Source organism: Nuphar pumila, chromosome 9 (assembly GCF_984573655.1).
Source record: "Nuphar pumila chromosome 9, dmNupPumi1.hap1.1, whole genome shotgun sequence".
Classification (NCBI taxonomy): Eukaryota; Viridiplantae; Streptophyta; class Magnoliopsida; order Nymphaeales; family Nymphaeaceae; genus Nuphar; species Nuphar pumila.
Genome location: NC_143257.1, coordinates 17,286,667 through 17,430,845, shown reverse-complemented (window position 1 = coordinate 17,430,845; position 144,179 = coordinate 17,286,667).

Here is a 144,179-nt window from a genome sequence, read left to right as displayed (position 1 = left end):
TTTAAAGAAAATCCTAAAAAGGGCAAATTTCACCTACGGACCCGAACCAAATGCAACACTTAATGCAGTAATACAATAATTACACCATAGAAACATCTGAGATTTTGCAGAATGCTAAATGACATGAAAATAAGCAATTTTGTCTTTTACAGTTCCGGGATTTAAACTACGATGAGTTCGGTAACGAGAATTTGGTTCTGACGAAGGCAAAATCAACCTGATCCGATGTAAAAATGCTAAACAAATAGCAAACGACCATGGAAATTTCTAATATTTAAATGACAAACCACTGACAGATGCAGGATCAACTTTAATATTATGATTTTGACATTTGATCAACAAAAATAGAGATACAAATGCGACATTACTTGCCTAAATTAACAGAACAGACAAATGTGACAAAACAGGAGACTGACAAGAAAAATCCGAAACAGATACTCATACGGTTCTAAAAATCATAAAATTTCAGATGAAAACAGAGGACATCCCGAACATGACATTCACTTTTTACAAATTCTAATTTTGAGCAATATCGAAAGAGAACCCATCGCCTTAAGTTGATCCAAAATCTCAGAGACCCAAATCCGGCTCTGACATGTGTCCCGAACTCTTGGATTTTTGTCAGATATGAAAAAAACTCGAAAAACTCTAAGAAAATCAGATTAAATACTATACATCATCCCGAGTTCAGGAAATTTTTCGAATCGAAAATCAAATCTCATATGAAAGAGATCTCGATTTTACAAATCGAAAATAACTTTTCAAAATGTATCCCGGGTAACAAAACCTGACCTACCATTTCGAACATTTACTGCAGTAAATAAATTCAAATCATTCCGAATTTTGGGCAGATTGTTAGGGACACCTAAGGACGCGTACTGTGATGTTCTTGGCATTTTTAAAGAAAAATAAATGCATGAAATGATGTGTGGACGGACTGACAAAAACAGAGAGTTACATAAATGAAGCTAAATACATGGAATATTAAATAAATTCATGGAACATGATATTTAAATACAATAAAACGTAAATATAACCTATTTTAATGCATGAATATGATGGAATGCATGAAATATAATCAATAAAGCATTATAAATATTTTTGATATATGTCATTTTATGAGAATAGCTCAATCCATCCCTCGGATGAGCTCTTTCTTCAAACGACAACACGAATCAAATCATGATAAAATCGATTGGAATAGGGGCTTACCTTGTGTTCTCCTGCGGTTTTGGAACTTTCGAAATGAGCAGCTACCTTGATAATGGGCTCCAGAGGGGCGTGAATCCAGAGGAAACCAAGAAAGAAAAAAAATGGAATTATGAAGTTCAGTTCTCAAACAGGGCTCTCCCTGAACTAGGGGTGGGCTAGGGTATTTGTAGAAATTTTGGAGATTTTCAAAATTCAAACACAATGAATCTGGACCTTCCATGTGGAGCCATCTCAGGGCATGCCATTTTGGTTTTTGAGAAAATAAAAATGAGAATTTTGTGGGTGAGACACCTCAGCAGGGGAATTTGGAATTTTTCAAAAAGCTTGCTTGATTTTCTCTGCAGAAGGCTCCCAAATGGCACCACCTCAGAGGGGGTTGCTTGGGGTTTTTGAAATTCAAACTCTTGCTTTTCTAGAAGAAGGAGAGATTGCCATGTGGTGCCACCTCAGAGTGGCTCCACATTGACAAGTGTCAGAAGCTGGAGGAGGCTCTCCAGATGGCGCCACCTCAGGGAAGAAATTTGAAATTCAAATGAGGTTGGCTCTGGAAGAAGGGAGGGTGGCCATGTGGAATCATCTCAGGGAGATCCTACAGTGACATGTGCCAAGAGGGAGGAAAAAGAAGGGAAAGGGACACATGGCACCATCTCAAAAAATGAATTTAGGGAGGAGACTTCAGGATTTGCGCCACCTTAGCCTGGAGTTTGAATATTTGAATTGTTGCTTTTTCTGAAGGAGGCAGAAAATGACGTGTCACTTGCTTTTTCTGAAAAAATCAGAGAATGACATGTGTCATTTGCTTTTTCTGAGAAGAGCAGAGAATGACATGTGTCATTTGCTTTTTCTAAGAAGAGCAGAGAATGACATGTGTCATTTTGCTTTTTCTAAGAAGAACAGAGAATGACATGTGTCCTCTGCAGGAGACACACTTCAAATGGCGCCACCTCAGAGGCGACAAGCCTTACTTTTTCTGAATAGGACAACACATGACACTTGGCGTCTCATGGTGACTTGGGAATGACACATGGCACAGGGTAAAGATGGTGGACACTGACACGTGGCATGGAATAAAGAGGATGTCTAATGACATGTGGCGGCATCTTAAGGTGGCCCCACACTCACACGTGTCAGAGTATGGAAGGAGAGAGAAAATGACATGTGGCACCACCTCTAGGTGAACCCCACGCTGACACTTGGCAGTTAAATGAAAGGAGAGAGAAAAAGACAAGTGGCGCCAATCCAGGGACAAGGCTCCTATATTTTGGGTTTTTCAAAATTCAGGTTTTTCAAAAGAAAAGCCCATGTGACACCACCTCAGTGTGGGTCCCACATTGCTTCTTTATTGAAATAAGGACAAGACAGTAAATCTTTTTTTTGGAATTTTCATAAAATCTAGACTAGATGGCAAAACAGAAATTTTGAAAAGAGTTGGCCTCTGTAGGGCGATTTTGTAAAAGGAAGATATTTGAAATTGTCAAAAGGGCAAAATCTGAGATAAGGTGGCTGAAATCCATATTAAAAACTATCCAGATTGTTTTCTTGATAAAATATTTTGAAATTCAGAGTCCTGGGGGTAAAATGGGAAGAAATGATAATTTTGAAGACCCAGGGTTTTGAAATTGATTAAAAAAAAAGTTGAAATTCAAATCTGGATTGAAAATTTTGAAATCGAGAGTTATGGACCTCGAAATCACATGCTGTGCAGTGCAGTGATATGAAATGTTCATGCAATGCTATGCAATGACATGTCTTAGGAAATGTAATTCTGAACCGGTGTTATCATCGCAAAATTTTTCCCCTCCCTTGTGAGAGAGAAATGAATTTCGCGAGTCAAACTCGACCAAAGTTTTGAAAATGGTTTTTGAAAATTAACTCGCCTCCATTTTGAAAATTTGCAGGAAAATTTCATGGAATGGGATCCGCCTGTCGGTACGAGGTTCAACCGTTCGTGGTGCCATTACCAGAGGTAATTGAACCAAGGACCAATTATGTGCTTTAACTCGACTCAAATAGCTAAATTATGCTCTATTTTTCCTAGAATACACAAAGAATCAGGCTTGTGCTATGAAATTTTGAAAATAATGCAAGTTTGAGAAAATATGATGTTTGCTTTGAAGAATTGAAATATGCTTGAAAATTAATTGGAAAAGTACTTGAAAATTGAATTCTTGAGAAAATCATTGAATTTCATTGGAAATCAGAAATTTGCATTGGAAAGTGATTTCTCAGGAAAATTTGAACTTTAGAAAATTGATGTTGAAATTTGGAATTGCTTTTCTAAGGAAATGGATTTGAAAATTCTGAGAAAATCAGGAAGTTCATTGGAAAAGGGATTTCTGAAAGGGAAAATGAATTCTCAGAAAACGGGAATTCTGAGAAAATGGATTTCTGAAAACTTGGGATTTTGAAATTTGAGAATGTTAAAACATAGGAAAATCTTGATTTGAACTTGGGAAATACTTTGAAATCTCATTTGAAAATTTAGAATTCTGGGAAAATCCAATCCTGAGAAAGACTTGGTAAATCCTTGAGAAAATTGATTTTTCTGAAATTGAAATTGGAAAATGAATTTGAAAATAATGCAATTTGAATGATATGAATGAATGAATATGAATTTGAAAAAGGAATTTCATTGAGGAATTGGGAAATCCTTTTAAAACTTTGAGAAATGCAGTGCATTTTGAAGTTAGCCTAAGAGTGTAGGTTGAATGTGGCAAATATAAAGATAATAAATCTTGGTTTTCTTTGTATTCTGACTATGGCCATAAATACGAATCCCACTGAGTTTATAAACTCCATAAAATCTTGTGCATATGCCATTCGTGTAAACCATAGTGGATTTGAAATAAATGCACATGGATCATACATCAGATATTGGAATTTTGCAGAAATTAAACTATATGCAATGCAACCCTATTCTAAGCAGAAAAGTAACTCTTATTCCAAATATTACATTGATTTTTACATTGAATTAAAATAAAATAAATAAAAGCTAAATCTTCTTCTTGAATGTTCCTGCAAAACTAGAAAACAAGGTTAGCACAAAAATGTAGGTTTTTCTGAATTTATCCGAAAATATGGAAAATTATCGGATATTATTCAGATATAAACCCAAAATCATACCCCCTTTGATATAAACATGATAAATAATGAATAAATTTTGAAAATAAACTTGAAAATTCAAAATTGGGGTCAAAATGACCAAAATACCCCTGATGATCTTGAAATCAGGGTTTTCTGAAAGAATTTTTGTAAATTTTGGAATTTTGAAAATCAAATGAAATAAATCAAACATAATATGATAAAATATGATGATATGCATGAAATTTTGGAGAATTAGAAATTGAAATTTCGAAATTTAGGTCAAAATGACCAAAATACCCCCGATGACAAGACTATGGCCTTGAAACCAGGGTTTTCTGAAATAAATTTTGCAAAAATGAAAAATGTGAAATGCAAATGACATTGAAATTAACCCTAATATAATTATATATGCTCATGTACATGATAAAAACCTTAAAATGACGAAAATATCATAAAATATCAAATTTAACCTGATTTTCGCCTGATTTTCGCTTCTAAATTTAAAGATAAACTAGCACATGGAGCAAATGAACTTGGAATTAAGCCAAATTTGGCATGGACACCTAAAATAACCCTAAAAACAGAATGGAGCTCGAAAATCGATTTTTTTTGTATTTGTAAATATGGAAATTCAAGTAAAATCCCTAAATTTTTGCCTAAAATGTTGATTCTAAAGATGATTTAGGATATCAAACTTCCATAAAATTTTCCCAAATTTTATGGGGTGACAGGGGACAGTAAGGCAAGGATTTTTTCCTTTTACACTTTCTGGTTTTGTCCTTTAGTCGGAGCTGTGCCACTCCGGCAAGTCGGATCGGAATCCGACGACTCAAGGATTTAGGGGAAACAGACAGGTTTTGGTAGAAAATGTGGTAAAAATTAAAAAAAGATGGGAAAAAGGCTGAAATTGTGGGAAAATGTTCCTGACAAACAGAGGGAAATGTTGTATTTTTACAAAACTGGTATTCAGGTTACGGTTTGGAAAAGGGCACACTGTTATCAGAGACCTAAATCTCTGGAATTTCGGGATATTGAAATCTGTCAGACAGAAAAGAAAATTTCAAGAAAAATACTGAAACAGTTCAAAAAATCTTAAAATTTTGGTAAATGACATAAAAACGTTTTAGAAACAACTTTTGTGTTGAAAGTTTTTGCATACGAGCTACGTATTGAATGGACTCGATGCATTAAAGTTTGTCTATACCCTGACGAAGGAAAATCAAGATTTTCCCAGGGGTCTGAGAAATCCGATTTTTTACAGAGGTCAAAACTGCTTGGAAAAACCTAAAAATTTTCAGATCATTAGTAGATTAAATCATGAATCCACTGTGATTTTTGGAGGATGATCCGAATCTCTCACAATGGTGGTGCCGGAGTTTAAAGTCTGCTAAAGCATAAACTGGAAAATCAGAGAGACAGAAAACCTGGTGTAGAGTTTGATCGGTTTAGATGGGTTTCAAAACCCAGATTGAATCAAATTTTCGGCAAGAAAACAAAGACATACAAATAAATATACCACAATTTTCTTTTGGATTTTTGAATAAAAATATATTCATAAAATGATGACTGGACTTTACCTAAGACTGAAATTTTGTAAATTCTAAACTAGCTATTAGTAAGACTATAGAAAATGAAAGAACATGTATAATAAAATGTAATATTTGAACATGAAATTATATCAAATATGAAGATAAAATAAAAAAAAAACTAACAGGGGTATGACCTACTTTGATATCGGCTATTGAGATGAAAGATCTCATCCATGGAATGGATGAATCATTTCATCCAATGGCTCTTGTTATGAAAGACCATCCTTTCATACCTTTTTAAAATTATAAAAGCTATTTTTCATCAACGTGAATCCAGTTTGGACTGGTTTCCGTGTTGATGTCTACAAAACATCACTCAAGGATCTCCCTTTGTACAAATTACGAAGGTAAATATTTACACAAACTGTACAACACAAATATAGAGGATGGAAAACAAGGGTCTATCTTACCTTAGAAACCCTGCTGCAATGGAGGTGTTTGGCTTAAAGGGGCGGCTGTGCTGGAGTTGGGGATGGAGCTGCGGTTGGTTAAAGGTATGTATACCAGCAGAAGGTCTGGACCTGTTGTTGATGGAGGTTGTTGTGGTGGAGAGGTTGGAAGTCTGATCACTGGTGGAGGATGGACTGCAGCGACAAGGGATGAAGCGGCTGCTGCTACACGTTTGAAGGAGATGGTGGTATTGCTGCCGAGAGTGGAGGTGCTGTGTGAGGAAGGACTGCTGCTGGAGTGGTCTCGTTGTGGAGGTTGTAACCGTAGTTGGAGAACTAGCACTTGGAGGTTGAAGGCTGCAACTTCCAAGTTGAAGGAGATGGTGGAGCAATGGTGGCTACACTCGATCTAGCTGCAACAAAGGAGGGGAGAGCTACCTTGGTGACCCTGGAGGGGGTTGCAAGGACTGGTACTAAGTTTGAAGGGAGCTGCAACAAGATTTGGCTGAAGGGAGAGAGAGAGAGAGAGAGAGAGAGAGAGAGAGAGAGAGAGAGAGAGAGAGAGAGAGACGTTTTTGGGGAGGATGGGCTGCCGTGTGAGAGCTTTTTTCCTTTTTTTTTTTCTAATAACTTAGGTAGAAATCATCAAGTCCTAAGTTTTCTAAGAGGGAATGAGTTTAATGAGGAAAGGGAAGTGCGTGAATCCCTCAGCAGACGTGGATGGGCTGGAAGGCTAGGGAAAGGAAGGGAGGAAGGAAAGAAGGAAGGGAAAGAAAAGGAAAGAAGAGGGGAAGAAGGAAAAGGAAAGAAAGGGGAAGAAAGGAGAGGGAAAGAAGAAGAAGAAGAAGAAGGGGGGCTGGAAAAAGATGTACGTGAGTGGAGGGAGAGGAAAGAAAGAAAGAAAGAAAAAGGAAGAAGAAAGAAAGAAAAGAAAGAAAGAAAGAGGGAAAGAAAAAAAATAAAATAAAAAAAAAGAAAATGGAGGAAAAAGAAGAAAGGAAGTGGGCTGGAGGTTTGGGCGACCCCCTCACGGGTCCCCCCTCACGGGTCCCACCTCACGAAAAAAAAAAAAAACACAAACAAATAAAAAGAAAATTGAAAAGAAACACAATTATTTTTTTTTTAATAAAAGAGAATTGTAATTGAATGGGCCATCTCAGAGCGGGTCCAAATTCCAGTTTTGAAATTCATTTTAACGATTAGAGGGGTAAAATAGTCTTTTCAAAAAATTTCCAGACAAAACGAGCTATTTTTGGCAGTTTTTGAAACAAGCTCGGATTTTGAAGTTCAATACCCCATTGCGAAGCAAATCCAATGTAGAATTTGAAATTTTGATTTTGAAAGAAATCTAGATTGTTTTTCTCGAGAAAATATTTCCAAACGAAACGAGCTATTTTTGACAGTTTTTGAAACGATCTCGGATTTTGAAGTTCAATACCCCGTTGCGAAGCAAATCCAGTGTAGAATTTGAAAATGTAATTTTGAAAGAAATCCAGATTATTTTTCTTGAGAAAATATTTCTAAATTTAGACTCCTGGTGGTAAAAATGTCAATTTTGGAAACCCAGGGTTTGAAATTGATTTTTGAAAGCTTTTAAAACTCGATATGGATTGAAATTTATAAAACTGGAGTTCTGGACTTCGAAAATGAAATGAAATGTGATAAAATGTTATGAAATGCTGAGAAATGATATGAAATTATGAGAAATGACATGAAATGCTATGCGAAATGCTAACCTTGAATAAAGAATTTTGGATGTCAGACCCCGATTGACACTTGTATCAGTTTAAAAAGCATTAAAATTGATAAAATTTGCAAAATAGCTCAAGAAATGGTTTTCGGGACTCTACTGGGTTAGAGTGACACTGAAAATTGGGGTTCAAGCTGGATTGAAATGAGATAAGCTAGATTGAGCTAGGTTTTAGAGTTTCAGGACTCCAATGAGCTGACAATGATACTAACTCAACTAACCTTTCCGACTGAATTTTCAAAAAAAGTTGCCATTTTGGAGAAATGGTATGGAATGATCACTGGAATGAAGTGAATTACGAACCTGAACTGAGTTTGAGCTGTAACAAAGGTCAGTAATACTGAGATGAACTAAAATCGAGGCTCAAACACTAGCTCAACTGACTGAACTCGGCTCAATTTCAGCTGAAAGAGCTGAAATGGACTAAAATTGGCTCCTGGACACTTAGAAATGGTTTTGAACTAAAACTGGAGCACTTGAACTCCTGGTGAGCTCAAGTTAGACTCTAGGAAATATGACTGACTATGAATGACTGACTCAGAGACAATTGGCTTGGATTTGAGTGAGAAATGAGCTTATTTATGAAGAAATGATCCCATTTTGGCAGGAATTGTCAGAAATGAAAATGGTCTGTTCATTGTGAGCTCGAATGAGCTTGAGATGACTGATATTCTAACTGTTTTAAACTGACCCATAAGCTTGGTTGACTCCGACTGACTGGGGTTCGGGATGACCTAGGGGTAAAAATGGTAATTTTCCTAATGAAAGTGGGTAAAATGGTAATTTTCTAAAACTGACTCGGGGTTTGACTCCTACACTGACCTAACAGGGTTGGCACTGCACGAGGAGGGTTATTTGAGAATGGATGAGGAAAATTTGGGGTGTTTACAGATGCCCCTCTTTGCTACTAAGCCGGCTTGAAGACGAGCTTAGTGGCAAAGAAAAACACACCAAATTTTGGCTATAAAAATGCCCCAGTTTGAAGGATCTTACTGGGTATGAAAAAATTAGCTCTAATGAAAATGGTAGATATGAAGTGAAGAATAAAGAAGAAAATTTTACTTCAAAATGAAGTGAGATTCAGGTTTTGCCCTTAACCTGGATGGAACGGAAAATACCTCGTGTAGAAACGAAGCTCAGGTTTGACCCTTAACCTGACCGGGGAATGAAATACCTCATCAAAGGAGGCTCAGGTTTGTACCCTTATCCTGATTGGGAGGAAAATGAAATACCTCATCAAAGGAGGCTCAGGTTTTTATCCTTATCCTGATTGGGCGGAAAATGAAATACCTCATCAAAGGAGGCTCAGGTTTGTACCCTTATCCTGATTGGGAGAAAAATGAAATGGATTCCTCGAAGGAAGAAACCATGATGGAACCTTCGGATTTCCGCACAATGAATCCGATAGGGGTTTTGCAAAAGGATGAAATTGGGGTCCCTAAAGCTTGAAAAGGGGTTTGATTTTGGGCGCCTCATTGCTGAGACTAAATAACTTTTGAAATTGATGACCTTTTTGCGAGAAAATGATTGGTGGCTTAACCTCAAGCCGAAATTGGACTGTCTATGGTGGGACAGTGAGGACACAAGGAAGTGTGCGAATCTGAGAGCCCATGCGCTCAGATTATACCAACAGAAGGGAAGGAACCTTGAAAACTCCCGTTATCAAGTCCTTAAAAGGGATAACAACTGATGTCAGGATGCGCCAAAGATGAACCTCAAGCTCTCGCTTCACGCCAGGATAGCTAGAAAATATTGTCAAAATGTTGAAATTTATTGTTGATTCAAAATAATTTAAAATGATGCACATTGTTTTGAAAATATTCCCTCTTTTCTACCTAAAGTATTACCTCCGACTGGGCTTAACTTCGTAGAATCAAGATTCGAATTCAAATTTCTTGCAATTGACTTTCTTTCAAGGAGGCTATCAATTTCCTTGATATGAATAGAAAGAGAGTATTCTTGATATTGTGAAAGCAATTGGTGAAGGAATATCGATAATAGAATTTAACAAATTTTAAAGAAGATTCTTGACAGATTCGGCAGTCTGATATCCTGGGATTCTTTTCTCATGATGATCTTTCTACCCACTTTTTTTTTCTTTTTTTTCTTTTTTGGTAGAATTAGAGCTCTCTTAGGCTTTTGGGGATTTTATTACATCATCCTTCATTTTGGAGATGTCCTAACTTTTCTCTCTTTTTTTTTTGGAAGGGTACGTCACAAACTCCTTCACCTTGGAGATGTTCCAATCCTTCTTTTTCTCTCAGGAATTATATCGACGGTTATTGGATCATTGGTTGGAAATCTCTTGATGATAGCGGAAATTAAATATCCTTTAGGGTTTATCGGGAGGCTCATCGTAGTCGCCTTCATCTTGACGGTGCTCTGAACTTTCCTTGGAAGGATCCGTCACAAACTCTGTCATCTTGGAGATGATTCAAATCTTCTTTGGCCCCGGGGGTCTACTCGCCTAATTCGCCTTCATCTTGACGACAATTGAGAGATCCCTTTTGTAGATATTTAATTGCAGCTTAGGTGATTGAGGAGATATAGGGATTTAATGGATTTTTCTGTATCACCCAGGATATTTCAACTGCTTTATTTTCCAAGAATGATATTTAAAAATGTGCCATTGACTGTGATCAATACCGATCACTTATGGCTTTGCAGCAACATTGAATTTCCTTTTGCTGGCCATATCGAGGATTTATTCTTCATCCTTTTGGTTGGCCAATAGAAAGAATTTTGAATCCTTTTTCATGAAAGCTTTGACCTTTCGGAAATAATACTGAAGGTATTCTGAGGTAATGTTTTTATGCAATAAAAAATTATGAAATCAACAAATATTTAATGACAAATTGGAAAGATTTTTTTGAACCTTTGCGGAAGCGAGTATTTGAAGCACAACGCAACGCATCCATGACAAAAATTTTCTTCTCCTTTCCCCAAAGGAGAAGATTCAGAAATTGGAAATAGAAATTACTCCTCTCTTCCCTGAAGAGGAGGTGTTTGCAAAACGAACTTTCGAAGAGAAATTAAGCTTTCGTCAAAACTTCCTAACATTAGGCTTCTCTTATGGAAAGGGGGCCGGTAATGGTGAGGTCGGTGAATTGGTCATGAAGGAGCGAGTCCATCACACTCTCCCTGAAAAGAGGGTCCTTCATGATGAAATGGCCTAGTACGAAATTGTGGTCACAAGGAAGGTGAACTTCCGTCGAAGCTCTCCCTGAACTAAGGGTTCCTTGTATGAAATTAGAATTTTATTTTGCAAACGGTTCACAAAGACACGAGTCCCTTCAAACTCTCCCTTAAAAGAGGCTAGGTGAACAAAGGATAGCATGCGAAAAGAATGAGCTCCCTCGAACTCTCCCTGTAAAAAGGGTCTCTCGCAAGAGAAAATGATTGAAATTGGTATTTAATGACCAAAAGGGTCAAAATTGGAAATTGAAATTTTGAAATTTTGAAATTTTGAAATTTGAAATTTGATGTTTGATATTTGAAATTGGAAATTGGAAATTGAAAATTGGAAATTGGAAATTGGAAATTGGAAATTGGAAATTGGAAATTGGAAATTGGAAATTGGAAATTGGAAATTGGAAATTGGAAATTGGAAATTGGAAATTGGAAATTAGAAATTGATTGACCCGAAGGTCGAAATTGGAATTGATTGACTCAAAGGTTGAAATTGGAAATTGAGTGACCCGAAGGTCGAAATTAGAGATTTGGAAATTGGGTGGCTCGAGAGCCAAATTGGTAATTGGATGGCCTGAGGGCCGACATTGGTAATTGGATGGCTTGAGGGCCGACATTGAAATTTGATTTACCCGAAGGTCAAAGTTGGGATTGGAAATTGAAAAATTGGAAATTGGATGACCTGAAAGTTGAAATTGAGAATTGGTTTACTGGGAACAATATGGGTTCAATTGGAATTCAGCCTAAGAACGACATTGGTTCTATTGAGAATGACATTGGTTCTATTGAGAACGACATGGGTTCACTGGGAACGACATGAGTTCAATATGGATTCAGCCTAAGAACGTGGATCAGGAGGACTTCAACCTACATATCAAATATATGAAAAATACCAATCCAAAAGGAGTTCGACCTAAGGACTGTAAAGAATATTGGATTAGGATGACTTTAACCTACAGATCAAATTTTTGGCATTGGGATTAGTTCCAAAGGAGTTTAACCTAAGAATCAGGGATCAATAGGAATTCAATCTACAGATCGAATTTTTGAGGATGAGACTGGTTTGAAAGAGGTTCAGCCTACAAATCACATTGGTTCTGCAAGGGTTCGACCTACGAACTATCAATTCCATAGGAATTTAACCTAGGGACCACAGTCTGAGAAGTAAGGACTCAACTTGTGAGCTTTGAATGGACCAGGTGCTAAACTGGGTTTTGAGGGAAGATTCGAATCGGAATTCAAATCTTCAAGGAAAAACTAAGTGAATTGGGTTTTGAAATAAAATTTAAGTCAAAACTCTAATTTTTTAGACCAATTCTAGACATTTGAATTGGATTTGAAAGAAAATTCGAGTCGGAACTCTAATTTTCTAGACCAATTCAGAAGGAAAAGAAAACTCGGGTCGGAACTCGAATCTTCGAAGGAAAACTAGATCCATTGTGGAAGGAAAAGAAATTCGAGTCGGAACTCGAATCCTGAAGGAAAAGTAGATCAATTAGAAGGAAAGAAAATTCGAGTCGGAACTCGAATCCCGAAGGAAAACTAGATTAATTAGAAGGAAAGAAAATTCGAGTCGAAACTCGAATCCTGAAGGAAAACTAGACTAATTAGAAGAAAAGAAAATTCGAGTCGGAACTCGAATCCCGAAGGAAAACTAGACCGGTTAGAAGGAAAGGAAATTCGAGTCAGAACTCGAATCCCGAAGGAAAACTAGACTGATTAGAAGGAAAGAAAATTCGAGTCGGAACTCGAATCCCGAAGGAAAACTAGATTAATTAAAAGGAAAGGAAATTCGAGTCGGAACTCGAATCCCGAAGAAAAACTAGACCGGTTAGAAGGAAAGGAAATTCGAGTCGGAACTCGAATCCCGAAGGAAAACTAGACTAGCATGGATTAGGTTTGAAAACGTTAACCAGTAAACTAGATTTAGAAAGTTTGACCAATAAAAATTGGATTTTGAAAGTCCAACCAATAACAATTGGATTTTGAAAGATGTACCAGTGTAAATACCGGATTTTGGAAATGAACCAGTCTAAGTACTGGATTTTGAAAATGGATCAGTACAGATACTGTTTTTGGAAGAATTACCAGCACGAATACTGAATTTTGAAGATTCACCAGCACAAACACTGGATTTAGAAAATTTTACCAGCACGAACACTAGATTTTGAAAATCTTACCAGCACGAACACTGAATTTTTGAAAGTCTTACCAGCACGAACATTGAATTTTTGAAAATTTACCAGCATGAACACTGGGTTTTGGAAATTTACCAGCACGAACACTGGGTTTTTGAAATTTTACCAGCTCGAAGACTGGGTCTTTTTGAAATTTTACCAGCACGAACACTGGGTTTTGGAAATTTACCAGCCTGAACACTGGTTTTTGGAAATTTACCAGCACGAACACTGGATTTTTTTAAAAAATTACCAGCACGAACACTGGTTTTTAAAAAAATTACCAGCACGAACACTGGATTTTGAAGAATTACTAATTGATTTTGATAGAAGATTTTCAATCTTCATCCTCACGATGACTTAGACAAATTTGGGGTCTCAGGATTTATCCCTTATCCTGAATGGGTAGTTCAGGTTTATCCCTTAACCTGAAGGGGAAATGAATTTGATGCAAATGTATGCATGTAAATGCAAATGTATGCAAAATGATGTAAATGAATGCACATGCATGCAAATGCAAATGAATGCAAATGATGCAAAATGATGTAAATGAATGCACATGCATGCAAAATGAGAGATTTGTCTGATCCTGCCTGCATACAGGACATTTTGAAAACAATTTTCAAAATAATGCCCCAGTGTAACTGGGAAAGAAGAATTTGACCATTATTGAGGAAAATATATTAGGAATTACAAAGGATGAAATAAAGGATTTAAGTATAGAAAATTTTCAAATATTGAGCATTGATGGGGTCTGATAATTTCACTCCATCGGCATTGATGAGCAGATATGAATTGCGAAGTAATGCTTCCTCGACAACATAGGGCCCTTCACAATTCGACGACCATTTGCCACCCAGGCGGTGCTTGAGATAGGCCGTTGATCTGAGCACTAGATCATTGACTCAGAATTTCCTTTTAATGACAAATTTTGCATATTGTAAGGCTATCCTCTGACGATATGATTGAGTGTGCTTTGCTGCTCTGAGTCTTCTTTCATCGAGCAAACCAAGTTGTACCAATCGCTGCTGCTGATACTGATCAAGCAATAACTCCAGCAGTGATGCAAACTTCAAAGCAGGTTTCTGAACATGTAGAGACAATACTACTTCAGTTCCGTAGACAAGTTCTGACAAAGTAGCATTAGTGGGAGTTCGAATGATGGTTCTGTATGCTCACAATGCATCATGGATCTTCTGATGCCAGTCACGGCCTGTTTTCAAAGTTCGTTACAAGATTCTAATAAGAATTTTATTGGTGACCTCTGCTTGACCATTCCCTTGAGGATAATAAGGAGCGGAGAAATGATGATGGATTCTGAATTTTGAGCAGAATGTCCTTATTCTCTCATTCTTGAAATGACTGCCATTGTCTGACACAATATCATGCGGTATGCCGAAACGACATAGGATATTCTTGTGGATGAATGAAACCACATGTCGACCTTCGATTGTGCGTAAAGTGACTGCTTCTACCCATTTAGTGAAATATTCTGTTGGGGCAAGAAAATATTTGTAGCCTTTTGAAGCAGGAGTGATGTCGCCTATAACATCAAAGGCCCACATAGAAAATGGTCATGGAGAGATAACAGATTGCAAATATGTTGTTGGCGCATGAACGGAAGGTGCATGCATCTAGCATAGAGCACACTTCTTCACAAAATGGTAGCAATCTTGCTGCATAGTCTTCCAATAATATCATGCCCGGATGATCTGCTTGATAAGAGTTTGGTAGCCGATGTGACCACCGCAAATGCCTTAGTGTACCTCCCGCACGACTTCTTTGGCTTCATCTTCGTCTTAGCATCTGGAATATTAAGAACTGAATCCACGATGATAGATGACATCGGCGAGAATAAAATATCGGGCAGACATGCGCTGAATTGCTCGCTGCTCTTTCTAGTGGTATTATGAGAGAAGGAGACAGGTGTCTTCTCCTTGATGGGAGCCCTTCTGAGACTGTCTTCAGCTTGCTCAGACATCATCATAATCATCATTTTCTTGAACATCTGATATGCAACAGGATTAATGTAATCTCTATCATTCAAACTTTGTTTTCTAACAGTTCTTGGAGAATTCATCTCTTTTTACTTGATGCTTTAAAAATCACTGGTACACTTGATATAGTGGTGTCTTCTTGCTTGATCTGATCTGAACCACTTGGGAATACTGATGCTCTCTACAAAATGAGATGGATGATTAAATTTTGATGATGAGGATTCAGGATAGAAATGAATATAGGAAAAATATTTGATGAGAATTTGGTAGATAATTGAAAGAACATCCCATTACTAGGGATTGGGTCGCCGCTGGAGTCACGACAATTGTGTTGCCATTCTTTGCGAGGAGAACAAACAACTGCAAATATGTCTTGTCACCTAGGTGAGGTCGTCAAACCATGATAAAATGAAAATTGAAGGATTTTTTTTTATTGAAGGAAAAATATGATTGCATCAATAGTGGACTTGAGAAAGAGGGGGCGGACAGACAATTTGCCACCACTCTTTATGATCAGCAGAGACACGAGGACTGGAGAAAAGAGTGAGAATGATGAAAGAATCTCAGTCATATCTCGCAGAATGGTATGTTCCGGACCACTATGCTGATGTAAGGTCGAACTCTGGCATGACTCCTGATAGCAGCCGCATCTCTATATGCTTCTGTCTCTGAGAAAACTGTCAAACACACCGCTTTGGATGATAATAAGCGCAGAAGAATGGACCAAGCAACTTGAATCTCTTGCCATATGCATAGGTGTATCTGGGAGGCAATAATTCTCGATCAAAATAGTCCCATACCACTTCTTCTTCCTGCAAATAATTGATCATGAATCAGTATCGCGCAATTGGAAGAAGTTCCTTGCCGTTGTATCTGAGCGAACTAGCTCTGGTCGGCACATGTTGAAGGAACCAAGACTGAAGACGACTAGGATGGACTCTCCAAGTGTGAAGCGGCTCAGTCCTCTGTATGGAAAAGCAAGCGCGACCATGGCTATCGAGAGACGGCTGGTCTGTCGACTTCCCCATCTTCTTAAAAGCTGAACTATTCTGACATTCACATAATTTTGTCCATCTGGAAAGAAAGCAAGTCCCACAGTACACAAAACCATCGCATGCTGAATTCTCTCTCGAGCTGTCCTGGACAACGAGCTGACTTCTACGAATTCTCCATACTGCCGGTAGATCTCGATCAGGCTCACGTACTCATTCCCATTTTCTTCAATCAGTGGCCAAGACTTACGCCCTGTCATGTGAGCCACGACATCTTCAGGGTTCAGACCCTTGACATTAATTAGAAACTGCTGCTCTAACGGATCTCCAGGCTGACCGGATGGCTCAGGCAGTCTCATGATCTCTGAAAATTCATCCATCAGTAGTATCATCTCGCCCCACAGAAACCAGAACGTGCAGGTACGCAGATTCCATCGCTCTGCCAGTGCATGGATCAGATTGTCGTTGACTCTTAATTTTCCCACTGCAGATGCCGGTTCCAACCCGCAATCGCTCAAGTGGTTCGGAAACATACGAGAGAAGTTTTTGAACCAGACATAGTACCACCGGGGGAAGAAGGGTTCGGTGCTGAGAGCTCGATGCTCAGGAAGACTTTGTCGCACCTCGTAGGAGATGTGACCCTCAGGAAAAATGGAGTCGAGCTGACTGGATGTCATTGGACTGAAAGATAGGAAAATTTGAATTTAGACATTGGAAAAATACAAGAATTTTGAAAATTGCAGGCAGGATAAAAAGCTAGAAATTCGAAGTCCAGAGGAACGAAAAATGGAAAATAACTTGAAGTTTTGAAGAAAAGGTGGATAATTTGAAAAAATCGTCTAGGGTTTTTGAGAAAAAGGAGATATTTCATAAAAGATGAAAATGAAGTATTTTGGAAAATTATTCGGTATTTTAAAAAAATTGGGAAAAATATGAGAAAATAAGGCGAAAATGAATATCATACATTCAATTACAAACAATTATGCACATACAGCAATCCCTAAGAAGCCAATTCTAAATGCATTGATTTTGAAAGAGCTTTAGGACCCAAATCCTGACTCTAGGCTCAGATCAACTGTGTCCAATCATGCTATGCCGATATACTCGAGCCGAGGCTCGATGTATGATGTCTTCTTTGAAATCGTTGTAATTTTGAAAAGATTTTTATATGTAAAATATATGAAAACCAATCAAATAATAAAAACCGGTTCTCACTAGTGGATGAGACCGGGTCGAACTCAGGGAACGGGAATATTTTGTATTCAAACACACAATTCTAAACTATTCTTTATTGCCGAATTATTGAAATGTAAAATGTTCAAGAAAAGTAAAAACAACTAACTATTACAACAAATGAATACCCTTCACAGAGGGCGTAAAGTGCAATATTTACAAACCCAATTAAATTCCTAATTCTAAACTGAAAAGTAGAAAGAAGCTCTACTCTTCGTATTTCGTGTCACATAATCACTTCTGCTCCACTCCTGTGCTATCCTGCACAAATAAAATAAACACGAGCAGTACCAGAGATAGACATAGACTATACTAAACTAGCTAGATGCTAAAAATATGAAATTATAACACGTTTAGATCCGAAATATGATTTCTAATTAGATCTAACTAATTAACTACAGTTTGAGTAACTAACCAACTAAGCTAACAATTACAAGATGAAACAAACAAGAAAACATAGGAAATCGCGCATGATGAACAAATTAAAAAAAAATCAAAAGATCAGAATGTAAGAAAACAAAAGATTGAATAGAAAAACTAAGCTAGATGAATATATTGAAAAACAGGAAGATGATAGAATTGAAAAACAAGAGAAAAACAAAAAAACAAGAAATGAATAACATGAAATGAATGTTACAAACAGAAAAATTAAGATCAACAAGCAGGCAATTAAAAATCATATGGACTTAAGAAAAACATAAAAGAAATGAGCAGGAAATTAAAAGAAACTGAAATGAAATAGTAATTCAGGAATTCATACTTTGAAATGAAAGAAAACAAACTATTACTAAAATCAAAACAGGAAAACGAAAAAAAAACAGGAAATCCACCGATCAAATGTATAAGCATGAACATGAAAATGAAAAAAAACAACGCAGTAAAAAAAACAAAACAGGAATTGATGAACTCAAAACAAAGTTGCAGGAAAAAAAACAAGAACAGGAACTTAAAACATTAATCAACAAAAAAAATTCAAAAAATGGCTGAATTGAAAACGTGAAATAATATGTAATGAAAACAACAGTGAATGAAAGCAACAAAGAATTAGGTAAGAATGCATCAAACAATTAATGAATCAATCAAAAAAATATCACTGTAAACTAAAAAAAATCGCAGATGAACAAAAAAAAATTGGGAATGCATTTTTTTTCATTTTCGTTTTTTTTTTCCAGTTTTTTTTTTCTTTTTATTTTCGATTTACAGATATAGTAACCAGCAACCAGAAGAAGATCTGAAGAAGAAGAAGAAGAAGAAGAAGAAGTGAAGAAGAAGAAGATCTGAAGAAGAAGAAGATGGATCAGAATAAGAAGAAGAAGAAGAAGATCAGAAAAAGAAGAAGAAGAAGAAGAAGAGGAATTGGAAGAAGAAGAAGAAGAAACCACTTACCGAACCAGAGGAAGGATTAGAGAAGATGGGCAACCTCCACCACCATGCCGTCGCCGGAAGGAAGAGTCCACCACCACCGGCTACTGGAGTTTCATTAGAGGAAGAAGGAGAAGGGGAAGGTAGGGAAGGGAAGCACCGACGATGGTGGAAGAGGTTGAGAAAAGAGGGAAGAGAGGGAAAGAGGGGAAAGAGGAAGGGCTTCAGCCGTGAATGGGGGAGGCGCCTTTGCTCTTTTCGTTTTTGGGTTTTTAAAAAATTTCAAACCGGTTCACCGGTTTGTAACAATTTTTGAAAGAAATGCAAACCGGTTAAACCGGTTTGTGATATTTTTTTTTCAGTTTTCAAAAATCACAAACCGTGTAATGGTTTGTTTTTATTTTCAAAAATCTAAAATAAACTATTTAAAAGTTTTTATTTGCTAAAAACCTCAAAACCTCATTTGATTATTATTATTTTTTTTTAAAAAAAATATAACTATTCTAATCTATATATTTAATATTTTTTTTCTTCTTTTCTATAAAGAAAACCAAAATGATTTAACTAAATTGCAAAATGAAACTATGTTTCTCTATTTTCTTTAATTTTTAAATTTTTTATTAACAACTAAAACTACTACGTAAATACAAACATTAAAATATGTACTAAAATGCAAAATAAAGCTACTTTTTCAAGCATTTTCTAATTTTCAATCATTTTAGCTCATTTACTGAAAACTAACATAAAATTTGGTTTTTGAAACATTTTTTCATAAAATCATGCATATTTTAATGTTAATTAACCTTGAAATATATGCATGATCAAATACCCCCATGCTTATGCTTTGCTAGTCCTCGAGCAAACTAGAAAAATGCATGAAATGAAAATTATCACCTAACTCACTTTCGTAGGAATCACGGTTGCATTTAGCTCATGCAACAAGCCCTTTCAACCCCTGGGTTACCCCAGTGGACGAGTAAGGTCTCGTGAGGGTTTGCAGTGATGCTACCCACAAACATCTCTGTCATGTATGCATAATATTACACATTCTCATAAGCAGTAGGTAATTAAAGACTTTATTTTCACCAATATTTCATGTTATTTCAAAATCACAATATAATTAGATTCTTTTATATACCACCACAGAAAAAGAATTTCTTTCACTTTTCTAAATATCACAGTTATTTATGTTTTATTCTTAGAAAATCCAATAAAAACAAATTATTTACTTATCCTCACTCATATGTTTTCTACACAGGTTTTCTCAATCACACTTCTAAGCACTGAACTTTTCTTTCTTTTTCAGCTCTTTTCTCGATTTTTTCATTTTTTCACGCTTTTTCTTTTTGCGTATTCATTCTACTCTTATAGCTTGCGTGTGGTCTGCTTTTATGCCTTGTGCAATGTCAATATCTTCTATACTTTTTCAATACATACCAAAAGATATCAACTAAGACATAAAAGTGATTTCCTTCATTCACCTTTATAACATGAGAGTCAAACATTTCAACTTGTATCTGTTATCAGCTACTTAGGATCACGAAGTTTTCCACTCTCCTTTTCGAAATGGAATTAAAAGTTTCAACTTACATCTAAGTTCCATCTACTAAGGATTGTGGAATTATCCAAACAACCTAACGCATGCTATTTTTTCTCTTTTGAGCTTTTTTGTACACTTTTGCTCATTTGCTTAGTTTTTCAAAAATAAAATTGTGCATATTCATATTTATGATTCAAAATAAATTCTAACATGTATCTATCATCAGTTCTTCGAAATCCGCATAAACAACCATAATTTTTAGATCCATGTCAGAAAAATTTTTCGTGGGGCTTAAAAATCCTCTAAAAATATTAGATTTGAAATAACATTCATATAAGTTCAAACTCTTTCTTTAAAAATCTAATTTTCATGAGAGATGTGTAAACATGTGCAAGAACGTAAACAGAAATATCCAGGTGTGCAAACTACACCCTCCCCCATGTTTGAATGACACTGTCCCAGTGGCACTCCCCCATGCTTATATGAAACTACGTGAATGCACATGAGAATAAATAAATGAGAGAAAAGAGTAGAATGACCTGACATGAATTTAAAAAAATGTACGTTCTATGAATGTAATGAATGCAATGTATACATGACAAAACATGAAACTCATAGAAAGAAACAAAAAGAACATGAAAAACTCATGAAAAAGTAAAAACAAAATAAAATCTATAAATTCTAAGCAAATCTAATAATATACAAGATATGAGTTGCCTCCCATAAAGCGCTAAGTTTCACGTCCCCAGCCAGACGAATCCCTGGAAAAATCCTTCATCGTCCATGAGATCAATGGACATGAAGTATCGCTCAATGAGGCTCTATAAAGAAAAGAGTGTCATCTGTGACACTACGCACTGTGTTTCCATCCCGTCTACCTCTAACTGTAGGATCATAACTCTCTCGACGTGAAGAACAGAGATTAGTCTCATCTGAGAGACTGGTCAAGAAATGAGAGTCTAGGACCGACCAACTATCAATGAATGCAACTTCAGACAAGTGGTGAATCTGATCAGGCTTGTCTTGGTCAAGCACCTTCTACATCTGTACCTCTTGCTTACTGAAAACAATCGGTGATCCCAAAGGCTGAGAAAATGGGGCTTTATATGATGATAATGCATGCTGTGGGTAAGGCCCCTTCTGTTGAGGTATCATGGAGATCAACTTGTCAGTAGAAATGATATGAGGGTCGATTCCTGAGTGGAGTGACACGCCTTCTCATACTAAAGGGATGTAACAGATTTGACTTGCTCATGATGTGAAGCAATGGGTTGCAAGTCAAATGACATGGAATCCTCTCCCTTGGATGTGACAACAGACTGACTATGAAGGTTCCCCTGACATTGTCTACTCAATGTCTGAGCTAACTGTCCCATTTGAGTCTCTAGCTTGGCTATTGACTGCGTATGGGAGCAAAGAGTGGCCTTGATATCAGAAAAGGCTTCTAACATCTTCTCCTGAAATGATAAACTTGGAATGGGCTCCTGAAGAGAAGGTAGACTAAACTGGGGATGAACTTGTGAAAAAATGGGATGTGAGTAACCTTGTGAAGGGTTACTGGGTCTATACTGTGTCTGGGAGGGCTGATGGGATAGGGAAATGGACTGGTGTCGCCAACCTGGGTTATATGAGGATGTAAATGAATCAGGCATGGGTCTAGCGAAACCTTGGGCAGCATTCACCTGCTCCTGAACGAATTCAGGATATAATGTCGCTACCGGACAATCTGAAACACAATGTGCAGGGCTAGCACATAGCTCGCACACTCTTTCTACTGGATTTCTCGAGGAATTGGCTAGGAATTGATCTAACTTCCTAGTCAACTGGTCAACCTTGGTACGCAATTCTAACTCGGACCCTACTTCAGAAATCCCTATTTTCCTAGGACCACTAGACAGAGATGTAGTCCTATCGAGCCGTGAAGACAAAGCATGATGTATCGTGTTTTCACTCAAGGTCTCGAATAAAGACCATGCCTCGTCCTCACTCTTGAACATAAAAGTGCCCCCACAAGACGAATCAACCATTTGACGATGCTTCTCAGTAAGCCCGTCATAAAAATACTGCACCAACTGCCAACGAGGCACCTGGTGATGGGGACACTTGCGGAGAAGATCTTTCAATCTCTCCCAAGACTCGTGAAACTGTTCTCTCTCAATTTGAGAAAAAAGTGGTTATAGTTTTACGAAACTGATTCGTTTTACCAATTGGGAAGTATTTTTTGAGAAATTCGCGCTGTATTCCTTCCCAAGTAGTAATATGAACCGTCTCAAGAGATTTTAGCCAGTGCTTGGCTTTATCTTTGAGAGAGAACGGAAACAAAGTTAACTTCATAGCGTCATCTCCAAAGTTATTGATTCGCACAGTCGAGCAAATCTCAAGGAATTCGTCGAGATGACGATATGGGTCTTCATTGCTAAGGCCATAAAACGAAGGTAACATTTGAATCATACTGGCCTTAATCTCAAAATGGCTCGCTCCTACATCAGGTCTCGTGATGCAGGAGACGGGAGTATACGTATTTGGCATGAAGTACGCCCTCAAAGGACGGATCAATTGATGATCATCAGCCATTGCGTACACCTTGGAGTAGACCGATGTAGCACACGTCCTAATTTGGGTTTTCTACCTAACTAACGCACTAAGCGGCCAAACCACGCAAACCACAAAGTGAGTAGACTAAAAACAACAAAAACTAAACAAACACCACGCAATTACACATAACAGAGATTATGCAAAAGAAATATGAAATCTATGTGTACGGTACCAATCGTACACAATCACCTCTAAGGGGATCCTAGTAGGTGGGCTGTGCAGAAAAGTAAGCTCGTCTCTAAGATATGCATATACGTGGTTCTAAACCTAAATGCAACACCAACACTAGGCAATAAAGTGAACACTAATATTACGCCGTTCCCCGGCAACGGTGCCAAAAATTTGATGTCTTCTTTTAAATTGTTGTAATTTTGAAAAAAAAATTATATGTAAAACATGTGGAAACCAGACATCAAATAATAAAAACCGGTTCTCACTAGTGGATGAGACCGGGTCGAACTCAGGGAACGAGAATATTCCGTATTCAAACACACAATTCTAAACTATTCTTTATTGCCGAATTATTGAAATGTAAAATGTTCAAGAAAAGTAAAAACAACTAACTATTACAACAAATGAATACCCTTCGCAGAGGGCGTAAAGTGCAATATTTACAAACCCAATTAAATTCCTAATTCTAAACTGAAAAGTAGAAAGAAGCTCTACTCTTCGTACTTCGTGTCACGTAATCACTTCCGCTCCACTCCTATGCTATCCTGCACAAATAAAATGAACACAAGCAGTACCAGAGATAGACATAGACTATACTAAACTAGCTAGATGCTAAAAATATGAAATTATAACACGTTTAGATCCGAAATATGATTTCTAATTAGATCTAACTAATTAACTACAGTTTAAGTAACTAACCAACTAAGCTAACAATTACAAGATGAAACAAACAAGAAAACATAGGAAATCGAGCATGATGAACAAATTAAAAAAAAATCAAAAGATCAGAATGTAAGAAAACAAGAGATTGAATAGAAAAACTAAGCTAGATGAATATATTGAAAAACAGGAAGATGATAGAATTGAAAAACAAGAGAAAAATAGAAAAACAAGAAATGAATAACATGAAATGAATGTTACAAATAGGAAAATTAAGATCAACAAGCAGGCAATTAAAAATCATATGGACTTAAGCAAAACATAAAAGAAATGAGCAGGAAATTAAAAGAAACTGAAATGAAATAGTAATTCAGGAATTCATACTTTGAAATGAAAGAAAACAAACTATTACTAAAATCAAAACAGGAAAATGAAAAAAAACAGGAAATCCACCGATCAAATGTATAAGCATGAACATGAAAATGAAAAAAAAACAAAGCAGTAAAAAAAACAAAACAGGAATTGATGAACTCAAAACAAAGTTGCAGGAAAACAAACAAGAACAGGAACTTAAAACATTAATCAACAAAAAAAATTCAAACAATGGCTGAATTGAAAACGTGAAATAATATGTAATGAAAACAACAGTGAATGAAAGCAACAAAGAATTAGGTAAGAATGCATCAAACAATTAATGAATCAATCAAAAAAATATCACTGTAAACTAAAAAAAATCGGCCAATGAACAGAAAAAAAAATAATCGGGAATGCATTTTTTTTCATTTTCGTTTTTTTTTTCAGTTTTTTTTTCTTTTTATTTTCCATTTACAGATATAGTAACCAGCAACCAAAAGAAGATTTGAAGAAGAAGAAGAAGAAGATGAATCAGAATAAGAAGAAGAAGAAGATCAGAAAAAGAAGAAGAAGAAGAAGAAGAGGAATTGGAAGAAGAAGAAGAGGAATTGGAAGAAGAAGAAGAAGAAGAAACCACTTACCGAACCAGAGGAAGGATTAGGGAAGAAGGGCGACCTCCACCACCATGTCGTCGTCGGAAGGAAGAGTCCACCACCACCGGCTGCTGGAGTTTCATTAGAGGAAGAGGGAGAAGGGGAAGGTAGGGAAGGGAAGCACCGACGATGGTGGAAGAGGTTGAGAAAAGAGGGAAGAGAGGGAAAGAGGGGAAAGAGGAAGGGCTTCAGCCGTGAATGGGGGAGGCGCCTTTGCTCTTTTCGTTTTTGGGTTTTTAAAAAATTTCAAACCGGTTCACCGGTTTGTAACAATTTTTGAAAGAAATGCAAACCGGTTAAACCGGTTTGTGATATTTTTTTTTCAGTTTTCAAAAATCACAAACCGTGTAATGGTTTGTTTTTATTTTCAAAAATCTAAAATAAACTATTTAAAAGTTTTTATTTGCTAAAAACCTCAAAACCTCATTTGATTATTATTATTATTTTTTTAAATATAACTATTCCAATCTATATATTTAATATTTTTTTTCTTCTTTTCTATAAAGAAAACCAAAATGATTTAACTAAATTGCAAAATGAAACTATGTTTCTCTATTTTCTTTAATTTTTTAATTTTTTAATTTTTTATTAACAACTAAAACTACTACGTAAATACAAACATTAAAATATGTACTAAAATGCAAAATAAAGCTACTTTTTCAAGCATTTTCTAATTTTTAATCAGTTTAGCTCATTTACTGAAAACTAACATAAAATTGGGTTTTTGAAACATTTTTTCATAAAATCATGCGTATTTTAATGTTAATTAACCCTGAAATATATGCATGATCAATGTACGTGGCATAAAACTCATCTCCGGGTCTAGGCTTGTGTTTTCCCAACATCCTTGAGCGCCTGCCGATATACGTTGAACTATGGCCCTTGGTACGTGGCAGGGAAGCGTTGGCCCAAATAAGTGGCCTAGTTTTGAGGCTCTGTCCCGAACTATGGTTCTGGAAGAGAGCTCAGCAACGTGAAGACCGGGTAGACATAGGTGGGGTGGTTTTTGAAAAATGATCACATGCAGACAAATAGAGAGCTCTAAATCCTAAAGAGATAAAATTTTGAAATATTTGAAGAAGCAAACATTGTTTTCATACAAGTCCTAGATTGAGGAGTGTTGTATTTCAGACCTAAGTCTAAGTGAGCATGCATAATTCTCCTCAATATGGTCCTACTAAACCATGCCTAGTTTACATGCAATCCATGTTAGCTGGGTTCAAGTCTAGGCTCCTAGGTTCACATGATATCAGGAATTAAAGCTGACATTCCATAGAACATAATTTTGATAATTGAGCTAAGTTAAAGCACATAATTGATGAGGCGAAGACAGGTCCCATCTCGGTCGCCAAACCTGTTATCATCACAAAATTTTTCTCCTCCCTTGCAAGAGAGAAATGAATTCCGCGAGTCAAACTCGACCAAAGTTTTGAAAATGGTTTTTGAAAATTAACTCCCCTCCGTTTTGAAAATTTGTGGGAAAAATTCGTGGAATGGGATCCGCATGTCGGTACGAGGTTCAACCGTTTCTGGTGCCTTTACCAGGGGTAATTGAACCAAGGACCAATTATGTGCTTTAACTCGACTCAAATAGCTAAATTATGCTCTATTTTTCCTAGAATACACAAAGAATTAGGCTTGTGCTATGAAATTTTGAAAATAATGCAAGTTTGAGAAAATATGATGTTTGCTTTGAAGAATTGAAATATGCTTGAAAATTAATTGGAAAAGTACTTGAAAATTGAATTCTTGAGAAAATCATTGAATTTCATTGGAAATCAGAAATTTGCATTGGAAAGTGATTTCTCAGGAAAATTTGAACTTAAGAAAATTGATGTTGAAATTTGGAATTGCTTTTCTAAGGAAATGGATTTGAAAATTCTGAGAAAATCAGGAAGTTCATTGGAAAAGGGATTTCTGAAAGGGAAAATGAATTCTCAAGAAAACGGGAATTCTGAGAAAATGGATTTCTGAAAACTTGGGATTTTGAAATTTGAGAATGTTAAAACATAGGAAAATCTTGATTTGAACTTGGGAAATACTTTGAAATCTCATTTGAAAATTTAGAATTCTGGGAAAATCCAATCCTGAGAAAGACTTGGTAAATCCTTGAGAAAATTGATTTTTCTGAAATTGAAATTGGAAAATGAATTTGAAAATAATGCAATTTGAATGATATGAATGAATGAATATGAATTTGAAAAGGGAATTTCATTGAGGAATTGGGAAATCCTTTTAAAACTTTGAGAAATGCAGTGCATTTTGAAGTTAGCCTAAGAGTGTAGGTTGAATGTGGCGGCTAATATAAAAATCATAAATCTTGGTTTTCTTCGTATTCTGACTATGGCCATAAATACGAATCCTACTGAGTTTATAAACTCCATAAAATCTTGTGCATGTGCCATTCGTGTAAACCATAGTGGATTTGAAATAAATGCACATGGATCATACATCAGATATTGAAATTTTGCAGAAATTAAACTATATGCAATGCAGCCCTATTCTAAGCAGAAAAGTAACTCTTATTCCAAATATTACATTGATTTTTACATTGAATTGAAATAAAAGAAATAAAAGCTAAATCTTCTTCTTGAATGTTCCTGCAAAACTAGAAAACAAGGTTAGCACAAAAATGTAGGTTTTTCTGAATTTATCCAAAAATATGAGAAATTATCGGATATTATTCAAATATAAACCCAAAATCATACCCCCTTTGATATAAACATGATAAATACTGAATAAATTTCGAAAATAAACTTGAAAATTCGAAATTAGGGTCAAAATGACCAAAATACCCCTGATGATCTTGAAATCAGGGTTTTCTAAAAGAATTTTTATAAATTTTGGAATTTTGAAAATCAAATGAAATAAATCAAACATAATATGATAAAATATGATGATATGCATGAAATTTTGGAGAATTAGAAATTGAAATTTCGAAATTTAGGTCAAAATGACCAAAATACCCCCGATAACAAGATTATGGCCTTGAAACCAGGTTTTTCTGAAATAAATTTTGCAAAAATAAAAAATGTGAAATTCAAATGACATTCAAATTAACCCTAATATAATTATATATGCTCATGTACATGATAAAAACCTTAAAATGACGAAAATATCATAAAATATCAAATTTAACCTGATTTTCGCTTCTAAATTTAAAGATAAACTAGCACATGGAGAAAATGAACTTGGAATTAATCCAAATTTGGCATGGACACCTAAAATAACCCTAAAAACAGAATAGAGCTCTAAAATTTATTTTTTTCGTATTTTTAAATATGGAAATTCAAGTAAAAACCCTAAATTTTGTGTTTTTTGCCTAAAATGTTGATTTTAAAGGAGATTTAGGATATCAAACTTCCATAAAATTTTCCCAAATTTTATGGGGTGACAGGGGACAGTAAGGCAAGGATTTTTTACTTTTACACTTTCTAGTTTTGACCTATGGTCGGAGTTGTGCCACTCCGGCAAGTCGGATCGGAATTCGGCGACTCTAGGATTTAGGGGAAACAGACAGGTTTTGGTAGAAAATATGGCGAAAATTGTAAAAAGATGGGAAAAGGCTGAAATTGTTGGAAAATGTCATTGACAAACAGAGGGAAATGTTGTTTTTTTACAGAACTGGGATTCAGGTTACGGTTTGGAAAAGGGCACACTGTTATCAGAGACCTAAATCTCTGGAATTTTGAGATATTGAAATCTGTCAGACAGAAAAGAAAATTTCAAGAAAAATACTGAAACAGTTCAAAAAATCTTCAAATTTTGGTAAATGACATAAAAACATTTTAGAAACAACTTTTGTGTTGAAAGTTTTTGCATACGAGCTACGTATTGAATGGACTCGATGCATTAAAGTCTGTCTATACCCTGACGAAGGAAAATCAAGATTTTCCCAGGGGTCTGAGAAATCCGATTTTTTACAAAGGTCAAAACTGCTTGGAAAAACCTAAAAATTTCCAGATCATTAGTATAGTCAATCATGAATCCACTGTGATTTTTGGAGGATGATCCGGATCTCCCACAATGGTGGTGCCGGAGTTTAAAGTCTGCTAAAGCATAAACTGGAGAAAGAGAGATTCAGAAAACCTAATGTAGGGTTTGATCGGTTTAGATGGGTTCCAAAACCCGAATTGAATCAAATTTTTAGCAAGAAAGCAAAGACATACAAATAAAGATACCACAATTTTCTTTTGGATTTTTGAATAAAAATATATTCATAAAATGATGGCTGAACTTTACCTAAGACTGAAATGTTGTAAATTCTAAACTAGCTATTAGTAAGACTATAGAAAATGAAAGAACATGTATAATAAAATGTAATATTTGAATATGAAATTATATCAAATATGAAGATAAAATAAAAAAAAACTAACAGGGGTATGACCTACTTTGATATCGGCTATTGAGATGAAAGATCTCATCCATGGAATGGATGAATCATTTCATCCAATGGCTCTTGTTATGAAAGACCATCCTTTCATACCTTTTTAAAATTGTAAAAGCTATTTTTCATCAACGTGAATCCAGTTTGGACTGGTTTTCGTGTTGATGTCTACAAAACATCACTCAAGGATCTCCCTTTGAACGAATTACGAAGGTAAATATTTACACAAACTGTACAACACAAATATAGAGGATGGAAAACAAGGGTCTATCTTACCTTAGAAACCCTGCTGCAATGGAGGTGTTTGGCTCAAAGGGGCGGTTGTGCTGGAGTTGGGGATGGATCTGCGGTTGGTTAAAGGTATGTATACCAGCTGAAGGTCTGGACCTGTTGTTGATGGAGGTTGTTGCGGTGGAGAGGTTGGAAGTCTGATCACTGGTGGAGGTGGACTGCAGCGGTTGCTGCTACATGTTTGAAGGAGATGGTGGCATTGCTGCCGAGAGTGGAGGTGCTGTGTGAGGAAGGACTGCTGCTGGAGTGGTGTCTCGTTGTGGAGGTTGTAACCGTAGTTGGAGAACTAGCACTTGGAGGTTGAAGGCTGCAACTTCCAAGTTGAAGGAGATGGTGGAGCAATGGTGGCTACACCCGATCTAGTTGCAACAAAGGAGGGGAGAGCTACCTTGGTGACCCTGGAGGGGGTTGCAAGGACTAGTACTAAGTTTGAAGGGAGCTGCAACAAGATTTGGCTGAAGGGAGAGAGAGAGAGAGAGAGAGAGAGAGAGAGAGAGAGAGAGAGAGAGAGAGAGAGAGAGAGAGACGTTTTTGGGGAGGATGGGCTGTCGTGTGAGAGCTTTTTTCCTTTTTTTTTTCTAATAACTTAGGTAGAAATCATCAAGACCTAAGTTTTCTAAGAGGGAATGAGTTTAATGAGGAAAGGGAAGTGCGTGGATCCCTCAGCAGACGTGGATGGGCTGGAAGGCTAGGGAAAGGAAGGGAGGAAGGAAGGGAGGAAGGAAAGAAGGAAGGGAAGGAAAAGGAAAGAAGAGGGGAAGAAGGAAAAGGAAAGAAAGGGGAAGAAAGGAGAGGGAAAGAAGAAGAAGAAGGGGGGCTGGAAAAAGATGTACGTAAGTGGAGGGAGAGGAAAGAAAGAAAGAAAGAAAGAAAGAAAGAAAAAGGAAGAAGAAAGAAAGAAAAGAAAGAAAGAAAGAGGGAAAGAAAAGAAAAAAAAAAAAAAAAAGAAAATGAAGGAAAAAGAAGAAAGGAAGTGGGCTGGAGGTTTGGGCGACCCCCTCACGGGTCCCACCTCACAAAAAAAAAAAAAAAACACAAACAAATAAAAAGAAAATTGAAAAGAAACACAATTTTTTTTTTTTAATAAAAGGGAATTGTAAATGAATGGGCCATCTCAAAGAGGGTCCAAATTCCAGTTTTGAAATTCATTTTGACGATTAGAAAGGTAAAATAGTCTTTTCAAAAAATTTCCAGACGAAACGAGCTATTTTTGGCAGTTTTTGAAACAAGCTCGGATTTTGAAGTTCAATACCCCGTTGCGAAGCAAATCCAATGTAGAATTTGAAAATTTGATTTTGAAAGAAATCCAGATTGTTTTTCTTGAGAAAATATTTCCAAACGAAACGAGCTATTTTTGGCAGTTTTTGAAACGATCTCGGATTTTGAAGTTCAATACCCCGTTGCGAAGCAAATCCAGTGTAGAATTTGAAAATGTAATTTTGAAAGAAATCCAGATTGTTTTTCTTGAGAAAATATTTCTAAATTTAGACTCCTGGGGGTAAAAATGTCAATTTTGGAAACCCAGGGTTTGAAATTGATTTCTGAAAGCTTTTAAAACTCGATCTGGATTGAAATTTATAAAACTGGAGTTCTGGATTTCGAAAATGAAATGAAATGTGATGAAATGTTATGAAATGATGAGAAATGACATGAAATGCTATGCGAAATGCTAACCTTGAATAAAGAATTTTGGACGTTAGACCCCGATTGACACTTGTATCCGTTTAAAAAGCATTAAAATTGATAAAATTTGCAAAATAGCTCAAGAAATGGTTTTCGGGACTCTACTGGGTTAGAGTGACACTGAAAATTGGAGTTCGAGCTGGATTGAACTGAGATGAGCTAGTTTGAGCTGGGTTTTAGAGTTTCAGGACTCCAATGAGCTGACAATGATACTGACTCAACTGACCTTTCCGACTGAATTTTCAAAAAAAGTTGCCATTTTGGAGAAATGGTATGGAATGATCATTGGAATGAAGTGAATTACGAACCTAAACTGGGTTTGAGCTGAAACAAAGGTCAATAATACAGAGATGAACTAAAATCGAGGCTCAAACACTAGCTCAACTGACTGAACTTGGCTCAATTCGACTTCATCTGACTTAGTCTGACCTCTCGAAGGAAGGCTCGAAGCAGAAGGAGCAACCCGGAGCCGTTTCTTCCACGATTTGGAGTAAGTTCACTTCGTTGATCCATCTCTTTCAAGTATTTGCTTGTTTGTATATAGTATATACTTTCTGAAGTAGTATCTGATCCTAGTTCTTGGTTGAGCCCTTTGGGATACTTCAGTGTTGAACCGCTCGTCTCGTAACTATCATCGAATATATATGTTGAATGCGCAGTATATGTGTACTTAAAAGTGGTACCTTACTCTAATTCTTGGTTGATCCCTTTGGGACACTTCGGTGTTCACCCGCTCGCCTCGTAACTCTCGTTGGATGCCAAACTTCGTGTATATCGTCTGGTGACTACCGTCTCTTCTTATATTGCCAAGTCCTTGTAATTTACCTTTGTCGTCGCGTAGTATGATGCCAAGGCACTCTGCTTTCTGCAATTTCTGATTAATGCACTTTCGATTATGCATTTACATTATGTCATCGCGTTGAAAGATGCTAAGGTTCCTGCTTTCTGCAAATATATATATATATATATATATAGAATATTTCATTTAGTTACACACCCAGAACAATATGTATAGAATATTTCGTTCAGTTTAAGATTTTGCTTGACAAATGAAGATCCTATTGAAAAGGCTTCGCTTTTTGGCAAAATTCTCTTTTCGTAAATACTAAGTCATTTACATATGGCCTGGCTATGGCCCAAGGTTCCAAACAACTTTGATGGGTGCAAGGTACGCACAATAGTGCGCATTCATTTCCCGAGTTAAGCGTAGCGATTTCCCATCAAAGAGAGGAGATGCCGCTGAAATGGATAAAAGAAACACACGCTTTCTCTGTAAAAGAGAGAAAATGCTGCTGAAAATTCTAAAGAAGCTAGAAATAGCTCAGAAGAACGTAGTAGGATACTCCGTCATATAGCGGAGTGTTACCCAATTCATGCAATGCTTTCTACAATGTAGAAATGATCATCGCACCATTGCCGATAGAGCAGGAGAGATGCTGACGAAATGGTTGGCAGAAGAGCTGCTGAAACCGGTTAAACTACATAATGATGTCCGTTGTTGGAACGATGTCAGAATGACTCGTCTCTCAAATACCTGTAAGGGCACCTTGCTCGCAAGGGCCGCTGAGCTAGAGTAGAGGTTGCGCCTTGACTAGGTTTGGACTCGTTGCGTAAAAATACGCCGAGCAGCCGATCTATTTAGATCGAGTCATATGCATGCTCATTGAGAACTGTTACACAACCTGACTAGTAAGGGCCGCAGATCTAGAGTGTGTTGTTTCCACCCGGAAGATGTGTGATGCTCGTGATGGCCGCACTGCCGAGAGCGGTGTTCAGCATGCATATGAATAAGACTTAAGGTCGCATATACCCCACAGTTGAAAATCTTGTTAGGGGTATCCCCTCAGTTAATGACTTAATGGGGTCGGGTACATTCTCCCATAGTGCTGAGGCACGGGCTGACTAAACGACATGCAGTATTTGACAAAGTAATCGTAAGACTGGCAGACCCCTTCAGGAATTATGCTCACTGTGGAATGACAGTGATGATACAACCTTGAGTGAAATGTATTTTACTTTGGATCTGATAGAGTCCACGATGGCCTCAATCACTCATGGGTTTTGGGGTCGTGGTTATCCTTAAGATCTAAGGATTGAACCCAACTACTGCAAGTAGAGGATGCAACCAAATATGGGCCTAGTAGGGTTCTCCCGGTTGAAACACACCGCCCTATTATAAATACGGTCAACAGACCTGTGGGGTATCTAAAATACATAGAATAATCAACCCCCAGAACGTCGAGTTGATGCCGGGACAATTGTTTTGCCTGCGTACCAAGGGTGAAAGAGGTTAAATATCGAAACAATGCATTAGCTCGAGGTTCAGCGATGCTTGAATGTATGAGTGTATGGACGTTGTTGAGTCAATCCTGCATAACCTTTGTGAAGGTGTCTTGATCGGTATACGACTGGACCGACTGGGAAAAGACCCGTATTGTATCTGCATGACTAAGCAAAGCTTGAGAAGCTGTCCTTAGATGCGTGGGATATGGATGTGCCAAGTATAAAGACTTGAGCACAGTATTCAACCCCGAAGAGACTTGCGCTAAGTCATGAAGACTTGAGCGGATGTTCAACTCATAGTCTGAGGAGGCTCTTGCGATATACGATAAGTCGTGGAGGCTTGAGCGTCGTTATTGCGAACTGCGACCCTGAGTGGTCAACATATGTGTTTGAGTTGAATCGTTATACGATTGCTTGCTTACCAGACCATTATTGGTTCTGACCCCATTTTATAGGAATTTCAAGTGTTGGACCTGCGTTTCGATATGCGGAGCAAGGCAATATCGAGTTCCAGGGTTTCTCTAGAAAGAGTTGTACTACTTCCTTTTATTGAACCTATATTGCTTTTCCAAGCAGTGATGTTGTTATAAACATATGTTTTTTTATAAAATGGAACACCTTGGGTAGTCAAGGAGTTGCTTGGCTACATACATGTAATGTGCCAGGAGTTTTCTAAAAATGACGACTCATTATCGTCTGATTCTGCTGTTAAAAGCTTTCTAAGTTCCGCAGCAAAAAAAAAACAAAAAGAAATTCATGAAAAATTTATCTTAGCTTTGTTTTAGAAATCCAGGGCATTACAGAATTGGTATCAGATCATGTGTCCGAGAAACCTGGTTCAAGATCCGTCATGTTTGTGGTATCTCATTGTAAGTATAAATTTTATACTTTTTCTGATTTTTGTGAATTTGCATGAATAGATAAGTGGCTCCTAGGACGTGGATAAGCATGTCGAGCGAGAAGTCCCATACACAGGGATTTCTGCTAGAGACACTCAACAGGCTTGTGTCTGCAACTTATGAATCAAGGCAAAAACCAACTCCGCCTCGCAACGAGAACCTCAGAGAAATAGCTTATGAAAAGTTCCTTAAACTCGAACAACCGGTTTTTGTTGGCAGTGCCAATCCAAAGCTTGCTGAAAGCTGGATTGACGAGAAAGAGCGCGCATTCATGGTACTGGGAGTACCAAAAGAGAAAAAGATAAACTTCGGCACATATAGGCTGAAAGACAATGCACGGAAGTGATGGGATACCACTAAGTTGATCCAGTTCTCACAACTCGAAGTCGTTCCTTGGGAGGACTTTCAGAGAACTTTCATGGATAACTACTTCCCAATGCATTCCAGAAACAAGAAAAAAATGGAGTTTCTGGAGTTGGAGCAGAGCGGTATGAGTCTGATGGACTCAACCACCAAATTTTAGAATCTAGAGCGCTACTGCTCCCGATTATTCAACACCGACCAAGAAAGGGCCGATAAATATATAAATGGATTGCAAGAAGGGTTGCGATCTTGTGTGATAACAAGCATGCCATCAACTTTTTAAGCTGTGGTGGCAGCAACTTCGAGAATCCAAGAGGATTGGGCACAATCTAAAGTGATTATAGCAAAGAAACCTATAGTTGATGGTGGAAATCGTAAGAGGACGTTCCCAGGTGGCCAGGACTCACTACCACCTTTTTATAAGGGGGGTTTTCAAGAGCAGAACATTACACCATAGACCGAGCGGCCATTATAAATGGTAGAAGTCGATCAACCCTACCAATGATCTAATTTTTGATGCCCGAGGTACAACTCAGATTACCCTGGAGGCGTTTGTCCTCGCGATACAGAAGGTTGCCTATATTGCCGCAAACTAGGGCATCGAATAAGTGAATATCGCAAAAAGGCCTCAGATCTTCAACGGAGAAATATGGGATCTGGAGGATCCTCTCAACAACAAAGACTGTCACTACACAGGGTACAACAAAAACCTATGCGAGGTCGTGTCTATGCAGTGACAGCCGGACAACTCACGGATAACGATCGTGTCAAGGAATCTGAATACCTTGATAGATAGAGTTGCAATGGGTAAAAAGCAATCAAAAGACAAGATCCAATGAATGCTCGAGACAAGTGACTTATGACCTTGTGTACGGTCATCTAGACCGATATGTATCCTTGCTCTCTAAAGTAATGTTGGATTTGTTAAATCGAATTTTAAGTCCTTATACCCAAAAAAATTAATGGCTATAGACCACATGATTGAGAAATTAAGTTTGCGTAATTAGAACACTAAAAGTCACTTAATAAAATAAACCATCGAAGAATTGTTCCCAAGAAGAGAGTTCTGTGAGGTTTATATATTCAAGATCAAATGGTCTTGCCAGGGCGAGCCTGTGAGGGTATACAACTCTGTGCGAGTGTATAGGTTCCAAAATTAGTAGCTTGGGTAGTATGATTATGTGATGGTCTACTGATCCAATATCAGGTAAGTCTAACAAGGACAAACCTGTGAGGATGTACATTTCCAATACCAGGTAGTCCGACAGGGGACTTGTTCCAAAATAGTTAATTCCTAGTAAGAATGATCTGTGTATATGAAATAGTTACACAAGATGGCTATGTTGATAGCCGGTTGGAAGAACATTGATTCAACAAAACTTCCATGGTTATAGCGTAATTTGAACTCAGATATGAGAAGCATACCTCATCAATCATGAATCACGATATTAGGTTATGATTGGAATAAATACGATATTGATCTAAGTGAATCACATTATTAATCTAACATGTGAGAGAAATATCTCTAGTTACACACTTAGTACTTTTAACTGAATTTCGTGGACGAAATTCCTTTAAGGGGGTAATGATGTAAGACCCACAATTTTTCAGTATCTTTCTGAATAAAATTCATGAGTCATTTACCGATAAAAGTAGCATTTTTTCTCAGAATGCAAAACGAATCAATTTTTATGAACCAGCTATACTTATAATATTCGCCGCTTCACGAATATATGCTCAAATACTCTGGAAGTCATAACTTCCTACCTGGATAAAATCAAGAGATTTTCTCGAGCCAACTTTCTTAGTTACGTCAATACAAAGGGAATAGCATACTTAGAATTTTTCGAAAAAATTGTCGAAAAAGTTGATATTTTTGTGGGACCCGCAAGCATCTTGGTGGGACCCACAAAAATATTCCTCAGAAAATATATGTAATATTCCTAGAATATTCCTAAAATATTCCCTCAATATTCCATAGGATATTCTAAAGAATATTCCACAACATATTCCATAGGATATTCCTTTTTAAAAAGCATATTCCATGGAATATGCCTTTTGAAAATCTATAAATAGGGGAGCTCTCTCTCTCTTCTAATAAAAATCAACCCTCTCTCTCTCCTCCTTTATGAACCTCCCCCAGTAGGTCTGAGCCTACTTGACCTGGTCTGAGCCTGCCTGATTGGTCCTAGCATGCCTGACCTGGTCCTAGCTCACCTGACCTGGTCCAAACCCAGTTGGCTTGACTTGAACCTGGTTTGGTTTAAAGTCAAAGTCAAAGTCCTTTCTGGTCTAGATCTTGGTTTGAATTTCTGAACCCAGACTTAGCCTGCTTGGGCAAAGACCGAACCTGCTGAACCCAGTTGACTTGGACTGAACCCAGTTTGGTTCAATCCACTTAGGTTGAGCAGCTTGACCTACTCTACCTCTTTCTCAACTAAGTCGACTTCATCTGACTTAGTCTGACCTCTCGAAGGAAGGCTCAAAGCAGAAGGAGCAACTCGAAGCCGTTTCTTCCACGATTTGAAGTAAGTTCGCTTTGTTGATCAATCTCTTTCAAGTATTTGCTTGTTTGTATATAGCATATACTTTCTAAAGTAGTATCTGATCCTAGTTCTTGGTTGAGCCCTTTAGGACACTTCGGTGTTCAACCGCTCGCCTCATAACTATCATCGAATATATATGTTGAATACACAATATATGCGTTCTTAAAAGTGGTATCTTACTCTAGTTCTTGGCTGAGCCCTTCGGGACACTTCGGTGTTCACCCGCTCGCCGCGTAACTCTCGTTGGATGCCAAACTTCGTATATATCGTCTGGTGACTGTCGTCGTGCCTTATATCGCCAAGGCCTTGTAATTTACCTTTGTCGTCGCGTCGTATGATGCCAAGGCTCCCTGCTTTCTACAACTTTTGATTAATGCACTTTCGATTATGCATTTACATTACGCCGTCGCGTCGAAAGATGCCAAGGCTCCTGCTTTTTGCAAATATATATGTAGAATATTTCATTTAGTTACACACCCTGAACAATATGTATATGCATTCCATTTACGCCGTCGTCATATAAAGCACAGGCTTCTGCTTATATTATATATATGGCACGTAAATGAGCGTTCAAATGGTGATCAACTCAAAATCGCCAATGTGATTCTCTTACCTCTCTTTGTTCAAGATTTTGCTTGACAAATGAAGCCCCTATTAAAAAGGCTTCGCTTTTTGGCAAAATGCTCTTTTTGTAAATATCAAGTCATTTATATATGACCTGACTATAGCCCAAGTTTTCAAACAACCATGATGGGTGAAAGGTACGCATAACGGTGCATATCCATTTCCCGAGTTAAGCATATCAATTTCCCACCAAAGAGGAGAGATGCCGCTGAAATGGATAAAAGAAATGCACACTTTCTTTGTAGAAGCGAGGAAGTGCTGCTGAAAATTCTAAAGATGCTAGAAATAGCTTAGAAGAACATATCTGGATACTTTGTCATATAGCGGAGTGCTACCCAGTTCATGGAATGCTATCTATAAAGTAGAAATGATCGTCTCACTACTGCCGATAGAGCATGGGAAGTGCTGACGAAATGGTTGGTAGAAGAGCTTCCGGAACCGATTAAACGACATAATGATGTCTGTTGTTGGAACGATGCCAGAATGGCTCGTCTCCCAAATATTTGTAAGGACACCTTGCTCGTAAGGGCCGCTGAGCCAGAATAGAGGTTGCACCTTGACTAGGTTTGGAATCGTTGCGTAAAAATACGACGAGCAACCGATCTATTTAGATCGAGTCATATGCATGCTCATTGAGAACGGTTACACAACCAGACTCGTAAGGGCCGCAGAGCCAGAGTGTGTTATTTCCACCTGGAAGAGGTGTGATGCTCGTGATGGCCACAGTGCTGAGAGCGGTGTTCAGCATGCATATGAATAAGACTTAAAGTCGCATATACCCCGCGGTTGAAAACCGTTTTAGGGGTATCCTCCTCAATTAATGTCTGTGTTGTGGCATACTGAATGGGGTCAGGTACATACTCCCGTAGTGTTGAGGCACAGGCTGCCTAAATGGTATACAATATCTCGCCAAGTAATCGTAAGACTGGCAGACCCCTTTAGGAATTATGCGCAGTGTGGAATGACAATGATGATACAGCCTTGAGGGACATGTATTTTACTTTGGACTTGATAGAGTCCACGATGGCCTCAATTACTCATGGGTTTTTGGGTCGTGGTTATCCTTAAGATCTAAGGATTGAACCCAACTAATGCAAGTAGAGGATGCATCCGAATCTGGGCCTAGTAGGGTTCTCTTAGTTGAAACACTCTGCCCTACTATGGATAGGGTCAACAGGCCTTTGGGGTATCTAATATACATAGAATAATGAACCCCCAGAACGTCAAGTTGATGCCCTGACAATTGCTTCGCCTGCGTACCAAGGGTGGAAGAAGTTAAATATCGAAACAATACATTAGCTCTAGGTTTAACGATGATAGAATGTATGAGTGTATGGACATTGTTGAGTCGGTCCTGCATAACTTTTATGAAGGTGTCATGATCGGCATACGACTGGACCGATTGGGCAAAGACCCGTATTGTATCTGCATGACTAAGTGAAGCTCGAGAACTTGTCCTTAGATGCGTGGGATATGAATGTGCCAAGTATAAAGACTTGAGCACAATATTCAACCCCGAAGAGACTTGCGCTAAGTCATGAAGACTTGAGTGGATGTTCAACTCATAGCCTGAGGAGGCTCTTGCGATATACGCTAAGTCGTGAAGGCTTGAGCGTCATTATTGCGAACTGCGACCCTGAGTGATCAACATATGTATTTGAGTTGAATGGTTATAGGATTGCTTGCTTACCAAACCATTAGTGGTTCTGACCCCGTTTTATGGGGATTTTAGGTGTTGGACCTGCGTTGCGATATGCGGAGTAATGCGACATCGAGTTCCAGGGTTTCTCTAGACAAAGTTGTGCTGCTTCTTTCTATTGAACTTATACTGCTTTTCCAAGCAGTGATGTTGTAATAAACATGTGGTTTTCGATAAAATAGAACACCTTTGATAGTCAAGGAGTTGCTTGGCTACATACCTCTAATGTTCCAGGAGTTTTCTAAAACTGATGACTCATTATCGTCTGATTGCGCTGCTAAAAGTTTTTTAAGTTCCGCTGCAAAGAAAAAAAAAAGAAATTCATGAAAATTTTAACTTAGCTTTGTTTTAGAAATCTGGGGTGTTATAGAATTGGTATCAGAGCATGTGTTTGAGAAACCTGGTTCAAGATCCGTCATGTTTGCGGTATCGCATTGTAAGTATAAATTTTATAATTTTCTGATTTGGGTGTATTTGCGTGAATAGATAAATGGCTCATAGGTCGAGGATAACCATGTCGAGCGAGAAGTCCCATACACAGGGCTTCCTGCTAGAGACACTCAACAGGCTTGTGTCTACCATTCATGAATCAAGGCAAGAACCAACTCCGCCTCGCAACCAGAATCTCGGAGGAATAACTTATGAAAAGTTTCTCAAACTCGACCCACCGGTTTTTGTTGGTAGTGCCAATCCAAAGCTTGTAGAAAGGTGAATTGAGGAGAAAGAGCGCGCATTCCTGGTACTGGGAGTACCGGAAGAGAAAAAGACAAACTTCGGCACATATAGGCTGAAAGACAATGCACGAAAGTGATGGGATACCACTAAGTTGATCCAGTTCTCACAACTCGAAGTCGTTCTTTGGGTGGACTTTCGGAGAACTTTCATGGATAACTACTTCCCATTGCATTCCAGAAACAAGAAAAAATGGAGTTTTTGGAGTTGGACCAAGGCGGTATGAGTCTGATGGACTATACCACCAAATTTCAGAATCTAGAGCGCTACTGCTCCCGATTATTCAACACCGACCAAGAAAGGGCCGATAAATATATAAATGTATTGCAAGGAGGGATGCGATCTTGTGTGATAACAAACATGCCTTTAACTTTTTAAGCTGCGGTGGTAGCAGCTTCGAGAAGCCAAGAGGATTGGGCATGATCTAAAGTGATCGTAGCAAAGAAACCTGTAGTTGATGCTGGGAACCGTAAGAGGATGTTCCTAGGTGGCCAAGACTCACTACCACCTTTTTATAAGAGGGATTTTCAAGAGAAGAACATTACACCACATGTCGAGCAGCCATTACAAATGGTAGAATCCAATCAGACCTACCAACGATCTAATTTTCGATGCCTGAGGTGCAGCTCAGATCACCCTGGAGGGGTTTGTCCTCGCGATATAGGAGGTTGCCTATATTGCGGCAAATCAGGGCATCGAATAAGTGAATGTCGCAAAAATGTCTAAGACTTTCAACGGAGAAATATGGGATCTAGAGGACTGTGAACACCCCAAAAATTTCAAAACTTTGTAAATATTCCCTTTTTGCCCCTGGCCCCATTTTCTGAGAAGATCAAAGCTCAAATTCATTTATTCTTCAGATCTTCTGAATTAAATTCCATGTTGATATATTCAACTTGATTTCGGATCCGGTTCTGGGGTTAAAATCCAAATCTGAGCCCCACTATCCAATTTTCATGTTAAACTTTACAAAAATACCCAAATAAATTTTAAAGAGCTCAGATAGTCGATCCAGTGTCCATTTGGATTCAAAACTCTATATTCCTCGTTTTGAGGTTTAAACCTTGAATATTTCTTCAAATACCAGATGTAAACTCATTTTCTAAAGAAAATTCTAAAAGATAAAACTCAAAATTTCAAAAGCCTTCTTTTTGTAAATATTTGAAAACTTTTAGAAATACCATAGTTTTAGAACTTTATTTTCAAAAATAAAAATATATATATATAGAAAATTTCGAGAAAAGAACAAAAAAAAATGAGAAAATCGAAAAAATGGCCTTTTAAAGGCACTCTTTTGAAAATTGAGTTTTGTAAAAACACCTTTTAGCAAATTTGTTAAAAGGATCATCTCTTCGTAAAAATTTTAAAAATAAGAAGGCCCCGTTAAAAAAAAAAAACCATTTAGGGTTTTTTTTCTCTTTGAGAAAACCCTTCGCAAGAGGAAGGAGAGTGAGGACGACGCCTCTCTCTCTCTCTCATTCCCTCCCCATTCTCTCTCCATTTTCGCCCATCCACCTCGGTTTTCAGCTTGAACCCTCCATCTTCGAACCCCCCTTTCTCCGCCATCGATGCTCAACGGCCCTTCTTCCCGAGCTTTCTTCCTCCTCCTTAAAAGGGCACACAGGGAACCCCTTTTCCTCATCGCCTTCACCCCACCATCTTCTTCTTCATACTTTCTTCCTTTTCTCCTCCCTCTGATCCTCTTTCTTCTTCTTCCCATTTCCTTGATTTTTCCCATTTCGATCAAAGGAAGCCAACCAATCTCTGCAATAATCGACATTTCAAAGGAAGCAACCCTTCATTCTCAAGTTAAAGCCCAAAAATCCTCTAGATAACAGAATCAAGGCCGAAGGAGCTTCAGCCTTAACGGCAACAGTCAAAGGTAAGTACCCTATTTTCTTCTTCTTTCCCTTTGCTCTTCACTGCTGCATGTCTTTACTGTATTTCCACGATGTCCTTTCCCTCTTCATTTTTTTTACTGAGAGCAACTTTGCATCATTGACCTGCTTATTGCAGTCTCGATGATGCATAATGCAATAACAACATGGCCTACATCTCAAATACTCGCTGCATCTTGAGGCTACAATAGATGGTACGATCCATTCTTCAGCATATTTCTTTCATTTTTTTTAGTTTGTTTGTCTAATTTCCATCAACTATAGTTTTTTTTTTTTGCATTTGTTGCCGCGCACTCCTTGGTAAGCATTCATTACATTATGTTGTTTTGCTATCTCATCTGCTTACAATGTCCATCAGTATCATTTTATTTCCTTTGTTCAGCATTAATATTATAGCCTGTGTCTTATCTCTCAATTTTAAATTTGGAATTTCATTTTCTGTATTGGTAAATGTGTTAATACATCTTCAGATTCTGTGGCTTGCATTTTCCATCCTTTGTATCTTCTAAAAATTTTTGCTCGTATCACTAGATTGCATTAAAATCCAGTACTCTGTTCATACCTGGTGAGATTGCAGCATATGTTTAGTGATTAGAAAAAGTTAGATTGAAATTTATATTAAAAGGATAAATGTTGTTTGCTGTGTAAAGATCAAACTGAAAACTTGTTATACGTCTCTTGAAGAAATGAAAAGATCAACTCAGCATGCACATGCATCTGATCCAGGAGTGCCTTATGATGAAGCTAACAAGTTATAATAATCTCACTGATATCTCCTGCATGCATGGGATGATACATAAAGTTATGGGTATGTTGAAGGAAGTAATGAAGAGAAGCATTTTCAGTGGTGGTAACGTAAAAACTGGGAAACAAGAACGAACCTGTGGAGATTTGCTATAAACGGGAATGATAGATCGAGCCCAAAAATTCTAGCTCAACCAATGAAATTGGTTTATTATATGTTCCAGACGATGAGTATATAGGCACTGGTGTCAATAAGCATAAACTATCACAATTTGACCAGTAATCAGGGGTAAAAGTCAAGCCTGATAACTCATCTCACATTCGTTCAACTGAGATCAACACCAAAGCTACATCAAGTTCCATGTACATATGCCTGCCAATCTCTTTCTCTTGTAACTGTCATGCATGTTAACACAAGAGCAATTGCGCTCATCAGGTCAGCAAAGCTATTCCTTCTAATCTTAAGCAGGATACTAGTATTTTTTTTTTTTAGTGTATCAACATACTAGATCATCAATAAAGGCCTATCAGATGCACATGTCATGCAGAAAATGATCCCTTGCATATTAGCTTAATCTTCTGTAGGCTAGAAATCATAGCCTGCTGTAGCACTTTATTTATTGTGGCATATTATTTCATTGGAATATTTCATCTGCATCAACTATTTATTCACTATATCATTCCATTTATGATGTTGCATTTTGCCTTTAGTTCTAAGTATTCAGCTAAATGTGTTTCCTTCTTCGTTTATGTGTTATATTTTCTGTAAGTTCTTATTTGCGTACAACTTTCAACATTGCATCTAATCTAGCATTCCATTTGTATCATATTTAAGGGTCAAGGTGATTTTCCTTGATGATTCAGGTTCATTAGACTTCATTTTGTTTTATTAGTTTTATTTGTCACAAGATCTAGGGGCGGATCTGAGTTTTGGCCAAGATCTGATAGATTTGTTGTTGAAATTATATAGATCCTATTACTATAGTTCTATAGATCCCATCTGAATATTTATGCAATTTGAATCATAGTAATCAATTCAAAGTTTACAAAATGAGATTGCCATCTTCTTCTGTGTTCTGTCATAGCAAGAGTTTTTATTGATTTCTGTATAGAAATCCCAGAGATCCCAATCATATCTCATGATGTTTTAGATGTCATTTGGAATGCTGAAGCATCAGTTCATAAGTGGAAGCCCAAATTTGGTTTCCCTTTTGCTGAATTGTTCCATTTCCTTTCAACAAGAATCATCGTTTTCCAATAAATTACGGAGAATTACTTTTGTCTCCATGTATATCCAGAGCGGTCATCTTTGGAGGCCAATTTTGGCCAATCCACGTGGGCTCAAGGGCCAAGATTCTGGTCTTTAGTTACCTGAACATGCAGGTAAGCATGAAGGAAAATTCACCATCAGAAATCACAAAGAATTGGCACAATTAGTCTATTTTTTGGTAAAGCCACAGAATGTGATAACCCTTTTGCAGGTGTGCAGTCTTGATTTTGGACTAACTTCATACATGGATATATCAATATCCGTTTATAAGTTTTGAATTACATTCCATATATTCATTTACTGGTATGTAGTGAGTCGCTATACTAAATTTCGTTGTAAAATATTCCATGGTCTAGGAGATATGGCTTCAGACAATTGAGTATAGAAGCAATGTATATACTGTATATTATGTACCTTTTTTTTTCTTTGTTTTGTATGAATGCCTGATCTTCATTCTCTGAATATAGATCACATTGTAAGTCACCGAATCATAAAAGTTATGTATTATAGTCCAACAATATTATGGTATGTTAGGTGCATAGCAGCCATCTACATAGTGTTAGCTTCAGATCACACCCACTTTACCAACATATTTCCTAAAGTTCCTTCCATTGCAGCATACCACTTCCAATGCCAATAACAATAGTAGCATCTTACTACAGATCCAGCACACACACACACTGCACTTCCTTCATAAGCAATCTAGGTTGCTGCACCTTCATTCAGCTTCTTACTATCTTCTTCATTTACTAAATCCATCTGTAACACCATTTGTTGCAATCTCCACCTTTACATACCTACAAGATGTAAAATGCCTTCACATCATCCATACGTTTTGATATCCCTGTTCATTATCAATTTAGGATATTATGTACACATGGTAGCAGTCATTTTCTTAGTAGTCTTGTGCATTGCACATATGCTCCAGTATATATATGTATATATATTTTTCTTGTATATACATCCCTTTTGATGTTTTCTCATTAGCACACAGATATCATCAGGAACATTCTAGTTTTATCACAATCTCTAAATTTCTCCTCATACTTGATGTTTTGCCATATGATAAATTTATTTTTGCAGGGAGGCATGAAAAAAGTTGGTTTCCCCTCATAGATCAAGATTTTATCATGTCAATTTCAGTTTAAATCATTGTAATAGTCAGATATAATGAGAATTCTTTACATTTCCGGTCTTAGATAGAATGAATGAGCATTGTAAAATATCATGAATTGCTTGTTTTCATGCATTTTTGCCTTTATTTCTCAAATTCTCACAATGGTGAAACACGAATGGCACGTGCACCATTTTGTAAGAGGTAATTGATCCTAAGTTGATGATCCACATCAATGGCCATAGTCAGGATGTGGACAAAACTTAGTATTTTTATCTTTTACAAAATAACACTGGATCCACACTGGACTCTTTTCAAAAATCATCATATTTTCTTTAAATATTTTCCTCTTTTATCAGAATTTAATTTAAAATTAATTCAATAAATATACCAATGGCCATAGTCAGGGTATATTGAGAGTTAATTTCATTTTAAATGTTATAAAAGCACAAAAAATGTATCTTATTCTTCACTTGAATTTAAATGTGGTTATTATATAATATATTCAATGACCATAGTAAGGGATATATTATATCTTCAACCTCATTCTTAATTCATTTAAAGAATGAAATAACTTTTCAAATTCCCATTTCAAAGTTATCTAAATTCATTCATCATTTAGGATAGAATTGCATCATGTTTTCAAAATTCCCCTTTTAAAAACCCAAGTGATTGTGAATATCTTTTCTTCAATTTCTATTTCAATTTCATCAATTCTATCTCATCTTCAAAGTCCAAAATTAGACTTTGAAATCAAATTCAAAGTTCAATTTAACTTAGAAATTCTTGATTTATTTTCTAAATTCCAAAATCAAGTTTCAAATTCAAAGTCCAATTTGACTTTGAAATCCATTTATTCTCAAGTCAATTTTGAAATTCCAAATCCAAAGTTAGATCCAAATTACATCATGGATTCCAGATTTCAAAACCAATTCCCATTTAAGATTCTAGATTCAGAACCCAATTCCACTTTGGATCTCAGACTTCATATCCAAATCCATTTTAGGATCCAGAATTCAACTCCACTTTGGATCTCAGACTTCAGATTCAAATCCATTTTAGGATCCAGAATCCAGTTCCACTTTGGATCTTAGACTTCAGATCTGAATTCCATTTTAGGATCCAGAATCCAGTTCCACTTTGGATCTTAGACTTCAGATCCAAATCCATTCTAGGATCCAGAACCCAATTCTACTTTGGATCTCAGATTTCAGATCCAAATTCATTCTAGGATTCAGAACCCAATTCTACCTTGGATCTCAGACTTCAGATCCAATTCCATTTAGGATATAGAATCCAATTCCCATTTTCGGATTCTAAATCCAGAATTCAATTTTGATTTTAATTTAAAATCCAAACTTTGGATTCAAATTCCATCTTGAAATTTCAACTTTCAAATCAATTCTATTTCTCAATTCTATTTAGATTTCCCACATTTTATTCTGATTTCAAATCTCAAAAGTTAGAATTCAATTCCATTTCATCTCTATTCTAATTCAAAGTCTATTTATGACTTTGAAATTTTCCTTTCTTCTCCTTTTATTTCAACTTCAGAATCATTCCTTTCAAAGTCAAGATTTATTCTCAAACCCTGATTATTCCAAAAACTTAGAACTTTAAATCTTAAGTTCCGAGTTAAAAACCATTTCTTTACTCTATCATCAGATTCATTTAAGAAACATTTGGGAATTTTTCCAAAATCATTTTTTTCGAAAGAGCATACATCCTTGCATTTGCACAAACATAATTCTTTGTGCATTTAGACTTAGAATAAATTCTTAGATAATTTCTTAGCAAAGCAAAATGCATGAATTCGACCCTTGGTTCGATTACCCCTAGTAAAGGCGCCAGGAACGGTCGAACCTCGTACCGACGAGCGAATCTCATCTCCCAGTTTTCCCGCAAATATTTCAAAACGGAGGCGAGTTATTTTCTCAAATGTTTTCAAATGAAGGTCAAGTGAGACCCCGCAAAAGAATTCTTCTCATCTTTCTTTTCTCTTCTCTCTTCTTTTTCGGGCTTTTACTTTCTCCCTTCAAAAAGGAGAAAATAGGGATTAGAAAGGAAAAAGAGAAGGAAGAAAGAGAATATTATGAGAGGAAAAATTTTGCGATGATCACAAGGACCCTCTCAACAACAACGACTGTCACTAGCCAGGGTAGAGCAAAAACATATGGCAGGTCGTGTTTATACAGTGACAGCCGAACAACTCACGGATAACGATCGTGTCAAGGAATCTGAATACCTTGATAGATAGAGTTGTAATGGGTAAAAAGCAATCAAAAGACAAGATCCAATGAATGCTCGAGACAAGTGGCCTATGACCTAATGTACGGTCATCTGAATCGATAGGTATCCTTGCTCTCTAAAGTAATGTTGGATTTGTTAAATCGAATTTTAAGTGCTTATACCCAAAAAAATTGATGGTTATAGACCCCATGATTGAGAAATTAAGTTTGCGTAATTAGAACGCTAAACGTCACTTAATAAAATAAATCATCGAAGAATTGTTCCCAAGAAGAGAGTCTTGTGAGGTTTTATATATTCAAGATCAGATAGTCTAACCAGGGCGAGCCTGTGTGAGTATACTGCTCTGTGCGAGTGTATAGGTTCCAAAACCAGTAGCTTGGCTAGTATGATTCTGTGAGGGTGTACTGATCCAATATCAGGTAAGTCTGACAAGGGCGAACCTGTGAGGATGTATGTTTCCAATACCAGGTAGTCTGACAGGGGACTTGTTACAAAATGGTTAATTCCTAGTAAGAATAATCTATGTGTATGAAATAGTTACACAAGATGGCTATGTTGATAGTCGGTTGGAAGAACATTGATTCAACAAAACTGTTGTGGTTATAGCGTAATTTGAACTCAGATATAAGAAGCATACATCATCGATCATGAATCACGATATGAGGTTATGATTGGAATAAATACGATGTTGAACTAAGTGAATAACATTATGAATCTAACATGTTAGAGAAATATCCCGAGTTACGCACTTAGTACTCTTAACTGAATTTCGCGGACAAAATTCCTTTTAGGGGGTAATGATGTAAGACCCGTAATTTTTCAGTATCTTTCTGAATAAAATTCATGATGCATTTACCAATAAAAATAGTATTTTTTTCTCAGAATGCAAAACAAATCAATTTCTATGAACCAGTTATACTTATAATATTTGTCGCTTCGCGAATATATGCTCAAATACTCTGAAAGTCATAACTTCCTACCTGAACGAAATCAAGAGATTTTCTCGAGCCAACTTTCTTAGTTACGTAAATACGAAGAACATTGCGTACTTAGAATTTTTTGAAAAAATTACCAAAAAAGTCAACATTTTTGTGGGACCCACGAGAATCTTGGTGGGACCCACAAAAATATTCCTCAGAAAATATCTAAAATATTTCTAGAATATTCTATAAGATATTCCAAGAAATATTCTACAACATATTTCATAGGATATTCCTTTTTAAAAAGCATATTCCATAGAATATGCCTTTTGAAAATCTATAAAAAGGGTTGCTCTCTCTCTTATAAAAATCAACCCTCACTCTCTCCTCCTTTCTGAACCTCCCCCAGTAGGTCTGAGCCTACTTGACCTGGTCTGAGCCTGCCTGATCTGGTCCTAGCCTGCCTGACCTGGTCCTAGCTCACCTGACCTGATCCAAACCTAGTTGACTTGCCTTAAACCTGGTTTGGTTTAAAGTCAAAGTCAAAGTCAAAGTCTAGATCCTAGTTTGGATTTCTGAACCCAGACTTAGCCTGATTGGGCTAAGATAAAACCTGCTGAACCCAGTTAACTTGGACCGAACCCAGTTTGGTTCAAACTACTTAGGTTGAGCACCTTGACCTACTCTACCACTTTCTCAACTAAGTCGACTTCATCTGACTTATTCTGACCTCTTGAAGGAAGGCTCGAAGCAGAAAGAGCAACCCAGAGCCGTTTCTTCCACTATTTAAAGTAAGTTCGCTTCGTTGATCCATCTCTTTCAAGTATTTGCATGTTTGTATATAGTATATACTTTTTGAAGTAGTATCTAATCCTAGTTCTTGATTGAGCCCTTTGAAACACCTCAGTGTTCAACCGCTTGCCTCATAACTATCATCAGATATATATTTTTAATACGCAATATATGCGTTTTTAAAAGTGGTATCTTACTCTAGTTCTTAGTTGAGCCCTTTGGGACACTTTGGTGTTCACCCGCTCACCTCGTAACTCTTGTTGGATGTCAAACATCGTGTATATCATCTGGTAACGGCCATCGCGTCTTATATCGCCAAGGACTTGTAATTTACCTTTGTTATCGCGTTGTACGATGCTAAGGCTCCTTGCTTTCTGTAATTTCCGATTAATGCGTATCCGATTATGCATTTACATTACATTGTCGCGTTGAAAGACACTAAGGTTCCTGCTTTCTGCAAATATATATGTAGAATATTTCATTCAGTTACACACCCTGGACAATATGTATATGCATTTCATTTACACCGCCGCCATATAAAGCACATGCTTATGCTTATATTATATATATGGCACGTAAATGAGCGTTCAAATAGAGATCAACTCCAAATCGTCAATGTGATTCCCTTACCACTCTTCATTCAAGATTTTGTTTGACAAATGAAGCCCCAATTGGAAAGGCTTCACTTTTTGGCAAAATGTTCTTTTAGTAAATACTAAGTCATTTACGTATGGGCTGGCTATGACTCAAGGTTCGAAACAACCTTGATGGGTGAAAGGTAAGCACAACGGTGCACATCCATTTCCCGAGTTAAGCGTAGAGATTTCTCGCCAAAGAGTGGAGATGTCGCTGAAATGGATAAAAGAAACACATGCTTTCTCCGTAAAAGAGAGGAAGTGCTGTTGAAAATTCTAAAGAAGCTAGAAATAGCTCAGAAGAACTTAGCAGGATACTTCGACATATAGTTCATGGAATACTTTCTACAAAGTAGAAAGGATCGTCGCATCACTGCCGATAGAGCAGGGGAGGTGCTGATGAAATGGTTGGCAGAAGAGCTGTCGGAACCGGTTAAACAACATAATGATATTCGTTGTTGGAACGATCCCAAAATGGCTTGTCTCATAAATACCTGTATGGGCACTTTGCTCGTAAGAGCCGCTGAGCTAGAGTAGAGGTTTCACATTAAATAGGTTTGGATTCATTGCATAAAAATACGCCGAGCAGTCGATCTATTTAGATCGAGTCATATGCATGATCATTGATAACGGTTACACAACCAGACTCGTAAGGGCCGCAGAGTCAGAGTGTGTTGTTTTCACCCCAAAGAGGTGTGATGCTCGTGATGGCTGCAGTGCCGAGAGCGGTGTTCAGTATGCATATGAATAAGACTTAAGGTTGCATATACCTCGCGGTTAAAAATTGTGTTAGGGGTATCCGCCTCAGTTAATGACTGTGTTGAGGCATACTTAATGGGGTCGGGTACATACTTCTGTAGTGCTGAGGCACAGGCTGCCTAAATAGCATGCAATATCTGACCTTGAGTGACATGTACTTTACTTTGGACCTGATAGAGTCTTCGATGGCCTCAGTCAATCATGGGTTTTGGGGTCGTGGTTATCCTTAAGATCTAAGGATTAAACCCAACTATTGCAAGTAGAGGATGCATCCGAATATGGGCCTAGTAAGGTTCTCCCGGTTGAAACACACCGCCCTACTATGGATAGGGTCAACAGGCTTCTGGGGTATCTAAAATACATAGAATAATCAACCCCGAGAACGTCGAGTTGATGCCCGGACAATTACTTCGCCTGCGTACCAAGGGTGGAAGAGGTTAAATATCGAAACAATGCATTAGTTATAGGTTCAACGATGCTTGAATGTATGAGTGTATGGACGTTGTTGAGTCAGTCCTGCAAAACCTTTGTGAAGGTGTCTTGATCGGTATACGACTGGACCGACTGGGCAAAGACCCGTATTGTATCCGCATGACTAAGCGAAGCTCAAGAAGTTGTCCTTAGATGCATGGGATACGGATATGTCAAGTATAAAGACTTGAGCACGGTATTCAGTCCTGAAGAGGCTTGCGCTAAGTCATGAAGACTTGAGCGAATGTTCCACTCATAACCTGAGGAGGCTCTTGCGATATATGCTAAGTCATGGAGGCTTGAGCATCGTTATTGCGAACTGTGACCTTGTGTGGTCAACATATGTATTTGAGTTGAATGGTTATATGATTGCTGGCTTACCAGACCATCAGTGGTTCTCACCTTGGATTTCAGGTGCTGGACCTGCGTTGCGATATGCGGAGCAAGGCGGCATCAAGTTCCAGGGTTTCTCTAGATAAAGTTGTATTGCTTCTTTTTATTAAACCTATATTGCTTTTTCAAGAAGTGATGTTATAATAAACATGTGGTTTTCGATAAAATGGAACACCTTGGGTGGTCAAGGAGTTGCTTGGCCACGTACCTATAATGTGCCCAGAGTTTTCTAAAACTGACGACTAATTATCGTCTGATTCCGCTGCTAAAAGTTTTCTAAGTTCCGCTGAAAAAAAAAATTCGTGAAAATTTTAACTTAGCTTTGTTTTGAAAATCCGGGGCGTTACAGAATTGGTATGAGAGCATGTGTCTGAGTAACCTGGTTCAAGATCTGTCATGTTTGCGGTATCGCATTGTAAGTATAAATTTTATACTTTTTCTGATTTGGGTGTATTTGTGTAAATAGATAAATGGCTCCTAGGACGAGGAGAACCATGCTGAGCGAGGAGTCCCATACACAGGGCTTCCTGCTAGAGACACTCAACAGGCTTGTATATGCCATTCATGAATCAAGGCAAAAACCAACTCTGCCTCGCAACGAGAACCTCAGAGGAATAACTTATGAAAAGTTCCTCAAACTCGACCCACCGATTTTCATTGACAGTGCCGATTTAGAGCTTGCAAAAAGTTGGATCGAGGGGGACAGAGCGCGCATTCCTGGTACTGGGAGTACCGAAAGAGAAAAAGACAAACTTTGGCACATATAGGCGGAAAGACAGTACACGGAAGTGGTGGGATACCACTAAGTTGATCTAGTTCTCACAACTCGAAGTCGTTCCTTGGGAGGACTTTCGGAGAACTTTCATGGATAACTACTTCCCGTTGCATTCCAGAAACAATAAAACAAATAAAGTTTATGAAGTTGGAGCTAGACGGTATGAGTCTGATGGACTACACCACCAAATTTCAGAATCTAGAGCGCTACTACTTCCGATTATTCGACACCGACCAAGAAATAACCAATAAATATATAAATGGATTGCAAGGAGGGCTACAATCTTGTGTGATAACAAACATGCCTTCAAATTTTTAAGCTGCGGTGGTAGCAGCTTCGAGAATCCAAGAGGATTAGGCACAATCTAAAGTGATCGTAGCAAAGAAAACTGTAGTTGATGGTGGAAACCGTAAGAGTACGTTCCCAGGTGGCTAGGACTCACTACCACCTTTTTATAAGAGGAATTTTCAAGATAAGAACATTACACCACAGGCCGAGCGGCCATTACAAATGGTAGAATCCAATCAGCCCTACCAACGATCTAATTTTCAATGCCCGAGGTGCAGCTCAGATCACCCTGGAGGGGTTTGTCCTCGCGATATAGGAGGTTGCCTATATTGCGGCAAATCAGGGCATCGAATAAGTGAATGTCACAAAAATGCCTCAGATCTTCAATGGAGAAATATGGGATCTGGATGACCCTCTCAACAACAATGACTGCCACTACCCAGGGTAGAGCAGAAACCTATGGTAGGTCGTGTCTATACAGTGATAACCGAACAACTCACGGATAACGATCGTGTCAAAGAATCTGAATACCTTGATAGATAGAGTTCTAATGGGTAAAAAGCAATCAAAAGACAAGAGCCAATGAATGCTCGAGACAAGTGCCTTATGACCTTGTGTACGGTCATCTGAATCAATATGTATCCTTGCTTTCTAATGTAATGCTGGATTTGTTAAATCGAATTTTAAGTGCTTATACCCAAAAAAATTGATGGATACAAACCCCATGATTGAGAAATTAAGTTTGCGTAATTAGAACGCTAAACGTCACTTAATAAAATAAACCATCGAAGAATTGTTCCCAAGAAGAGAGTCTTGTGAGGTTTTATATATTCAAGATCAGATAGTCTAACCAGGGCGAGCCTGTGTGAGTATACTGCTCCGTGCGAGTGTATAGGTTCCAAAACCAGTAGCTTGGCTAGTATGATTCTGTGAGGGTGTACTGATCCAATATCAGGTAAGTCTGACAAGGGCGAACCTGTGAGGATGTATGTTTCCAATACCAGGTAGTCTGACAGGGGACTTGTTACAAAATGGTTAATTCCTAGTAAGAATAATCTATGTGTATGAAATAGTTACACAAGATGGCTATGTTGATAGTCGGTTGGAAGAACATTGATTCAACAAAACTGTTGTGGTTATAGCGTAATTTGAACTCAGATATAAGAAGCATACCTCATCGATCATGAATCACGATATGAGGTTATGATTGGAATAAATACGATGTTGAACTAAGTGAATAACATTATGAATCTAACATGTTAGAGAAATATCCCGAGTTATGCAATTAGTACTCTTAACTGAATTTCGCGGACAAAATTCCTTTTAGGGGGTAATGATGTAAGACCCGTAATTTTTCAGTATCTTTCTGAATAAAAATCATGATGCATTTACCGATAAAAATAACATTTTTTTCTCAGAATGTCAACAAATCAATTTCTACGAACCAGTTATACTTAGAATATTTGTCTCTTCGCGAAGATATGCTAAAATACTCTAAATGTCATAACTTTCTACCTTGACAAAATCAAGAGATTTTCTCGAGCCAACTTTCTTAGTTGCGTCAATACGAAAGGAATGGCGTACTTAGAATGTTTAGAAAAAATTATCGAAAAAGTCAACAATTTTGTGGGACCCACGAGAATCTTGGTGGGACCTGCGAAAATATTCCTCAAAAAATATCTAGAATATTTCTAGAATATTCCATAAGATATTCCATAGGATATTCTAAGAAATATTCTACAGCATATTTCATAGGATATTCCTTTTTAAAAAGCATATTCCATAGAATATGCCTTTTGAAAATCTATAAATAGGGGTGCTCTCTCTCTACTCATAAAATCAACCCTCTCTCTCTCCTCCTTTCTGAACCTCCCCCAGTAGGTCTGAGCCTACTTGACCTGGTTTAAGCCTGCCTGATCTAGTCCTAGCCTGCCTGACCTGGTCCTAGCTCACCTGACATGGTCCAAACCGAGTTGACATGCTTTAAACCTGGTTTGGTTTAAACTCAAAGTCAAAGTCCTTTTTGGTCCAGATCCTAGTTTGGATTTTTGAACCCAGACTTAGCTTGCTTGGGCTAAGACCGAACCTGCTGAACCCAGATAACTTGGACCGAACCCAGTTTGGTTCAAACCACTTAGGTTGAGCAGCTTGACCTACTCTACCTCTTTCTCAACTAAGTTGACCTCATCTGACTTATTCTGACCTCTCGAAGGAAGGCTCAAAGCAGAAGGAGCAACCCAGAGCCGTTCCTTCCACGATTTGAAGTAAGTTCACTTCGTTGATCCATCTCTTTCAAGTATTTGTTTGTTTGTATATAACATATACTTTCTGAAGTAGTATCTGATCCTAGTTCTTGGTTGAGCCCTTTGAGACACCTCGGTGTTCAACCGCTTGCCTCGTAACAATCATCAGATATATATTTTTAATACGCAGTATATGCGTTCTTAAAAGTGATATCTTACTCTAGCTCTTGGTTGAGCCCTTCGAGACACTTCGGTGTTCACCCGCTCACCTTGTAACTCTCGTTGGATGCCAAATTTCGTGTATATTGTCTGGTAACTGCCATCGCGTCTTATATTGCCAAGGCCTTATAATTTGCCTTTGCCATCGCGTCGTATGATGTCAAGGCTCCCTGCTTTCTATAATTTCTGATTAATGCACTTTCGATTATGCATTTACATTATGCCGTCGCGTTGAAAGACGCTAAGGCTCCTGCTTTCTGCATATATATATATATATATATATATATATATATATATATATATATATATATATATATATATATATATATATATATATATTTCGTTCTGTTACACACCCTGAACAATATGTATATGCATTTCATTTACGCCGCCACCATATAAAGCACAGGCTTCTGCTTATATTACATATATGGTGCGTAAATGAGCATTCAAATAGAGATCAACTCTAAATCGCTAATGTGATTCCCTTACCGCTCTTCATTCAAGATTTTGTTTGACAAATGAAACCCCTATTGGAAAGGCTTCCTTTTTTGGCAAAATGCTTTTTTCGTAAATACTAAGTCATTTACGTATGGCCTGGCTATGACCCAAGGTTCCAAACAACCTTGATGGGTGCAAGGTACGCACAACAGTGCACATCCATTTTCCGAGTTAAGCATAGTGATTTTCTGCCAAAGAGTGGAGATGCTGCTGAAATAGATAAAAGAAACACACACTTTCTCATTAAAATAGAGGAAATGCTGCTGAAAAATCTAAAGAAGCTAGAAATAGCTCAAAAGAACTTAGTAGGATACTTTGTCATATGGTGGAGTGCTACCCAGTTCATGAAATGCTTTCTACAAAGTAGAAAGGATCGTCGCACCACTGCCGATAAAGCAGGAGAGGTGCTGACGAAATGGTTGGCAGAAGAGCTGCCGGAACCGGTTAAACAACATAATGATGTCTGTTGTTGGAATGATGCTAGAATGGCTCGTCTCCCAAATACCTGTATAGGAACCTTGCTCGTAAGTGCCGCTGAGCCAGAGTAGAGGTTTCGCCTTGTCTAGGTTTGGACTCGTTGCGTAAAAATACAACATGTAGTCGATCTATTTAGTCAGTCCTGCATAACCTTTATGAAGGTGTCATGATCTGTATACGACTAGACCGACTGGGCAAAGACCCGTATTGTATCCGCATGCCTAAGCGAAGCTCGAGGAGCTGTCCTTAGATACGTGGGATACGGATGTGCCAAGTATAAAGACTTAAGCACGATATTCAACTCTGAAGAGGCTTGCGCTAAGTCATGAAGACTTGAGCGGATGTTCAACTCATAGTCTGAGAAGGCTCTTGCAATATACGCTAAGTCGTAGAGGCTTGAGCATCATTATTGCGAACTGCGACCCTGTGTAGTCAACATATGTATTTGAGTTGAATGGTTATACGATTGCTTGCTTACCAGACCATCAGTGGTTTTAACCCCATTTTTTGGGGATTTCAGGTGTTAGACCTGCGTTGCGATATGCGGAGCAAGGCGGCATCGAGTTCTAGGGTTTCTCTAGACGGAGTTGTACTGCTTCTTTTTATTGAACCTATATTGATTTTCCAAGCAGTGATGTTGTAATGAACATATAGTTTTCGATAAAATGGAACATCTTGGGAGGTCAAGGAGTTGCTTGGCCATATACTTGTAATGTGCCCAGAGTTTTCTAAAACTGACAACTCATTATCGTCTGATTCCGCTGCTAAAAGCTTTCTAAGTTCTGTTGCAAAGAAAAAAAAAAGAAATTCATGAAAAAATTGACTTTGCTTTATTTTGAAAATCTGGGGCGTTACAGAATTGGTATCAAAGCATGTGTCTGAGAAACCTGGTTCAAGATCCATCATGTTTGTGGTATCGCATTGTAAGTATAAATTTTATACTTTTTCTTATTTGGGTGTATTTGCGTAAATAGATAAATGGCTCCTAGGACGAGGAGAACCATGCTGAGCGAGGAGTCCCATACACAGGGCTTCCCGCTAGAGACACTCAACAAGCTTGTGTCTGCCATTCATGAATCAAGGCAAAAACCAACTCTGCCTCGCAACGAGAACCTCAGAGGAATAACTTATGAAAAGTTCCTCAAACTTGACCCACTGATTTTCATTGGCAGTACCGATTTAGAGCTTGTAAAAAGATGGATCAAGGAGACAGAGTGCGCATTCCTGGTACTGGGAGTACCGGAAGAGAAAAAGACAAACTTTGGCACATATAGGCGGAAAGACAATACACGGAAGTGGTGGGATACCACTAAGTTGATCCAGTTCTCACAACTCAAAGTCATTCCTTGGGAGGACTTTCGAAGAGCTTTCATGGATAACTATTTTTCGTTGCATTCCAGAAATAAGAATAAAATAGAGTTTCTGAAGTTGGAGCTAGGCGGTATGAGTCTGATGGACTATACCACCAAACTTCAAAATCTAGAGCACTACTACTCCTGATTATTCGACACCGACCAAGAAAGGGACGATAAATATATAAATGGATTGCAAAGAAGGCTGCGATCTTGTTTGATAACAAGCATGCCCTCAACTTTTTAAGTTACGGTGGCAACAACTTCGAGAATCCAAGAGGATTGGGCATGATCTAAAGTGATCGTAGCAAAGAAACCTGTAGTTGATGGTGGGAACCATAAGAGGACGTTCCTAGGTGGCCAGGACTCACTACCACCTTTTTATAAGAGGGATTTTCAAGAGCAGAACATTACACCGCATGCCGAGCGGCCATTATAAATGGTAGAAGCCAATCAGCCCTACCAACGATCTAATTTTTGATGCCCGAGGTGTAGCTCAGATCACCCTGGAGGGGTTTGTCCTCGCGATATAGGAGGTTGCCTATATTGCGGCAAACCAGGGCATTGAATAAGTGAATGTCGCAAAAATGCCTCAGATCTTTAACGGAAAAATATGGGATCTGGAGGACCCCCTCAACAACGACTGCCACTACTCAGGGTAGAGCAGAAACCTATGGCAGATCATGTCTATGTAGTGACAACCGAATAACTCACGGATAACGATTGTGTTGAGGAATCTGAATACCTTGATAGATAGAGTTATAATGGGTAAAAAGCAATCATAAGACAATATCCAATGAATGCTCGAGACAAGTGGCTTATAACCTTGTGTACGGTCATCTGGATCGATATGTATATTTGTTCTCTAAAGTAATGTTGGATTTGTTAAATCGAATTTTAAGTGCTTATACCCAAAAAAAATGATGGCTATAGACCCCGTGATTGAGAAATTAAGTTTGTGTAATTATAACACTAAAAGTCACTTAATAAAATAAACCATCGAAGAATTGTTCCCAAGAAGAGAGTCTTGTGAGGTTTTACATATTCAAGATCAGATAGTCTAGCTAGGGCGAGCCTTTGAGGGTATACATCTCCGTGCGAGTGTATAGGTTCCAAAATCACTAGCTTGGCTAGTATGATTTTGTGAGGGTGTACTGATCCAATATCAGGTAAGTCTAACGAGGGCAAACCTCTGAGGATGTACATTTCCAATACCAGGTAGTCTGACAGGGGACTTGTTGCAAAATGGTTAATTCCTAGTAAGAATGATCTGTGTGTATGAAATTGTTACACAAGATGGCTATGTTGATAGCTGGTTGAAAGAACATTGATTCAACAAAACTGACATGGTAATAGCGTAATTTGAACTCAAATATGAGAAGCATACCTCATCCATCATGAATCATGATATGAGGTTATGATTAAATTAAACACAATATTGAACAAAGTGAATAACATTATGAATCTAACATGTGAGAGAAATATCCAGAGTTACGCACTTAGTACTCTTAACTGAATTTCACGGACGAAATTTCTTTAAGAGGTGTGATCATCGCAAAATTTTTTCTCTCGTAATATTCTCACTCTTCCTTCTCTTTCCCTTTCCAACCTCTATTTTCCTCCTTTTTGAAAGGAGAAAAATAAAAGACAGAAAAGAAGAGAGAAAAGAAAAGAAGAGAGAAAAGAAAAGAAGAGAAGAGGAATTCTTTTGCGGGTCTCACTTGACCTTAATTTTGAAAATGTTTGAAATAACTCACCTCCATTTTTTTGAAATATTTGCGGGAAAACTGGGAGACGGAATCCGCTCGTCGGTACGAGGTTCGATCGTTCTTGGCGCCTTTACCAGGGGTAATCGAACAAAGGGTCGAATTTATGCCTTTTGCTTCGCTAAGAAATTATCTAAGTATTTATCCTAAGTCTAGATGCACAATGAATCATGCTTGTGCAAATGCAAAGATGTATGCTCTTTTGAAAATGTTTTGAAGAATTTTCAAGTGTTTCTGATAAAGTGAAGAAATGATTCCTAACTTAGAACTTAAGATTAAAGTTCTAAGTTTTTAGAATAATCAAGAGCTTGGGAAAATAAATTTGGAATTTGGAAATTGATTTTGAAGTTTTGAGATAAAAGAAGAAGAAAAGAAAAATTCGAAGTCATAAATGGACTTTGAATTTGGAAATTTGAATTTGGATGAATATTTGGAATGGGATTGAATTCTAACTTTGAAGTTTTGAATTTAGAAGGAAATGTGGGAAATCTAAAGGAATTAAGAAATGAAATTGATTTAAAAGTTGGAATTTCAAGATGAAATCCGAATCCAAGATCTGGATTCTGATTATAATTCAAAGTTGAAGTTTGAATTTAGGATGGGAAATTGATTTGAAATCTAGAATGAAATGGAATTGGTTTTTAAGGATTGAAATTAAAGTGGAATTTGGATTTGGAATTTTGAATGAAATTGGATTCAAGATTTGGAATCCAAGATGGTATTTAGGTCTGAAATCTGAGATCCGAGACAGGGTTGGACTCTGGATCCTAAGATGGAATTGGATCTGAAGTCTGAGATCCAAAGTAGAATTGGATTCTAGATCCTAAAATGGAATTTGGATCTGAAGTCTGAGATCCAAAGTGGAAATGGGTTCTGGGTTCTAGAATGGATTTGGATCTGAAGTCTGAGATCCAAAGTAGAATTGGATTTTTGATCTTAGAATAGAGTTTGGATCTGAATCTGAGATCCAAAGTAGTATTGGATTTTGAATCCTAAATGGAATTTGGATCTGTAATCTGAGATCCAAAAGTAGAATTTGTATTTAGAAAACTGGACCCAAGTTGATCTAACTTTGGATTTGGGTTTTGAAAGTCCAAATGGGACTTTTGAAGATGGATCTGGGTTTTGAAAACCCAGATTGAATTTAAAATTTAAGAAGAGTCAAGATTCAAAATCAATCTCAAACTTGTGATTTTTGAAGATAAGAAAACTTGATTTTTGAATTTGAAGATGAATCAAAGACTTCAAAGTTGAATTGAACTTTGAATTTAAATTTTGATTTGAGTTGGAAATTTGAAGTTTGAATATAAAATGATTTTGGAATTTCAAAGTCCAATTGGACTTTGAAATTGAAATCTTGAAATGAGATAGAATTGGATTTGAATAAGATTTGATCTGAGAAAGGAAGAAGAAGAATCACTTGGAATTTTGAAAAGGAAATTTTGAAAATATGATGTAATTCTATCCTATATGATGAATGAATTTGAATAAGTTTGAAATTGGATTTAAAAATTATATTTTATTCTTCAAATGAATTTAAATAAGATTAATGATATAATACACCCCTGACTATGGTCATTGAATGTATTATATAATAGTCATATCTAAATTCAAATGAAGGATAAAATACCTTATGGTGCTTTTATAGAATTTAAAATGAAATTAACCCTCAATATACCCTGACTATGGCCATTTGGTATATGTTTTGAGTTAATTTTAAGTTAAATTCTGATAAAAGAAGAAAATATTTTAGGAAAATATGATGAATTTTGAAAATGGATCCAGTGTGGATCCAGTGTTATTTTGTAAAAGATAAAAATGCTAAGTTTTGTCCACACCCTGACTATGGCCATTGATGTGGATCATCAACTTAGTATTTATTATCTCTTACGAAATGGTGCACGTGCCATTCGTGTTTCACCATTGTGAGAATTTGAGAAATAAAGGCAAATAATGAAACAAATGACATTTTATATGCTTATCTATTCTAATCTTAATACAGGAAATAGAGATTTTTCATTAATATATAGCTATTTGTAATTACAAGATTTCTAATCTCAGAAGGAAGATAATCTTACATATTTCCTGAAAGCAAGGTTAGTACCAAATATGGAACATGGAAAAGAAACCAAGAGGTTAAGTTGAAAAATTGTAATATGATGATTTATGAAAAAGGAAAGGAAAATGTATATACAGTGATTATACCAATGAACACAAGCATGTCATATACTAAAAGGATGCTCATGCCTATTGAGAAGCTTGCATGACAGTTCATGAATTGTCAAAGAGTTGCTGCAGTTTGTAATCTGTCACAAGTAATCGTGACCCATCACGCAGATATTGTACATTGACAAGATATAAGATGCACATGAAAGTGCTATGCATAGGAGGCTAAGTAAAGGATTGTGAAGGGTGCAAAAGGTGCAGCTGTGTGTGGAATAAACTGAAGGTTATGACAGAGGTAGCAGCATGTGTAAATGTAATATACCTAGGTGATGTTACATAGGTGTATAAATGCAGCGAATGGTGCATTGGTGATGCTGCAATACTGTAAACGGATGAAAAGTGAAAATATGCTTAAATGCATGGTGTGCTGTGAGTGAAGAGTGTCAATATGATATGATGTAAGTATATCAATTGATATGCGTTGAACATAATCTAATGATATGCTACAGCAGGTGTTATGGAAGTTGAGAAGTAATTTACCGATATTAAAATGATAAGTAGTAGTGAAATGGATGCAAGAGTGTGTGTACCTGCTATGGGAGCCGCAGGTGTTACCTGTAATGAAGACCATAGAGGGTCAGTGATAAACTAAAGTGGCAGGTAACCATAGCAGTTAAGTAAAAAAAAAATGAAGGTATTGCAGATATAGAATATAAAGATGCTGGTAGTGGAGGGTAGGCTGACTAGGCTTCACATGATATGATAAATGTGCTGAGTGTAGTGAAGTGCAGGAGTGATATGCAATGTTGTCATGCAGGATCTGTGCACCTTGGTGGCATGCTGCTAAAATAGTAACAGGTGTGGGTTGTGGAGGTTAAAACTTAGCGCAGGAAAAGTGCTGTAAGAAATAGCAAAGGGATTGCTATTATGAAACGCTGGATGCGGCTGTTGATACAAAGGCAAAACAACATTGCCCTGACTGCAGAATCCAATCCAGCACCCATGGTAATATCTGTTATGGAACCCATTAACCTTGGAAGCAACATAATGATCTGTCTTGTTAACCAGACGCAACGGACAAGAGCTCTGCTTCTTCAATTCGAATGTGAACTTGAGATCTGAAGGTTGGATGTTGAGATGTTCCCCGAAAATCATGTTGGCGCAAGACAGACGTGAACTCTTATAACTTGAATGGTGGGTACATATATAACTCGCGCCCTGACGTATATCATGCTTCTTATGGAGACTCTTGAGGATTCATAACCCACAGTTGCAGATCTTAGCAAGGACAGAAATAAGAATGGTAATCACAGAGGACAAAAGAATGGTGTTTCAGAGCAAACCTGTGGCCTCCATTTAACAAAGTAGAGCATAATGTGGGAAGACAAATTTGGTTACTAACAATTGATAGTAACCCATCTACAATTGATGCTAGAGCATATTTTCTCAAGAATACAATTCATAGAAACCAAAAAAAAAACTCTCTCCTAAATCGATATTAAGTAACTCTAACTAAAAAAAAAAATATAGATCATGGGAGAGCAAAACTATTTAACAATCATTGTAACACTATTATTTGGAAGCCTGTTGACTACTTAATTTGGGACAGATTTTAGCCTAACTCAACAGGCTTAAATCATTGAACTGCAGGTGATGACCTGCACAAAAATATTCATTAGCAATAGTAAAAAAAAATCGAACGTGAGGAGAGCAGCTTCCATAGAGATGTCAGAAATTAATACACCGTTATCAAAGGTGTTCATTAAGGTAATGCCCAACGAGAATATTAACGATAGTAGATACTGAAATTAGTAAAAAAAAAAAAAACGAAAGCACATGAGGCGATGGAATCGTGTTTTGTGAGAATACAATCGACGCACAGAGGAGTATAAGAAGGATCAGATTAATTCTAAATACTCTTACAATGAGCAGACAGGGTGAAACGAGAGAGTCACCGATCACTATCAAAATAATGAGAAAAGCAAAAGAAAAAAAAAGATGCGAATCGGGTAACCAGATTAGAACTAAAAAAAAAGAAAAAGAAACAAAGATGGTATTGGAATTGGGGAATTCCTGTCACTATTACACAGTGGTGCACTGAGGTTGCTATATGCAACTCAGTGTCATCCATGGTGTGTTAATGGTGGCCCAATTTTAAAATTTAAGAGAAAAATTAGAGAAAACAGAGGGGAGAAAACGAAATACTCACCAATGCCCGTAGACCCAAAATGAAACAGGGAATCTTCTCTTTGTTCTGCTGTCCAGAGCACTTGTTGCTAAAGGAGGAGGAAATGTGGTGATTCTGCAGAGCTCCTTTTAAGAGAGGGAATTAGCAATGGAATTAAGAGGGAAATGGGCGATAGAGACGAAAGTCGGTCCCGGTGAATGAATGATGTTTGATAAAAAAATGGATGCTAGAGACGGGAAAATGGATCTTAGCAAGAGAATCGATCCCCTTTAGGGTTTTCTCGAGTGCCTTTTTAAAGAAGGAGAGGAAGGTTTGAGAAGAAGATTAGTTGGGAATCGACGATGGAAGGAGAGGGTGGTTTCGTGATGGAGGGTTTTGTGAAGAAGAGAATGAAGAAGAGAAATGGAGGGGGGCGGCTTTTCCTCTTTTTCCTTACGAAAAGAAAACCCTAAAAAGGTTTTGCAAAAGACAATCTTTCAACTTTCAATTTTTTACAAAAGAGGGCTTCAGAGGTCTTTAGCAAAAATTGGTTTTAAAAAAGACTCAAAATCATTTGCTTTTTCTCGTAGTTTTTCCAAAAAAAAAAATTGGTTTTTGAGTTATCTTTCCATGTTTTGTATTTTTATTGTTTTTTTTAGGGTAAAATCCTAGATTTTTACGAGAAATCAAAAGGTCAAAACTAATTTTTGTGTTTTTATAAAAATATTTACAAAAAGGGAATTTTTCTAAGAATTTTAAAAGCTATTTTGAGGAAATTTCTTCAGAAATGGGTTTTGATCCAGATTTTGAGAAAATATGGATTTAAAGTACTGGATTCGGATCCGAAGTTGATTTTGAATATAGTTTTATGGAATTTAATTCAGAGAATCCGAAGAAATGACTTGATTTTCTCAGAAAACGGGGTTAGGGGCAAAAGGGTCATTTTTATAAAACTTTGAAAAATTTGGGGTGTTCACAAGAGGGTAATGATGTAAGACCCACCATTTTTCAGTATCTTTCTGAATAAAATTCATGAGGCATTTACAGGTAAAAATAACATTTTTTTCTCAGAATTTAAAATGAATCAATTTCTACGAACCAGTTATACTTAAAATATTTGTCACTTCACGAATATATGCTCAAATAATCTGAAAGTCATAACTTCCTACCTGATTGAAATCAAGAGATTTCCTCAATCCAACTTTCTTAGTTACGTCAATACGAAGAGAAAGGCGTACTTAGAATTTTTCGAAAAAATGCTGAAAAAGTTGACATTTTTGTGGGACCCGCGAGAATCTTGGTGGGACTCGCAAAAATATTCCTCAGAAAATATCTAGAATATTCCTAGAATATTCTCAAAATATTCCAAAGGATATTCCAAAGGATATTCCATAGGATATTCTAAGGAATATTCTACAACATATTCCATAGGATATTCCTTTTTAAAAAGCATATTCCATGGAATATGCCTTTTGAAAATCTATAAATAGGGGAGCTCTCTCTCTCTTCTCATAAAAATCAACCCTCTCTCTCTCCTCCTTTATGAACCTTCCCTAGTAGGTCTGAGCCTACTTGACCTGGTCTGAGCTTGCCTGATTGGTCCTAGCATGCCTGACCTGGTCCTTTGGTTTAAAGTCAAAGTCCTTTTTGGTCCAGATCCTGGTTTGGATTTCTGAACCGAGACTTAGCCTGCTTGGGTTAAGATCGAACCTGCTGAACACGGTTGACTTGGACCAAACCCAGTTTGGTTCAAACCACTTAGGTTGAGTAGCTTGACCTACTCTACCTCTTTCTCAACTAAGTCGACTTCATCTGACTTAGTCTGACCTCTCAAAGGAAGGCTCGAAGCAGAAGGAGCAACCCAGAGCCATTTCTTCCACAATTTGAAGTAAGTTCGCTTTGTTGATCCATCTCTTTCAAGTATTTGCTTGTTTGTATATTGCATATACTTTTTGAAGTAGTATCTGATCCTAGTTCTTGGTTGAGCCCTTTGGGACACTTCGGTGTTCAACCGCTCACCTCGTAACTATCGTCAGATATATATGTTGAATACGCAGTATATGTGTTCTTAAAAGTGATATCTTATTCTAGTTCTTGGTTGATCCCTTTTGGTAACTTCGGTGTTCACCTGCTCGCCTCGTAACTCTCGTTGGATGCCAAACTTTGTGTATATCGTCTGGTGACTGCCGTCGTGTCTTATATCGCCAAGGCCTTGTAATTTACCTTTGTCGTCATGTTGTATGATGCCAAGACTCCCTGCTTTCTGCAATTTCCGATTAATGCACTTACGATTATGCATTTACATTTCGCCTTCGCGTTGAAAGACGCCAAGACTCCAGCTTTCTGCAAATATATATGTAGAATATTTTGTTCAGTTAAACACCCTGAACAATATGTATATGCATTCCATTTACACCGCCGCCATATAAAGTATAGGCTTTTGCTTATATTACATATATGGTGCGTAAATGAGCATTCAAATAGAGATCAACTCCAAATCGCCAATACGATTCCCTTACCGCTCCTCGTTCAAGATTTTGCTTGACGAATAAAACCCCTATTGGAAAGGCTTCACTTTTTGGCAAAATACTCTTTTCGTAAATACTAAGTCATTTACGTATGGCCTGACTATGGCCCAAGGTTTCAAACAACCTTGATGAGTGCAAGGTACGCACAACGGTGCACATCCATTTTCCAAGTTAAGCGTAGCGATTTCCCGCCAAAGAGGGGAGATGCCGCTGAAAATGGATAGAAGAAACGCACGCTTTCTTCGTAAAAGAAAGGAAGTGCTGCTGAAAATTCTAAAGAAGCTAGAAATAGCTTAGAAGAACGTAGCAGGATACTCCGTCATATATCGTAGTGCTACCCAGTTCATGGAATGCTTTCTACAACGTAGAAAGGATCGTCGCACCACTGCCGATAGAGCAGGGGAGGTGCTGATGAAATGGTTGGCAAAAGAGCTGCCAGAATCGGTTAAACAGCATAATGATGTTCGTTGTTGGAACGATGCCAGAATGGCTTGTCTCCCAAATACCTGTAAGGGAACCTTGCTCGTAAGGTCCGCTGAGCCAGAGTAGAGGTTGCACCTTGACTAGGTTTGGACTCGTTGCCTAAAAATACGCTGAGCAGTCGATCTATTTAGATCGAGTCATATGCATGCTCATTGAGAACAGTTACACAACCAGACTCGTAAGGGCCGCAGAGCCAGAGTGTGTTGTTTCCACTCGGAGGAGGTGTGATGCTTGATGATGCATAAATTATACATTTTCTTAACATATTTTCACTACATAAATGCATCATCTGTAGGTTAAGAGCATACACTTAGGTGCATAATGATGTTAAGAAGCTCTGGTTCTAATTTCATCAAAATCGGGGTTAAAATGAAGGAATTAATGTATTTACAGTGTAACGGGTCAAACCTCGGAGCCGATTTGAGAGATCTGGATCCAGACGCCCATTTGGATCCTGGATTTGGGTCAAATTACATGGATTCTACCCAGCTCCAAACCCATTCACGTTTTCATAAAATATTTTCCAAAAAAACCCTATAGAAAGAGGCGCCCAGTAAATATTTTGTTTTTAAACCTGTTTTTGTAAAATAGCCAAAATAACCAAAATCGTGAAAAGGGAGAGGGGCGGCTTAGGTGAAGGTGGAGTTGAGCTAGAATCGTGCTCTTAGGGCACGAAAATCGGAGGCACCCATTCCAGTTTGTCTTTGCTTTGATTTTCGTGCCCTAGGGGCACGATTCTAGCTCAACTCCACATTCACCTAAGCCGCCCCCTCTCATCCACCTTCTTCCTCATCCATGGAGACCATCTTCAATGGAGACGCCACTCTCTTCTTCCATTCTTTTCTTTTCACATTTTGTCTTTCTTCTCCCCCTGCTGAAACTAATCATTGAGGTTGTCTTTTGCAGGTATTTGCAGCATTGGAGTGTTCTAGCCATGGTAGGGGTGCAGTCTACTTCTCCATGGTCGGTCGTCTCTACCCCCGTACGACCCTCTACGCATCTTCACCACTTCTTCTTCTTCTTCCTCATTCCGGAACACCACCATCTGTGGATCCCTATAAAAGTACAACAAAGAGATGTTAGACAGCATCAACGAGGTTCCTCGTGGCATGGAGTCAAGCAAAGTCCGCTCTTCTCTTCTTCCCCTCAGTCTTCGGATCGACCCTTGAGGTAGGTCTTCTTCTATCTTCTCTTCTAGCTAAAACCTATCATGTGTGTGAGTTATGTGTGTTGTGTTTTCTGTATTTTCGTCAGCCTTAGTATAGCTTTTGTTCGTGCAAAGGCTAGCACATAGAATGTTTAGGTGTTTGGGTCATTTACTTGTATGTTTTTTTTAATCCAACGTTGGCAGTTTTTAGGCATGTTTTGGAGTGTGTGTGTAATCAAAATATATTTCTGTGTGTCTGCGTTTTTATCATGTATCCCAGCATTAGTTAGGTCTAAATACGTTTTATTAGCAGTAGATCATAGAGGTTCTTTCATAGTCAATGATGTTTTTATTTCTTGGTCAATTTATTGTTTTTTATAATTAGCGATTTATGTAGTTTAGGTTATTTGATTAGAATCAGTTGTAGCGTGTTTCCTATGTATTTTGCTGTAGATAGAAGATGTATTTAGTTAAATTATTAAGTATATTTCAGTTATGTTAGCATGATAGTTAGTTTAGATAATCGTGATAATTCCTGTTTCGCGTTTTGACCTTAGTCGTGTGTAGTGTAATTAGCCATAGCATGTTTTCTGTTTTGGTTTCATTTCCAGCATGATTTGTGAGTTTAGTCTATGTAATTTTAGTTTAATTAGTTAGTCATAATCGTTTGTTAGTTTAATTTAATTTAGAATTATATTTTTCGTTGTGTTATTAGCTTAATATTAGATTTTCCATGTTTGCGTGTGAGTGTCTTCTTCTTCCCCATAGGTAGGGCGGCCATTAGAGGTCCAGCAAGGTAATAAATTCCATTAGTTAGGTGTTATTGTCATTAATGCTATTTTCCATTCTAGTTAGTGTTTGAATTAAGTACATTAGGTTTTATTAGTAATTCATGTAAGGTCGATTTTGTGTATATGGTTTTAAATAGATGCAATTCATTTTCAGTTTACTTAGTTTGTAAATGCATGTAGTATCTTGTTAATTTTTAATTTCGTTCAATATTTTGATATAATAGGTTGTTAGTCTAATCTTTGATGTAGTTAGTGTTAGATTTAGGCATAGGTTACTTAGCATGATTATTTTCTTGAATTTCGTTTGGTTAAACTAGTATTTTTAATTTTTATGTAGAACCTAAATTAGATAGCTATGTTCTCGATTTTTAGTAATTCTTTTCTACCCTTGTAGTGATTAATATATAGTGTAACTTAGCTAGGATAACTTTAGGATATATTAGTTGTTTATTTAACTTGTATTTTAGTCAAAGGGCACATGGGTTTTTGTGATTGAATATCCGTTTTTGGTATAAGGCCAATCCCTCCAAAATCGTGAAGTGCATTTAAGGAAAATTCGAATTTCCAGCCAAGTCATAAATGACTTATCCTTTACAATGTGGAAACCCTTTGGAATTCCAAAGGTCTCTTTAAATAGGGTTACACAATTTTTGGAAAACCTTTGGAATTCCAAAGGTCCTTCTAAAAGTGTCTACACGAGTTTTGGGGCAAGTTTTGAAATTCCAATTTTCATTTAAAGCAACCCCAAAAATCGTGTGGGATGCTTTGGGAAAGATTTTCAAAAAGAGGATTTAATGCTTGGATTTTCAAAAGAGTTCCAAAATGGTTTACACGATTTTGGCAAAAATTAGATGCTATCTCTTCTTTTAAGACCAGTCAAAAACGTGTAGAGGTTTTGGGAAATGTTTTCAAAAGGAATTAATGCTTTTAATGCCAATTTGGAAAAACGTGTGAATCCAATGGGTTGGACGGTTTTTGAAATAAATCATTTTCCTAATGTGTTTTTAATGCAAGAAGGAGAGAGAGGTTGGCCCCTACCAAAATCGTGGACTTATATCTTTATTGCCCTATTTACTAATTGAGTCAATTGACTTAGCATTAATGAGGTGTAATTAATTTGGTATTACTTGCCTTAGTATAGTTTTTAGCAATCCGTGTATTCTAATTAGATTAGTATTTATTGAATTAAATTAGGTTTGTAAATTCGTGTAGGTCTAATTAGGTAGATGCTAATTGTAGTGTATATTTAATGTAGGAGTTAATTTAGATTGACTATAGTGTTTTAGGAAATACCAATTAACCTTAGTGTAATTATTAACTTTAGTCAAGCTACTAACCCTAGTCGACCCCTTAACTACCTTATTAGACCCTAGTTAACCCTTACCTAAACCTAGTTAGTTACCCTAACCATCCTCTACGAACCATAACCGACCCCCTAATCTAACCATAGTTAGTTAGACTAACCATACCCTTAGTTAATCCTAGTAAACTTAACCGAACCATAGTTAACCATAGTTAACCCTTACCCAAACCTTAGTCGACTAACCCTAGTTGTACCTCTAGTTAAAACATAGTTGGCCTTAGTTATAAACTAACTTAGTAGATCCTAGTTAGTTAAAGCCTAGTTAAACCTTAAATAGAACCTAACTCCCTTAGTTAGAACCTAAATACCCTGGTCGACCCTAGCTAAACCTTAACCATCTTAGTTAAATCCTAACCTAACCATAGTTAGTTAACCTTAACCTTAGTTAGGATATTATCCACAACCGACCCCTAGTTACACCCTTTTAACCCTAACCGACCTTAGTCATCCCAACCGTGCCCTAGTTAGAATCTTAGTTAACCCTACCTTATCCCATCCAATCCTTGTCCACCATAGTAAACCCTAGTCAAACCTTAGTTAGAAATTAACTCTAACCTTAGTTAAACCTATCTACCTTAGCTAAACCTAGTGAATCCTAACTAACCTTAGTTAATAGTTAGTCCTAAGTAGATTAACCTTAGATAGTAGTCACTAACCCTAACCGACCCATATCAATCATAGTTAGACCCTAACCCACTTAGTTAGAACCCTAGTTCAACCTTAGTCGACCCTAGTTAATGATTAACCATAGGCAACCTAACTCTAGTTAGTGTTTAACATTCGCTGACTAACCATAGTTAGTAATTCATTCTAAGATTAGCTTCTAACCCTAGTTCGTTTAACAATAGGGTATTATGTGTTTGACTTATGTTTTAGAATTAATTTTGATTAGTTAATTAATTAGTTAGTGGTAGTAGATAACTTAGATTAGGTTAGATTAGAATTAATATCTTATTTAGATTTGATTTAACATCCTTCTTGTAGTTTATTTAGATTTTTTAGGTGATTAATTTAATTGTTGTTCTTTTCTGTAGTTTAGCATTAGTTTAGGTGTATTTAGGACTGTTAATTCATGTGATTTAATGTATAAATGCATTAGTGGATTCAAAGAGATGAATAGTGCACTGAACCAAAACCCTAATTTTTACCCAATCGTGCACTCGTCATCGCATGTAGATTTTTCATGAGTTTTCTAAAAATTATTGTTCTATTCTCCACTTTGGCGTGTTAACTGTCTGCAGACCAAATTTCAGCTCGATCCGAGTTGATTTGGTTTGTGTTTTAAGCATATTATGAAAACAACTTTTTCGGATTTTGAAATTTCAGGTCAAGCGATTTCCCAAATTATCCCGATTTTGAAACGCTTAGTTCTGGAGATCCAGAATGTATTTTTCACTTCTGTAAAATGTGTCAGTTTCTTGGATCTGTCTTTTACAGAATAGAAGTGATTTGATGAATTTTGGAATTCGTTTGACCCCTCAAAAAGTCATTTTGCGAAAAGCTGTCAGAACCCATTTTTGCTTCTTTACGGACAAAACAGTCTTTTAACTATTTGTCTGATTTCGTGTAGTTTTACTATTTTCTAACATTGTAGTTAGTATATTAACAGTATTTAGAGTAATTAGAGTTGCTTAGCTTAGTTAGTTCACTTAGTTTGTATAACTTTAGTTTTATATGTTTAATTTAACTGTAGTTTAATTTAGAAATAGTTGTAGATGTAATTTAGATTAATTATTGATTTAGTTACTGACTTTGTGTTTTTATTATGTAGGTTGTTAAGTTAGAACAGGTTCACAGATGCAATTCGATTGTGATGTGCGACTGCACTTGATGTGAAATGACAATTTTGCCCCTGGAGACCTACTGAAGACTTAGCCACCTATTATAGTTTATTTTCATAGTTAGAATGTTATTTAATGTAACTTGTAAACATTGACATAGATTGTAAAATTTTTATGTTAATAAAGTGTTATTTTAGAATTATTTCAGAAATATCCCGATCCCTGTGGATTCGACCCGTACTCGCCACTTCGGTGGAAAGTCGGTTTTATATCTTTGGTTGATTTTCCCTTGATTTTAGTGCAAAAATATGTTTTAAAAATGTCACTTCCAAAAGTGCAACCAATGCTCGTGATGGCCACAGTGCCGAGAGCGTTGTTCAATATGCATATGAATAAGACTTAAGGTCGCATATACCCCGCATTTGAAAATCGTGTTAGGGGTATCCCCCTTAGTTAATGACTATGTTGGGGCATACTGAATGGGGTCAGGTACATACTCCCATAGTGCTGAGGCACGGGCTGCCTAAATGGCATGCAATATCTGAACAAGTAATCGTAAGACTGACAGACCCCTTTAGGAATTATGCTCACTGTGGAATGACAGTGATGGTACAACCTTGAGTGACATGTATTTTATTTTGGACTTGATAGAGTCCACGATGGCCTCAGTCACTCATGGGTTTTGGGGTCATGGTTATCCTTAAGATCTAGGGATTGAACCCAACTACTGCAAGTAGATGATGCATCTGAATATGGGCCTAGTAGGGTTTTTCTGGTTGAAACACACCGCCCTACTATGAATAGGGTCAACAATCCTCTGGGTATCTAAAATATATAGAATAATCAACCCCTAGAACGTCGAGTTGATGCCCGGACAATTGCTTAGCCTGCGTACCAAGGGTGGAAGAGGTTAAATATCAAAACAATGCATTAGCTTTAGGTTCAGCGATGCTTGAATGTATGAGTGTATGGACGTTGTTGAGTCAGTCCTACATAACCTTTGTGAAGGTGTCATGATCGGTATACAACTGGACCGACTGGGCAAAGACCCGTATTGTATCCGCATGACTAAGCGAAGCTCGAGAAGCTATCCTTAGATGCGTGGGATACAAATGTGCCAAGTATAAAGACTTGAGCACGGTATTCAACCCTGAAGAGGCTTGCGCTAAGTCATGAAGACTTGAGTGGATGTTCAACTCATAGCCTGAGGAGGCTCTTGCGATATACGTTAAGTCATGGAGGCTTGAGCATCGTTATTATGAACTGCGACCCTGAGTGGTCAACATATGTATTTGAGTTGAATGGTTATACGATTGCTTGCTTATCAGACCATCAGTGGTTCTGACCCCATTTTATGGGGATTTCAGGTGTTGGATCTGCGTTGCGATATGCGAAGCAAGGCGACATCGAGTTCCAGGGTTTCTCTAGACAGAGTTGTACTACTTTTATTTATTGAAACTATATTGCTTTTCCAAGCAGTGATGTTGTAATAAACATGTGGTTTTCGATAAAATGGAACACCTTGGGTGGTCAAGGAGTTGCTTGACCACATACCTATAATGTGTTCAGAGTTTTCTAAAACTGATGACTCATTATCATCTGATTTCGCAGCTACAAGATTTCTAAGTTCCACTGCAAAGAAAAAAAAAAGAAATTCATGAAAAAATTAACTTAGCTTTGTTTTGGAAATCTGGGGCATTATAGAGTTGTAGCAGTGAAGGCTGGAGCAATGAAGGGTCGCACTTGCCGTTGAAGGTGGGCGACTGGAGGTAGGGTTGCCTTGGTTGATGTGGTTGAAACCAAAGGAAGGCAAGAGGAGGCTCCAACGGTGGGGGGTTGCCTTAGGCGTCAAGTGAGAGAGAGGTAGATAGGCTGAAAAATGAGAGAGGCTCCACCGTAGGTGTCTTCTTAGTTGAAATTATAACCAAACCTAGGTTTTAATGAGAGATAGACCTAGGTTTTTTTTAGGGCTAATAAGAAGGGAATGAGGGATTTTTGAGAGAATGAGAGTATGCTTACTTATGGTGTGTAAGGGAAATAGAAAGGAGAAGAGATTTTAAGGTGTCTGGACCAAGGAAAGGGGAAAGAAAGAAAGGAGGGAAAAGAAGAAGGAAAGAAAAGGAAAAGAAGAAGGAAAGAAGGAAGAAAAGAGAAAAGGAAAGAAAGAAGGAAGATAGGGAAGAAAGAAGAAGGGAATAAAAAGAGGAAAAAGGGGGGCTGGTCGACCAAGGGGAGGAGGAAAGAAAGAAGAAGAAGGAAGAAGAAGAAGAAAGAAAGAAAGGAAAGAAAGAAGAAGAAGAAAAGGAAGAAAGAAAGAAAAGAAGAAAGAAGAAGAAGAAGGAAAAGAAAGAAAAAGAGGAAGGAAAAAGGAGAAAGGAAAGGAAATTGGAAGAAGAAAAGGAAAGAAGGGGAGAGGGCTGGTCGACCCCCTTATGGGTCCCACCTCCTCTCACAAAAATAAAAAATAAAAGAAATAAAAGAAAAGAAAACAAAGAAAAGAAAAAGATACTTTTTTTTTATTTTAAAATGAAAATGTAGATGTAAATGAAGGAGCCATCTCAGAGTGGGCTCACTTTCCAAATTTGAAATTCATTTTGAGGATCAGAGGGGTAGAATAGTCTTTTTAGAAAAGATTTCTAGACAAAATTAGCTATTTTTGGCAGTTTTTGAAACGAGCTTTAAATTTGAAATTTCATACCCTGTTGCGAAGCAAATCCAGTTTAGAATTTGAAATTTTGAGTTTGAAAGGAATCCATATTATTTTTCTCGAGAAAATATTTCCAAATTTAGAATCTTTGGGGTAAAAATGTCAATTTTGGAAACCCAGGATTTGAAATTGATTTATGAAAACTTTTAAAACTTAATCTGGATTGGAATTTATAAAACTGGAGTCCTGGATCTCGAAAATGAAATGAAATGTGATGAAATGTTATGAAATGATGAAAAATGATGAGAAATGTTATGAAATGCCATGCAAAATGCTAACCCTAAATGAAGAATTTTGGATATTAGACCCCAATTGGTAGTTGTACTAGTTCAGAAAGTGTTAAAATTGATAAAAATGGACTAAAGGATTCAAGAAATGATTTTTGTCTCTGTTGGGCCAGAGTGACACTGAAAATTGAGGTTTGAGCTGATTTGTACTGTAATGAACTAGATTGAGCTGAGTTTTAGGGTTTCAGAATTCAAATGGACTGACAAGACACTAACTCAACTGAACTCCTGGACTGAATTATCAAGAAAAGCTGTCATTTTTAGAGAAATGGTCACTGGAGTAAAGTGAATTACAGACCAGAGTTGGGTTTGAGCTGGAACAAAGACCAGTAATACTGAAATGAACTAAAACTGAAGCTTGAACACTAGCTCAACTAACTGGACTCAACTCAATTTCAGCTAAATGAGCTGAAATAGGATAAAATGGGCTCCTGAACACTTGAAAGTGGTTTTGAACTAGAACTGGAGCACTTGAACTCCTGGTGAGCTCAAGCTAGACTCAGGGAAATATGATTGACTGGGAAGGACTGACTCAGAGACAATTGGCTTGGATTTGAGTGAGATATGAGCTCATTTATGAAGAAATGATCCCATTTTGGCAAGAATGGTCAGAAATGGAAAGTGGTATGTTCACTGTGAGCTAGAAATGTTTGACATTCTAACTGTTCTAAGTTTGAGAATGAGCTTGGTTGACTCTGACTGACCAGAAACCTGGGATGACCTAGGGGTAAAATGATAATTTTCCTAATAAAAGTGGGTAAAATGGTAATTTTCTGACACAGACTCAGGGTTGGACTCCTACACTAACCTACTAGGGTTGACACTGCACGAGGAATGTATCTGAAAATGGATGAGAAAAATTTGGGTCATTTACAACGATGAACCTCCCGACCAACCCTAAAAGATATTTGATTCATACTATCAAAAGATTTCAATTGAAAGAGACATCTTTATCAATTTTTGGGGACAAGGAAGACCATGATTATTTCCAAATTGAAGGAGTATGAAGTGTTCTTCTAGGGAAAATCAGAGCATCTCCAAGTTGAAGGTTGATGTGATGAAATTCTCGCCAAACCCCAACAAAAGAATTCATTCTATGTCTCAAAAGGTGTAAAAAGTAGATCTCAGATATCAAAATTGTCAAGAATCATCTTTTCTTATGCAAAATTCTTTCATCAATATCTTTTCATTACTTTCTTTCATGAAATTGAGAACATCTCTTCTCTTTTCATATCAAGGAGATGGAAAGTTTCCTTGAAAAAAATCAACATTAAAATTTGAATTTGACTCTTGAATCCATGGGGTTAACTTCGTTGGAGGGAATACTCTAGGTAAAAGAGGGAATATCTTTTGCATATACGTGCACATTTTCAAGCATTTTAATCAACTATAATTTCATTTTATTGGCAAAATTTTTTGGCTATTCAAACATGAAATAAATACTCAATGTCTATTCTGATGCAACCTAGTATGGTTTACATCTTCAAAAAGAGTTGCCTCATTCTGATGAGGTATTTCTTTCAGTCCCATCATGGTTTCCCCATTCTGACGAGGAACCCATATTTTTCATATCCATTCAGGTAAGGTTTGTACCTGAGCTTCGTCTCACGAGGTATTCTTAAGAAATGTCCTATCATGGTTTTCCCATTTTGACGAGGAATCCATATATTTCTTTCCCATCATGTAAGAGTTAAACCTGAAATATCAGATTTTCGAGATATTTTTGTCCCATCTAGGTCAAGGGCTAAACCTGAGTCTTTTCAAAAAGCTTATTTTTGTCTCAGTCATGAGACTTCATCAAAATCTCTCTTTCACAATTTTGGGATCTTCATCCAAAAAGTCCCATCACGATTTCCTCATTTCTTTTTATTCAATTATTTCATTTTCGAGGATTTTATCTTTTCTCAAGCCATTCAGGATAAGGTGCTAAACCTAAGAATAATTTTTACAAAATAATTCTTCCACACTCAGTTCAGATTTTCTGATTGGGGCATTTTTGTTTTAAAATTTGGTGTGTTTTCTTTGTTACTAAGCTCGGCTTTCAACCGGCTTCGCAGCAAAGAGGGACATCTGTGAACACCCCAAATTTTCAAATTTTCTGAGTAATTGAGTCAACTTCTAATCAACTTCTGATTATTTCTCAGACTCATTTCCTTGTTGAAGATCTGAAATCCAATTTCAGTTTCCATATATGGACCAATCTCATATCCAGATCAGATATCCAAATCCAATTCTGAGTCCGGATCTTCTATTTTTCAAAAATCAATTCTCTGTCCAGATCCAATCTTATTTCATTTTCTCAATTCGAGATCCAAACTCGATATTTCCTATAAATTTTGGATCCAGATCCATTTTGAAAAACCACTTTTTTTTATTCAATTTTGCTATTTCACAAAACCCTTCTTTTTGCAAAATCCTTAAAATTTCGAAACAAAATAATTTTTTTACAAAAACCACTTAAAAACTTCATCTGGACCCCCCCCCCCCTTTTTCATATTCTGGATTTTTCTTTCAAGAAAATAGAAAAGGCGCGAAATATATTTCATTTTTTTTTTGAAGTTTTTTTTACAAATCTAAACCCTCTTTTTGAAAATTTTGAAAAATTCAAGGGACCTCTCTTGAAATTGTTGTAACAGTCTCCCTCGTTATAAACCAATGCAGGGGGGGAGACCTCCTCATCCATCATCCCTCTTATCCATCATTTGGCAAAGGATCTCTCGCATCCCCCATCAAACATTATCGAGCTCTCCCTCTCCTCTTCCTTCTCCCTCTTCTCTTTCCCCTTTTCCCTCTCCCTCTCCCTTTCTCTGTTTTCTTTTTCTACCCCACTGGTGAATGAGCTCAATCAACCCAGCAGTAGCATACAGAACCACAATAAGAACCCCTTTCTTCTTCTTTCTTTTGATTTTTTCACAACATTGGTTCCCTGTTCTTTTTTTATTTTTCGTAATTTCTCGTTATAGTTTCATTGTTCATCCTTGCATTTGCTTCTCCTGCATCCACTGTTATCATTTGATTAAACATCAAATCTGCAAGTTCTCTAGCTTCAGATCTGTGTCAAGATCTCGTTCCATCACAGTCCAGCATCCCTTGTTGCTTCATCACATCTCATATTCTTATGTATATCTGTGCATCCTCATTTTGCTTTTATTCTGCATATTAATTCCTGCATCATATGCGTTTTGGTTTTGAATTACATTTTCTGCATTTCATCCATGCATTAACTCACCTGCTGTGATCATCGCAAAATTTTTCCTCTTTCGGCGGTTTCTCTCTCTTCCTTCTCTTTTCCTTTTCTAACCTCTATTCTCCTCCTTTTTGAAGGGAGAAGAATAAAAGAAAGAAAAGAGAAAGAGAAAAGAAAGAAAGAAAGAGAGAGAGAGGAACTATTTTGCGTGATCTCACTTGACCTTGATTTGAAAAAGTATTTAGAAAATTACTCGCCTCTGTTTTTTAAAATATTGCGGGAAAATGGAGAGACGGGATTCGCTCGTCGGTACGAGGTTCGACCGTTCCTGGCGCCTTTACCAGGGGTAATCGAACCAAGGATCGAATCTATGCCTTTTGCTTTGCCTAAATATAATCTAAGAATTTATTCTAACTCTAAATGCACAAAGAATCATGCTTGTGCAATGCAAGAATGTATGCTCCTTTTGAAAGATGTTTCAAAAATTTCCAAGTATTTTGAGATGAACTTGATAAGGGAGTGAAGAAGTGTTTGAATCTAACTTAGAGCTTGAGATAGATCAGAGAAGTTCTAAGTTGTTTTGAAGTAAATCAGGATTTGGAAGAATAAATGAGAAAGAATGACTTGAAGCTTTGAAATGAAAGGAAATGAAGTTTCAAAGTCAAAAATCGACTTTGAATTTTAGATTTGAATTTAGAAAAGGAAGTGAATACTTGAGATGGAATTGAATTTGGATTTTTAAGTTTGGAATGGATCTGAGATAATCAAATGGTATTTAAGAATAGAAATGGATTTAGGGAGTTCAGATGAGATCTGAAAATGGAATTGGATTTTGAAATCTAGAATTGGGAATGGAATTGGATCTAAAGATGGATTTAAGATCTGAGATCTGAGATCTGAGATCCAAGATAAAATTGGGTTCTGGATCCTAAGATGGATTTGGATCAGAAGTCTAAGATCCAACATGTGATTGAATTCTGGATCCTAAAATGGAACTGGATCTGAAGTTGGAGATCCGAAATGGAGTTGGACTCTGGATCCTAAAAGGGAATTGGATCTGAAGTCTGAGATCCAATATGAGTGTTGAATCATGGATCCTAAAAGTGGATTTGGAGTTAAATTCAGAAGGTGAATGAAGAATTCCCAAAAAATGAATTTCCAAGTCAAATTGGACTTTGAATTTGGGACTTGAATTCGATTTTTAGAAGGTGAATCAAGGACCTCAAAGTTAATTTGAACTTTGAGTTGGATTGAAGTTGGAGTTTCAAAGTCAAATTGAACCTTGAAATCTGATTTGATTTTGAATATAAAATGAATTTGAAATCTCAAAGTTTAAATTGAACTTTGAGATTTGAAAAATGAAATAGAATTTGAAAAATTGAAAGGATGAATTGGATTTACAGAGATTGAATATTGATTGAAGAAGATATTAATATCACTTGGAGTTTCTTGAAAAAGAATTTTGAAAATATGATGCAATTCTATCTTATATGATGGATGAATTTAAATTTTTGAAATTGGATTTTGAAAAGCTATCTTATTCTTTGAAATGAATTAAAATAAGATTGAAGATATAATACTTCCCTGACTATGGTCATTGAATGTATTATATAATAATCTATATTTAAATTCAGGTGAAGAATAAAACACATTTGGTGCTTTTATAGAATTTAAAATGAAATTACCTCTCAACATACCCTGACTATGGCCATTGATATATATTTTGAGTTAATTTTAAGTTAAATTCTGATAAAAGAAGAAAATATTTAAGAAAAATATGATGAATTTTGAAAACGGATCCAGTGTGGATCCAGTGTTATTTCGTAAAAGTTAAAAATCCTAAGTTTTGTCCATACCCTGACTATGGCCATTGATATGGATCATCAACTTAGGATCAATTACCTTTTACGAAAACGGTGCACGTGCCATTCGTGTTTCACCATTGTGAAATTTTGCAATAAAGGAGGAAAATGATATGAAAACAAACAATTTCTAAGATATATGCATGCTCATACATTCTAATCTAAGACAAAACATGTAAATTTCTCATTATAGTCCAGCTATTACAATTCGGAAATTGAAATTACAATCTCTAAACTAGGAAAAGAAATGACATTTTCCATACATTTCCTGCAAAAAGATAGAGTTAGCATAAAAAGAATATATACATAGAAGGAAAAAGAATATATACATTAAGATGCAAAATAATGGAATATCTACTCAATGCTAGAGAAAAAAAATGTGTCATGTTAAATGAGATGAGATATCACAATGCATATGAACCGGCTATTATGAAGTTTTTAAAAAAAGAATATGCAGTTATAATACAATCCAAGATCTAAAATGCATAATTATGCCTAAGGTAGATTGTCCATGAATATGTCGTGCCATACCAAATCAAAATAATAAAAAAAATGAAGCAACATGGAATGCACTGTTATGAAATGGTGACAACCAGTGTAAATGGTGCAGACATTGAAGATGGTTGGGACAGAGATGTGATGGTAGGTAGGAGATGCTACTGCGGGGACAGGTGAAGGTACAACAAGAGGGTGCTGGGTGTGCTACAGTACTGTGTACAGGGGACATAGTATGAGGAGAATGTTGTGGTGTGTGTGTGGAACAACTGTAGGGAATGAAAGTGAAGGTGATGGTGATGCTAATGTGCTGGAAACATATGTATGAAAACTTATATACAACATATATTGAACACAGGAAAAGGATAAGTGGAGAAATGTAACAGTGATGATGTATGCTATAGGAGTGACATGGTGACTATTGTGTAATGTTGGGGCAGGAGTGCAGAAAATAGATGTAATGTGGATGCATCAGTAAGCCGTGAATATATATATATATATATATAAGTATTGTGATGGACTGACTGCTTGTGGTGGTAACAGTGATCATATGCCCAGATAAGTACAGCAAGCGAAGGTAATTTGGAACTGCAGGTATTGAACATAGTATAAATGATAAATGGCAAGGTGCAGGAGGATTCAAAAATTTAATGGGGATGCGTGCTCCTCATGAGAATTAGAATGTTGTACCAAGAAATAATGAAGGATCGGGCTTCTGATGGAACTTTTTACAGCAAGATATACCTGGAGTTTCAGTAAAGCATATCTTGATCTTGCCCCAAACAGATGCCACTTCAGGACAAGATGGATGGGTGCATTTCTTGATTCCAGTTCTGATAAAGGGATGGATCCATAACTATAGGCGGAATCAGAAATTCTCCAGATACTTCTTTTGCTGGTGCTTCTCTGCAATTTCAATGATAGGAACATCCTGATTTGTCAAATTTACAAAATCCATCTGGTTATTAATTGACTGTTTTGATAACCCTTTTAGAAAAACTAATGTCCTTCTCAAGTAATGTCTTATTCTCGATGAAGCCTTCCCATTCAAACTGTTAAGAGCTCCAGCCTCCCTGCTAGAATAGCTTCAACCCTCTTGCTAGCGACCTCCTTTGCCAATTCAATGACTGAACTAAAGATGCCCTGTCTCCCTTTTCCTGTGCCACGGTTGAACTCAAATTTGTTGCAGGTAGTAACAATAGAATGTACATCGCCTCTTAACTGCCTCAAATAGACTTAACCCTTGGGAGCCATATGTCATGAATAACAAGCAGTTGGCATCTTACAGATGAAATTACAGGTTATCAATCTTCACAATATGCAATATACAGTGATACACGATTAGGCTTGGCCAAGAGTGATTCATAAAATAATAACCCACAGGTGTTAATGCTTAGAAACAGGATATACCATTTTGAGAATCAAACCAAAACAGCAATGGAATACATCAACGGCTATGGAAGTAGCTAATAAAAAATGTTATAATCTACAATGAATCAAGAGTTTAATTCAACCCAGGACATATAATGTGACGAGTATTATGCAAACACTGGTAGACCTACCCAACGCTGATGAAGGTGCGATGGATAGAATGCTTCAATGAATTGAAGGATACAGCTAATGGGATTTGATCCCACAGAGGGCCTAATCGCATGAAGGATTCTTGCAGCAAGGCTTGCTATGAACCTTGGTGAAGTCTGAGTGGACATAGAAGAATGGCGTCAGCATCTATGTTCGTGAAAATGGAAAGCACAGGGGTTGTATCTCAACAAATGGTCGAGTTACCAGCAAGCCGTGTACGTGAACCCAACAGGCAAACCAACAAATGTAGACAATTGTTAATAACCCAACATATGAACCAACAAGTGAATCTGCGAATTCAAACATCTGTTAATGGAGCAAATATGTAGATCCCACCAGGAGATCAATGGGTATAAATGACAGTTGATTATCAAAGGGGTCAGCAAACTGATCAGTAAACGAGCAACACAAGTAGATAGATCAAGCAGTTATTCTCCAAAATCACCCGCCATAAAACCCAGACCTCTCATATCTGACATTGGTAACAACAAAAACATAAATCGGAGATGAAATGCTATAATGTAGGGAAATCCGGCTGAAGATCGACATGCTATTGCTAAATATCCCCAATGCTTAGGAGGATGAACATAAATTCATGAAATAAATGGAAAAAGGAAATCTAAAGCAAAGCCAAAAAGGTGAGAAAATCGAAAAACAAAAGAAAGGAAAAAAAAGAAGAAGAAAGAAATAGGAGATAATGTCGGAATTCATACGTTCCAATTGTTTTTGCACATGTGTAGATCAGTCTTGCCATGATCAGAATGATCCTACACGGGTGCTCTAATGGGCAAAAATAAGGAAAAAATAAAGGAAAAATAAAGAAAACAGAAGAGGGGAAGGGGACTTACTTGATTAGGAAGAAAAGGCACCGTGAAGGAGGGGGCAATTTCCCTTTCTCCTTTGCTGCCGGATTGCTGGAGCCGATTGAACTCCTGATGGTTGTAGGGATTAGCTTCTTCCATCGTTACAAGGAGAGTCGATTCCCTTCAGCGTGGCTTTGCAATATTGGTGTGAGAGAAGGTTGGATTGCTGAGGGTGAGAGCGGATGAAAACAAGAGGAAGGAGAAGAAGATGGTGGGGATGAGAGACCATGGTGGGTTGAAACTGAATGAGGAAGAAAGAAGAAGGGGGAAAGGTGGAAAAAGCGGTGATCGAGAGAAGGGAGAGGAAACGTGGAGAGGTAGATGCGGGGGTGAAGAAGCGGGGGTCCGTGAAGGAGAAGAAGGTGGAGGGGTAGATAATGGATGCCCTGGCTTCGTCTGTATGCTCCCCTTTTAAAGAACTAAAGGAGAGTTCGCGAGAAGGAGATTTTGTTGCAGATGGAAGGTTGAGGGAGACTCCAGAGAGGTTGGTTGAAGATCAATGGTGGGAAGCGGAGGGAGCCGTTTGTAATTTTTCTAAAATTTCCTACAGGGGTCTCCTTTTCAGAAATTTCCAAAAAAATAGTTTTTGTTTTCAAAAAGAGGTCTCAAGAGAGGGTTTTATCAAAAAGGTTTAAAAAGGAAGGTAGATTGCATAGTTTTTTTGGATTTTTTGATTTTCTTATTTTTTTTCTTTTTTAAACATATATTTGTAAAAAAAAAAACTCTAAAACTAAGAAAATTAATACTAATTTTACAAAATTTCAAAATATTCATAAGAGAAAGGTTTTTCTGAAAGATCAGGGTTATTTTGGGGAAAGTTTCTTCAGAAGAATGGGTTTGAACCCAGGTTTTGAGAAAATGTTCGAGTTTTGACACTCGAATCGAGAAATACAATGTGATGGATCCAAACGGATGTCGAATGGACTATCCGAGCTATTTAAAGGCTATTTTTGGTATTTTCTATAATTTTAATTTAAAATTTGAACAAGGAGATTCAGATTGGGATCTGGGCAATGGATCCAGATCCAAAATCAATTTAAACATATGAAATGATTTTAATTTCAATAAAACTTGAAAAATAAACTAGAATTTAGATTTAAAATGACTCATTTACTCAAAAAATGAATTTAGGGGCAAAAGGGGAATATTTAAAAGATTTTGAAAAATTTTGGGTGTTCACACCTGCATTTCATCATTCACATCTACCTAAATCAACAGTTCACATCGAATCACCTGCGATTCCAAGTTTGCAAGTGGTCATTGATGTTCCTCTGCTAAACATTAGGCGTCAATTATTTCCTGTTTAATAGCATCTACATCATAGCTATCATTGATCATTGCTCATCCATGCATTTGTGGTTAATTTAGCTCAGAGACCTTTTGTGATGGTTCAATAACATGGAATGAACTAATTCAGATTTTGTTAGAATATTTTCGATTTTAAATAATATATCATGGTTTTGTTTTTGGAGCTCCAATGTGATGAAGTTTCTATCACTCGTGGATTTAGTTTTCGTATATACTTATGATTTGGTTATGAGCATTTGGAATTTGTTGTTTTACCTATGAGAGGGCGGAGTGGTGTTTAAGAGGGTGGTGAATAATGAATCTGTTATGAACTTGATTACTTTGTTGGGGCAAATAGAGGTGAATATGGACTGCAAAATCTGGGTGGACTTACGGAGTTAGCTATTCTGTTAGGCCATTGCGTTTGTCCGAAACATTTGATATTGAGGAGAAAGTTTATGGATTGTGTTTGCATCAATTGGGCATGCTGTTTTTATTATATTGTTAGTTCATACTGATCACATTGGTTGATATTGTTCTTTGTTTTATAATGAGGCCTAACAATTTTCTTGCTAATATGAGGCACAGTTTCTTGCTGTTGTCTATCCTGCCAAAGTTTGGTGGGTTTTGACAGTGACTGAAGGGATGAGATGGATTGCTTTAACGACTTCCTGCTTTAACCATCTTTGTTTAGTACAATATAACTACAATGTGTCAACCATTCTTCTTTTAGTGATGAAACATTAAGAAGAGATTTGCACTTACATGCCCAAAACTTCACGTTCTTGATGTATCTTATTGCCCCAAATATATCACTACCACCACTGCTAACCGATCTGAAATTGCACAACTGTAATTGTGTTAATTCTGCTCACATGGCAGTTTTGTCTTACTGCTATATGCTCGAAGCATTGCAGCTTGGACTGTTACTTAATGTTGACTTTGGTTGATTCGAACTCGCCACACTTACAGAACATCAACCTTGTCCTTTGCCACTAGTTTAAACTTACCATATCCTCCCCTTTCATCTATCAATGTGTCTAATTGCCTTATTCTTAATCAGATCGGGATTACCTTGAAGGCTTTGGTACTGCACAAGCACTGCAAAAAGGTCAAAATGACCTTTGGCATCCAACAACTAGTCGTGTATTTGTCTTGTTGTCATACTCAGCAGCATCAACAACAAGCCCTCATCAAGTTTGAAGGATTATGAAGACCTAAATATTTTTGTTCTTGCTGGGGAAGCATCTTGTGGAGGTAAAGCACTTGAATCTAGACAAAAACAGAAGATTGTTTGTGAAAATTATTTAGCTTTTCTACATTGGCAGAGTATTTGTGCTGACCTATAGTGATCTGTGTCTTCAATTACCAGAGTCCAAGTTCAGGCAACGTTTGTCAAAAACACTCAACATGTTATTTAAGCTAATGAGTTCTTATTACACAAATTATGAATTTTCAACTACAGGATAAGGCCTCAGAAAGCTTTGTTTGTTCAATAGAGACTTTGCATGTCACATTAACATTAGAGGACTTTAAAAGGCCTATTCAGCAGAGTACTGCAACCTCTGTTGCATATTCCTGTATGAGACAATCTAGCCTAGACATGATAGCATCCGAAGTGGAGGGTCATCTTATAGTCAATTTGTCTGATAACTCCCAAAATGCTAACATGAAGTATGATGTTCAGAGGATAGTTAGTGTGGCAGATAATCATCCTTCTATTTCTTCCAACGCACCACAAAGCTTGTAGGATCTATTTACCTCTTGTGGCCTATGCGAGGCACCTTTGGAATTTATTGTGGAAAATCTTGATGTTTGTACTGTGGATTGAATGGTTGTGTTTTGGAATGATGTATAGTAGTAAACTCTCATTCATATTTAGAGCCTTCATTAGCATATAGTGGATATAGGCACATGCACAGATTGACATATTTGAATCTATGATTTAAAATGTTGTTTTGTTACAGAAAACAAGCATAGTGATTTTGAAATGTTATGATTTCGTGGGTGACATTGTCTCCTGCATTCTGTCAACACCTGCCACACACGGATTTAATCTTTCATGGGGGATCTCAGGATTACCATATGAGATGCTTTGCTGCGTTGGGCTGTGTTTTGCTAAGTTCATTTAGTGTTCTTTTTTTTTATTTGTTATTACATAGTGTGAGATTGGACCCGATTCTTTCGTTTGAAAATCACATTCATATGGTCATTTTCATTGTATGCATTTCATCACTTTGCATTATTGTACTCACAACACTCTCTTGAGTTGTCGTGACTTCATATGCATGTCACAACAGTTCACATGAACATGTTGTGACCTCATTTGCATCATCACAGCAGTTCAGATGAACATGATGTGACTTCATTTGCATTATCACAACAGTTCATATGAACATGTTGTGACTTCATTTGCATTATCACAGTAGTTCATATGAACATGCTGTGACTTCATTTGCATCACACAACAGTCCCATGAACTGTTGTAAGCTTCACTTTATGCATTTCTTTATTAGCATATGCATTGCACTTAGGTAGATGCATATGCATTTCTCATTTAGCATAAGCATCACACTTAGGTAGATGCATATCATTTCTCATTTAAGCATAAGCATCATACTTAGGTAGGCGCATATGCATTTTTTTTCTCATTAGCATAGGTATTGCATATGCATTCTCATATGCATTTTTATCAAAGAGTAAGCATAATCGTATGCATATTGGTTTTAACATGGTATTTTCAATTCCTTTTTGTATTTTGCATTTCTATTGCCATGTACTAATCTTGTAATTGCAGGGGGGATTGGAAGATCATGATTTTCTTTCCTAGAATAAAAAGTTTTAATATTTTAATATTTAATTTCAATTGTGATAATTTGATATTAATGAGAATTTCTATTCTTCTGTTTAGAATAGAATGTATGAGCATATAGTTGCAGTTTTAAATTCTTATAATTGCTTATGGCATTTCATTTTGTTTTATTCTTTAAAAATCACAATGGTGAAACACAAATGACACGTGCATCATTCTAATAAAAGGTAATTAATCCTAAGTAAATGATTCACATTTATGGCCATAGTCAGAATGTGAACAATACTTGGGATTTTTATCTTTTATGGAATAAAATTTTACCTACACTTCGGGTCCTTTCTAAAAATCATCATATTTTCCAAAAATATCTTTTCTTCTTTTATCAGAATTAAAAGCAAATATTAAATCAAGATATATTTGTGGCCATAGTCATGGATATATTGAAATTTAATCTTGCCTCAAAATTCTATAAAAGCACAAAAAGATTTAATTTTATTCTTTCTTGGAATTTAAATGAAGATTAAATCAAAATATATTTGTGACCATAGTCATGGGTATATTAAAATTTAATCTCATTTCAATTCTATTAAAGAATGAAATTTGCTTTTAAATTCTAATTTTAAACAAATTCTTTCAATACCTTCATAATTTTTTGCCATTATCTCCAATCATCGTCAAAATTCCAAGTGATTTTTGAAATAAATTTTCAAAAACATAGTTTTCATTTCCAAAATTCAAAACCATTTTCAAATTCCATTCACAAATGCAAATTTATCTTTTTATTTCAAAATTCGATTCAGCTTTAAATCTTATTTTAAATTCCAATTTTCAATCATTAACTTGAGATTTCTACTATCAACCTTGTGTAACTACAAGATCATACAGACCAAATCCGGTCCCATTTTCAGTAACACACCTACTGAAAGCAAACAACTCCTTTAAACCAAGGAGTCCTTCCTTTTACAGAAAATAAAAATAAGTAACAACTTACAAAACAACCTATGAGCCCTTTTTATGAATGCAAATGAGCTGCAATTGGCTTTTGAGGTTGTTGGAATACTCTACTCACGAATTCACTGTCTCTCAAAGGAATTTGAGTGAAAAACTGAAGTGAAAAATATCAAGTGAGTGAGAAAATGAATATGAGTGAAAAGCAAAGAGTAATTCAATATAATTCGATTGGATTTTATTGCTTTTGAGTGTAGAATGCACTCATATTTATAGTTGAAAGATTCCATACGTTGAGGGTATGAAAGGGTGTCAAAACAGTCCATTTTGAATAATCAAAATGTTTGAAAAATGAAAAGACACACCTTTTAAAAGTTTCAGGAAAAATGGCAAAATTAGTCGACTGGAACAGTAGTTAGTCGACTAATAATTAACTATTAGTAGACTGACAGTTATCGTCGGTCGACTAATGTGTTTATCAAGCCGTTTGAAAATCTGAAGTTTTGAAACTTAGTCGACTAGAAAAAAAATTAGTCGACTGATAATATCATCAGTAGACTGAAAAAACTTTCAGTCGACTGCTGCTAAATTTTTCTGAAAATACATGTTTTGTCCGGTCGACTGATAAAATCATTAGTCGACTGCTGCTAAATTTCCAGAAAACAGACATTATGTTCGGTCGACTGATAAAACCTTCAGTCGACTAATTTGACAAAAATGATATTTTGTTTAGAAAATTTGGCGTGAAAGGATTAGTCGACTGGTGAGTCTATTGGTCGACTAATAAACACGAAAAATTAAATAAAGAGTTTTCTGAAAAGATTTTCATGAAGGGTTCTTTTAGAAAAGTTTTTCTAAAGACTTTTTAGGTGAAATGCAACCGAAATATGCACTCTAAGTAAGGCTCTTACAAGAATCTAAGACTTTTAATGAATTTAACATTTCCACACTAGTCTTCAAAGATTCTTCATCGAATTCTTCAATGCTTGTCATCTTTTTTCATTGCCTTAGCTGAAATGCAGTTGATTCACTTGTTCATCATCAAAACCTTATACTTGAAGTATCATTTATGGCTTCATTGTCGTAACAATCTCCCTCTTTTTGATGATGACAAACTAATCAAAGATGGAGCATTTAGATGCATAGATGGAGATTTTACTCCCCCTATCAATATGCTGCAAAACATTAAAAGTTAGTGCATTCAAAGCACATATATCACATATTGATTGGTTTGCATTTTCGTCATTACTTCATGCATTTTTAAAACTTTTTCAAGAATGCAATTTTCAATGCTTTCACATGATGTAATTTCTATGTCATGATGCAATATGCAATTTCTATCTTTTTCTCTTAATTTCTCATGCAAATTTTATATTTTTCTCTTAATTTCTCATACAATACAAGTTCTATCTTTTTCTCCACATGTAATTTCCATCTTTTTCTCCCCCTTTGTCATAATAAAAAAGAGTAAGGGCAGAAATAGTATAAGCAAAATGCAAATTCAAGTTCAAAATATTACAACCCATAAAGTATCAAAGTTCCATAAGGACATTAATCAAAGATCAAGAGAAGTGTTGCTTGATCATTTCCTTGAGTTCAGCAATATCTTTCTGAATTGAAGAAAGTTGTTGAGTCACATCTTCATGAAAAGTGTGTTGATGCAGTTCCAAAGCTTCCATTCGCTGCAAAACTTCATCATTGTCTTGACTAGTAGAGAATTTCTTTCGTTTTGCTTGAGATAAAGGTGTCACAAAAGATGGTGAGGGTTCAGAGATTGATGGTTCAAATGGTTCAGTTTGATCAATATACCAGTTTAAAGGAGGCAAATATTTAATTTTCATACGTTTAAAAATAGTTTGATCAAAGAACTCCTTTTGTTCAATATATTTTTCATTGGTTAAGGGTACTTTGAAATATCTGAAAATATGAGTAAGAAGACATTCATACGGAAGAAAAGGTTTTTGTTTCCACAAATTAGTAAAATACACGTTGGCCCAATTTACAAAAATATTTCCAAATAAGGCATAAAGAGTCGTAGATAGATTTGTGAAATAATAATCAAAAGATCCAGTTTTAGGTAGAACATTGTGGGCAAGAATTCATCCAGCAATGCGTGCACGAGTTTGAAGATTGGTATTTTTGAAAGGAGGACAATGAGGTGCACCGAGAAGAAGAATTTGTTCAAAAATTCTTTCATCATTAAGTTCAATAGTATTGAAAAGAGTTTCTGAAGGTGGAATATCTAGGATTTGTCGAAGCAGTTTAGAATCAAACTCAATTTTAACATCGCGAACAAGAGAGGAAAGAAATCCAGTTTCATGATCAATTTGTAAATTTGTGTAAAACAAGTGGATCGGTAAAGGATAATGAAGAGGGTCTGCTCCGGCATCAAAAAGGTGGGAAATGCCTGGGAATAATTCTCTGATTTTGTAACGAGAAAATAGGTGAAACAGGACATTTCGGCCTGGTAAAATAGGAAGTGCAGAAATTGATCCAAAAGTATCATATAAAAGAGGATTTCTGAGTAGTCTGAGAGAAAATCCATGACGTGCTTGTGGTGTAGTTGGAGGAGAACCTTGTGCGGATGCAGTCTTCTGACGAGGCATGGTTGATAAGGAATGAAACAGATTCACCTGTCAAAAAAAATCGCAGTTGCAGAGAGTGATTGATCAACAAAGTCGTTGAGAGGAACAGTTGAAGATGGTGTTGATGTCGGCTTCCAAATGCTTTAAAAATGACGTTCGGCGAAAGGAAGATGTTGTGCGGCGTCGTGGCGGAGAACCAATGCAACAGAAACACTTTGTGTGTGCCTTCTATGATCAAAGTCGTTGGTAGTGGCCAAAACAATTGACAGTAACAACCCACCAAAAGGGATGTCGAGTTTCCACGGATTTTAGGCAAGAGGGAAGAGGCGAGGAGGAGTTCATCTGCTACAGAAATAGAGGATGATGCAGTGGCTGACGGCAGGTGAGAGGAGGCTGCCATAAGAGGATTCTAGTGAAGACTGAAGAGGCACCCTGTCACGGCAAGAAGATTCCAGCGAGGAGGGGTGCGTCCGGCACTTCGAGGGATTTTTGGAAGATACAAGAGAGAGAGAGAGAGGGTTTTTGTTTAAGAAAAGGGAAAACGAATGGGCATGAAAAAAAAATGAAACGGTGCGTTAAAAAGAAACGGATGTTAAAAAAAAATGATTTAAAAAAAAAATCCAAGGGGTATCGGGTCCCTTCAATTTAATTTTAAAAAAAATATCAGTCGACTAGAATTTTATCGGTCGACTAATAAGGTGTGATTCCTTCAGTAATTTTTTTTTTAAAATATCAGTCGACTATAAGTTTATCGGTCGACTAATAAGGTGCGATTTTGAGATTTTGTTCAAAAAAATAGCATTTTATAAATCTAAAAATGAGCAAATGCCTAGTTCTCTCCTAATTCTCATAAAATCTTCATTTTTAAGTGGTTTAGTGAAGATATCGGCATGTTGTTCATTAGTGGATATAAAATTTAACAAAATATCTCCTTTTAACACATGATATCTTAAGAAATGATGTCTAACTTCAATATGCTTAGTTCTTGAGTGCTGAACAAGATTTTTCAAAAGATTTATAGCACTAGTGTTATCACAACAAATAGTTGTTGTGGAGTAATTCAAACCAAAATCTTTTAAGGTCTGTTTTATCCATAGTACTTGTGAACACGCTAAACTAGCTGCTATATATTCTGCTTCAGTTGTTGAGAGTGACACTGAATTTTGCTTTTTACTAAACCAAGAGACTAAGGAATTTCCTAAGAAATGACAAGTTCCGCTAGTACTCTTGCGATCATATTTACTTTCTGCAAAATCTGCATCACTATATGAAACTAAATCAAAGGAAGATGATTTTGGGTAAAATAAACCAAAATCTGAAGTATCTTTCAAGTAACGAAGAATTTGTTTTACTGCAGTTAAATGAGATTCCTTTGGATTAGCTTGAAATCTAGCACACATACAAACACTAAACATTATATCAGGTCGACTAGCAGTTAAGTATAATAGAGATCCGATCATACCTCTGTAGAGCTTAGTATCAATATTTTTACCATTTTCATCTTTATCAAGAGAAGTAGTTTTACTCATAGGATTTCTTCTTGATTTCGATGAGTCCATCCCAAATCTCTTGAGAAGTTCTTTTGTATACTTAGCCTGGTTAATGAAGATTCCTAATTAAGTTTGCTTTATTTGAAGTCCAAGAAAGTAGTTTAATTCGCCCATCAAGCTTATTTCAAACTCTTCCTGCATAGCTTTAGCAAATTCTTTACAAAGAGAATCATTAGTAGAACCAAATAATATGCCATCAACATAAATTTGCACAATAAGAATATCTAAATTAAGATTTTTAATAAATAAAGTGGAGTCTACTCAACCAATGAAAAAACCAGATTGTTCTAGAAAATTTTGTAGTCTTTCATACCACGCTCTTGGTGCTTGTTTAAGTCCGTACAAAGCTCTTTTTAATTTGTAGTTTTTTTTTTGATATTTCTCATTTTCAAAGTTTGGAGGTTGCTCTACATAAACTTCTTCATTGATATGTCCATTTAAGAATGCACTCTTAACATCAATTTGATATAACTTAAAATTCATGTAGCTAGCAAAAGCAAGCATCATTCGAATTGACTCCAATCGAGCCACTGGTGCATAGGTTTCATCAAAATCTATGCCTTCTTCTTGATTATAGCCTTGTGCTACTAGTCTTGCTTTGTTTTGAATGACTTCACCATTTTCGTCCAGCTTATTTCATAAGACCCATCTTGTTCCAATTACTGGATGATCCTTTGGTCTGTCAACTAGATCTCATACATCATTCCTAGTAAATTGGTTAAGTTCTTCAGACATGGGCAAAAGCCAAAATTCATTATCACAAGCCTCATTGATATTCTTTGGTTCTATTTTAGATATGAAAGCAATATTTGCAATATATTGCAATTGCCTTCTAGTTTGGACACCACTCTTTATTTCTCCAATAACTTGTTCATGTGGATGATTGAGAACTTCTTTCCAAACCAGTTGAAGAGAAACATTTTCTTGAGAAGTACTCTCTATTAAAGGTTCTTCTTAAAGTATTACTTCTTCTTCTTTGCTTGGAGGAATAACTGTAAACACCCCAAATTTTCACTCACCTCCCCAACATCATCATTCAGCCTTTGAAATAACTGGAGGGCAAAATGGTCATTTTTTGAACCCAGACCTTACAAAAGTCAAAATTTCATCTACAACTCTCAAAATTTCTCTATTTTCAGCTCAGATGTTCAAAATTTTACTCCTGACAGGAAACAGACATCTCCAAGTCTTGGTTCAAGATTATATTGCATAAGACATGGCATTGCATATCATTGCATGAGCATCTCATATCACTGCACTGCACAACATGTCGTTTCGAGGTCCAGAACTCTCGATTTCAAAATTTTCAATCCAGATTAGAATTTTAACTCTTTTCAAAAGTGATTTCAAAACCCTGGGTCTTCAAAATTATCAGTTCTTCCCATTTTACCCCCAGGACTCTGAATTTCAAAATATTTCCTCTGGAAAACAATCTGGATAATTTTCAATAAATTTCAACTCAGATTTTGCCTTTAGCTATTGCAACTATCAATCTTTTACAAAATCGCCCTACAGGGCCAACTCTTTCCAAAAATTTTTGTTTTACCCATTAGTCCAGATTTTATGAAAAATCCAAAAAGAGGTTGTTGTCTTGTCCTTATTTCAATGAAGAAACAATGTGGGACCCACATTGAGGTGGTGTCACACAGGCTTTCCTTTTGAAAATTTGAATTTTGAAAAACCCAAAAATATAGGAGCCTTGTCCCCTGGATTGGTGCCACGTGTCCTTTCTCTCTCCTCCCATTTACCTGCCAAGTGTCAGCGTGGGGTTCACCTAGAGGTGGCGCCACTTGTCTTTTCTCTCTCCTCCCATTTCCATGCCAAGTGTCAGTGTGCGGCTACCCTAAGAAGACACCACATGTCATCCCATTTATCTGCCATGTGTCACCCTATCCATCCTGCGCCATGTGTCATTCCAAGATTACCAGGAGATGCCAAGTGTCATAGGTTGTCCTGTCTAGAAAAAGTGGAGCTTGTCTCCTCTGAGGTGGCGCCACTTGAAGTGTGTCTCCTGCAGAGGACACATGTCAACCTCTCCCTTCTTCAGAAAAAGTAGCCTGACACATGTCTCTCCCTACCTTTCTCAGAAAAGTAGGAGACACGTGTCACTCCTAGCTTCCTCTAGAAAAGTAGGCTTGTCTCCTCTGAGGTGGCACCATTTGAATTATGTCTACTGCAAGTGACACATGTCACTCTCTCCTTTCCTCAGGAAAAGCAAGCGACACGTGTCAACCTCCAGCTTCCTTTAGAAAAAGTAGAAGACACATGTCACTCCCTGCTTTCCTCAGAAAAAGCAAGTGACACATGTCACCCTCTGCTCTTCTCAGAAAAAGCAAGGGACACATGTCTCTCTCTGCTTTCTTTAGAAAAAGCAAGTGACACATGTCACCTTCTGCCTCCTTCAGAGAAAGCTAGAATTCAAATATTCAAACTCCAGGCTAGGTGGCGCAAATCCTGAACTTCACCTTTTTTATTTTGTGTGAGATGGTGCCACGTGTCCCTTTCCCTCCTTTTCCTCCCCCTTGCCACATGGCATTGTAGGAGCCACCCTGAGGTGGTGCCACATGTCCATTCTCCATTCCTCCAAGGCCAACCTCCATTTGAAATTCAAATTCTCCTCTGAGGTGGCGCCATCTGAAGAACCTCTTCCAGCAAGCTGACACTTGTCAGGTATGGAACCATCCTGGACTGCCACATGTCCAGATCTCCTTTCATCAGAAAAAGTAGAATTCAAACTCCTCTGAGTTGGCACCTTCTGAGCCCACTGCTCTGTTCTTCTGACATGTGTCAAACACTTTTGAGGTGGCGCCAATCCAGAGTCCCACTTGGCTTCCTCTCTTTTATTTAATATATTTTTTTAATAGAAATATCCCCATGAGGTGGCGCCACCTGAGGGCTCCCTGCAAAAGCCAAATTCGAATTTCAAACCCCCATATAGCACCCCCTGAGACAGCGCCACATGGAGGGCTCAGATTGAGCCTGTTTGAAATTCAAATTTTTTCAGAAAATCTATAAAAACAAGGCTCCACGCCCAGCATAGGGAGACCATTTTTTTTTAGCTCTTATGAACTTGAAAATTCAACCTAGCTTTCTTGAGAATCCGATTTTTGGCACTTTGGAATTCACGCCCCCTTTGGCTCAGTGAAGAAGGTGTAGTGGGTCGATTTTGGTGAACCATCCGAAGCCCGGAGCGAAGGACAAACGAGGCTCGTGATAGCTGTCCCTTTCAAGAGCTTCAACGCTGCCTAACGAAGCAAGGTGCACCCCTTTTCCTCTTGATTTGATTTCATAACTCGATTCGGGAGTCGCTTGAAGAAAGAGCTCATCCGAGAGATGGATTGAGCTATTCTTATAAAACGACATATATAAAAATATTCAATCATGCCTCCTTGATGATTTTTAACATTCATGCATTTAGCTAGATTTAATTTACATTTTATTTCATCAATTTAGCACGTTTCATGAATTAATTAGGATTAATTTAGCATTTATTTCAATTTTGTTCATTTTCAGTAGTTCTCTGTTTTTTTCAGTCAGTCTACATGTCATTTCATGCATTTATATTTTATTAAAAATCCCCAAAAAAATCACTGAATGTGCCCTTAGGTGTCCCTAGAATTTTTCAAAAAATTCAGAGGCATTTGAATTTGTTTACTGTGGTAAACATTCAAAATGGCAAGTCGGGTTTTGTTACCCGGGATGCGTTTTGAAAATCGTTTGACGAATTGTAAAATTGAGATCTCCCTCATGGAAGATCCGATTTTCGATCCGAAAGATGTTCTGAACTCGGGAGAATGTATAGTTTTTAAACTGATTTTCTACAATTTTTATGATTTTTTTTATGTCTGAAACAAATCCGATAGTTCGGGACACGTGTCAGAGCCTGATTTGGGCCTCTGAGATTTTGGATCGACTTAGGGCTATGGTTTCTCTTTGTGTGGTGATCCAAATCCAAAACTGTAAAAAGTGAAAGTTATGTCCGAGATGTCCTTTGTTTTCATATGGAATATTGTGATTTGTAAAACAGATGTGATACCTGTTTCGGATTTTTCTTTTCAGTCCTCTGTTTTGCTATATTTGTCTATTCTATCAATTTAGGAATGAAAAGTTATATTTTTACCTGTGTCTCTGTTGATAAAATGCCAAAGTCATGAACATGAAAGTTGGTCATGTAGGTGTATTGAGTAGCTCTGATTAATTGAATAAATTTCCATGGCTGTTTTCTATTTTTTAGCATTTTACATCAGATTAGGGTGATTTTTACCTCTGTCAGAACTAAATCCCTGTTGCCGAACTCACCATGGCTCAAATCCCGAGGCTGTAAAAACCAAAAATGTTCCATTTTAGGTCCTTTAGAAGTATGCAAAATATCAGAAGTTTTCATGTTGTAAATCTTGCATTATCATGTTAAGCATTGCATTTGGTTTGGATCCATAGGCAAAATCCACCATTTTAGGACTTTCTTTAAATTTTTAGCATTTAAATCATATTATTTTGTGATTTTTAGCATTCTAGGTTGTTTATCAGAGTACGTAGATGCTTCATACTGAATTTGGTGCAATTTGGAATCCATTTGAGGTTCGGATTTGCCATAATATCAAAACAGGGTCCCGCAGGACCCAGATCCAAGCGAAAAACAAGCGAAATTCGTTATTTTGGATAAATTGCAAAATGCCAAATTCTGATTTTACAGTCTTAATGTATTTAGCAGCATGTCATTATGTCTCTTACTGCATTTCATCATCATTTGATTCAATTTGATTTTTAAAATCTCAATTTTACCAAGTTTTCCTTCAAAAAACCCTGATTTTAAAGGTATAACTTTATAATTAGGGGTATTTTGGTTATTTTGACCACCATTTCGAATTTCAAACTATTTTCCACTGAATTTATTGCATTTACATCATTTCAAATATCAAGGAAGCATGAGGTTAGGGTTTATATCCATTTAAATCCAATAATTTCATAATATTATTGGAAAATCTTGGAAAAACCCACATATTTGAGCTAACCTTATTCTAAGTTTGGCAGGGACATTCAAATGAAGGAGCTGAAGTCTGCAATTTCCTTTTATTTCATTTGATTAGTGATGTAATAATGTAAACTTTGGAATAAGAGATTTAATTTTCTGCTTAGACTAGGATGCATATCATATAGTTTAAATTTATGCAATATCCTGCTTATATGATTCATGCATTTTATTTCAAAAGCACTATGGATGTACACGAATGGCACGTGCACCAACTCTTAGGGAGTTGATGAACTCGGTGGAATCCATATTTACGGCCCTAGTCGGAATATGGACGAGACCCAGATCCATCATCTTTCTACTAGTCACATTGAGCCTACACTCTTAGGCTATCTTAAAATGCACATCATATTTCCAAAGTTTTCAAAATCATGTGCATTAAATCAAGTAAACTCTGAACATATTCATGGCCACAGTCAGAATATGTGAAGGATTTACTTTGACTTAATACATATTTTTCCAACAAATTTTCTTAGAAAATCTTTCAAAGTGCATTCATTCACTCATATCATTGGCATCATGAAATCATTGGTTTTCTCATGATCTTCTTAAGAAAATGTCATTCTCAAGAAAATCGATTTCTCAAGAAACTCTAAGAATTTTCCAAAATCGGTTTTCCCAAGACAAGTTTTTCCACAGTTTTCCCTGGAAAATGATATTTTCTTAAGAGATTCAAAAGAGTTTTCCAATCTTTCTCCAAGATCCAAAATCGATTTCCAAGTATTTCAAAGGTAAAATTCTCAGGATTTCGATTCCCCAAGTTTTGAATTTCCTTCTCCAATGAGTTTTCCTATAAATTTTCCATCATTTTCCTAAGAAAACTCTCAAAGTTCAAGTTTTCCTAAGAAGTGTTTCCCTTTTCAAAGGTTCACCTTTTTCTCAAGAATCACTTCCATTTTCCCAAGATTTTCAACCATTCATGATTTTCCCACAACTTCATGAACTTTCCCGTGATTTCAAAAACCCGTGAGTTTTCCTGAGAAATTGACTTTCAGCTTTTTCCTGAGAGAATCTTTTCAACTCCAAATATTTTCCAAGCATACATCATGCTTTCCCAAGCTGCATCTTCCAAAATCTCATAGCACATGCCTGAATTCTCTGTGCATTTAGGATAGAACATAACTTTGATAATTTCGCTAAGTCAAGCACAATTTTGGTCCTTGGTTCGATTACCCCTGTTAAAGGCGCCAGGAACGGTCGAACCTCGTACCGACAGGTCGAGCCTCATCCCATGGATTTTCCCACAATTTTCAAAATGGAGGCGAGTATTTCAAAACATTTCCAAAATCCGGTCAAGTTTGAAGCGCGGAAGCATTTTCCTTCTCTCTCTTCCGCAAGGAAGGGAAGACGGGGAAAATTTTCGCGACGATAACAGGTTTTGCGACCGTGATGGGACCTGTCCTTGTCTGACAAAAAATTGTGCTTGACATAGTTCAATTATCGAAATTATGTTCCAAAATGTTAGCTTTTTACTTTTGCTATCATGCGAACCTAAGAGCCTAGATTCTGACCTAGCTGACATTAATTGCATATAGACTAGGCAAGGTTTGGTAGGACCAGATTGAAGAGAAATTTTCATGCTCACATAGACTTAGGTCTAAATACAACCCTCCTCAATTTAGGATCTGAATGCAAACAATGTATGCTTCTTCAAAGTTTTCAAAATCTCTCTCTAGGATTTAGAGCCCTCTATTTCTTGCATGTGATCATTTTTTCAAACCTCCTTTACCTATATTGTCCCGGTCTTCACGTTGCTGGGCTCTCTTCCAGAACCCTAGTTCGGGACAGAGCCCCACAACTGGGCCAACTATTTGGGTTAACACCCCCTACCACGTACCGCGGACCACAGTCCGAAGTATATCAGTAGGCGCTCAAGGATGTTGGAAAACCTTACCTTAGAACCGGAGTTGAGATCATATGCCACGTACCTTGGATTTCAATTCAGGTATATCGGCATAACTAGATTGGACAAAGATAATCTAAACCTAGAGTTAGGATTAAGGTCCTATAACTGTTTTCAAAATGATGCATCTAGAGTCAGCCTTTTAGGGAGTGCTGTATGTGCATAAATGTTTGTGCAGGATGCGATTGTTCTTCCTATATTTTTTCTAAAATATTTTCAAATACCCATATTTTCATCCTTTCCCTTTATTTTTTCAAACCCTGGAAGATTTTCCCAAATATCCAATTTCTTTCAAAACTCTAGGTGATTTTTCACTCTTCCGTTCTACTGGATCTCGAATTTCCAGCTGCATTTTCATCCTGCCTGCAATTTTTCAAAATCATAGGTTTTCTCTCATTGATTTTCAATTCTTTTGTCTATTTGCAAAATTCTTCACCTTATTTTCCTCGTGTATACGTTGATTATTGCGGTGGAAATTGTTTACCCACTTGCCTTCTCCTTATTCTAAATCCGTTTGCGGATTATTTTTTTCAAGAGATATCTCTTTCCTTCAAAATGGTGTTTTTTCTCGTGGTTGACGACCTCGCCTAGGTAACAAGGTACATTTTCCGTTGTTATTTCTCTTACAAAGAATGACAACACAATTGTCGTAATTTCAGCGGTGACTCCATCCCTAGCAATGGGATATTCTTCCAATTGTCTACCATATCGTCAATAATCATTTTCCTCCCAATTCAAAATTCCCTCAGAGTCTAATCAAGACTTCATCCTGCAAAGAGCATCCACAACATTTGATGGTTCGAACAAGGTCAGGAAGAAGAACCACATCACCACAGTACTCCTCAGCCTCAGAAGAAGAGATGGGCTCCCCGCGATCCGAGAGGAGTCAAGAGCAGCAGCAAGGGGAGGATGGCATAGACCCGCAGATGTATGTCATGTTCCAGAAAATGATGACCAAAATGATGAGTGAACAGGCTGGGACCAGTGTAGAGAAGAACCCCATTCAGAGAGAAGTTCCATGGACACAAGGATAAGAAGACTTCCAAGAAGCAAGTTCAGCCAGAAGAAATTTCAGATGAATCAGAATCAGAGGAAGACACCGATGAAGAATATGAAGTGCCTCCAGCACTTCAGAAACATAGCCGAGAACAAAGGAGGAGTCACAAATCAAAAGGTCAAGTTGCAGAAAAGCTTTTGCAGACACAGTTTAGAGAAATGGCCAAAGTGGTTAAAGATCTGCAAGCCCGCGACAAGGGCAAGAAAGTCTTTACCAGCGAGGACTTCTATGATGGCCTCGAAGGAGATGAAGGTCTAGAAAACCTGCCTCGTAAATTCATTAAATTCGATGGTTCTGGTGATCCCAAAGCCCACCTAGCCATGTTCTTCGCCGAATGCTCCAAATTCAAGAGAGACAATAGGGCCCTATTTCTCTGTTTTCCTCGTAGCATAGAAGGCACTCCCGCCAAGTGGTACTCCGAGCATATCAATCCAATCGAGCTGCGAGAATTCGATAAGGTGGTTAATCTATTTATCGAGCAATTTCTGTTCAATGCTGAAGCGCTACCAACGTTAAATCACCTCTGTAATCTGAAGCAGGGAGATAGTGAAAAAGCCAGAGACTTCATTCACAGATGGAGAGAGACCTGCAACAAAATGAAGGACCCAATATCATAAGGACATGCGTTGTCGGTCATCCTGAATAATTTCTCCCAACCTTTGAGAGGCCTGATCTCTACCTCCCCAGCACGATCTTTTATTGAATTGATAGAACGAGCTGAATGGCTCGAGATGGGAATAGAAAATGGAGTATATTAGAGCCTCACACTCTCAAAGAGCAATTCAGATATCAAGAAAAAGTCAAACTTCACATTCTCCGTGAATGCTCCTGGCAACAACAATGGCAAAAGCAAAAGGGGTGGCAGAAAGAACCACACCGGCGGGTCAGGGAGTCTGAATTCCAGCAAAGATGATCATACAGGACAAGAAAACAGAATCAACAAGCAGAATGACAGCTCTCCCGCGAGCATCCAACTAGAATTAAGGCCCCAGGGGAGGCCAAAGCATGATGGTTGGGGATACGATCGCAATTTTACTCCCTTAGAACAACCGCTCGAGCAAGTTTTGAAATATATGATCGCCAAAGGGATGGTTAGACTCCCCAAGATAGCAGATCCTTCTGTGACCATGGGAAGGTTTAAAGATCAGTTCTGCAAGTTTTATCGGACAATGGGTCATGACACCGAGCATTGTTTCGTCCTTAAGAACATTGTTCAAGACTGCATTGACAAGAAGCTCCTCGTTGAAGACGAAAAGGAGGACTAGTCATCCCGACTAAGATGTTTTTTTTTTTTTTACAATCATTCCAGAAGATTACCATGCCAACACTTTTCCATTTCTCCTCTTGCTTTTCAAAAAAATAATGTAATCCCATTTTCTTTCCTTGATTTTTAAGCATCAATAAAGTCATCGAATTTTTTTTAATAGCTTGGCACCATCTTATTTGCTTATCCTTCCTTTTCACAATGTCTCTCTTGTGAGGAATGATCTTGAGGACGCCTATCAGTCAAGGAGCTTGTTGCCTTATTCACCAATTATCCTTCTTTTATTCAAAATTTTCCTCCCTAGTTACACTGGGGCATTTTTTTTTTTTGTGAAAATTTATCTTTACTTCAAAACATCCTATATGCAGGCAGGATAAACCAATCTCTCATTTTGCATATATATGCACCCATTTGCACTCATTTGCACTTCATTTGCATTCCATTTGCATTTATTCTGCACCCAATTTTCAACATCCAATTTCCAACATCCAATTTTCAATTTCCAAATTCCCAATTTCCAAATTTCTAACAGCCAATTTCCAATTTTCAATTTATAATTTATAATTTCCAATTCTAAATTTCTAATTTTGACCTTTGGGTTACCCAATTCTCTATTCGACCTTCGGGTCACTCAATTTCCAATTTCAACCTCTGGACCACCCACTTTATCAGATTCTCAATTCAAGCCTTCAAGTTACAATCTTGCCAACATCAGTCATTTTCCCGCCTGCAGGTTCCAACTTTCCAGGCCTTCGGATTACAAATTCTATCATTTTCAAACCTTCGGGTCACATCTCTATCTATGACAATCATTTTTGATAAAATCCTGCTTTCGAGCTGGTCGAACAATCAAAATCCCGCTTTCGAGCTGGTCGGTCATCAAATCCTGCTTTCGAGTTGGTCGAACAATCCAAATCCTGCTTTTGAGCTGGTATTCCCAAAAATCCTGCTTTCGAGCTGGTACTTCAATCAAAATCCTGCTTTCGAGCTGGTCGAACAACCCAAATCCTGCTTTCAAGCTGGTCGAACAATCAAAATTCTGCTTTCGAGTTGGTCGAACAACCCAAATCCTACTTTCGAGCTGGTCGGTCAACCCAAATCCTGCTTTCGAGCTGGTCGGTCAACAAATCCTGCTTTCTAGCTGGTCGGTCAACAAATCCTGCTTTCGAGCTGGTCGGTCAACCCAAATCCTGCTTTCGAGCTGGTCGGTCAACAAATCCTGCTTTCTAGCTGGTCGGTCAACAAATCCTGCTTTCGAGCTGGTCGGTTAACCCAAATCCTGCTTTCGAGCTGGTCGGTCAACAAATCCTGCTATCGAGCTGGTCGAACAATCCAAATCCTGCTTTCGAGCCGGTCTTTCAATCCAAATCCTGCTTTCGAGCTGGTATTCCCAAAAATCCTGCTTTCGAGCTGGTCGGTCAACAAATCCTGCTTTCGAGCTGGTCGAACAATCAAAATCCTGCTTTCGAGCTGGTATCCCCAAAAATCCTGCTTTCAAGCTGGTACTTCCAAAAATCCTGTTTTCGAGCTGGTCAAACAAATAAAATCCTGCTTTCGAGCTGGTACTTCGATAAAATCCTGCTTTCGAGCTGGTAAGTCAAAACAAAACTCAACTGTCGAATTGATCTTTTACTGAGTCTTTTCAGGACTCAATTTTCGTCACGGATGTGTTAAGCCGGATGTTAAATGCTCTCTTTCACCAAGGATTTCAAGAAAAATTTATCAATTTGTCAATCAATTAATTGTTGATTTCAAAATGTTATTGCATAAATCTTTACCTCAGTTTACCTTCAACATTACTCCCAAAAGAGTGAAGCTTTTGCGAAAAGAGATTCAAACTTCAAATTCTTTCTATTTGGCCAACCAAAAGGATGAAGGATAAACCCTCGATATGGCCAGCAAAGAAAATTCAATGTTTTGCAAAGCCATAGATGATTGATATTGATCGCAATCAATGACACATTTTTAAAGGCTATTCCTGTAAAATAAGGCAGTGAAAATATCCTGAGTGCTAGAAAAGAGAGCATTTATCCAAGCTCTGTCTCCTCAAAACCACCTAAGCTGCAATTAAATATCCGCAAAAGGGATCTCTCACTTGCCATCAAGATGAAGGCGAATTAAGCGAGTAGATCCCCGGGGCCAAAGAAGATTTGAAACATCTCCAAGATGACAGAGTTTGTGACGGATCCTTCCAGAGAAAGTCCAAAGCACTGTCGAGATGAAGGCAGATGCAATGAACCTCTCGACAATCCCTAAAAGATATTTAATTTCAGCTATCTTCCAAAGATTTCTAACCCATGAGCCAACATCATCCAAGAAGGATCGAAACATCTCCAAGTTGAAGGAGTTTGTGACGTACCCTTCCAAAAGAGAGAAAGAGAGGAAGAAGAAAGAAAAAAATCAGAACATCTCCAAAATGAAGGAGAATATAGCCAAAACACCAGAGAGCCGAAAGAGTATCAGGAGAGAAGCTCTCAGGATATCAAACTGCCAGATCTATCAAGAATCTTCTTTAAATTTGTGCAATTCTATTATCAATACTCTTTCATCAACTGCTTTCATAATATCAAATTATCTTTCCTGTTCATATCAAGGAAATTGATAACTTCCTTGAAGAAGGTCAATCGCAAGCACTTTGGATTTCCAATCTCGATTCTACGAAGTGAACCTTGCTTGGAGGTAATGCTTTAGGTGGAAAAGAAAGAATATCTTTACAACAATATGCAACATTTTCAAAAATTTTGAATCAACAGCAGAATTCTCAATATTTTGACAATATTTTCTAGTTATCCTGACATGAAGTGAGAGCTTGATATCCGTTTTTGACACATCCTGACACCAATTTTAAATCCCTCTTAAGGACTTGATTCATTCCCTTCTTTGAGAGCATAAACTCTCAGATTTGCACACTTCCCTGTGTCCCCACTGTCTAACCATAGACAGTCCCATTTCGGTTCGAGGTCGAACCACCAATCATTTTCTTGCAAAAGGCAATTTCAAAAGCTGATTTTAGTCTCAGCAATGAGACGCCCAAAATCAATCCCTTTTCAAGCTTTAGGGACCCCATTTTCCTTCCTTTTGCAAAAACCCTGTCGGATTTATTGTGCAAGATCCGAAGGTTCCATCATGGTCTCTTTCTTCAATGATTCCATTCATTTTCCGCCCGATCAGGATAAGGGTACAAACCTGAGCCTCAATCAAAGAGGTATTTCATCTTTCACCCGATCAGGATAAGGGTACAAACCTGAGCCTCGATCAAAGAGGTATTCCATTTTCCACCCGATCAGGATAAGGGTACAAACCTGAGCCTCATCCAAAGAGATATTTCATTTTCCGCCCGATTAGGTTAAGGGTACAAACCTGAGTCTCATTTCGATGAGATATTCCATTCCCCAATCAGGTTAAGGGTCAAACCTGAGCTTCGTTCCATGCGAGGTATTTTTGTCCCATCCAGGTCAAGGGCATAAACCTGAACTTCACTCTCATAGAGTGAACCTTTCCTCTTCATTCTCCATTTTTCGCTTCATATCTACCATCTTCCTCGGGCTAATTTCTTTATACCCAGTCAGATTCTTCTAAACTGGGGCATTTTTTTATGTATAGCCCAAATTTGGTGTGTTTTTCTTTGCCACTAAGCTCGGCCACAAGCCGGCTTAGTAGCAAAGAGGGGCATCTGTAAACACCCCAAATTTTCACTCACCTCCCCAACATCATCATTCAGCCTTTGAAATCACCGGAGGGCAAAATGGTCATTTTCTGAGCCCGGACCTTACAAAAGTCAAAATTTCATCTGCAACTCTCAAAATTTCTCTATTTTCAGCTCAGATGTTCAAAATTTTACTCCTGACAGGAAACAGACATCTCCAAGTCTTGGTTCAAGATTATATTGCATAAGACATGGCATTGCATATCATTGCATGAGCATCTCATATCACTGCACTGCACAGCATGTCATTTCGAGGTCCAGAACTCTCGATTTCAAAATTTTCAATCCAGATTAGAATTTTAACTCTTTTCAAAAGTGATTTCAAAACCCTGGGTCTTCAAAATTATCAGTTCTTCCCATTTTACCCCCAGGACTCTGAATTTCAAAATATTTCCTCAGGAAAACAATCTGGATAATTTTCAATAAATTTCAACTCAGATTTTGCCTTTAGCTATTGCAACTATCATTCTTTTACAAAATCGCCCTACAGGGCCAACTCTTTCCAAAAATTTTTGTTTTACCCATTAGTCCAGATTTTATGAAAAATCCAAAAAGAGGTTGTTGTCTTGTCCTTATTTCAATAAAGAAACAATGTGGGACCCACATTGAGGTGGTGTCACACAGGCTTTCCTTTTGAAAATTTGAATTTTGAAAAACCCAAAAATATAGGAGCCTTGTCCCCTGGATTGGTGCCACGTGTCCTTTCTCTCTCCTCCCATTTACCTGCCAAGTGTCAGCGTGGGGTTCACCTAGAGGTGGCGCCACTTGTCTTTTCTCTCTCCTCCCATTTCCATGCCAAGTGTCAGTGTGGGGCTACCCTAAGAAGACACCACATGTCATCCCATTTATCTGCCATGTGTCACCCTATCCATCCTGCGCCATGTGTCATTCCAAGATTACCAGGAGATGCCAAGTGTCATAGGTTGTCCTGTCTAGAAAAAGTGGAGCTTGTCTCCTCTGAGGTGGCGCCACTTGAAGTGTGTCTCCTGCAGAGGACACGTGTCAACCTCTCCCTTCTTCAGAAAAAGTAGCCTGACACATGTCTCTCCCTACCTTTCTCAGAAAAGTAGGAGACACGTGTCACTCCTAGCTTCCTCCAGAAAAGTAGGCTTGTCTCCTCTGAGGTGGCACCATTTGAATTATGTCTCCTGCAAGTGACACATGTCACTCTCTCCTTTCCTCAGGAAAAGCAAGCGACACGTGTCAATCTCCAGCTTCCTTTAGAAAAAGTAGAAGACACATGTCACTCCCTGCTTTCCTCAGAAAAAGCAAGTGACACATGTCACCCTCTGCTCTTCTCAGAAAAAGCAAGGGACACATGTCTCTCTCTGCTTTCTTTAGAAAAAGCAAGTGACACATGTCACCTTCTGCCTCCTTCAGAGAAAGCTAGAATTCAAATATTCAAACTCCAGGCTAGGTGGCGCAAATCCTGAACTTCACCTTTTCTATTTTGTGTGAGATGGTGCCACGTGTCCCTTTCCCTCCTTTTCCTCCCCCTTGCCACATGGCATTGTAGGAGCCACCCTGAGGTGGTGCCACATGTCCATTCTCCATTCCTCCAAGGCCAACCTCCATTTGAAATTCAAATTCTCCTCTGAGGTGGCGCCATCTGAAGAACCTCCTCCAGCAAGCTGACACTTGTCAGGTATGGAACCATCCTGAACTGCCACATGTCCAGATCTCCTTTCATCAGAAAAAGTAGAATTCAAACTCCTCTGAGTTGGCACCTTCTGAGCCCACTGCTCTGTTCTTCTGACATGTGTCAAACACTTTTGAGGTGGCGCCAATCCAGAGTCCCACTTGGCTTCCTCTCTTTTATTTAATATATTTTTTTAATAGAAATAGCCCCATGAGGTGGCGCCACTTGAGGGCTCCCTGCAAAAGCCAAATTCGAATTTCAAACCCCCAGATAGCACCCCCTGAGATGGCGCCACATGGAGGGCTCAGATTGAGCCTGTTTGAAATTCAAATTTTTTCAGAAAATCTATAAAAACAAGGCTCCACGCCCAGCATAGAAAGACCATTTTTTTTTTAGCTCTTATGAACTTGAAAATTCAACCTAGCCTTCTTGAGAATCCGATTTTTGGCACTTTGGAATTCACGCCCCCTTTGGCTCAGTGAAGAAGGTGTAGTGGGTCGATTTTGGTGAACCATCCGAAGCCTGGAGCGAAGGACGAACGAGGCTCGTGATAGCTGTCCCTTTCAAGAGCTTCAACGCTGCCTAACGAAGCAAGGTGCACCCCTTTTCCTCTTGATTTGATTTCATAACTCAATTCGGGAGTCGCTTGAAGAAAGAGCTCATCTGAGAGATGGATTGAACTATTCTTATGAAACGACATATATAAAAATATTCAATCATGCCTCCTTGATGATTTTTAACATTCATGCACTTAGCTAGATTTAATTTACATTTTATTTCATCAATTTAGCACGTTTCATGAATTAATTAGGATTAATTTAGCATTTATTTCAATTTTGTTCATTTTCAGTAGTTCTCTGTTTTTGTCAGTCAGTCGACACGTCATTTCATGCATTTATATTTTATTAAAAATCCCCCAAAAAATCACTGAATGCGCCGTTAGGTGTCCCTAGAATTTTGCCAAAAATTCAGAGGCATTTGAATTTGTTTACTGTGGTAAACATTCAAAATGGCAAGTCGGGTTTTGTTACCCGGGATGCGTTTTGAAAATCGTTTGACGACTTGTAAAATCGAGATCTCCCTCATGGAAGATCCGATTTTCGATCCGAAAGATGTTTTGAACTCGGGAGAATGTCTAGTTTTGAAACTGATTTTCTACGATTTTTATGAATTTTTTTATATGTCTGAAACAAATCCGATAGTTCGGGACACGTGTCAGAGCCTGATTTGGGCCTCTGAGATTTTGGATCGACTTAGGGCTATGGTTTCTCTTTGTGTGGTGATCCAAATCCAAAACTGTAAAAAGTTAAAGTTATATCCGAGATGTCCTCTGTTTGCATATGGAATATTGTGATTTGTAGAACAGTTGTGATACCTGTTTTGGATTTTTCTTTTCAGTCCTCTGTTTTGCTATATTTGTCTATTCTGTCAATTTAGGAATGAAAAGTTATATTTTTACCTGTGATTCTGTTGATCAAATGCCAAAGTCATGAACATGAAAGTTGGTCATGTAGGTGTATTGAGTAGCTCTGATTAATTGAATAAATTTTCATGGCTGTTTTCTATTTTTTAGCATTTTACATCAGATTAGGGTGATTTTTACCTCTGTCAAAACTAAATCCCTGTTGCCGAACTCACCATGGCTCAAATACCGAGGCTGTAAAAACCAAAAATGTTTCATTTCAGGTCCTTTAGAATTATGCAAATATCAGAAGTTTTCATGTTGTAAATCTTGCATTATCATGTTAAGCATTGCATTTGGCTCGGATCCATAGGCAAAATCCACCATTTTAGGACTTTCTTTAAATTTTTAGCATTTAAATCATATCATTTCGTGATTTTTAGCATTCTAGGTTGTTTATCAGAGTAAGTAGATGCTTAATACCGAATTTGGTGCAATTTGGAATCCATTTGAGGTTCGGATTTGCCATAATATCAAAATAGGGTCCCGCAGGACCCATATCCAAGCGAAAAACAAGCAAAATTCGTTATTTTGGATAAATTGCAAAATGCCAAATTCTGATTTTACAGTCTTAATATATTTATCAGCATGTCATTATGTCTCTTACTGCATTTCATCATCATTTGATTCAATTTGAATTTCAAAATCTCAATTTTACCAAGTTTTCCTTCAAAAAACCCTGATTTTAAAGGTATAACTTTATAATTAGGGGTATTTTGGTTATTTTGACCACCATTTCGAATTTCAAACTATTTTCCACTGAATTTATTGCATTTACATCATTTCAAATATCAAGGAAGCATGAGGTTAGGGTTTATATCCATTTAAATCCAATAATTTCATAATATTATTGGAAAATCTTGGAAAAACCCACATATTTGAGCTAACCTTATTCTAAGTTTGGCAGGGACATTCAAATGAAGGAGCTGAAGTCTGCAATTTCCTTTTATTTCATTTGATTAGTGATGTAATAATGTAAACTTTGGAATAAGAGATTTAATTTTCTGCTTAGACTAGGATGCATATCATATAGTTTAAATTTATGCAATATCCTGCTTATATGATTCATGCATTTTATTTCAAAAGCACTATGGATGTACACGAATGGCACGTGCACCAACTCTTAGGGAGTTGATGAACTCGGTGGAATCCATATTTACGGCCCTAGTCGGAATATGGACGAGACCCAGATCCATCATCTTTCTACTAGTCACATTGAGCCTACACTCTTAGGCTATCTTAAAATGCACATCATATTTCCAAAGTTTTCAAAATCATGTGCATTAAATCAAGTAAACTCTGAACATATTCATGGCCATAGTCAGAATATGTGAAGGATTTACTTTGACTTAATACATATTTTTCCAACAAATTTTCTTAGAAAATCTTTCAAAGTGCATTCATTCACTCATATCATTGGCATCATGAAATCATTGGTTTTCTCATGATCTTCTTAAGAAAATGTCATTCTCAAGAAAATCGATTTCTCAAGAAACTCTAAGAATTTTCCAAAATCGGTTTTCCCAAGACAAGTTTTTCCACAGTTTTCCCTGGAAAATGATATTTTCTTAAGAGATTCAAAAGAGTTTTCCAATCTTTCTCCAAGATCCAAAATCGATTTCCAAGTATTTCAAAGGTAAAATTCTCAGGATTTCGATTCCCCAAGTTTTGAATTTCCTTCTCCAATGAGTTTTCCTATAAATTTTCCATCATTTTCCTAAGAAAACTCTCAAAGTCCAAGTTTTCCTAAGAAGTGTTTCCCTTTTCAAAGGTTCACCTTTTTCTCAAGAATCACTTCCATTTTCCCAGGATTTTCAACCATTCATGATTTTCCCACAACTTCATGAACTTTCCCGTGATTTCAAAAACCCGTGAGTTTTCCTGAGAAATTAACTTTCAGCTTTTTCCTGAGAGAATCTTTTCAACTCCAAATATTTTCCAAGCATACATCATGCTTTCCCAAGCTGCATCTTCCAAAATCTCATAGCACATGCCTGAATTCTCTGTGCATTTAGGATAGAACATAACTTTGATAATTACGCTAAGTCAAGCACAATTTTGGTCCTTGGTTCGATTACCCCTGTTAAAGGCGGCAGGAACGGTCGAACCTCGTACCGACAGGTCGAGCCCCATCACATGGATTTTCCCGCAATTTTCAAAACGGAGGCAAGTATTTCAAAACATTTCCAAAATCCGGTCAAGTTTGAAGCGCGGAAGCATTTTCCTTCTCTCTCTTCCGCAAGGAAGGGAAGACGGGGAAAATTTTCGCGACGATAACAATAACCTGCTCATAATTCTCATCAAATGCAACATGTAAAGATTCTTCAATGCAAGATGTTCTTTTATTAAAAACACAATAAGCTTTACTTCTAGAAGAATATCCAAGAAATATTGATTCATCTGATTTTGAATCAAACTTATCATGATTATCTTTGGTATTTAACAAGAAGCATTTACTACCAAAAATTTTGAAATATGAGATCTTTGGTATACGATTATAATACAATTCAAAACATGTTTTATATAAAATTGGTCGAATAAGAACACAGTTTAAGACATAACATGTTGTATTTATTGCTTCAGCCCAAAAGTATTTTGGTAAATTTTTATCTTGAAGAATGGTTCTAGCACATTCTTGCAAAGTTCTATTCTTTCTTTCAACAACTCCATTTTGTGGAGCCGCTCTAGGAAAAGCAAAGTTGTGAGATATACCATGTAAATCACAATACTTTAGAAAAGATTCATTTTCAAATTCACCACCATGATCACTACGAATTTTAATAATAGATGTAGATTTTTCATTTGTAATTCTTCTACAAAGTTTGAAAAATTCAGATAAAAGCATCATTTTTGCTTTTTAGAAAAATCACCCATGTAAATCGAGAATAATCATCTACTATAACAAAAGCATACTTGCTACCATTCAAACTTTGAATTCTAGATGGTACAAATAGATCTAAATGTAAAAGTTCAAGAGGACGTTTTGTTGAAACTATATCTTTTGCTTTAAAAGAACTCTTGATTTGTTTACCCAATTGGCAATCATCACATAAGTGATCCTTCTTATATGGTATTCTAGGTAGGCCTCTAACAAGATCATTCTTGGATAACTTGGAAATAATTTTAAAGTTAACATGTCCAAGTCTCTTGTGCCATAATCATTGAATTTCATTTGAAACAATAAGACATTTTTCATTAAAAGTGGGTAACTCATCTAAATAAAGTTCATACACATTGTTCCTTCTTTTACCTTTAAAAATGATCTTTTTAGATTGAAAATCAGAAATTAAGCATAAATCATGTTCAAAAGAAACAAAAAAACCTTTATCACATAATTGACTAATGGATAATAAATTATGCATTAAACCATCTACTAAAAGAACATTTTCTATCAAGAAAAATTTCGGATTACCAATGTTACAAATACTGATTACTTTTCCCTTGTTATTGTCACCAAAGGTGACGGTTCCTCCATCCTTACTTTGGAGGGTGGAAAATAACTCCTGCCTTCCAGTCATATGTTTGGAACAACCGCTGTCCAATATCCATTTGATCCTTATTTTGTGTACCGAGTCTTCTTGTGCTACAAAGCACATGTTGGCGACTTCTTCATTTGATTCTTCATCGATAGAGGAGTCACTATCATCCCAACATGCTTGAAATGCCTTTTTCTTCTTGAATTGGTCCTTGGGCTTGATTTTGAGAAGAGGACAATCTTTCTTGATGTGTCATGCCTTTTTGCAGTTAAAGCACTTGATTTCATTAGGATTGGAAGAATCCACTTTCTTTACCTTTCTTTGAAATCTTTCTTTTTTGATGAATCTTTTGAATTGCCTTGTAATGAGGGCAATATATTCATCTTCATCTTCTTCTGAATTTTCAGAATCAGAAGTAGCCTTAAAAGCAAGAGATTTTTTCTTGGGTTCTTCTTCTTGTCTGTCTTGAAGTTGGACTTCACATGCATTAAGTTACCAACCAAATCTTCAAGAGTAAGAGTATTTAAATCATTTGCTTCCTCAATAGCTGTGGTTTTTCTCTCCCATTCAGGAGTTAAACACCTTAAGATTTTTCTTACTAAATCCACTTGTGAATATTCTTTTCCAAGGGATTTTATAGTATTAGTGATATCGATCATTCTTGTTACCATGTCCGATATAGATTCATTTTGCTTTATTTTAAACAATTCAAATTTATGAACTAAAGAAGCGATTTTTTATTCCTTTACCTTTGACGTACCTTCGTGAGTCACGAGAAGAGTATGCCACATTTCATTTTCTGTAGAGCATTGAGAGATGCGATTGAACTCTAGCTTGTCAACGGCACAATACAATGCATTCATAGCTTTGGCATTAAGTGAAGCAGTCTTCTTTTCTTCATCGGTCCATTGACTGAAATCAGTTGATGGCATTTGGTACTTTTTTGAAACAACTCTCCAAATTTTGAGATCCATGGATTGTAAGAATATTGTCATTCTCACTTTCCAGTATCCATAGTTTGTTCTGTCGAAGAGAGGAGGACGAACAGAGGAGCATCCTTCTTTGTGCTGAGATGATGTTGTTGTCATGCTAGATGATGGTCAAATCAAAATAATAGCAAACTTGCTCTGATACCAAATAAAAGTGCAGTAGGATCGAGGCAACGAACACTAGAGGGGGGGTGAATAGTGCTTTTAAATATCGTCTTCGGAATTTTGATGGATTTTGCAATTCGCAAAGCAAACACACAAAGAACACAATAATTTATCCTGGTTCGGTCTTTCCCGACCTACATCCAGTCCCCAAGCAAAACCAGCTTGAGATTTCCACTATCAACCTTGTGTAACTACAAGATCATACAAACCAAATCTGGTTCCACTTTCAGTAACACACCTAATAAAAGCAAACAACTCTTTTAAACCAAGGAGTCCTTCCTTTGACAGAAAATAAAAATAAGTAACAAATTACAAAACAACCTATGAGCCCTTCTTATGAATGCAAATGAGATGTAATTGGCTTTTGAGGTTGTTGGAATACTCTACTCACGAATTCACTGTCTCTCAAAGGAATTTGAGTGAAAAACTGAAGTGAAAAATATCAAGTGAGTGAGAAAATGAATATGAGTGAAAAGCAAAGAGTAATTCAATATAATTCGATTGGATTTTATTGCTTTTGAGTGTAGAATGCACTCATATTTATAGTTGAAAGATTTCATACGTTGAGGGTATGAAAGGGTGTCAAAACAGTCCATTTTGAACAATCAAAATGTTTGAAAAATGAAAAGACACACCTTTTAAAAGTTTTAGGAAAAATGGCAAAATTAGTCGACTGGAACAATAGTTAGTCGATTAATAATTAACTATTTGTAGACTGACAGTTATCGTCGGTCGACTAATGTGTTTATCAAGCCGTTTGAAAATCTAAAGTATTGAAACTTAGTCGAATAGAAAAAAAATTAGTCGACTGATAATATCATCAGTAGACTGAAAAACCTTTCACTCGACTGCTGCTAAATTTTTCTGAAAATACATGTTATGTCCGGTCGACTAATAAAATCATTAGTCGACTGCTGCTAAATTTCCACAAAACAGACATTCTGTCTGGTCGACTGATAAAACCTTCGGTCGACTAATTTGACAAAAATGACATTTTGTTTAGAAAATTTGGCGTGAAAGGATTAGTTGACTGGTGAGTTTATTGGTCGACTAATAAACACAAAAAATTAAATAAAGAGTTTTCTAAAAAGATTTTCATGAAGGGTTCTTTTAGAAAAGTTTTTCTAAAGACTTTTTAGGTGAAATGCAACCGAAATATGCACTCTAAGTAAGGCTCTTACAAGAATCTACGACTTTTAATGAATTTAACATTTGCACACTAGTCTTCAAAGATTCTTCATCGAATTCTTTAATGCTTGTCATCTTTCTTCATTGCCTTAGCTAAAATGGAGTTGATTCACTTGTTTATCATCAAAACCTTGTACTTGAAGTATCATGTACGACTTCATTGTCGTAACAAATGTATGCAGATGCTGGATGCTAAATTCCTTCAGAGATGAGAATCTGAATGATGTAAATGATGAATGAGGCATAGATCTACTAATGGAGAATGATAAATCATCTCAGAAAATATAAAATCGCCGAAGGAGATATTCAGAATCCCAAATTACTAGACTAACATCTCCTAAAATGCAGACCACCTTATGAATGGCGTCTTTGGAATTTAATTTACAGAACAAAGTATTACAAGAAATCAAAAGAGTAAAAGAAGAAATAACAAAAATTTCGTTGTAAAATGCAGGCCGATCATTCAAAGTGGAATAGGAAACTAACTATAAAAGGGAATAAAAAAAATAAAACAAAATATACTTCGAAATTGTAATACACAGGGCGATGGTGAGAGCATCGACGTGCATAAACCACTGAAATTTAATAACAAGAAGAGAAAGTAGAAGAAGAAAAAAAAGGAATAACAACAAAAAAATTGTTGGAATTAGAGAATTCCTTTGATGTTGCACAGAGTCGATCGATCCTGCTATATGAAGATCGATCATGCCATTAATGCATTGTGATAAAAAGAAAACGAAGCAAGGTATCACTATGAAATATAGTAAAATAGGAAAGAATTTCTACAAAAAATCGAAAGAGGGAGAGGATGGTTACTTACCTATAGCTACAGGGGGGAAGATCAACCTTCTGTTGTTGAATGGGCAGAACCAGAGGGAATAAGAAGAAGAGGGAGGAAATCGTGAAGAAGAAGAGTAATGGGGAGGTGGCGGAGGGACCAGAGTGAGAAGGGGAAGAAGGAGGGGTGTTGAGGCGATCAGATGTGTGAACCATGAGAAGGTGAGAACGGATGTCGAGGACTTCCTCTGCGTGCCTCTTTGAAAGAGGAAGAGGAAGGCTCTGGAAGGTGCGAGACAGTTGAGGATAGGATGGCTGAGGACAAAAAAGGTGATGGAGGGGTTGATCCAAGGGTTGGAAGGAGCCGGAGATCAACCGATGCTTCCAGAGGGAGAGAGGGTGAGAGAGAGCTCGTGAAGGAGGAGAAGGCGAGCGGCTTTCGTAACAGAAAGCCGTTCGCAGGACTTTTTCAAAAATTAAAAAAGAAGGCTCTTTTAAAAAAAAAATCTGAAAAGGGTTTTTAAAACCATTTGTTTTGGTGATTTTCTTTATGTTTTGAATTTTTTGGTTCTTTTTCTTCGTATTTTCTATATTTTTTATTTTTTTTGAAATAAAACTCTAAAACTATGTGTTTCTAAACTAATTTTGAAAATTTTAAGAATATTTTACAAAAGAAGTGTTTTCTGAGAATTCGGGTTTTAACCTTGGAAATTTTCTCAGAAAATGGGTTCGGATCCAGGTTTTGAAGAAATATTCGAGTTTTGAACCTTGAATCAAGAAATACAGAGCATTGAATCCAAATGGACACGAGATTGACTGTCTGAGCCTTTCGGAAATTATTTTTGGTATTTTTTGCGAATTTAATTTTGAAAATTGAATAACAAGGCTCAGATTTGGGTTTTGACACTAAATCCGGATCCAAAATCGAGTCAGATATAGAAAATCGATTTGATTCTAATAAAATCTGAGAAATAATTGGAATTTTGATTGAAATTGACTCAATTTACTCAGAAAATGGAGTCCAGGGGCAAAAGGGTAATATTTATAAAATTTTGAAAAATTTGGGGTATTCACAGATGCCCCTCTTTGCTACTAAGCTAGTTGAAAGCCGAACTTAGTGGCAAAGAAAAACACTCCAAATTTTAAAAAATGCTCAGTCAGCAGATCTGAACTGGGTGTGAAAGAATTTATTCTAAAAGACATGTTTTTTTAGGCTTAAAACCTTATCCTGAGTGGCTTTGGGGAGACGAAATCCTCGAAAATGACATGATTGGATAACAGAAATGAGGAAGTCGTGATGGGACTTTGGATGAAGATCCCGAAACGATGAAAGTAAGAAATTTTGATCAAGTCTCATGGGTGAGACAAAATCAGCTTTTTGGAATGATTCTGGTTTAGCCTTTAACCTGGATGGGACGAAGATATATTGAGATGAATTGAATGGGGAAAGGAATACATGAGGATCTTGATAGGATATTTTTGAGAAAAATGTCTCGTGAGATGAAGCTCTAGTATGAATAACATGGATTCCACGACAGGAAACCATGATGGGACTGAAAGAACTACCTCGTCGGAACGAGGCTCAGTTTTAACCCAAACCTGAATGGAAGATACCTCGTGGCACGAGGTTCCGACTTAACCTGAAATGGATGACCAAATGGAATCCTCGAACGAAGAAACCATGATGGGACCTTTGGAGTTTAAACAAACAGATCCGAAAGGGCTTTGTGAAAGGAGGAAAATGGGGTTCCCTAAAGCTTGAAAAAGGGATGTTCCTAGGCGCCTCATTGCTGAGGCTAAATCAGCTTTTAAAAACAAATGACCTCTCACAGAAAGTTCAGGTTTGACCCTTAACCTGAGCGAGAACGACCATACAAAATTCTCGAATGAAGAAACCGTGATGGGGCATGAAGAGGTATCTTTTCTGAATGAGGCAACTCTTTTTGAAAATGTACACAATGTTAGGTCGCATCAAAATAGATATTGAATATTTATTTCATTTTTACATAGCTAGAAATTTTTGCCAATAAAATAAAATTGTAGTTGACTCAAACACTTGAAAATGTGCACGTATAGGCAAAAGACATTTCCTCTTTCACCTAGAGTATTTCTTCCAACAAGGTTAACTCCTCGGTCTTAAGAGTCAAATTCAAATTTTTAGCTCTAATAATTTTCTTCAAAGAAGCTATCCATTTCCCTGATATGAGAAGAGAAGAAATATTCTTAATTTCATAAAAGTAAGTAGTGGAAAGATATTGATAAAAGAGTTTTGCATAAGAAAAGATGATTTCTGGCAATTTTGGCAGTTTGATATCTGGGTGTTTTCCCATGATTTTTTTGCACTCTTTTTGAGTCATTGAGCTTTCTTGGGTTTCGGCGGGAAGCTTATTACATCATCCTTCATTTTGGAGATGTCCTGACTTTTCTCTCTTTTTCGGAAAGGGTACGTCACAAACTCCTTCATCTTGGAGATGCTCCGATCCTTTTTTGTCTCAGGAATTATACTGATGATATTGGATCATTGATTAAAATTTTTTTAGATGATAGCAAAAATCAAATATCTTTTAGGGTTTGCCGGTAGGTTCATCGCATCCGCTTTCATCTTAACGGTGATCTGAACTTTCCCTAGAAGGATCCATCACAAACTCCTTCATCTTGGAGATGATCCAAATCTTCTTTGGCCCCGTGGGTCTAGCTCGCATATTTGTCTTCATCTTGACGACAATTGAGAGATCCCTTTTACAGATATTTAACTGCAGCTTAGATGACTGAGAAGATATGGGTTGAGTGGATTCTTTTTATAGCTCAGGATATTTCCACTGCCTGATTGCCAGAAAGTCGTCTTTAAACATGCGTCATAGCCATGATCAATATCAATTTGCTTCTGGATTTTCCATATCATTGAATATTTCTTTTTCTAATCATACCAAGGATATTTCTTATGTTCTTTTGGTTGATTAACAGAGAAAATACTTGAATTTTATCCCTTTTTACAAAAGTTTTACCTTTTTGAGAAGAATACTGGAGGTAATATGAGGTGATTCTTTTGTGCAGTAAGAATATTGGAATCAACAAACACTTAGCAAATTGGCAAATTTTTTGAGAATTATTTATGAAATAATCACTCAATATAGATTTTGATAGGACCTCGAGTTGAAATTTTGAAGAAACGAAATAAAATGAGATTTTGGTAAAAAAAAAAAAATTTACTAGCAAAACGGGATTTCATTTTTTGAATACCAGCTCGAAGGTAGGGTTTTATTTTGACTGACCAGCTCAAAAGCAGGATTTGATGGAAAGACCAACTCAAAAGCAGGATTTTGTTGTTCGACCAGCTCGAAAGCCGGATTTTGATGGAATACCAGCTCGAAAGTAGGATTTGATGGAAAGACCAGCTCGAAAGCAGAATTTGATGGAAATACAAGCTCAAAAGCAGGATTTTTGTTCGACCAGCTTGAAAGCAGAATTTATTTTCCAACCAGCTCGAAAGCAGGATTTTGATTGTTCGACCAGCTCGAAAGCAGGATTTTTATGGAAAGACCAGCTCAAAAGCATGATTTTGATTGTTCGACCAGCTCAAAAGCAGGATTTTTTGTTCGACCAGCTCAAAAGCAGAATTTTTTGTTCGACCAGCTCGAAAGCAGGATTTTGATGGAAAGACCAGCTCGAAAGCAGGATTTTTTTGTTCGACTAGCTCGAAAGCAAGATTTGTTTTGTTCGACCAGCTCGAAAGCAGGATTTGTTTTGTTCGACCAGCTCGAAAGCAAGATTTTGTTGTTCGACCAACTCGAAAGCATGATTTTTTTGTTCGACCAGCTCGAAAGCAGATTTTTGATGGAAGGACCAGCTCAAAAGCAGGATTTGAAATGTAAAATTGATTTACATTGATAGAGTTGTGACCCGAAGGCTGAAAAATAACAGATATTGATGAAGTTGTAACCCGAAGGTTTGAAAATGATATACATTGAGGAAGTTGTAACCCTAAGGCTTGAAAATGATATACATTGATGAGATTGTAACCCAAAGGCTTGAAAATGATGTACTTGGATGAAATTGTAACCCGAAGGCTTGAAATTTGATAGAAATTATTGGAATTGTAACCCGAAGGTTTGAAATTGAGAATTGCATGACCCAAAGGTCTAAATTTGGATTAAAACTTGGAATTTTGATGAATGGTTAGTGTAAAGATTGAACTGGGGGGACCAACTGATCAATCAGCCCGACACTAGCATGAGCATTAGGCATACCAGTACGAGCACTGGATTTTTGCAAATATACCAGTACGAGCACTGGATTTTTGCAAATATACCAGTACGAGCACTGGATTTTTGAAAGATGTACCAGTACGAGAACTGGATTTTGAAAACATACCAGTACGAGCACTGGATTTTTAAAAATATACCAGTACGAGCACTGGGTTTTGAAATGGACCAGCACGAGCACTAGACTTTCCGACTGAGAGTTAGAAATGAGACTGACATTTTCGAGACATTTGGAAATCGAAGCGAGAACGATTGCCAGGGTTTTCAGGATTATCCATTATCCTGAAGGGGAAGAAGGAAATAAATTTGACAAAATCGATAAAAGGTTTGATGAAGAATAAAATTGATAAAAATTAGTAAAGAAGAGATTGATGAAGATTGACAAAGCATAAATAAAATTAATAAAGAATAAATAAAATTGATAAAAATTGACAAAGAATAAAAATTGATAAAGACTGACAAAAATCTGGTGAAAATTGATAAAAAATTGGTGAAGAGTTAAAAGATGATAAAAGATTTTAGGATTATCCCTTATTCTGAAGGGGAAAAAGAAATGCCTCAACAAACGAGGTTCAGGTTTATCCCTTAACCTGAGAGGGAAAAAGAATAAAATTTTGAGGAGAACAAAAAATCAAGAAAGTTTTTGATGGAAAATTGTTTTGCAAAAGAATTCTCATAGGTAGCAATATCGCTCCTATGAGGGGTCTCAGGATTATCACTTATCCTAAACAGGAACACCTCGGGGAACGAGGGTCAGGTTTATCCTTTAACTTGAGCGGGAAAAGAATAGAGAAGTACCTCATTGAAAAAGAGGCCTCAGGTTTATCCCTTAACCTGAAAGGGTAAAAGAATACCTCGAAGGACGAGATTCAGGTTTATCCCTTAACCTGAAAAGGAAAAAGAATAAAATTTTGAGGAGAACAAAGTCAAGAAAGTTTGATGAAAATTTGTTTTGCAAAAGAATTCTCATAGGTGACAATATTGCTCCTATAAGGGGTCTCAGGGTACCTTATCCTGAATGGGAAAGAAGAAAATACCCTGAAGGCCGAGGTTCAGGTTTATCCCTTAACCTGAAAGGGAAAAAGAATAAAGGAATACCTCATGGGAAATAGGTATCAGGTTTATCCCTTAACCTGAAAGGGCAATTGAAATAAGATTTGACAAGAAAATTTAATAAAATCGATGAAAAATCAATAAAATTGATAAAATTGATAAAATTGATAAAGATGAATAAAAATTGATAAGACTGATAAAGATCGACGAATGAAAAACTGATAAAAATTGAGGAAAAGAGTTTGTTTTGATCCTGCCTGCAAACAGGTTTTTGAAAAAAAAAGAATTTTCATAAAAAAAATGCCCCAGTATAACTGGGAAGGAAGAATAATGTTTGAAGAATGCTTTTTGAGAAGAAAAATAGGAGAATTTTAAAAATGGGATATTTAGGAAAAAGAATTTTGAAAGAAATTTTGACAAAAGAAGGAATCAGGTTGACAAAAAAATGATATCCCATTACCAGGGATTGAGCATCACAGAAGTTGTGACAATTACATTGTTTTTCCATGAGAGAGAATAAACAATTTAAAATATGAAGGAAAGTGCTATTTTGAAAAGGATATCTCTTGACGAAAAGAGATTTCAAAAAGGTAAACAAGAATAGTTTGAAAAATAGATGGCAAAGTTTTTAAAGAATTGCAGGCAGGATCAAAGAAATTGAAGAAATCAGAAGAAGAAGAAGAAAAGAAAAATATACCTGGGTTTCAAAAATAAAGAGGAAATTTTGAATAATATACCCAGGATCTTTGGAAAACATAAGGGAATACAATAAATATATATCATAGAATCACAGTTGTATAAACAACGATGCACAAACAGCACTCCCTAGAGCTGACTCTAAATGCAATATTTGAAAAGGCTGGTAGGACCTTAATCCTAACTTTATGGTTTAGATCATCTAATTCCAATCCAAGATACACCGATATACTCAAGTCAAAGCTCGAAGTATGTGGCATAGAAATATTTCTCTGGTTCTAAGGTAATGACTTCTCAATATCCTTGAGCACCTACCAATATACCTCAGACTATGGCCCTTAGGTACGTGGTAGGGGGCGCTAACCCAAATAAGTAGTTCAGTTGTGAGGCTCTCTCTCGAACTATGGTTCAGTGAGACAACCCAGCAACGTGAAGACCGAGACAATATAGGTAGGGATGTTTTTGAAAACATGTTCAACAAGTAATAAAACCAGATGTCTCTAATGAAAGTCCTAAAAGAGATAGAATTTAAATGAAGAGAATCATACACTTGCACACATTGTTTGCATTCAATCCCTAGAATTGAGGAGAGTTGTATTTCAGACCAAAGTCTAAGTGGACATGCAATAATCTCCTCAATATGGTCCTACCAAACCATACTTAAATCCTATATGCATTATGTCAGCTAGGACAGAGTCTAGGCTCCTAAGGTTTGCATGGAAATGAAGCTGACATTTGAAGAATAAAGACTTAGATAATATCAAAGCAAAGCGAAAAGGCATAATTCGACTGGACGGAGACGGGTCTCATCACGGTCGCCAACTCCTGTGATCATGCAAAAAAAATTCTTCTCGTTTCCCTTTTTCTTCTCTTTGCCTTTCGAGCCTCTATTCCCTTTTTGAAGGGGAATAAAAGATAGAAAAGAAGAGAGAAAAGAAAATAAAGAAGAGAGGAATTCTTTTGCAAGGTCTCATTTGACCAAAAAAATATTTTGAAAAATCACTCGCCTTCATTTTAAAAATTTGCGAGAAAATGGAGAGACGAGATTCGCTCGTCGGTACGAGGTTTGACCGTTACTGACTCCTTTACCAGGGGTAATCGAACCAAGGATCGATTCATGCCTTTTGCTTTGCCTAAATATCATCTGAGAATTCATTCTAAATCTAAATGCACAAAGAATCATGTTTGTGTAATGCAAATATAGAAATGTATGCTTTTGAGAAAACAATTTAGAAATAAGTGATTCTGAAATAAATTTGATAATGGAATGAAGAAATGATTCAAAGGTTTGATTTGCAAAAGTTTAGATTTTGAATCTAACTTAGAATTGGAAATAGATCTGGAAGAAGAGACTTGAAATTCCAAGTCTTGGAATAACCAGAGTTTAAAAAGATAAGCCTTTAGATAAAGAGAAAAGGAATTTAGAATTGAAATTTTGAAATAAAGATGAATTTTCAAAGTCAGAATGGACTCTGAATTTGGATCGATTTTCAAGAATCGGTTTAAAAAAAATGAAACTTTAAATTCAGAACCTAAAACAGAAATTGAATTTGAGTTTAGACTTGAGAAATATATTTGAAATTGGCTTTGGAAATGAGAATTAAAAATGGAACTGGTTTTTAAATATGGAATAGAATTTGATCTGAAATCTGGAATTCCTAGATAAATTTGAATCCGAAATATAAATCCTAAATGGAATTGGATCCGAAGTCTGAAATTCAAAAATGGAGTTGAATCCAAAATCTGGAATTCTAAATGGAATTTGATTTGAAGTCTAGAATCCAAAATGGAGTTGAATCCGAAATCTGGAATCCTGAATGGAATTAGATCTAAAGTCTAGAATCCAAAAATGGAGTTGGATTTGAAAATCTAAATCCAAGATAGAATTGGGTTCTAAATCTAGAATCCAAGATGGAGTTGGATTTTGAAAATCTAAATGGATCAGGGTTTTGAAAACCCAGATTTGAATTTAAAGCTTAGGAAAAATCAAACTTTGAAATTCAGAATCAATCTCAAAACCTTGATTTTGAATTTAGAGTCAAGACTCAATCTTTAGATAGAACTTTGAAAAATAGATGATGAACTTGATTCAAAGCTTGAGTTTTGAAATCAGAAGATGAATCAGAAATTTTAAAGTTTAAATTGAACTTGGAAATTTGATCTGAAATGCTAAATTGAATTTGAAATTGAATCTTAGAAATGAAAAATGAAAAATGAAAAATGAATTTTCAAAGTTGAATTGAACTTTGAAATTGGATTTGAATTGGACATTGAATTTGGAATATAGAAGTGAATTCGATTTTTCAAAGTCAAATGAGACTTTGAAATTGAATTTTGAAATGAGATGGAAAGAGGAATAGAAATTAAAGATTGGTTTGAGAAATGAAGTAGATATTCAAGATCACTTGGATTTTGAAAAAGAATTTTTGAAAATATGATGTAATTCTATCCTAAATGATGAATGAATTAAAGAATTTTGAAAATTGGATATTGAAAAGCATATTTCATTCTTTAAGTGAATTAAAATAAGATTGAAAAATATAATACATTTCTGACTATGGTCATAAAGTGTATTATATAATAATCATATTTAAATTCAAATGAAGAATAAAACATATTTTGGTGCCTTCATAGAGTTTAAAATGAAATTAACTCTCAATATATCCTGACAATGGCCATTGATATATATATTGAGTTAATTTCAAGTTTAAACTCTGATAAAGAAAGAAAATATTTAGAAAAATATGATGATTTTTGAAAAAAGATCCAATGTAGATCCAATGTTATTCCATAAAAGATAAAAATCCTATGCATTGTCCACATTTTGACTATGGACATCAATGTGGGTCATTTGCTTAGGATTAATTACCTCTTATTAAAATGGTGTGCGTGTCATTCGTGTTTCACCATTGTGGATTTTTTAAATAAAAGAGAGAATTGATATGAAACAAGTATTTCTAGAAAGTGTGCATGCTCATACATTTTAATCTAAGCTAGAAATGTAAAATTTCTCATTGATATCTAACTATTACATCATTAGGATTGAAATTAAAATGATAGAATTCTAAATCTAAAGGGGAATTCAACAATTTCTCCATATTTCCTGTAAGACGGGGTTAGCATAAATGCCGAATGCAAAATATGAGAGGAAGTTTGGAGGTTACATGAAGCTAGAGTGTACATGATGATACCTAGATGTTAATGGGAAAAATATACACGAAAATGTATACACAAGGCACTATGATGATGAGAAAGATTGTATTGGAGCATACGTATGACATAGTAAACTATTAAGAAAATGGAATGCAAACATCTATATACAATGCCTTAAGCTAATGATGAGAATAGTTTATTGAATACATATGTTAAATCCTAAACTAAAATGCCTTCTAAGATATCTATATGATGTATCATCTTAATGAAGAGACACATATAATTCATATGGTAGAACGCACATAGTTATGCATGTCATGGAGTAAGCACATATAACATGATATCTACAGTCAATGGTGGCATACTTTATCAACATGCATGAACAAGACTAATGCAATGTGAAGATAAAGATGCAACTATGAAGGAATGAAAGTAGTATGAGCTGGAGAGGTTATGTTGCAGGAGGTAAGTGAATAAGAGTGATAGGTAGAAGTGACTGGATGTTACTGAAATATGCCATGTATATGTATTATAGGTATTAGGTGAGGTAGACAATATGCAGTATGCTGGTAATGCTACAGAGGTGACAAGAAGTGATGCTGTAACAGTACAGCGGGTGGAGATAAGGTGTTGGATGATCGGTGTAAGTGACAACAGGTAGGAGTGTTAAAGGTGACAGGTGAAGGGGATGATGTAAATGTAGTGGTGTTGCTTGCTGTGAAAGACTGCAGTGAATGCAGGAAGTGTGTGTGACAGGTTGTGAATAGTGTCATTGGCAGCTGAAGTGTAGCTGGAATGCAAGGGAGGCTGTTGTATGATGAAGTTGGGAGTTACAGTGAGTGATATCACTGTAGGTGCTTGTGGTAGATGTGGTGTTAGATGAGTGAAGTTCCAGCAGGATGAAGATGGTGCCTTGGTGTAAGTGGGGTGAGTGCTATGCTGAGGATGGATTGGGATAAAAAAAAAACTATGCTTTATACATACACTTATGTATATACAAAAACTAATGCACGTAACATGCTGTCAAAGAAAAAGAGAAAAAGAAAGCTACTTCAGTAAGCAAAGTTTTAAGGAGCTTTTCCACTCACTCGAGCAGCTCATGTACAAGTAAATACAATATAACCATATGCTATTTTCAACATTTCATTTTGGACTGGTCATAAAATTGACAATACTGAGTTCAAGCTGACTTTGAATGTCACTAATCAAGAAATTGACCACATATGAACTTATCATGCATAAAGTTCTGACAGTTTGTTACAAACATTTTTCAAACATCTCCATCTTTTTTACCACTGAAAACCCAACTCCAACATGCACGACCACAAATGTTGGCCTGTCCTTTAGGTTCTACTGGCAATCATCACATCTTCAACTGCAACCATTTAGCATATGAAACCATACTAGCGACAATGAAGTCATTATGTGTGCTTTGTCATATATATCAGTCGTGGGTAAAAAAAATGGAAGAAGAAAGTTTAGCAAGGAAGGATGATGTCAATAAGTTTACAATCCAAATGCACAAAAATTGATTAGGTACTAAGCTGACATACCATAAGGGCTTTCTTTTTCTCAACTTGTTCTTCATTTTCTTTTGGCTTTCCAGAGAATACTAACCTCCTAGAATTTTTGTCAGCTTGTATAACACTTACCTTGATGCTCTGCAAATCACGGTGAAAAAAAAAAAACTCAAACATGTTAAGTGGTGGATATAAATGCAGCAAGGAAACAGACAATGGAAATACTACATATGGGTGTTGTAGCAGTGATCACAACAAATCACAGTGAAAACATAAGTAGTGTGGATGAGGTGATATCTTCATGTCAACTAATAGTGCTTCCTCTATTTTCCCTTACAGAGTATTGGCAGATATTTATTTATCAACATCCATTTTGTCGGAAAACTTCCATCCAATAGATTCTCCAAACCCTGAGAATACACCAAGTACCTCTTCATGCTTCAACGTGATGAATAATAGAAGCCCTTTTCCTCTGTGCTGCCTTCTGATGCAAACCATTGCAACAGTAACTTCTCCAACAGTTTGGGGTCCGAACAACAATACACCTTCACTGGCTAGATCAGTGACTATGTGGGATCTGATTGATCATACCACAGTCAGATCATGAAGCATCTCTTCCTTGGAATTCTGATTGTTTACTTTGCCAACACAAGCATGGCAACTATCTCCAATTGCGAAACCTCTAACAGTCCCTTTGTGACCTAATCTTACATCTATGAGTCTCATATGAAGGAAGGTACCCCAAACAAAAGATCCTCGCATACACTCACGAACTTTTATAGCATCTAATATATACCCAACTCTCTATTGCATCAGATCCAACAGAACCAGACCACGTTGCTTTGAAGCAGAGTATGTTCCCATGGTAGCAAGATTTCTATCCCGGTACCATGTAACATGAACAACTGATGTTGAACAAGATCACAAATGGGATGGCTATGTGAAGTACGTGAATTTGTAAAGAAGGCTGGCCAGATGGGAAATGGAAGTAGAGTAGGTGAAAATGGAAGATTATACATTAACGATACAACAAATGGGAGGAAAACAACATGTCATCCAATTGATTTTACATAATAAGCAAACCAAAGTGAGTCTTACAAATGAGATCCAAGTAATTTTAGCAACTGCCTTCAGCAGATTGAGATTCTCATGACGAACTCTGTTGTGAGCCAAAATCTCGTAGCAGACATTGTGGTGGAGCATATCAGGGAGGATTTAAACAGAGTATATTATGACCAAACCCCCTTTTTGTAAAGATTACAGACTATTCAAAATGAAATGAGAAGTTAAAACACAAAAACTGAAAGCCAAACTGAAAATGGAATAGGGATCGGAATTATCATATGTCAACCGATGATAGCGTGGATCAATGCACAAAATGAGATGCTTAAGTAATGAATAATCATGTTGGCGACAAAAAAAAAAAGGAAACGCAGATGTGAGGGGTATCGTGAAGGGAATGTATGCAGATGTTGGATGCTAAATTCCTTCAGAGATGAGAATCTGGATGATGTAAATGATGAATGAGGCATAGATCTACTGATGGAGAATGATAAATCATCTCAGAAAATATAAAATCGCCGAAGGAGATATTCTGAATCCCAAATTACTAGACTAACATCTCCTAAAATGCAGACCACCTTATGAATGGAGTCTTCGGAATATAAATTACAGAACAAAGTATTACAAGAAATCAAAAGAGTAAAAGAAGAAATAACAAAAATCTCATTGTAAAATGCAGGCCGATCATTCAAAGGGGAATAGGAAACTAACTATAAAAGGGAATAATAAAAAAACAAAATATACATCGAAATTGTAATACACAGGGCGATGGTGAGAGCATCGACGTGCATAAACTACTGAAATTTAATAACGAGAAGAAGAGAAAGTAGAAGAAGAAAAAGGAATAACATAAAAAAAATGTTGGAATTAGAGAATTCCTTTGATGTCGCACAGGGTGGATCGATCCTGCTATATGCAGGTCGATCATGCCCTTAATGCATTGTGATAAAAAGAAAACGAAGCAAGGTATCACTATGAAATATAGTAAAACAAGAAAGAATTTCTACAGAAAATCGAAAGAGGGAGAGGATGGTTACTTACCTGTAGCTATAGGGGGGAAGATCGACCTCCTGCTGTTGAATGGGCAGAACTAGAGGGAATAAGAAGAAGAGGGAGGAAATCGTGAAGAAGAAGAGTAATGGGGAGGTGGCAGATGGATCAGAGTGAGAAGGGGAAGAAGGAGGGGTGTTGAGGCAATCAGATGCATGAACCATAAGGAGGTGAGAACGGATGCCAAGGACTTCCCCTGCGTGCCTCTTTTTAAGAGGAAGAGGAAGGCTCTGGAAGGTGCGAGACGGTTGAGGATCGGATGGATGAGGACAAAGAAGGCGATGGAGGGGTTGATCCAAGGGTTGGAAGGAGCGGGAGATCAACCGATGCTTCCAGAGGGAGAGAGGGCGAGAGAGAGCTCGTGAAGGAGGAGAAGGCAAGCGGCTTTCGTAACAGAAAGTTGTTTGCATGAATTTTTCAAAAATTCAAAAACAAGGCTCTTTTTAAAAACAAAATCTCAAAAGGGGTTTTTTAAACCATTTTTTTGTGAGTTTCTTTATGTTTTGAATTTTTTGGTTCTTTTTCTTCGTATTTTCTGTATTTTTTTATTATTTTTGAAATAAAACTCTAAAACTATGGGTTTCTAAACTAATTTCGAGAAATTTAAGAATATTTTATAAAAGAAGTGTTTTATGAGAATTCGGGTTTTAACCTTGGAAATTTTCTCAGAAAATGGGTTCGGATCCAGGTTTTGAAGAAATATTCGAGTTTTGAACCTCGAATCGAGAAATACAGAGCATTGAATCCAAATGGACACTGGATCGACTGTTTAAGCCTTTTGGAAATTATTTTTGGTATTTTTGCGAATTTAGTTTTGAAAATTGAATAACGAGGCTCAGATTTGGGTTTTGACATTGGATTCGGATCCAAAATCGAGTCAGATATAGAAAATGGATTTGATTCCAATAAAATCTAAGAAATAACTGGAATTTTGATTGAAATTGACTCAATTTACTTAGAAAATGGAGGCCAGGGGCAAAAAGGGAATATTTACAAAATTTTGAAAAATTGGGGTGTTCATACTAAGCCAGTTTAGGGCCAAGCTTAGTGGCAGAGAAAAACACACCAAATTTGAGCTATAAAAATTTCCCAGTTAGAAGGATCTGACTGGGTATGAAGAAATTGGCCCTGATGAAAATGGTAGATATGAAAAGGAGAATAAAGAAGAAAGGTTTACTTCAAAGAAGTGAGATTCAGAATTTGCCCTTAACCTGGATGGGACGAGAAATACCTCATGTAGAAACAAGGCTCAGGTTTGACCCTGAACCTGACCGAGAGGTGAAAATGGTAAGTTGGATGGTGAATAAGACAATTTTCTTAAAGAGGAATAAGGTGACTCTTTCGACAACGCGAAAGACGATCCAAAGGAGCAGGGCAATTCTTTCAACAACGTTAAAAATGAATTCTTTCGACAACGCGAAAGATGACAAAGGCTATCCAAAGGAGTAGGGCGATTCTTTCGACCACGTGAAAGATGAATTCTTTCGACAACGCGAAAGATGACAAAGGCAATTCAAAGGAGCAGGGCGATTCTTTTGACAACGCGAAAAATGAATTCTTTCGACAACACGAAAGATGACAAAGGCGATCTAAAGGAACAAGGCAATACAAAGGAACAAGGTGATTCTTTTGACAACGCGAAAGATGAATAAGGCGATCCAAAGGAACAAGGCGATTCTTTCGACAACGCGAAAGATGAATTCTTTCGACAATGCGAAAGATGACAAAGGCTATCCTTTCAGAGAGAAGGCTAATCTTTTAACAACGCGAAAGATGACAAAGGCTATCCTTTCGGAGAGAAGGCTAATCTTTCAACAACGCGAAAGATGACAAAGGCTATCCTTTCAAAGAGAAGACTAATCTTTCAACAACGCGAAAGACGACAAAGGCTATCCTTTCAGAGAGAAGGCTAATCTTTCAACAACGCAAAAGACGACAAAGGCTATCTTCTCAAGGAGGCAAGAGGTGATGCCAGAATGTGTCAAGATGGACATCGAGCTCTTCACTTCATGTCAAGATAGTAAGAAAATATTGCCAAAATGTTGAAAATTGTTGTTGATTCAAAATAATTGAAAGTGATGCACCTTGTTTTGAAAATATTCACTCTTTTCTACCTGAAGTATTACCTTTGATTGGGCTTAACTTCGTAGAATCAAGATTCGAATTCAAATTGCTTGCAATTGACTTTCTTTCAAGGAGGCTATCAATTTTCTTGATATAAGCGGAAAAGAAAGAATTCCTATTGTGAAAGCAATTGGTGAAAAGAATATTGATAATAGAATTTCACAAAATTTAAAGAGGATTCTTGACATATTTGGCAGTCTGATATCCTGGGATTCTTTTCTCATGATGATCTTTCTACACTCTTTTTTTTTGGCAGAATTGGAGTTCTTTTGGGTTTTTCGGAATTACATCATCCTTTATTTTGGAGATGTCTTGACTTTTCTCTCTCTTTTTTGGAAAGGGTACATCACAAACTCTGTCATCTCAGAGAAGTTTCGATCCTTCTTTGCCTCAGGGATTATCTTGACGATATTGGTTCTTTGGTTGAAAATCTCTTGATGATAGCAGAAATTAAATATCTTTTAGGGTTTGTCGGGAGGCTCATCGCAGTCGTTTTCATCTTGATGGTGATCTAAACTTTTCCTGGATAATTCCATCACAAACTCCTTCATCTTGGAGATGATCCAAATCTTCTTTGGCATCGGGGGTCTAACTCGCATAATTCATCTTTAACTTGACGACAATTGAGAGATCTCTTTTGCAGATATTTAATTGTATCTTAAATGATTGAGGAGATGTGGGAATTGAGTGGTTTTTCTTTTTTACCCAGGTTATTTTGACTGCCTTATTTTTCAAGAATGATCTTTAAAAATGTGCCATTGACTGCGATCAATATCAATCACTTATGGCTTTGCAATAATATTGAATTTTCTTTGCTGGCTATATCGAGGATTTATTCTTCATCCTTTTGGTTGGCCAATAAAAAGATTTTGAGTTTTAAATCCTTCTTTGCGAAAGCTTTATCCTTTCGGAAGTAATACTGAAGGTATTCCGAGGTTTAAAGAGATTTAATGAAGGGAAATTGATATAAATCTAGAAAATCAACAAAGATTGACAAAACTTGTATTTACAAAAGAATCCTCATAGGTAGCGTTATTGCTCCTACGAGGGGTTTCAGGATTTTCCCTTATCCTGAATGGGAAAAAGAATTTTAAGGAATTTAAATAAAGAGAAATTGATATAAATTTAGAAAATCAATGAAGGTTTACGAAACTTGTATTTACAAAAGAATCCTCGTAGGTAGCATTATCGCTCCTACGAAGGGTATCAGGATTTTCCCTTATCCTGAATGGGAAAAAGAATAGATATTAAGAAAATTCAGTGAAGGCAAATTGATGTAAATCTAGAAAATCAATAAAGATTAACAAAACTTGTATTTACAAAGGAATCCTCATAGGTAGCGTTGTTGCTCCTACAAGGGGTCTCAGGATTTTCCCTTATCCTGAATGGGAGCGCCTCGGACAACGAGGGTCAGGTTTATCCCTTAACCTGAGCGGGAACACCTCGGACAACGAGGGTCAGGTTTTTCCCTTAACCTGAAAGGGGTAACAAAGAATATTTAAAAAATACCTCATGGGACAGAGGCATCAGGTTTATCCCTTAACCTGAAAGGAAAAAAAAAGAAAAATAGAATTGAGAAAATATTGATAAACTTGATAAAATTTGATGTAAACTTGATAAAAATATGAATAAAATGAATTGAAACTGATAAAGATATCAAAATTAACTGAAGATTTACAAGATTTGAGAAAAAGAGTTTTTCTGATCCTGCCTACATATGGGATCTTGGAAGGAAAATGTTTATTTAAAAGATAAATGAGAAACCATTTTGGGGGAAGAAAATCCACCATAAGAAGAATGATCAGCGCGAGATCTGATCCTTTAAACCAAACATGAGAGATCATCATGAGGGTTAATTTTCGAAGGCAATGGTTTTGAATACCTAATTTTGAAGAAGAAGATCAACAATAGATCTGATTTCTAAAAATAACAGTTCGAAATTGATAATAAGATCAACACAAGGGTTGATCTTTGAAGGTAATGCTTAAAAACCAATCTTGGAAGATAAGACCAACACAGGGTCGATCTTTGAATATAATGATTTAAAACCCATTTTTGGAAGATAAGACCAATGCAATGATTGATCTTTGAATATGATGATTTATAACCCATTTTAAAAGATAAAAACAACGCCAGGGTTGATCTTTGAAAAGTTTTGAGATCAATTTTGGAGGATAAGACCAACGCAAGGGTTGATCTTTTGAATAAAAAGATTTGAAATCCATTTTGGAAGATAAGATCAATACAAGGATTGATCTTTGAATATAAAGGTTTTGAAATCCACTTTGAAAGATAACGGTTGATCTATAAAGATTTGAAATCCATTTTGAAAGATAAGACCAACACAAAGGTTGATCTTTGAATATAAAGATTTAAAATCCGTTTTGAAAGATAAGATCAACACAAGGATTGATCTTTGAATATAAAAGTTTAAAATTCATTTTGGAAGATAAGACCAACACAAGGGTTGATCTTTCAATATAATGGTTTTGAATAACTTATTTTTGAAGACATGATCAACACGAGGGTTGATTTTTTGTCAAAGGTTAGACCAAGGAATATTTGAACTCCTTGGTTATAACGAAGATTTTTAAAATTTCATGATTTTTGAAAAAGCCCTCATAGGTAATATCATTTCTCTCATGAATGATGTCAGGATTGTCTCGTATTCTGAAAAGAACAGGAATTTAAATGCCCCAGTATGGCAAAGGGAACAGAAGCATTGGATATAAAAGATATAAAGGAAATCAATATTTCATTTGATAAGCAAAAGCTTGATAACAACTGAATATTTACAAAAACTTGAAAAAGGAAAGGACTCATAGAAGACTAGGCTGACTAGCCCCTACAAGACAACTGACAAAAAGAGACGAAAGCAAACAAAAACTTTTGGCTTTATCAATTCTTTGAGTGGTTTGGGAATGGTTCTGTCAAGACTGCTGGCTGCTTTTCTTCCTTGTCCTCGATCAACTCACTTCTGTCAATGCAGTCTTGTATCATGTGCTTGAGGACAAAACATTGCTCTGTGTCGTGCCCTGTTGCCCTATGGAACTTGCAGAATTGATCTTTGAATTTTCCCAACATTACAGGAGGATCTGCGATTTTAGGGAGTTTGATCATCCCGTGCTTCAAAAGGTAATTCATAATCACTTCTAGACTCTCAGATAACGAAGTGAAGACTCGATCTTTCTCCCACTTGATGTACTTGGGCTTCTCTTGAAGATCACCCTTTTGCTGAGGGCCAATTGGAAGCGGCTTGTCATTGTTCTTATAAAATCTCTCCTTTTGCCCCTTGCCCGGATCTACTCTTGGACCGCTGCCACTGTTGTTCTTGTTTCCTTTGCTGCTACTACCAAGATTATTGCAGGAGGCATCAACTGAATGAGTGAACTGCGCTTTCTTCTTCTGGTCTTGGACATTCTTGACCAGAGGCGTGCCCTCGTAAAGTCCGCTTTCTATTCCTGCTTCGAGCCATTCAGCTCGCTCAATCAACTTGATGAAGGATTTCGCCGGGGAAGTGGCAATGAGGCTCCTTATGGGCTGAGAGAAATTGTTGAGGATCACCTGTAATGCGTGTTCCTCAGGAATGGGTACCTTCATCTTATTACAGGTGCTTCTCCACCTGTGAATGAAATCACCTGCCCTTTCATTCTCTCCTTGCTTCAGGTTGTAAAGATGATTTAAGGTAGGTGAGGCTTCGGTGTTGAATAAGAAGCGCTTGATGAACAGATTTACTACCTTATCGAACTCTTGTAGTTCGATAGGATTCACATGATCAGCATACCATCTGGCTGCTACACCCTCCAGACTGCGGGAAAAACAGATGAACAGAGCCCTGTTGTCTTTTCTGAAACGACTGCACTCTGCATAAAATGTGGCCAAGTGGGCTTTAGGGTTGCCAGTCCCGTCAAATTTGAGAAACTTGCGGGGAAGATTCTCCAGGTTATCATCCCCATCTAGACCATCATAAAAATCTTCGCCGGTGTAGGTTTGCTTGCCCTTACCCTTGGATTGAATGTCTTTAATCGCTCGATTCATCTCCTTCATCTGTTTACTCATCAGGTCCTCTGCTGGAGCCCCAAACTTGGGCTTATTGACGGATTTGGGCTCTTCTGCAGCTATCTTTGTGGACTGCTTTGGAGGATTCTGCTTGTAGACAATCTGCTCTTCTTCTTCCGATTCTTCCTCGACTGACTCTGATTCTTTCGAAGTAGTGTCCGGTTGTATCTTCTTCCTGATGATTCTGACTTGCTTCTTTACAGGCTTCTTCCTCAGCTTGCTTTTAGGAACTGCCTCTTTCAGCTTGGCCTCGGCTTGCTCTGACATCATCCTTGCCATCATCTTTTGGAACATATCATACATAGCGGGGTCAATGTCATCTTTCTTGTTTTGACCCTGTCCACTGACCGATTTAAGAGAGCTCATTTCTTCCGCCTCACTGTCGCTGAGTTGAGGATCTGTTTCTTTTCCTGCTCTTGTCGTAACCATTTTTGAATATCAGTGCTCTTTCTGTAGAGGAAAGAGGAGGTTTTTAGACCAAAGAAACTTCATGGAGAAGTTTTTGACAAGAGGAAGGATTTAGGTTTGAAATCTAAACAATTGTGTCCCATTACTAGGGATTGAGTTGCCACAAAATTTGTGACAATTGCGTTGTTTACTCTACGAGGGAGAGTAAGCAACTAAAAATATGAAGAAAATATTATTTTGAAGAGGATATCTCTTGATGGAAAGAGATTTTTATGAAAATATAAACAAGAATATAAAATCAGAAGAAAATAAGAGAATAAATGAAATTTTGAGGATAAATGATAAAGATTTAAAATTTGAAGAACTTGCAGGCAGGATCAGAAGAATTTGGAAGAATTTTAAAGAAAGAAGAAGAGAAAGAATAATACACCTGGGTTTTAAAAACAAAGAGGAAATTTTGAAATATATACCCAGGGTTTTGGAAAATATAAGGAATATATATATATATATATATATATATATATATATAAAATATCATACAATCACAGATATATAAGCAAGGATACACAAACAACACTCCCTAAAGCTGACTCTATATGCAATATTTGAAATGGCTGATAGGACCTTAATCCTAACTCTAAGTTTTATATCATCTGATTTTAATCAAGGTACGCCGATATACCCAAGCCGAAGCTCGAAGTACGTGGCATATAAGATATCTCTTCGGTTCTAAGGTAATGGCTTCCCAACATCCTTGAGCACCTACCGATATACCTCGGACTATGGCCCTTAAGTACGTGGTAGGGGGGCGTGAACCCAAATAAGTGGTCCAGTTGTGAGGCTCTCTCCCGAACTATGGTTCAGTGAGACAGCCCAGCAACGTGAAGACCGAGACAATATAGGTAGGGATGTTTTCAAAATACGATCAACATGCAATAAAATCAGAAGGCTCTAATGCAAGTCCTAAAGAGATAGGTTTAAATAAAGAGAAGCATACACTTGCATACATTGTTTGCATTCAATCCCTAGAATTGAGGAGAGTTGTATTTAAGACCTAAGTCTAATGTGAGCATGGAATAATCTCCTCAATATAGTCCTACCAAACCATACTTAGATCCTATATGCAATGATGTCAGCTTAGGACAGAGTCTAGGCTCCTAAGGTTTGCATGAAAATGAAGCTGACATATGTTAGAATAAAGACTTAGATCATATAAAAGCAAAGCAAAGGCATAGATTCAACCGGACGAAGACGAGTCCCATCACGGTCGCCAAAACTGTGATCATCGCAAAATTTTTCCTATTCTTGTTGGTTTCTCTCTCTTCCTTCTTTTTTCCTTTTCTAACCTCTTATTTTTCTCCTTTTTGAAGGGAGAAGAATAAAAGAAAGAAAAGAAAGAGAGAAGAGAAAAGAAAGAAAGAAAGAGAGAGGAGGAACTATTTTGCGCGGTCTCACTTGACCTTAATTTGAAAATATTTAGAAATTTAACTCGCCTCCTGTAAACACCCCAAATTTTCACTCACCTCCCCGACATTTCCACCTCCCATCATCATCCAGCCTCTGAAATCGCTGGAGGGCAAAATGGTCATTTTCTGAGCCCGGACCTTTCAAAAGTCCAAATTTCATCTGAAACTCTCAAATTTTCTCTAGTTTTATCTCAGATGTTCAAGATTTTACTCCTGACAGGAGACAGACATCTCCAAGTCTTGATTCAAGATTGCATTTCATAAGACATGACATTGCATATCATTGCATGAGCATTTCAAATCACTGCACTGCACAGCATGTCATTTCGAGGTCCAGAACTCTTGATTTCAAAATTTTCAATCCAGATTAGAATTTCAACTCTTTTCAAAACTGATTTCAAAACCCTGGGTCATTCAAAATTATCAATTTTTCCCATTTTACCCCCAGGACTCTGAATTTCAAAATATTTCCTCAGGAAAACCATCTGGATAGTTTTCAATATGGATTTGAGTCGCTTCACCTCAGATTTTGCCCTTTTTGACAATTTCAAATATCTTTCTTTTACAAAATCGCCCTACAAGGGCCAACTCTTTCCAAAATTCCTGTTTTGCCCATTAGTCCAGATTTTATGAAAATTCCAAAAAGAAGTTGTGGTTTTATCCTTATTTCAATAAAGAAGCAATGTGGGACCCACACTGAGGTGGTGTCACACAAGCTTTCCTTTTGAAAATTTGAATTTTGAAAAACCCAAAAATATAGGAGCCTTGTCCCTTGGATTGGTGCCACTTGTCATTTCTCTCTCCTTCCATTTACATGCCATGTGTCAGCATAGGGTTCACCTAGAGTTGGTGCCACATGTCACCTTCCCTCTTCTGCCACGTGTTAGTGTGGGGCTACCTTCAGAAGCCACCACATGTCATCCCAATTATCTGCCATATGTCACCCTATCCATCCTGCGCCATGTGTCAATCCAAGATTACCAGGAGATGCCAAGTGTCATAGGTTGTCCTGTCTAGAAAAAGTGGAGTTTGTCTCCTCTGAGGTGGCGCCACTAGAAGTGTGTCTCCTGCAGAGGACACGTGTCAACCTCTCCCTCCTTCTAGAAAAGTAGCCTGACACATGTCTCTCCCTACTTTTCTCAAAAAAGTAGGAGACATGTGTCACTCCTAAATTCCTACAGAAAAGGTAGGCTTGTCTCCTCTAAGGTGGCGCCATCTGGAGTGTCTCCTGTAGAGGACACATGGCAAGCTCTCATTTCCTCAGAAAAAGCAAGTGCCATGTGTCATTTCCTGCTTTCTTCAGAAAACCAGAATTCAAACATTCAAACCTCCTCATAGGTGGCGCAGATCCTGAACTCCTACCTTTTTCATCTTGTCTGAGATGGCGCCACATGGCTTGGCCCACCTTCTCTCCCCTCTACCACATGTCATTCTCTGCTTCTTTCAGAAAAAGTAGAGGACACATGTAACGCCCCGGATTTTCAAAACAAAGCTAAGTTAAAATTTTCATGGATTTCTTTTTTTTTTCTTTGCAGCGGAACTTAGAAAAGCTTTTAGCAGCGGAATAAGACGATAATGAGTCGTCGGTTTTAGAAAACTCCGAGCACGTTGCAGGTATGTGGCCAAGCAACTCATTGACCACCAAAGTGTTCCATTTTATCGAAAGCACATGTTTATTACAACATTACTGCTTAGAAAAGCAGTGAAGGTTCAATAAAAAGGAAGCAGTACAACTCTGTCTAGAGAAACCCTGGAACTTGATGCCGCCTTGCTCCGCATATCGCCACGCAGGTTCAACACCTGAAATCCCCATTAAACGGGGTCAGAACCACTGATGGTCTGGTAAGTAGGCAAACACCTATCTATTCAACTCAAGTAAATGCATAGACCACTCAGGGTCGCAGTTCGTAATACGACGCTCAAGCCTCCATGACTTAGCGTATATCGCACAAGCCTCATCAGGGCTATGAGTTGAACATCCACGCAAGTCGTCATGACTTCGCATAAGCCTCTTCAGGGCTGTGAGTTAGAATAACCTCTCAAGTCTCTACGACTTAGCCTTGACTTCCTTAGAGTCACGAATGGATGTCTAGCTCAAGCCTTTATGCTTGGCACATCCGTATCCTACGAATCTAAGGACAGCTCTCCGAGCTTCACTTAGTCGTACGGATATCAATGGGGTTCTTTCCCAATCGGTCCAGTAGTATACCGACCATGACACATTCACAAAGGTTATGCAGGACTGACTCAACAACGTCATCCACTCATCCATTCAAAGTAGCGCTGTACCTAAGCTAATGCTTTGTTTCGATAATTGCACCTCCCCCTGGGCTTAGGGGACTCATATCTGGGCGACAACGCGACGATCTGGGGGTTGATTATTCTATGTATTTTAGATACCCCAGAGGCCTGTTGACCCCATCCCCCTAGTAGGACGGTACAACATACCGGAAGAGATCCTTACTAGGTATCCGAATGCATTCTGCTACTGCAGTAGTTGGGTTCAATCCTTAGATATTTAAGGATAACCACGACCTCCATACCTCTGAGTGACGAAGGCCATCAATGAACTCTATCAGGTTCGGGTGAAATATATGTCACTCAAGGCTGCGCCATCACCGTCTTCCTCGGTGAGAAATTCTGAAAGGGGCCTGCCGGTCTTACAATTACTTGACGAACATTGCATGCCTATAGGGCAGCCTTTGAGAAGTATGTACCCGACCCCAATCAACCACACGGTTTTCACCGTGGAACAAAGGTTTTATTCATATGCATGCTTAACTCTGCTCTCGGCACTTCGGCCTTGACGAACACTTCACCTCTTTCGGTGGAAACAACACACTCCGGCTCAGCGGCCCTTACGAGTCTGGTTGTCTGATAATTCTCAATGAGCATGCACATGACTCGATCTCTACGGATCGGCTACTCGGCGTATTTTTACGCAACGAGCTCAGGACCTCGTCAAGGCGCTACCACTACTTTGGCGCAACGGCTCTTACAAGTATGATGCCCTTGCAGGTGTCAGGGAGACGAGTCATTCTGACATCGTTCCAACAAAGGACATCATTGTGCCACTTAACTGGTTTTGGCAGCTCTTCTGCCAACCATTCTGTCAACACCTTCTCTGCTCTACCGGCAGTGGTGCGACGAACCTTTCTACATTGTAGAAGGCGTTCCATAACTGGGTAGCACTTCTGCTACGTTCTTTCTGAGCCATTCTTAGCTCCTTCAGGAATTTTAGCAGCACTTCCTCTCTTTTACGGAGAAAGCGTGCGTTTCTTTTATCCGTTTCAGCGGCATCTCCCCTCTTTGGTGGGAAATCGCTACGCTTAACTCGGGAAATGGATGCGCACCGTTGTGCGTACTTTGCATCCATCAAGGTTGCAGGAACCTTGGGCCATAGCCAGGCCATACGTAATTGATTTAGTCTTTACGTAAAGAGCATTTTGCCAAAAGGCGAAGCCTTTCCAATAGGGGCTTCATTCGTCAAGCAGAATCTTGTACGAGGAGCGGTAAGGGAATCGCATGGGCGATTTTGGAGTTGATCTCCGTTTGAACGCTCACTTACGCGCCATATATGTAATATAAGCAGAAGCCTGTGCTTTATACAGCGGCGGCGTAAAGGAAATGCATATACTATTGTTCAGGGTGTGTAACTGAACGAAATATTCTACATATATAACAAAACAGGAGCCTTGGCATCGTTCGACGCGACGGCGTAAGTAAATACATTGCAGAAAGCAGGAGCCTTGGCATCGTTCGACGCGACGGCGTAAGTAAATGCATAATCGGAAGTGCAGTAATCGGAAGTACAGAAAGCAGGGAGCCTTGGCATCATACGACGCGACGACAAAGGTAAATTACATGGCCTGTGCGATATAAGACGCGTCGGCAGTATCAGCAGATATACACCTAGATCTGTATCCAACGATAGTTACGAGGCGAGCGAGTGAACACCGAAGTGTCCTAGAGGGCTCAACCAAGAACTAGGGTGAGATACTATTTTGAAGAACGCATATACTGCGTATTCGAACATATATATCCGACGATAGTTACGAGGCGAGCGCGTGAACACCGAAGTGTCCTAGAGGGCTCAACCAAGAACTAAAGCAAGATACTACTTCAGAAAGTATATGCTATATACAAACAATCAAATACTTGAGAGAGATGGTTTAATGAAGCGAACTTACTTCAATTTGAGGAAGAAACGACTCCGATTGCTTCAAACGCTTCGAACGAGGCTCGACTTCGAAAAAGGATCAACTTCGAACTTCGGACGAAAAAGGACTTGGACTTTGACTTTGAACCAAACCAGGTTCAAGTCAAGTCAACTGGGTTCAGACTTAGGTCAAGTAGGTTCAGACCTAGGTCAGGTGGGTTAGGACCAGGTCAGGCAGGCTCAGACCAGGTCAAGCAGGCTCAGGCTAAGTCAGGCAGGCTCAGACCAGGTCAGGTGGGCTCAGGTGGGCTAGGCTAGGTAGGGGAGGTTTGGAAAAGGAGGAGAGAGAGAGGGGTTGGCGATTTTCTAAAGGAGGGGGGGTCCTCTATTTATAGGTTCTGAAACTTGGGCCCCAAGTTTCAGAATCCCCTCTTTACCCTTGGGCTTTTCTGAGAATCCCTTCCATGGAAGGTGCTGGAAGGAGCTGGAAGGCTCTGGAAGGTGCTGGAAGGAGCTGGAAGGCTCTGGAAGGTGCTGGAAGGTGCTGGAATATTCTAGAATCTTCTAGAATATTTTCTGAGAAATATTTCTGTGGGTCCCACCCATATTTCTGTGGGTCCCGCAAGAATTTCGGGTTTTCGGCGATTTTTTTTTCCGAAAAATTCTGAGTACGCCATTATCTTCGTATTGATGCCACTAAGAAAGTTGGCTCGCAGGAATCCTTTGATTTTGTTCAGATAGGAAGTTATGGCTTCCAAAGTGTTTGAGCATATATTCGCGATTCGACGAATATCCTAAGTGTAACTGACTCGCAGGAATTGATTCGTTTCGCATTCTGAGAAAAATGCCATTTTTACCGGTAAATGCCTCATGAATTTTATTCAGATATTTTCTGAAAAATTACGGGTCTTACATCATTACCCCCTTAAAGGAATTTCGTCTGCGAAATTCAGCTAAGAGTACAAGGTGAAGAGTTCAGGATATTTATCCCGCATATCCGATTCGGGCTCCCAAGTGCAATCATCGACTCCGTGATGTTGCCATCTTACTTTGACAAGTGGAATGACCTTTGTCCTTAGCACTTGCTCCCGTCGGTCCATGATCTCTACTGGCCTTTCTTCCACCGTCATATCCTCCTGGATGTCAATATCTTCATGTTGGATGACGTGGGAAGGGTCGTGAACGTATTTTCTAAGCATTGACACATGAAATACATTGTGTATCTGTGTATACTGCAGTGGCAATGCTACTCTGTAGGCGGTCTCTCCTATCCGGCTCAAAACCTCGAAGGGACCAACGAATCTGGGGCTGAGCTTCCCCTTCTTTCCGAAACGAAACACACTCTTGGTTGGGGAGACCTTGATAAAAACCTTATCTCCAACCGCAAAAGTGAGTTCCCTACGCCGCTGATCAGCGTAGCTCTTCTGTCGACTCTGAGCAGTCAGTAGCTTCTTTCTGATCATGTGGACCTGCTCAGTATAATGCTGCAACACTATGGGCGAGTCCAAGGTTCGCTCACCCACTTCACCCCAATGGATTGGTGATCTACAGGGTCGCCCGTACAAGGCTTCATACGGTGCCATCCCAATGCTAGCGTGGTGGCTATTATTATAAGCAAATTCAGCCAACGCTAGGTGGGAATCCCAATCACCTTTCCATTCTAGCATACAGGCTCTTAGCATATCTTCGAGAGTCTGTATGGTTCGTTCTGATTGCCCATCTGTTTGGGGATGGAATGCTGTACTGAACTTGAGTTTCGTCCCCAGGGCTCTTTGAAGCTGCTCCCAAAAGTGAGAGGTAAATTTCGGGTCACGATCGGATATGATCGAAATCGGCACTCCATGGAGTCTAACGATTTCCCGAATGTAGATCTCCGCCAATCGTTCAGTTGAGTATCGAGTGTTGATTGGCAGGAAGTGAGCAGACTTGGTGAGTCTGTCTACGATCACCTATATTGAGTCATGTTGTCTCTTGGACCGAGGCAATCCAACGATGAAATCCATCATAATGCCCTCCCATTTCCATTCTGGAATCTCGATCCGTTGCATTTTTCCACCAGGTCGTTGATGCTCAATTTTTACTTGCTGGCAGATTAAACACCTTGAGACAAATGTAGCCACATCCCGTTTCATACCCCTCCACCAGTACTTTCTCTGTAAGTCCCGAAACATTTTCGTACCTCCAGGGTGAATGGTGTATTTGCTGTTATGAGCCTCCTGGAGTACTTCCTGTCTTAGCTCAGGGTTATTTGGGACCCAAATCCTTTCTTCCATCCATATTCCTCCATCTTCTTTTAAATGGAAGAAAGTGTCATCTCTTTCGGCACGAGCTTTTAATTCCAAGTACTGGGGGTCCTTGAACTGTTCGGCTACAATGCGATCGAGGATCTCGATATGGATTGTCAGGCATGACAATCGAATCTTTCCTGGGTCAGCCAGGAATGGCTTCCAACTGACAAAATCCTCCATCAGCTTCCATTGTCCGGTGAGGCTGGCCAGAGTGCCAACACTCTTGCGACTAAGGGCATCTGCTACAACATTCGCCTTTCCAGGGTGATAGGAAAGCGTGAATTCATAGTCTTTGAGGAATTCCAGCCATCGCCGTTGCCGCATATTGAGTTCTTTTTGAGAAAAGAGGTATTTTAGGCTTTTATGGTCCGACATGACCTCAAATTTCTCTCCATACAGGTAGTGTCGCCAGATTTTAAGCGCGAACACTACCGCGGCAAGCTCCAGATCGTGGGTTGGATAGTTTTTCTCATGAATTCTTAACTGACGGGATGCATAGGCGATTACTTTGCCATGCTGCATCAATACACAACCCAGACCCGTTCTCGAGGCATCGGTATAAGCAATGAAGCCTCCCTGACCAGAAGGTAAGGTAAGGACAGGGGCAGTGGTAAGCCTCTGTTTGAGAACCTCAAAGCATTCCTTACACTGGTCAGTCCATTCAAACTTGACTCCCTTTTTCAGTAATTTCGTCATTGGTACGGCGATTCGGGAGAAGTCCTGTATGAACTTCCGATAATATCCGGCAAGTCCAAGGAAGCTGCGGACCTCAGTGATATTTTCTGGCTGCTTCCAGTCTATCACAGCTTCGACCTTCGCAGGATCTACTGCGATTCCATCTTTTGAGATCACATGGCCAAGGAACATTACTTTGTCTAGCCAGAATTCACATTTTGAAAACTTGGCATATAACTGATTATCTTGAAGGGTTTTCAAGACGATTCTCAAGTGCTCCTTGTGTTGTTCCTCATTCTCTGAATACACGAGAATGTCATCAATGAAGACGATGACAAAAGTGTCTAAGTATGGTTTGAACACTCGGTTCATCAGGTCCATAAAGACAGCAGGCGCATTTGTAAGTCCGAAGGGCATTACTACGAACTCATAATGGCCATATCTCATTCTGAAGGCAGTCTTAGGTATATCCTCCTCCTTAACTCTGAGCTGATGGTATCCAGACCTGAGGTCGATCTTGGAGAACACTCTCGCTGTTCTGAGCTGATCGAATAAGTCCTCAATCCGAGGCAACGGGTACTTATTTTTAATGGTTGCCTGGTTAAGCATCCGATAATCGATGCATAACCGAAGGGATCCATCCTTCTTCTTTACAAATAGTACCGGGGCTCCCCATGGTGACATACTTGGTCGGATGAACCCTTGTTCCATCAGTTCTTCCAACTGACACTTCAACTCATTGAGTTCAGCTGGTGCCATACGATAAGGGGCTTTGGATATCGGCGTTGTTCCAGGTAAGGATTGAATTCCAAATTCAACCTCACGAAGTGGCGGAAGTCCTGGCAATTCCTCAGGAAACAGATCGGAAAACTCCCGCACTACTTCCAAACTCTCAAGGGGTTGGTCGTTGGATTTTTCCACCGAGAGACTCAACAGGAAGGCCACACAACCCTTCCTAAGGTATTTTTGTACCTTAAGTGCTGATATGAGCCTTTTTTGTGGGACAGGTTTGGATAACCGGTATTCCATCTTAGGTAATCCGGGTCGAGATAGAATCACTCTGCCCTCGCGGCACAGAATCTTGGCATTATTCTGAGCCAACCAATTCATTCCCAGAATGACATCGTACTGTATCATATCGATCAGGATGGCATCAGTAGGCAAGTGTTGCCCTGCTATCTCAATATCCAAATTTTTCACACACCGGATACATTTGGTGCGTGAACCCAACGGGTTATATACTTCGATCATTTTATCAATCGGTTGCACCGAGGCATGGAGTTGTTCGGTGAAATCGTCGGAGATAAACGTATGAGTAGCACCACAATCAAACAAGACGTAAGCTGCATGTCCATTAACAGGTACGGTGCCTTCAATGAGGTCACCGGTTTCGACTTGTTCAGTCGTTACAGCGTATACACGACCTGCAGCAGGCCTTTGTTCTACTCTAGGTGGGGGTCGTTGGACTTGTGTTCGTTGTGGTACTTGTTGAGAGGGTCTGGCAGATCCGGCATTCCTCCTCTGCTCATCAATAAGCTTCTTCCTGCATTGTCTTGCAATGTGGCCCACTTTGCCACAGTAGAAGCATCCACCTGTGTCACGTGGACATGGTCCTCTTGCGTGATTAACATGGCATTT